General features: G+C 41.1%; 1 protein-coding gene across 1 annotated transcript; it reads right to left on the bottom strand.

Moving 5' to 3' along the window:
- Window positions 1-213: 213 nt before the first annotated feature.
- RNF150 (ring finger protein 150) lies at window positions 214-116,078 on the bottom strand. The gene is made up of 7 exons (XM_086746735.1): window positions 115,613-116,078; window positions 48,351-48,601; window positions 41,155-41,226; window positions 40,655-40,737; window positions 33,134-33,230; window positions 26,708-26,918; window positions 214-808 (listed from the first exon to the last, which is right to left on the bottom strand). The coding sequence occupies exons 1-7, from the start codon at window positions 116,076-116,078 to the stop codon at window positions 690-692; spliced, it is 1,299 nt and encodes a 432-aa protein (XP_086602861.1). The 3' UTR covers window positions 214-689.
- Between the last annotated feature and the right edge of the window lie 23,782 nt (window positions 116,079-139,860).

Genomic DNA, 139,860 nt, shown 5'->3' on the forward strand with positions numbered 1-139,860 from the left:
AGCCAACCTAATGCAGTTTTAACCCAAATCTCAGCAATCTGTTAATTCCAAGCTCTCTTACAAATAAAGCCCTTCAGAATATGCTATTTCCAAGGCTCCCGCTTAATGAAAGCAGGCTTCACATTAATGCAGGGTGCTGGTGCCCCATCCTTCTGAAGCCATGTGTACCTCACGCAGAAACAACAAGGCAATGATAAATCCTGGAGTCAGAGATCATGAAGTGGGAATTCAGTTTTCTGGATTGAACTCTTGAAAAAGCTGGGGTCAGTTAACAAAACCAGAGTGTCCATCCATTACAAACTATAAACAAACAAACAAACATAACAAACATATGTCTTTTCAAAAAAAAGAAACAAAAACCCGATCGAACAAGTGTAGAAAACACTCAAGCTGTCATTTCAGTCGCGTATTTAAGAGCCACTGAAGAGTTACATGACTGCTCTCAAGCACGTGGGTGAACTGGAAGCGTTCATCTCCCATGTGGACAAAATGAACGTATGTAGATGATGAAACCGCATCCAGGCAGACACAACTGTTGCTATTGCTTTTCGTGACCATCTCAGAATGGAGTGTGCAGGAGTGACAGTGCTCTGGAGGCATGTGCATGACTGGTCCAAATCCTAGAAAGCTGACTCGGTCCCTCCCTGTGACCCTCCCCTGTAGTTTAGTGTCGGATCTCTGTTTGTCTTTCAAGACTTCACCTCTTCGCAGTCTTGATCGGTGGAAAGCTCCACATCGGACAGTCCAACTTCCATTGCCATAATCAATGAAATATCTGAATCACTGCTGACTGCTGGCTCCTGTTCATCTGTAAGGGTAGAAAAGAGAGGAAAAGGGCATTATGGTCACGTCTTTCTATTTTTTAGTTCTGCATATTACTATTTTTTAGTTCTGCATGTGGGACTCAAACATTTCTCCACCACTGAGGTTGAGCTTAGATTCCAAGCTTTGCTATTATTCAATATCTGTTTACAGCACTTCAAAAACATCAGAAAGTTCAAGCCATCAGTAGTGAGAAACATGATGACAAGGAGCCTAGTTGGGTAACACTTTCTTCTAATCCTCCCAGGGCTCTCCATCCAGGCCCTTCATCTCCATGACCTTGCTCCTACCGCCTCAGCGCTTCCCTCTCATCCCCTTTCACCTCCTCAACCTAGCATCATCCCACTCTCCCCACAGGCACCTTGTGGAACCAGCTGGCCACCAGGAAAACATTTCTAACAGGAAAAAAGTCTGCCCAAACCTGCATGAGGTGACAAAATCTCTGTCAGTGGAGACATTTAAGAGGGCGCCAGGTTAATGTCTGGAAGGAGGAACATGGGTGTCGTTAGTTTTGCCCCAGGACTCAGGACCAGGCAACCTGCTCCTCAGGTGCCTTCTCTCATCCTTTTCCAGTCTCTTTTCTATTCGCCCTTCCCTCTGATTTGAAGATACCTTGCAGGTTCTTCATCCAGGCCAAAGGGATCTACTGTAATCCACCATGATCTCAAATATAGTAAGAGTCAGATTACTGACTTTTGCCAAATTGCAAATCCCATCAAAACTACAAGTGCAGGAGGAGCAACTTCTTTTTTTGATCCCGCAGCACTTACTATGTGTGTATTTAGTAGCAGATAAAGCCAACAGATTTTGAAGGACTAAAAGGTAATTTTACTTCAAGAACAATCAGGAGAAGCAAAGCACACTGGATCTCCAGAGAGATTTTCAAAGGCACAAAAATCCCATAGGTGGTTGAGTCCCTGAGAGAAAAAGTTGACGGTTCATATTTTCAAGTGGTTTAATTACAATGATGATGTTTATATGTAACAATACAATGTATTTAAATCTGTGGCAGTTTTTCCTTTACATATTTTATTTTTCAGACAATAGAAGCGGAGCTGGATTGATGCTAAAAAGTCTAGAAGTTGAATATCAAAGAATTAATAAGAAACATTACAGAGGAGCCAGGAAAATAATAACTTATCAAAGTTTAATTATTCACTTGAAGCTAAGTGAGCACAATTAGTCTCCTCTCAAGAGCTGCATGATTTTTAAATCTGTTTTAGAGAAAAAACATCTATTTACTTGTGCTGTGATTAGACCTCATGTTCTGAAGAAAAAGCTTGAGTAGGGCCTGCATTATTCAAACTGAAAGAGCCAGTGCTTTCCTTTACATCCCTTCTGAATTTTCACCCTGGATTATTTTTACACTTTCTTGATTGCGAGATAAATAATTAATGTGCACAACCTCTTTATATCAGTATATTTTTTTTTCCCTACCAATATGACAGGAGTAAAACATTTCAAGGCATTGCTTCTGATTATAAAATTTGTTTCCACTGGATGTGGAGGAAGTACTTATGAACTGAATGACATCTCCTGCAGACTCCAGCGGACTTCAGTTGCACTGAACCATTAGGTGAACTGCGAGATCCAAGAGTACCAACGTGCATCACGGACACCTCAAGACCTAAAGCATCACCTGTAGCCCCCTGAGCCACAACAATGTGGTTCCACACCACTTCAGTATTTATCATTGCTCTGTAACTAATAGGATTCTCAAAACCAATGGAAATGATGCTTCAGATGTTGACCTAAGAGCAAGTTTATATTTGCATGACACAGGTCCTGAGGCTTAGCCACGTTAAACAGCCGCTGGGAACACTTTTAAGAGAAAGGTGATTTTCATCTGAACTAGCTGTGCAGGAAAGAAGGACTGGCTGAACAGTGACAGCCGCACACAGGCTGAAGAGGCAGGCTGAGCCGCCAACACAAAATGTCACAGCGTCAAATGAGAAGTGTTTGTGGTGCTGAAATGTTATTTCAAGAATTGTTTCTTCTAGGGTTGCACAGCAGAGAAAGATCTCAACTGAGTTCAACACAGGCAGATAGAACAGAAGCAGATTTACAGCTCACCTACCAACTATCTAACCTATGTACAGGAGCACCTGCTTTCCAAACCAGCAAAGTTGAGTTTCACATTAAAAATCCTATACCAGTATTCAAATTCTTGGATCTTAGTCTTTCTAAGGTAGGGGCTTTATAGTTTGTCTTCTTTGGGACTGAAGTGCAGGTCAGTAGGAACAATGAACAAAGCATTCTGAAAATGCCCATGCCTATGCCCTGGTATTGCTTTTCTAGTGCTGCAAAAGTACCTAAAAACATGAAAGCTCCACCTTCCTTCCTTGCTAACAACGCAGCGCTTCAAAATTCTAAAGCTACAGCCTGCCACTTCAGCACAGCGGGCAGAAAAATTTGGACATCACCACCCATTCCACCTTCCCTTTCAGAGAAGGGGTCAGCACTGACATTTCTCTGGAAGACGCAAACAGCACAAGGAAATTAATGCATCCCTCACCATGATGTGCTTGCTCTTGTAAACACGAGCCCTACTACTGACCCCAGCACACACAGGATGAAACTGGGAGGCTGCAGACGTTCAGGAAGATACAGATCAGCTGTAGGTAACTCTGGCTGCAAGGTCTACAAACTGCCTCACCGTGGCTCCCACACACAACGCAGGCTTTCTAGACTGTGGTGTTTGTGTTGGGTTTTTATTTTTTTTTTTTGGCCGGCTCCTCAATAACGTGAGCCAGCAGAGTTAGTGACATTTGTTAAAGGTAAGCAAACCCCAGCTAAACTGCAAGTGCCGGGAGCTTAGCCTGCATTTTGCATCCCTGATTTTTAGATGCTTTTTACAATGACAAAGCTTATACAATCACACAGCTTCTACAGAAGATGCCTGGCTCACTGTTAAGAACTTTTATGACATCTTTGCAAGTTTTTTGAAAGTTGGTATTTTTTTTTAAAGCCCTGAAGTCAGGTGAGGATCTCAACTTTCAGTGAAGATCTCAGCTTTCACTTAAAAATAAATGAATCTTAAGATGTAAAAAGAAAATAAAGAGTTTAAAAAACCATATCCCTAATTTCTGACAGATTTTATGTTGGAATATCTAACTTGTTATTTTAGATGTTTGTGAGTGGCAATACTGTCTAACAACTGTACATACTGTACACACTGTAATACTTCACCAGGTTTTATAGCATTTCATGCCCCAAGCATAAAGCCTTTTGCTTAATGAAGCAAAAGGTGCATCCCAAGCTGCTTTTCAGCCTGAGTGCTAGCGCTTACAGCAGGCAACTGTAGACCTCACTGCCACATTTCTCCCATGTCAGCGAAACGCAATACACCACAGCACCCTGCCTGCTTCCAGACAGACTTTTTCCACTTGCTTGTACTCCCTGACACACATTTGAGGGTGCAACAAAATAAACTCCTTCTCTAGCCAATATTACTTTAAATTTAATCATGCCAATGCAGGAAGAATATCACCATGTAGATACGGAACTGCCCTATGTAACAGCAGTACAGCCCTTAGTTGTTGCAAAGTTCATTAAGTGATATTTATATTTGAGTGTAATTGCAATCAAACAAGGATGAAAAGAGCTAATTACTCTGGTGCTTTAAAAACAGTAAGACTGCACACTAGTAGTAGTTTGCTGCTGCTACTCGTAATGCTTTGAGTAAGTCTGTAGCTGTTGTACACTTATAAATATTCCAAAAGAAAAAGGTCAGATGATGGGTTTCTAAGAATTTGACAATGTTTGCAAGAGACGTGGGAGAGACCTAAGAATTCAAGAGTGAGTGAAAAGTGCATTTACAAAAACGCTCATCTGCCACATGTAGGTAAGCATCCAGGCATGGACACAAATCGAGATATACTTGTAATAACCCACCCAAGGATGAGGAACAAACTGATGGAACTGCAGTGGGTTTTGCACTGATGGAGGCCTCACTCCTGCTCCCCACTGTGTTCCTCATCTGACACCGTGCTCTGATGTCCCTAGGAAATGGGCAGTGCCATGGGGCTCTCCTAAAATTGCTCCTGCTTGCCCCAGAGGTTGAGATTTCCCCCAAGCTCACGGAGCTGGAAAAGCTGCAGAAGCCCATGATTGGGCTAAAAGGTCCACAAGCAATTTGCATCCAAGAAATCAGTAGAAAAATAAGAACATACTAAAATGCTATACAGCAAAAGCTTCTCAGGATTGCATGTGTATAAGGTTTGTCTAAGATGACAGACTTTTTTCCTTCTTCGGACATTCAGGTAGTGCTCTGCTATTACACCCATTTGTGAGCAAGCCGAGAAGTATCGATTATTACGTGTCAAACGAGAGCTGCCACCAACTGTGTAATTCATCTACTGAAAGTGTAACTAAAGCCAGCAATCTCCTATTCTCATGGATTAAAAACACGGGCTACCGCTAAACTATTCAGCTGGGAGTCAGTCTCCCTTCTCTCATTTATTATCAGATCTCTGTGAACTAATTCGGCATACTCGGTCCTGCTCCACACACAATTAAACCGCTGCACAGAGCTGTGCAGCTGCTAATGATTTTCTTCATCTTATGACAGTCAGAGGCATCAGAGGGTAAGAAAAAGCTGCTAACTTAGGTGTAACCTATTTGCCTAGTTATAAAGTTGAGCATTTAGCACAAGAAACAAGTTTTGTTTTGCGCAGATCTTCCATTCTTGATGGTAGATGCCCAGCTTGGAGGAGAAATGAATAATTATTGATTCCTTCATCTAATGAAATGCTGTGAAAAATGTATCAGTTATTATCCTATCCTTAGCTGCCAGAATACAGTAGACAATGGGACTCTGTCTAAAACCTTGTTTTGACAATAAATATACAGCAAAACTCAGACTTGATTTCACTATTCATTTCACATTCTCATCACCGAAATATACCTTATTTCAGAACTCTTGATTTTCTGGAGATAGAACTAAGCCAAAACATTAAATCCTTGGTGACAGGTATGCTCTAAGACCTAGACAAATATCTAAAATTTATGTTAGGATGAACCTTATTCCAGTCTGGGGCTCACTTCTACTCTACAACCATTGCCCCCAGTCAGATGCGTCTAGAAGCATTCTGCTCCAGAAGAAACCAGAAGTGTGACCATCTCCTGGAGCTCTAAGGACCTGAGAAGAAAATATATTCAGGGTCATTAGAGGCACTGATGTGGGACCTTTATAAAAATGGATTCTATTCAGCATGAAGCCACAGCGAACTGCCAATGCAAGCAGTGTTATTCAGATTTTGTTTCTAGTATCAGAACAACCAGAATACTATCCATCACATTTGATCGATGATGGAGAGAGAGACCTTTCTAGAGCCCTCTATTTTTCTTTGTCAGCCCAAGAATGCACTTTACCATCACAGAGTTTACTGCTCCCTCCTATTGCAGCCCTGCCACAGCACCGCTTTGCTGCTTTTAGTCTGAGAGAAGGAGCACGGTCCTACGACGCTAGGACCTCAAACGGCAACTCCTTCCACAACAGTACCAGTCAAATTTATTTTATCACAAAGACTCTCTTCTTTAAAAACCCTACTGATTCTTAAAATTATTCTCAAACTAATCATCCAATACTTCTTACTGCATCATTTTATAAGTCAGTCTCATATTCCTTCCACGTCATCTTGATAATCATAACGCTTTACAACAGGCTATAACTGCAATAACAATACCACTTAAATAAAACACACGGAAAAAAATGCCTATAAAATCTCTAACGCAAAAGAAGCAGTGGGAATATGTTTGAGGAGAAAGGGTTATAAAAAACCTGTTACTAACACAGTGCTTTTGTACACAGAGGCTAATAAAACGGATGAAGAAGTCTGGCTGGTTACAACTGAGAACAAAGTACTGGGGAAATACTTTACTGCTGTTTCCTAGCATCTGAGCACCAAGGGGAAAAAGTACTTGAGCACAGTAACTGCTTTTGGAAGAAAAGGTTAGAGTCTTTTCCACAAATAACGAGCCAGAGCTTTATGAACGTTCTAATGGCAACAGGGCTTCATCCAGAGGATAAAGTCTGAAACACTTTGCAAAGAATACACAAACATCAGCACACCAGGAAGAACCAAATGCCATGACCTGGCAAGATTCATTCAAGACCACATTTCAAAAATTTGTTTAACTGGATTGAATCCCTAAGCAGTTGACTTGATAGATGGGCCTGGATACGACACAAGACACTAGAGTCCCTCCCAAAGCAAACTTTTTTTTTCTTCTTATTGAGTGAAAAGGCAACAAACTTTCTTCCCTTAATCTTTCTCTAGGATATATGTTTTGGGAGAACATACAGCATCTCTGAATGGAAAACAGCAAAAGACCCAGTTCCCTGTCTTCAAGCATCCTGCAGTGCAAAGGGGTAACATCATCATCATCATCGTCGTTCTGGACATGAGCTACTAAGATGGAGAGTCATGACTCTTCAAGGCATTCACTGATTCGATTCTGTGTGCCCAGTTAAGACATTATAAATCTGATTTTTCAGTTACAGCATTAACCTGCACATTGTATGCCCCAAGCACATCTTCTACTAACTTCAGATACAGCTGTAAGTACTCAGCACTGCTGGAAATCATATCCCAGAATCTCAAGTCAACCATCAAAAAACAAAGGGGAAATTATTATCAATAACCATTTTTATGAAGTCTAAATTTGGAACATGTTGCACTTAAGCAATAAACTTTTAACACCAGTTACCTGAGAAGACATTTTATGTTTTGGCAAGACCAATGAACTCATTGTCATAAACAGTGTAGAAAGTATCAGCACCCAAATGCTCTCTCTCTCTCTCAAAAAAAAAAAAAAAAGGAAAAAAATCCATCCAAATAAGGAAATAAGTTATAAACCACACAGAGTAGATAACAAACACTTTCGGAGAAAGCTGAGCAAAAGGGGAAAAACACCTATCTGTATCTGTCTTTAGTGAACATAAACTAGCTTCCTGAGATTTTGTCCACAAATCAGAACATGAAGTCTTCGAAATTCACAGCATGTATTAAGATTATTTTAGGAGTCAACACTCTGGAGATCTGTCTTCTCTCTCCAAGAGGCTGGCTGATGATTGGGAACTCTTGATCAGCTGTCTTAGCAGGGAGCTGCCAACCCTCTCTGTGATACAATGAACATGCCTCCGCCAAGCATGGCACAAGAAAATCTAGTATTTTTGCTTTCAATACACTTTCCTCTTTCTCCTTACTCTTACAGGTCGTGCTCATCGTGTTCCTGCCCTGGGACCAGCAGGGAAACTCCTTCTGTGGCCTAGAGCCTGCAATATCATTTTCTCTTTCCACGACTAGTCTTTCCTCTTTCCTATTGGAAACTCAGTCAGAATATGATCAGAAAGATTACTTGAACAATCAACGGAGTCATCACACTAAGGTCTCTGGCACTGACCTCCATGCTTTCACACGAGCTAATCCCCATATTCAAGGTTCTTCACAGTTTATCGGCACGTCTGGTCTTATTCACTACAAAGTATGTTCTTCCATCTTTGACTGACCCCATTCTTCAGTCCCATACTCTCCCCTTGTTTGATTGCCAGAAAAGAACCATCCACTTCGTTCACAAAAGGGCATCCAGCCTCTTAGAAAAAGCAGCTTGGCAAAGGTCTTTCTCCCTCCAAGCCTTCCTGCTGTCTGGAAGGGGAGAGTGACAGTGCAATGCCGCTGCACAACCTCCTTACTCTTCACCACTGGCCATCCTCAGTGCCCAAATACTGCACCAGATGCACCTCTGGTCAGCAGACCATGTTCTTCTGATGCCCACAGTAAGTTTCAGAAATCAATCTGAATGCACTTCATTCAATGTACAGCCTGTTGGAAATTATCATTATTTAGAACATGCAAAACTATTCATGTATTTGATTGAAATCAGAAAATGAGATCTCTCATAAAAAGGGAAAAGATTAAAAAACACTGAAGTGCAGGCCTGTAAGTATATGACAATTTTTCAAGTATCTTAGCTACCTTTGGTAATATATTAAATAAGCTAAGATCTTTAATTCTGAAATAATTTAGCTACTTTTGGTAACATCCTGCCATTTCCTACACCACTCTAAGAATCCTAAGAAACATTAAGTTTTCAATTTAATGTTAAACAAAAATTCTACTTCAACTCTTCACAAAATTCACTCACAAAAAAGTCTATTAGGTCTAGACTGAAATAAAATCACTGTTATCATGCAGTCTCCCAAGCACTGCTACAAACACTTCATGTGCAGGTATTATTTTCTGATCATTTCTATTATTCTTCCATTTAATTTCTCTTATACAGACCAAGTTTCTGGCTTAGCTGAAGTACAGTTCCATGTACCAGCAGCAGCGTGACAGAGCCAAGAAGTGGCAGTCCAACTCCCCTGCCCCAGCTCACCCTCCTGCCACCTATCCTGCGTCAGCTCTGCTTTTCCTCTCACTGGCCGGGGAGTTGACTTCATGTTAAAAAATGTCTGCAAATTGCCTTGGAAACACTTTTTGCTAGGCTAGCAGCTGAACAGGCTGGCTCAGTCACAAGGCAAGTACCGCAGCCAACTTTGGAAAGTAGCATACAAAGGGACCCCCCGCTTACATCCAACATCTGCAAGCTGTCCCTGCGGTACCACGACGGTGTAAGTCTGAAATCTCAGGTGTGGCACGGGGACTGCTTTTTTACTTGGTTTTCTTAGCAGCTGCTAAAAGGCCAGGGCTCCTTGGTGTTACTGCAAAACAAACAGCATTAAGTGATAAACTTAAAAATAATAATGCTTGGCCATGTTAATGGTGTGTAAAGGATACTGCAAGGATTCGTCCAGTAGCCAAGGTGAGAAGTGTGGAGAGATGTAACACCCTTTGAGCAGTGAGCAAACATCTTTAATCACACTGCCAGCCATTTAAAAATCAGGATAGCAGGTGTGTGACAAAGAGAGTTAAATGCTGTACGTACTGGCATGCGTTACACGCTAAATGGCCTGTTGGCAGGCTGTCATAACAGACTTTTACATCCAAGAAGTAATGCACACAATGCAAACGTGTGCATCTCAGTTTCCATGGGCTATACTGGTCACTGCTATTGTGACTGAACTTTCTTATTTATATTTTAAAAATCTGTGTCAGCAGTGTGCTCTCCTTCCTGCAAGCCTGAAAGGAGAAGGAAATTATAGCCTGGCTCAGATACACAATGGGCTGCATTGACCGAGCAAAGAGTGTAATGGTAAGAGAAATTTCAGTTCTGTTCTGTTCTTAAGGGATATAAGGAAGAAACACCCTTTCACGGGGTGATTTAGAGATGTACTGGCCAACACCACACAAATCCCTCAGAGCAGTCACACCAGAGAGGTATTGCAATACCCCCAGGTGTGATACAATATTAAACCAGAAGACTCAATGCAAGCTCATGGTTTCCAAAAACCTTTTTCTCTGGTCTGACCACACCGCAGAGCTGTGACCTCTCCTGGAGGGACTTCACAGCAGAAGCAGCTGCACAAAGCCACCTGAGATTGCTCCTCCTCAGGATAGCACATCCCTGCTGACCCCACCTGCACGCACAGCAGCTCTGCTTTGCCCTGCTGCTTTGCACCCTGCTCCCAGACGGAAGGAATGGGAAAAGAGATGCTCAGCCCACAGGCACCCTCCTCCCCACTGCGGCAATCAAAGAGCCCATCCCAAAGCACCAGTGGCTAGGTGGTGGCCGAGGCTCAGCAGGGTTTGCTGGCACACAACAGGACCTGGGGGAAATGGCAACCCACCATGATGATCTCTGCTTAACAGCTTCAGCACTGTTGGATCCTGCGAAGGCACTTGGGACTGTGGTCCCCCTGGGAAGTGGGAATGCCATGTCTGGCACCCAGGGGAATGCAAGAACGGGTGTTTGGTCCTTGGAAGAGCAACCCACCAAGGGCACACAATGAGACGAGGACATGAAAGCGGACCTGCAGAGCAAGGCCTGGCTAGGCTGTTTTAAGAGATCTCCAGCTTTTCCTCAAGGATGTTAGAAGCTTCTCACTCCTACTTCAGCTCATGTACAAGGTGGCTACTAGCCAGCAAAAATCTACTTGCGGCAATTAATTCTGAGAACTTCATGTGAAATGTACACCAGTGTGACAAGCAGAAAAAAAAAATTCTGCCTAATCACTATGAACTGCTTCGTCAATTACACGTATGCACACAGCTGCAACAGAAAACAACAACTTGCTTTAAGAAAACTGTCAATTTTTGAATGAGGGGTTTGGAAAAGCTCATGTAGGTCTGTCTGAGTTTATCTGTCATGGCAGCATGTGCATGATTTTCAAACCTATCTCTTTAAATACCTTTTACTGCATAAGCTCTCAAAAAACCTGGGTCACTAGCAAAGCACATTATTGAGGAATCATACACTGAAATTTCAGGAGCAGTTACAATGAACATCTTTGTGCAAAGACGTCACAAAAATGCCTGTGTACACATTAGAGGATTTAATAAGAAAACACATAAGGAGGTGGCTGAAAAGCTCAACAGTGGTGGAATTACTTGAATAAAGTGCATCTGTATCTTCTTTTCCTTTCTCTCACATAGGGTCTCGCCTTCCCTTCCAGTGCTGCTAACACGGGGCTCCACCCGAGATCTCCAGGATATTTCCAGGATAAAGGGGCAAGTCATTCGCCCAGCACTTCCCAGGCTTTTGAATTTTGTGCATGTTGCTAGGAACCCCTTCTCACCATGTACGCTGGTGATAGTGATGCATAGCTGAAATTTAATTCCATTAGAAATATCTGTAATAAAAATTTTACCCAGGGATGTCTTCTGATTAGATATGAAAAAAAAAAAAGCACATAGTACTGAAACTAAAAGAGAAAAATCCCGCAGCGGTGCTCAAGGAACCCATGTATGTCATTTTTACTGCTGTTGCTAGCAAAATACAACTTCTCAAAGTGTAACTTTTACCTTAAGGGGAAAACAGTCTTCCTCTTTGTTCAGTACAAGGAAACAACATGCCTGAGAATGAGCCTGGCTCTGTTGCAGCAACAGCTCCAATGCCTGAAGCAGGGCACAGCTGCGGGACCACCATGCCTGCCAAGTCTAGGCAGATTAGTGCAGCATTCAGTGGTCATCCATCCACACAGCTTCAGCATCCTCCGCACCCGAGGGCTGCCCACAAACAACAGACATGTGCAGAGACGATAACATTGTTTGTATGTCACACTTCCCCCGCTCCCACCCTGCCTCCTCTGACACCTCGTAGCGAAATCAGTGTCTTGCCTGGCACCAGCCACACATGGACTTTCAGGATTTGATCATTTCTCGTCTCCTGTCACATGCTCATGCTCAAAAAATTGTGAGATATTTGACCAAAGTGCACCGCTTAGGTTAAAGATCAATTGTCAGAAGTCCATAAAAACAGAGAATACATGACAGAAACAGCACAATAACCCAGAGCAAATATGTTCTTGAACTTTACAGGACTGTCTAACCTGATTTGAATTGGACAGCTAAATTATATACTTTGTCATAGGCCATGGCTTATCTACTTACTGTAGTTCAAAAGATAAAGATTTATTTAACTGCAATTCAGCTGTAAAAAAATCTCTTGTAACAACAACAACAAAAAAGGAGAACCAACTGTACTGTTTCCCAGTGACTCTAAGAAATCTGCAGTTTAAAAACAAAGCTCATGTTTTTCAGTCTCACAGACTCCACCAGATACTGGAAGATGTAGTTGTTCTTGATGGTGTGGCATCAGCAACAGTACAATATTCTGCAGACAGGTCTGATGCATGTATTGGAACAAAGTACGGACCTGAACAGATAACTTCAGCCATCCCCCATAGCTATACTATTTCTGCTGTGCTAAGATGGGCACGTAGGTAAACAGACATTTGTCTGAATACATGGAGGGGATGGTTCAATTTATTAGCCTGGCATTTTTTATGTCTACGCAAAACATTTAAGAATTAATAGAATAATCAATTAAATAAAATAAGAACATCCAGAAGAAACTATTTCAACCATTGATATGTGCATTAGCAATGAAGAAAAGCAACGTGACAAGCTGACGTGCCACCTCTTAGTTTCATTAGAATTGGAGTCGTTTTTAAAAATAAATTCTAGATGCTTTCAAAGTAACATATTCTACTAATTTGAATCTTCTTCCTACAGGCTTTTGACAGCACTCATGCACTTCTCTTTTGAGGCCCCCAGGATAATGCAAAAATTCTGCAAGGAAGCTTTCTTTACTATCCAGTTTTGCAGAATCTTTACATTAGGAAATCTTATCCCGATTGAAAACAGCGCACCCTTCATTCCTAGTGCCCTAGGTTCAGATACGTTCCTGGTAGGTACTTGTGTCTGCTCCTTCCTCATACACACACAGAAGGGACAGCCCTGACCTTCACTGAGCACTGACAAACACTTAAAATGAGTCACTAGCAACTGCTGGAGCTACCGTAAATGTCTCCTTTTAAATAAGTAACCTGAAATGCTTCACTGTTCTCCGATTTTTCATCTTCCCTGGAGTCTAAGTGATAATGTGCTTCTAAAACAATAGCAAGAAAGGGCGGATAGAGCAGAAACCACGCTTCACAATAGCTTCCGTAGAACAATTTCTTCAACACATGGAGTTTTGCTATTAACTTAAAGAGGAAGCCTTAGGAGACTTGCACTGGAAGGGATGTCCTCGGTAGCTGAGTCTACTCTCCACTATTGTAGTGGGCACACAATAGAATCCCTTTCAGGTTTGCTACCAATTAGCATCATTCACTGTACAAGCTCCCCAGCCACTTAGTTCTCTTCGCCAGTGCAAACTGCAGCCAGATGTCAGTTAAAAGCTGTAATACTTGATGTCGTGGTTTTGTTTAGTGGGGGGGGGCCTAAGGTGGTAGCTTCTGTAGGAAACTGCTAGAAGTCGCTCCCCTTTGTTCAGTGGACTCGGCCGGGCCTAGGGCGGACCCACTGCTGGCCAAGGCCAAGCCGATTGGTAGTAGAATGTCCCGTGATAACGCCTCTGCGATAACGTATTTAAGAAGGGGAAAACAGAAAAAAAAAAAAAAAGAGAGAAGAGAAGACGTGAAGAAGCTGACTGGGGGCAGAGGCGCAGAGGGGGAGGCACAGGCCTCATGGGCCTTGCAGGCCTCACTCTCTGGCCTCTTGCCAGGCGGCCGACTGGGCCCGACTCGGCCCGGCCCGGCTGCAAGAAGTGGAAAGGAGATGAGAAGTGAATAAGATGTAAAAAAGATCCTGAGAGACATCTACCAGCCTGTTGTGAGGAACGGCTGCAGACGCCAAGGTCAGTGAAGAAGGAGGGGGAGGAGTAATGTGGCTCCTGGCCAAGATTCCCCTGCAGCCTGTGGTGAAGACCATGGTGGAGCAGGTTGTCTCCCTGCAGCCCATGGAGGTCCACGGAGAGGCAGAGATCCACCTGCAGCCCGTGAAGGACCCCATACCGGGGGAGGTGGATGCCTGAAAGCAGCTGTGGCCCGTGGAGGGCCCGCTGGGACAGCTGTTCTAGAGGGACTGCACCCGTGGAAGAGATGACCCACGCTGGAGCAGTTCCACGAAGGACTGTGGCCCGTGGGAGGGACCCCACGATGGAGGAATGTGAGGAGTTCTTCCCCCGACCATGAAGCAGCGGCGTGAAACAACGTATGATGAACTGACTGCGACCCCCATCCCCTCTTCCCCCTGTGCCGCTCAGGAGGCACAAAAGAACCCTTGAACCCTTCATACAACACCAACCCACAGAGATCATCTTTTTTTGGGGTTTTTTTTTTTTTTTTTTTTTTTACATCCTATGATGACAGATGAGTTCTGCAGCCAATACTCCTTTCTCTTAAACCTATCAAACCTTGCAACATGTTTTACATTCCAGTGTAATTAGGCAGTTTTTGAACAGAAATCATTCCAGCTCTGATCTTCCCTAGAGTCTACTCAACAGGTTCGCTCTCTGTAAGATTTTCCATCTACGGTTGTGTCCAGTCCTCCGACTGAGAACCAAATCTGACCACGGCGCAAACAGAAATCTTCCTATCAAAATGTGAACTTTTGTGCTCAAAACTTCCTAATATTAGAGCTTCCCACTATTTGGATGGTCTATGTACCAGGAAGGTCCTCGTGTTGCCACAGGGCAGTTGTAAGCAGAACGTGCTTTGTGCCAGGCTGTGGGTTGGCATTTTCATGGGGTGCAAAATGACTCAAACTGCTGTTGACATTAATGGATTGGCAGGGGGATATGACATTGTCAGTGCTGGTACAATCTAGAAATCCTGTATAACTGTGACTGAGCACTTGCAGGAAGAGTAAAGTAAATCTATGCAGCCAGAAACAGCCCATAGTTTCCATCAGGAATATATTTCCCAAGACTTCCTGCAAACTTAAGCAAAAAGTATGATTTAATCTGTCTATGCATAGTCGTTTTTATGAGAAACGTGGCTCTTTTCATCAGTTTAGAAATCAGAAAAAAAACCCCCAAACCACTTAACCCAAACAGAGACTGTATTAAACCTGTTCTTTTTGGAAAAGTAAAACCTCTTAAACGTCCTTTGTATCTCCTTTAGGTTGCTTTCACAGTTTGCTTAAAGGCTTTAGCAGTATTTTTGATGTAACCAACTATAACTATAGGAAACTGACTATAAAAAACCTAACTATAGGAAAGAAAAATAAGCACATTTAAATCTCATCACAACCACAGGCAATGAGGATTAAAACATGACTAGGAGGTTACAGAACCACTGTCTATTTGGAACTGAAATGTCCAAAATTTTATTGTTTCTTGCAGCAGGGCTAGTGCATCTGACAAAACTCTGACAAGCTAGGCTGTGTATAGTAATGCATATTCACAGAGAAACACAAGAGTACAGAACAACAATCCAGAAAAGCATTCATAAAGAAAAAGGTCAATATTTTATCTTGTTACATTCATCTGAGAAATTTTAAATCAGTTGATGCCAATCTCCTTTTAATCAGAACATTTTTTGACAATGCTGCAATAGCTCAACATTGTTGGTGTTTTCCTATTAATAAATAAATCTTTAATCTGCCAGGCTACAACTCGTCTCAAAAGACATTTGTAAAAATGGCTTATGTAAAGAAGAAAAAAAAATAAATCAGCCTTTACAAAAACTGAAACCAAACTAACAAGCATTTTGAGTCAAAGATTTTAAATTAATGTGACTCTCCCTCTGATCCTCTGTCTCCTTCCTGCCTGTCTCCCTTTCTGCCCAAAATGAGCCTTTATGAAAAAGAACACAGCACAGTTTCACTTGACCCGACTCCTTGACCTGAGATATGAAACCAATGGTTTTGTCTCATCAGCCTGAAGCAAGAGCGCTGGCATTCTCCTTCCTTATTTAACCAGTTCCTTTTGTTTTCCTTGCTCCTGGTGCACACAAGAAACATCACAAAAAAGTTAAGCTCCATTTACTTGCTTACAAAATCCCAGATGTGACAATTAAAACCCAGAGGGGGGCAACCAGGACAATAAGCAACAAGGCTAACACTAAAGGAGGAACTCAGTGTCACCTAAAGGCCACTAAAGGTGCCTAAAGGGCACCTCAGTCCTAGCACCCAGGATAATTTCTCACTGGCCACGTGCCCTTGAAGACCTGGGTCTGGCTGGGAAGAAACCCAGTAGGGACATCAACAGAAACTGGTCTTAGGCTATATAAATCTAAGGCCATTTACCATTTCCTTTCAAATAAACTTGCAGTCACAATCTAGTTTCAAGTGAACAACTTCTGTCATCAGAAAATTCCCTCCAAGCCACTGCTTTTATCAGAGACTCTTGCTGAAATGCTCATGAGAACATGACAAAGGCCAAGACTAAGACATCCATTTTCAGTGTTTCTTCTTGGACCAGTGGAGGGTAAAGGTCAATTTAAGTTTCAACTAATTGCAGCTGGAATTTTACGAGGTCACTTGGACACCACCACTACCAGAAAGACCTCCATAAGACTCTACAAGTGAAACTCAAATTGGAACAGAGTAATTTGAAAACACTGTCTCTCTGCATTAAAACATTTTGTCTCTATTTCAGTTTTTTTTTCAGTCAATATATACTCCCAGTCTCATCTTCTTTTGAGTTCTGAGCATTCACATTCTCCAGAGAGGCAGAAGAGACATTATCCTATGCATCAATATGTACCTGGAAAAGTAAACATAACAAAAGCTCTCTGAAAACCTGGAAATCAAGCACATAACTTCCAAAAAATGTATATGCCTTTGCACTGGTTCATTATTATTTCCCTTGTGAACACTACTGTAAAGTCAGAGTCAAAAGTCTGTGACATTGTTTGGTTTTAACCCCTTCTGCCTTTCCTTTTCCACTCAAGTTCTTCACTTTCAACTCCTCTCATTGAAAAGTGGTAGTTTCCAGAAAGTTACCAGGCAGTTCCCGAAGAATACTTAGACCTCAGGAGCTTCTGGAAAAATTTAAGATTAACATATTGTTACATTATTTATCTAGTCTGGAAAGAGGCCTTTTAGAAGCTGAATACAAATTTACAGTAAATTTTCATTTTTTACAAGGGAAGTGGACTTGCATTTTTCAGTCATCATCAGGCAAAAACTGAAGGACTAATTTAAAAAGAGAGACAGAAGGAATGAATTATTGCAAACAAATGTAGTTGTTTCCACCCTGTGGAATATGCAGCATTACAGTAGTTTAACAAGGCACTTTTGAGGGTGAACAACTGAAAAGATAATCTATCATAGCTTTTCTTCAAAACTGTTTCCTTTGAAGTGTGTCTTCAGGCTGCAGGTTACTCAGCACCTTGGAGAACACGTTACATCTCCAGGAGCAGGCTGACAGAGGGTAATTTTTCTAAAATCCCCTACTCAGACTACTTTGGTCTTACAGACCGATACATTTTCATGCACAGACAGACAATTTGCTCATGCCACTAATTTTTCCAAAACTAATTATAAAGTAGTAATGAAGTTTAGCAACATCTCAGTTAAACTCAATATCCCATGCACATGGGGGCAAAATCTGAAGCAAGGTCTGCCATAAGTACCTGACATACCACATTTCGTGGCTGTCTCCCAAAGAAACATTAGCAGCTGAAAACACTGTGTTATTTAACCACCTGCATAAGGAACTGGCAAACTTTAAGCCTCCTCTGTGTGATTTACTCTTTTCTCCCCACTGAGATGCTACGGTTTAATAAAGCTATTTTAGCTAAGTGCTTTTCATATTCTGACTTCACGAGTGGTATCCTTGTTCTATACATTTTCTATGCATTTTTTCCTGTAGAAGTATGTTTTTTCATTGTCTTACAGCACTATGCTACCTAGACAGTGGCAAATAGAGCAGAAATTCACCACAGAGATCTCCAGGTGAGTTGTTTTGCACATTAATATGTGTATTAACATAGCGTTTAATTATTGCCACAACTGAGCATATGTTCTTGCCTACACTCTGAGTGCCTCAGATATGTTAACATGAGCAAAAAGGATAAGAAGTGTCAAAGGTATTGGCACCTGCAAAGGACAGTCACAATAAAAAGTCAAGTTGGGTGGATACTCCATCATATATCCCCTGGCTGCTCTGGAAGCCCAGATATTCACTAATGCAGCTTTGATGGTCCTGTGCACTGTGCTGAGTACAGCCTGAGTATATTCCTTAGGATACCAGCCTTGCTGCTGGAGTGGCAAAGATGGCATCTAATTGGGCTAGAATATAGCCATGTAGGTCCTATTTTCAGCATCCCTAAATGTGAGGGCTTACCCATCCCTCTTGTTCCCCACAGGCTCTGAGGCAGGAGAAAATCCTCTCCTAACACTCATGCCAGGTGTTGGACATTTCCTCTCAGATGCTGGGCTTGACCCCTCACCTACTTTTCTTCTGATCATTCATGTTTTCTATAAACACTCATAAAACAGTTTCTCCATCTGGCCTATCAGTTTCAAAGCATCAGTTTCAGGCACTATCTTCACTTAAAACTGTCCACACCCAGAACAATAAAGATTAAAGTCCAATTACTAAAGAGTTAGTGAGAACTCTCACTTCTAGGTGATGTGACCTGGTTACTGTGGTAACCCTAAAGGATCCCTGAAGCACCCCAATTTCTGCTGGAGCTGGAGGCAAGTAACAAAAGAAAGAGCTGTGCCAAAAACACACTAGGACTTGACTGGAATTTAATAAGCAAATACCTTTTTTTTTTGTCCAAGCTGAAATCGAAAGTACTAGACACTGTGGAAATCTGTGCTGTTGCCCCTACAAGAATCTGGAGAAAACTTAAAGCAGAGCAGTTTTGGATGCTTCTCACAGGCCAGACATCTCCTGCAAGACTATTTATCTATCATACAAAAACCATCACACAGGTATGCGCGCACACACCTCTTTCACTTAATCTGCTTCTAAATGCAACTCTCATTTTCTGAGAAATCAAAACTGCTGGTTACAACACAAAGAAGTGCAGGTGTAAGCATGCATGTGATCTTTTAAATACTTGTGAGAAATCAGACGGTTTCCACGTGCAATGACTCTCTTGCATGTTCACAGACTCAAAGCCCAGATGAATAAGGAGAAAAGCAATGACTGGAAACAGCACATCAGTAGAGCTTTTGCCTGGCTTACTTCTTTCATTTGAGTTACCTTCCAAGTGGTTAGGACACGACAGGAGCACTAAGGCAAATGTACACTCCATTATGAAGCAATGCAACCAGAACAAAATACATGCAAGCAGAATCAAAGGTGACTGCTGCAGAAATGGCACTACTGTCTGTGACTGCCTCCTGTATCTCAGCCTTGTGTTTTTACCCACTCATAGGCACAGCTGCCTTTTCACTGTCTTTCTTTCTTTTTTTATTGGATTTGTTTGCTTGCTATAATCTGCCCTTACCTGTGAATTTTTCAGAAATGGGTCCATCTGTTTCTCTTAGTGCGTATAATGACTGGTACAGTAGAGCCTGACTGTGGTAGGGGTCTCTAGGGTCTGCAGAGTACAGGCAAGCATTACTTCTGCATTGCTTATCTATCTGAAATAATGGCAGCAACCAGCAGAACTGACCCTGGAATTCTGCCTTTCATCTGCCTGCCCAGCTAGAGAACTGTTGCTCTGTCTTTGTTCTTAATTCTTACTTTCAGGTGCTGATGGAAGTTGGTTCCTTGCATCACCCATACTGCCTTTGTTCCTGAATTGGTCAGAAAAAGATTCAGAATCACAGTAGCACATTGTATCTTAAACAGCACTTTCTGATTATTTCAGTGGAGGCTTTTGTGTAAAAACTGATGAGAATAAAAACTCCACAGACATTGGAGATGTGAGAATGAGTCCTACATAATCAAGCAGATTGCATGCAAGATGCCAAACTTCTCCTGTGAGGCGAGGCTTGCATTCTCTAGTATAAATCAAAGAGATCAGCTAGTATTAAATCATCCGGTCTCTCTGCAGCTCAGATTTGTATTTTACTCTACATTGTCCATTTTGCTTTAAAAGCTTTCTTGTTCAATGTTTTATCTAGCTGTCTGCTTAAGACAGCGAAGTATAAAGAAAGATATAAGCTATGTTATCACTGATCCTAGTCCTCAGATTCTCTTTTTCCCTGCACGCATGCCACACACACTCAGAGCAACTGGGGATGATATATCTAAGGATACGCCTGTGTGCCATCACATTTTTTACCATGGCACTTTTTCTTACTGAGTTTCATCATCATAGATAATAAATCCCTTATGTCTCTCATATTCACTGACCATTAAAAATGCCTGTATACTCAGATATGAGCATTCAGATAAGATTTGAAACTGCATGCTTACTTTGCCTATTTGTTTATCCTGATTTCTGGGCAAAACAGACAGCTGTGTAGGGTCTAGTTATGCTTGAGACAGCGTGCTTGCTTTTGACAACAGTGTTGTGAAAGCTGGCTTGTGTGTCCCTCTCTTCTCTTGTGCTCCACATTTCTTTCCTCCTGTTGTATTGGCACAACTACTTCTGCATCAGGGAACTGATCCAAAGGAGTTTGAAAAAAAAAGAACAGGAAGAAACTGGTTAACTTCTGGACTGGGCTCACAAGGTAGCTGCACAACAGAAGGCCTACATGGAGGCAGGAACAGGTAATCTGGGACAGAGAGAGGCAAGCTGGTAACTGCCGCAGCATTTCTATGTAGAGACGGACTTATAAATGGAGCTTCCACTACTGAAGGAGAGCATTTTCTTCTAAGTCTCTCGCTAGAGTAAATTATTAAGCAAGTTTCTTAAGACCTGCAGCCTTTTTGGAATCCTAGGTTGGGCCAGACTACTGCACGTACCTACCACGCCACCCTGACCGGGCCATAGACACAGCTCAGTACGTCTGCAGGGAAGAAGGGAGACTGGGAAACCAATGGTTTCGTCCTTGCTCCGTACACCATGTCAGTGTACATAGCACATGTGAAACCAACCAAACAAAACATTACACTTTAAATTTGCTCCTTGTTTCACAGCATTTTTGTACATCCCTTTTTGCAATTCGCTGTACAGAAACACTTTGTCTGTATTTCACAGCTTAACATATGGAAAGCAAGAGCAGTTTTGTAACAGGGAAACTTCACTGTCCATTCACAGAGCCTGGCAGGAATCTTGTAGGTGTATGTAATAATCCAGAGCACATTTTTAGTGCCAGTTAGGTTTCATTTAGTGACTCTTCCAAACCACTGCTGGCCTTTCAAACCACCAATGTTATGTTGGCACCAGTGAGAGTCTCAAAACGAATCTAGGACCTCAGCTCACTGGAATTTTCAGTCCATGATAACTATTTAGTGCAACATCCGCAGAGAGTTTTAACAGAGCCCCCAGGACTTACGTCATACTCCAGGCACATGGGACCCAATCTGCTCAGTCTTTAACTAGGTCCCATCAGTATTCTGTCTCCAGGATAGCGTTAGGTGCTAACGCAAGTGTTAATAACTTTCCGTGTTAACTACTGTCTAGGGAGTTTTTCTACCTTTTCCTCCCCCTTAATGTTCTGCCTAAAAAAACCCCTATTAATAGCAAGGAGGAACAGTCAAGGGCTGCAAGACAACAGTGGATCAGATTCTTACCATGCACTTTCATCCACTTCCAAAGGCTGATTGTTCTTCACAAAGACATTTTAGACATATACAGATCAAAATAATTACTTGAGAAGTTATATTAATAGATTTAATGAAGAGCTATCAAAGAGACTTGAAAGTGTCCTAACAGTCACGATGAGCTATACATTGGCAGGGTTTTATGGAAAGAACAAAACGAGAGGCAGGAAAGAAACTACCGATGTTCTCTAGACTGCCCACACTACTGTACAGCCCACTGAACTCAGTGGACTTTGCAGATGATATGACACCTTGGGGGAGAGTTTGCACTTTTTCTTACTAAAACTCCTGCCCATGTTTGCAGTAGAATTATTTATGGATCTTCCTCCAACTACAGACGCAGTGTTGGTGCGATTTCTGAGGCCTTATGGAGTGTGACAAGACATCCCACTGAAGAGAATAAAAAAGCCTGTCAAAATTGAAAAACTTGAGGTATTTACCAACAGAGAGTCAAGATTCAAGTAGTGCACAATACCTCCTGCAGAAATTAGCAAGTACCACATAGGATGAGTGAGATGAATGACCATGGATGCTATAAAAGACAAAAAACCCCAACCCCTACTTTTTCCCCTACAAGTGTCACCATACAACCTTTAAAATATTTAGATGCTACTTTCACAGTGAACTACCTTTTTTAACCATATCATTCAATCACAGCTGAGCCTGACCCAAAGAATATTGCAATGTCCTCCTCAAACCCCAAACCCACCTTCACTCCTCCAATGCTGGTGTAGCTCAGAGCTTCTTCAAGTTCAGATCTTAGCCGAGTCTAGTTCACACTCATATCATCTGTAGAGCAGGAAATTCTACCTGCGCTAAAATTTCCAAAGATGTTCGCATTTTGCATAACTCACTACTAAAAAAAATCAGGCAACACAAATTGCTATGATGCATTATTGTGGAAAAAGATCCTTAGCTTATCTTCTTTCATACTCTCTGGAGAGCTGAAAAGTAATAGGGTCAAAGCAGGAAACTCAGCTGAGATGAATTCTTACGTATTTCACACAATTTTTTCACCCTCTTCCCAGCCCCTTGGGTTTTTTCCCCTGAACTCCAGTTTTCCAATTTTTCCATCCATCCATTTTCAGCAACTGATTACAGAAATACCACATTAAGAGATATTATCCCAGGATCCTGCATAAAATCCCACCACAGAGAGTAAACAGTCACTAAGACTAAATACTGGACAGTCTTTGGGCTGTAGATAAGCCCAAGGGACTTGATGAAGGCTTGGATCTTGGTACAAGCCAGCTAAGAGAAACTGCTGGTCCATTTCTAAGTGCTCAATGCAACTACACAGGAGATGCTTGGTTTAGCAAGGAACCCTAGGGACAGGCCCTCAAACTAAGTCCCATCCAGATGTTCATAGTACACTACATCGCCCAGGGTCCCATGGAGGATATTATCTATTCAGGAGCATGGGGAGAAAAAGGGAGGGAGAGAAGAGGAAATGTCTGCTGAACACACACACAGAAAGAAAAAGAAAAGCACTGGCTGAATTCCAGAAGTTAAAATCTGGCCCCACTGCAGTAGGTGGGAACTTTGCCACCAGATTTCAATGGAGACAGAATTTCATCCGATGTGAACAGCACTCTGGAAATATCGCCCTCCAGACAGACTGTGGGAGCTCTTCTGGCTCTGAATCCTCACGGGAAACACAGAAAGGGAAACGAAACCCAAACCAAGACAATAATACCAGAATGATTAATTAAAAAGGATGCCACAACAATTAAGCAAAAAGAATTGCAAAAGTGGGTGGTAAGAAGTCAGCAAGCTCTTCACCTCCTGGACCACTGAACTTCACCTGGAATAAGGCGGGATGTGGGGACTCGTGGTGCTGGGTACTGGGTGCCACATCAAGACTGCATTGGAAGCAGTCTGCTCAGGTTCAATAATAAGAGGAAGAAAAACTTCTAGCACAGGTTCAGCCTTGGAGTATGCTCCCATCACTAATGCTATATAAAGAGGCTAGAACCTAGCAACTTCAGCAAAGATTCCTAGGAGCAATCAGTGTCATCGCTTACAAATTCCCAGGCAGGCTAGTTCACAGAAAGGGCACACTCAGCAAGCTCTGCAGTTGTGTAACTATGAAGATTCTGGAAATGAGACCTACAATGCCTGAATACAATAAACAGACACAATGTCTATGAAGCCCCATCTAGATGACAGCTATGACCCAGTTATTTAGCCTACATTTGCCCTCTAATTTAGTTACCATTTGGTAACCATACAGTGGTCCTGGATGTTCCCCTTTCACTGGCTTAAGAGTTCAGGCTGTCTAGGATGCTAAGTTCTACCTTTCAGAGTGCCTGATCGCCCCAAATCCACACAAGGCAGCTGGAGGGACAAATTCCTCTCACCGTCCCCTGAGTGACCGTGTGTGACAGGCGCAGCGTATGCAGGCGCACACCAGGGTTTGGAAGCTCCCAAGGTCCTCTGAGCATTTCTCAGGACTCCTCTTTCCTCATAAACCAACTGCAAAGGTCTGTTTTTAGTAGTGGGTTCCCAGTCACATCTATGGTGGCATCAGGCTCACAACCTTCACAGAGCTCCTGCCATCTACCAGCTTCCCCTCCCTGGTCTCTTCTCTCCCTCTCTCTCAAATAACCAGGGAAAATTTTTTTTCACAGTCCTTCCCCAGACCACATGGCCAGCTTCTTCAGGCAATGAAGCTGGCCTGAAGCTCCTTCTCCTGAAGCTCCATGGTTTGCTCCCTCATCACCCGTGTGCCTGGAGAGACCACTGGTCTTCGTGTAAGTACCTTGTATGTGGGCTCTGCTGTCAGCCCTCAGGATTGGCCAGTGTTACTGCCTACTGCCCAATGTTATTAAAGATAAGGGGAAAAACAGAGGGCATAAAGGCAAACTAAAGCATCTCTCCAGGCGGTGCAGCATTCTGCTGGCTCAGAGCAAGTTTTTCACCTGGTTACTTAGCTGGCAACTTGGAAAATGAAGAACAAATGTGTTTGGACTGACACTGATCCTTCCATAGACTTTGGAAATAAAACTGGAGGGGAAGAGAGTCGCTGGAGAGTTACTGAGCTCTTGTGCTCCCTGGCTGCCTCAAAACTATTGTTACTGCTGATGACAAACCAGAAAAACTGCTTCTCGGTGTGCCAAGATCCTGGGATGAAACACAGGGGCTTTGAACCAGGCTGCCGGCTCTTCTCAGCATGTGCCATGCAGCTGTTGGTGTAAAGGGCACACCACCACCTTTGTTCCCAACTTCAATAGTAGACCTTGTAAAGAACAGTGGGACAAGGCTAATTATCTGCCAGAGGAGCTACTGACTCCAGGAGTGTTAAGAGGGTACAGCTGAGACCAGCATCTAGCCCAGACTTTAGTTCCACTGTGGTGCCATGAAGTAAAAATCTTTCCTTCACGGTTTAAATCAGTCTCAAATGCATTTAAAAACAATTACTGGAAGGAACAAAATAACATCTTTTATACAGCTCTTTTCAGCAGTCAAGGAGGCTTGAGAAAGTTGTATGCCACCAGTTGGCAGGCTGGCCATGGATGACAGCTGGACCTATAAACTTGCTGCTCATCCCTTGCTGGATCCAGGACTTACACCACAAAAGGAGCAAACCTGAAACCAGTATCTCAAAGGGAGAGCTTAAAAATCCACTACTGGGTCACTTGTGGCTAATGTTGCAGGTCCAGCATTTCCAGAAGTTATTTTCACTGCCATGGCACTGGTTGCAATACGGGGAAAATGTGATTATCAAGTCTCTCCACAGAGTAAGGAAACTAATATAAAATCAATTCAGCCTAGTCCCCTCATCTCTCTCCTACCTTTTACACGTCATAATATTACTCGCCTTCTTTTTCACGCCCAGGCCCAGAGTAGAAATGGTTGAAAATGTATAATTTTCTCCAGGACCTATGCTGGCTCCATACACAAACCTGTATTTTATCGCATTCCTTCACTTCCCTTCAAGTATATCTGATGATTTTCTACAATAGTCTTGTGAATACTAATACACCAACTAGTATCAAACAGATATGTATTTTCTACTGATCTGCTATTTTACCTAAAAATGAGAATTTTAGACTAGTACAATTCTCACTCAAAACAACTGACAACTTTCTTCTTAAACTGTCAGAAGTAGATTTTCAACAAAGAACATCATTTTTAGAACAGAGAGACATGCAAACATTTTGAAGTTACTGGTTCAAATGAGTGTAAAAACTAAAATGCACTGAAAACATAAAAAATTCGGGTTTTTTTTACCAAATTGGCAGCGTTACTTCACTATACTTAGGTTTTCAACCACAGGAACTCTGACCATCAATCCTTCTCAAATGAGAAGTTCAAATATGAACAAATAACCAGACAAACTTTAGTTGATGTAAGAAGATAAAGGAAAGGAAGAACCTTTTTCTCAACTGAACGCAGTAAAAGCAATTGCTGCGTTCACTATTTATGATACACAGGTAAGAATAACTTCCGCATAGTAACACGTAGCCCAGGGAGGAAAGGCAGGCCAGAGGACATGCACCAATCTGCTTCACAAAGATCGGTGATACGTGGTGGGTTATCGTGGTGAATGGAATCACTTACTGTAACATCTGATCATAAGTTTATATTGTTTGGTGATGACTGAAATAGCTTGTCCTATCCATGCAGGAGACTCCAACTAGAGTTTGCTATTCAACACACTGATTTACACGCAGGCTGGAAGTGTTTGCAGTACAGCAGAATGACATGATATTTACATTTACTTACCCTATAGATTTCCGCTGGGCTTAAAGTAAGGCCATTGCTCCAGTGAAAAAGCCTTCAAAGGCCATTTTTCCCACACTAGAGATCAGTTTGTGATTTGGGTTTCTAAACATTTATTTCACTGCAAATTCTGCCAGAAAGAGGAACTTACTGCTTGTTGTGAAGTTACCCTCCCCAGCCTGGGGAAAGGAGTCTACATCTTGGATGACTTGTAGTACTCCCACAGTCCGCACCGGGGGATCCAGGGCTACAGAGCTCTCGTTCACTGTTATATCGCTGGCTCCCGTTATCTGGTTGGTCGGCGGTCCTCCTATGGATGCTTCCAAGTCTGGAGGTATATCATCCATGCAATCTGCATTTGGCTAATGGGGAAAAAAAAAAAAAAAAAATTGAGCTTTTACCTAACAAAAAGATTTGATTTACCTGTTCGCATTACTTTAAGGTTTTTCATTTTCTTTCAGTACTGAAAATGGCAACATATGATGAATAAACTTGTAATTTGTTTATTTTCATGTACTTAAAACTTCTTAATACAATCTATTGCAAGAGAGATGCAAAGTATGCATTGGAAATATTCAGTATTAAACTGTGTCATCTACAATCTCTAAATATTCTTTTTTATACTTTTTAAAGGGTTTGGGAGAGTGCACATTGAAAAAGTTACTCAGTGATACAGTCTGCTCAACACTGGCAGATTGCTGAGTCAGATTACAAATGTAAACAGAGATAGTAGCTGAAAGGGAATGATTATCTTCTCCCTAAATATACATTTTACAGAGCTGATATTAGAGCTTTCAGGAATAGGAATTCAAGGGAACTGCCCGTGGGCGCATTTATGTGTGGAGTGCAAAAATAGAAGCTAAAGCTGTTTATAAGACAAGTTTTTAACATCAAAAGACCTTTTACTTTGCTAATGCTGTACTTCCTACAAAATAAAATTTTGAGAAAAGAAGCAAACAAGCAATAATGGGTATTTGAAGAGTATTATTTGACCCATAATCTTTCCTGCTTTCTGATTCAGAGAGATCAAAAATGGAACCCAGTTCTGGAGAATTTAAACACTTCTCTCTTGCAGTTACGCAATGAACGCAACACCTCCAGAATGAGCTAAGCTCTTCAAGTCAAATGTCTGCCTTTCCATTGACCTTACAGGGGAGCAACGAGAGGGAGTTGTGGTGCCCACCTTTTGCACAGCAGCCTTAGCATTGAGCGCCTGTCCATGAAGAGCGACGACACTTCCAGTGGGCACTGGGCAGCCAAGAGGATCATTTGTTCAGAAGCACTGTACCCAAGACTAGTTTCTACCCTGGATTTCTTTGGGCCTGTTATAAGCTTGATTCTCCCAATCATACAGCAGTGATTTCTACGGAGCTCCCCATAAATGTTGGTGAATAATATATGATTAAAAAAAGCTCTTTTTCCTCTAGGAAAAAACAGGTTCTTGCGCCATTTGCCCATGGAACAAGGTCTAGTCCTCCGCAAAGCATGGATAAAAATTGTTTGCGTAACTATTTCAAGAACTGAGGTTTGAAGTTTTTACATATTGTAACAAAATTAAAGCTAATTCAGAAATGAGGATGCTGTGTCAGGTTGCAAAGCTTCCACAATGACAGAGGGACACAGCAAGGTTGAGCTGCAATTACACAGATACCGTGTTAAGTTAGAAAATGTAAATTTAAGTTGTTCCCATTTATCTTTATTGTCCAGGAGTCAGACAGCTAATCTGGATCATTCAGTTTCTCAAACCTTCAACAGTTTGAGACAGTTTCGCTGTGTGATTCATCCCACCTTAAACTAAGTGGTATGAATTGTCCCCTCTGCCTTCCCACTGCTCAGCACTAAGCAGAGATGAGGCTTAAGCTGCTAGACTGGAAATCCAGCATCTGGATGGCTACTGTCAGAGGAGCTGTACTCTGCTCTGTGGATCTGATTCTTGCCATGCTTAGTTGTCTCACTTACTAAGGCATTTTTGAAAATCTCACTACCTGCCTATCTCCAACAGCAGGCACCTAGAAACTAAACAAAATATGATACAGCACGGACTTAAACAGAGACTTAGCTTTAAGCACAAGAATAATTGCTTTGGACTCAGGCATGGAAGGTTACCATATGCTTACATTTTTTGCAGAATCAGGAACTTAGCATGTTTTCTCTTTTTCCATATGTTCCCTGCCTGATTATTGCCACCTCATAAATATTTCCTCACAAATGGTCCTAATGAAAAAGGCAGGCATTTTAAACAATCCTCAGGTGACTTGTATACACAAACTGAAGTTTGGGATAAAAATTAGAGTTGTTGTTGTCTGGCTCCAGTCTAATGCACAACCGGCGAGAGCTCCTCAGAACTGGGATAAAGGCACGCTCAGCTATACCAGGTTTTAATGAAACTCATTGAACTTGTACTTTCCTAAGTGACATACCAATCATTTATCGGCAGGACTTGGATCCAGAATAATTCCTGAGATCTATCACTCTTTCCCTCACCCTTAGCTGCTATAACAAATGCTTTCAGATTTTCATTTTTAACTTAAATTTGGCTGTGATGGCAGTGTATCTTAAAGGAAAAAAAACAAAACTGTTTTTTTCCTTTCTGCTCTAGGAAAAGCTATTTCAAGTTTTTCTTCAGGGGATCAGTTGTCTGACCTTTTCTGATTCCAGTTATTCCTAGAATGAGGTTTTATCACTAACTTTTAAACCTTTAAAAAATGGGGGATTATAATTGAAAGTAAAACATTAAAGATGCAAAAATAGCATTACTTGATATAATTAATCCCTTTATTCCTGAATCATTTTAGTTGGAAAAAATACCCCAAACTAAGCAGCATACTATAAAACTAATGATATGAAATACTGATAAAAAAAAAAATACATTATGGCTTCTGCTGTTAGAGTGACCCAGATACATTTGCTAAGTTTAATTTCATTGGTTTCACTCATTCCTTGCATGTAAGTGCTTTGAGGGCACGATTCCACTAAAGTCAAGGGAAGGCTTTGTATTGACTTCTGAGGGCTTGGCTAAGGCTCTTAGTGAATAGCTTCAAGTCATCCAATCTGCTGCCAAAAATGCAGCTGTCTGCATATCCAGCAGATATTTGTAGAAAAGAGGGAGAAGCAGAGGGAAATTATTTTATGTGATATGATCATCCCCATAGCAATGTAGCACTTTGAAAGTGAAAGAAACTTTCACAATAATTCACTTAAAGTATTACAGCCAAAAGAGGTAGAGTCCGAGCAAAGAGACCAGCAAAGAGACAGACGAAAAGGTTACTCCAACCGTTTGCTGATAGATAGTTAGCTAATAACCCTCTGGAGCTGCAGAGAGCCACAGTGAACAGTGGAGATGCTAGGGTGCTCAGCCACCGTGAAAACGAGTGCAGTCATTTTGGTGCCTCACGGCAGCCTGGGAAATCTGGTTTTAGGGCAGATAACATTTGAAGTCTCTGTTACAAAGTAAATGGAGAGTTTAGATGTGAATAGAATTGAAGCGTTTAGATGTCTGGGTTTTAACCAATCATTTCCTGGAAAATCTTGAGTCTTCCTGCTAAATGAAGCAGAATATATCCACAGTCACACAAGCCAGCTCTTTAATAACAACCACAGGACAAAGATGCAGCTGGCAGGAAAAAAGAAACATATTAGCCTTGTCTATGGTAAGATTTCCTCATTCCTCCCATTGTAAAAGCCTGCAAAAGGACTTTGGCAAATCTGTGCTCAAGTCACTCATCAGAGACTGTTGCCTGCCTAAGGCTGCTTTTCTGTGCGTGGAAATTTCAGCTAAGATGGCTCAGCAAGACTCAAAATGTGGTTAGGGAATGGCATTTTGCTTTATCCACTCTAGAGAAATGTTTGCCACCTCTCACTGAGAAGCCCTAGAGCTTTACAGCTTCTTCCAGGGAAATGTCCTTTCCCACAACAGCCTACTGACATCTGGCTAAGCTACGAGCCTCTGAAAATATCAATATCCCCACAGGACCAATGCCCATCCCGGGCTGCCCTCAGCTGGTGCCAGGCAGCGAGAAGGGTGAGGACGCACAATTTCTGTGCGGGTAGAGAACAGGTCCTGCGAGCTGAGCAGGGAACACGAGCAGCCACAGCAGCTCAAAAGGACAACGTCTGGGAAGGAGGGATTATGCAGAGGAGAAGCAGAAAAAGGCACGAGGTAGGAGTGGGAGAAGCAGGAGTAGAGGCATATTTTAGAAAGAGAAGGCAGAAAAAAAAAAAGAGGAAGAGGAGCAACTGATAGCGGTATAGGAACCCCCAAGCTACTAGATGCTCTTAAGACTCCCACTTCCTTTGCTGTCAGCTAAAGGAAACGCCTGATGGGAAGGCTACCATCTGCTCCCTGTTCCCATGGACAACAGCTCCTACTGTAGGTCACCTCGAGGGGCAAGGCTCTAGCATGCAGCTCTCCCTCCATGAATCTAACCGATGACCCATGCGGGTGGAGCCAGTATGCTTCCTCCAAATGATGGAGCGAGCCGTTTTCACTTCGTTGTCTTAAAACGACCTCAGGAAATTTTTTACAGAAATTCATACAATAAAATCCTCTAAACAAACTTGGCTAGTGGAACTTTACATTCAAGCTCTTGATTTTTAGTGTTAAGCCAGACTAGCACTAAGGCTGATTCTGAAATCTTAATTTGACCCAGTTGTTTATGTTGGTTACAGTAGCACCTTTAATGACATGCCCAGTACAATTATTTCCACAGAAAACTCTCAGTGAGGGGAGCAGGATGGACCCCCCTTCTGCTACACAGTGCTGAGAGAATGAGACAGGGAGCTGGGAGAAGAGAAATGATGGCTGAGGAAACTGAATGGCACTTCTAATTTTTTCTGGCAATTAGATTCTATACCTGCCACCACAGAGCTGGTCATAAGTAGTAAAAGCCAGTCATGTAAACCAAAACCTTCACACATGACCCTGGGGCATGTTTTCCCTTTCCCTGAATGCACCCTGCCTCAGACAGCCTGCGGACACGCTTAGCCTTCAGCAGCTGCCAGCGAAGTCAGTGAGAGCTGTATTCTGGATGCAAATACTAATGCTACTAAACTTTCTGGAAAGACCCTAGCATCTAACTGCAAGCCTCCAAAAAGCAGAGGTCTGATTTGTCTGTATCCCCTGATTGTGAAGCTGGATGAAGAGTGTGTTAATGAAATGCTTGGGCAAAAACGTGAATGGACCAGTGTGAGAGCAGAAAGCGTGTGGTTCTGCATGATGCAGAAGAAATCCATGGAACAATACATTGGGTATGGAAAAGAGGTGTCAAAATTCCAGGTAACTGCTCATTGGCAGGCCTGTGAACTGAGATACGGAACCTGGGGAAACATTTCTCTACTTAAGCCTAGGTACAGAGAATGGCATAGCAAGCCTTCATTCTGGTCTTTCCTGACATCTCAAATACTTGATTTAATAGTTCTATAATATTTTAATATTCTAAAGATAATATACATACTTAGCAGAAAAAAGTAGCCCAACTGTAATGACACATTACTGTAACTACAATACTCTACTTCATTTTTCTCATTGCATGTTTTTAGCTTGCATTGTATTAGGTTGATCAAAATATCTGCCTCCTTCAGCCAAAACATCAATCTTCTGCAGCAACCTGCTTGGCTTCCTAGTCTCCATGAAAATGAATGCCTGGGGAATGGCTACATCAGCTCCCCTAATATGTTCACATGAGCTGTTTCACTTTATATAGCTCTTTCATATGTGTGCTGGCATGTCACCATCTGTAACTGAGGAGGGTATTTACAGCACCTGTTAACCCATCAACCAGTGGTGTTTCAGCACTGAACTTCACTACCACGTGGCAAGCCTCGCACAGCGTGAGAAAGTGACTCACTTCTTCCTGGTGAAGCCCCTGATCTCTCCCATAGCTGTGGTTAGGAAACTGTACAGCAGACAAGATATGCATTATCTGAATGTAAACATGCAACCTAAAAAGACCAATTCCTTTGGCAGCTTCTAGCCACATCTGAATGTCCCCAAAACAAAGGGCTTAACAATTTCTTGTATGTCATGCGGTCCACCACACTGGGAGAAATACTCTCTCATTGGAATTAGGAGTACAGGGCTTGTGATAGATAGACTTTAAGAGAAATCTGACACAAGAAAGATTTTGCTCCCCAGAATGAGCAATTAGTTGTCCTCAACTAGTACAGCAGGAAAAATTTTATTTGCAGACCTTCTGCTTTGACATTTAAACTGAGAGCATGATTAAAGATAAATTCAGTCTTGCGTTAGAACACAAAAAAAATCCCTGTGAAAGAAATGTGTAAATCCACCAAAACACCAGTACACAATTCTCTCCTCCACAAAGCAGGCAACCACAGACACACAAACCCCAACACCCAACCAACCCCCATACACACACTCTTCCTTGCTAATAAAAGTGGGGTGCAGGAGAGAGGTAGAATCAGGCACTTCAGCTTGTACTCCCCATAATAAATCAATTAATAAATCAATAACATGCAAGAAGAGTAGGATGGGAACAGACAGGCAAAAGGCTAGGGATATACCCAAGTAGCTGGTGTTTCCCTTCTGCCCCGACCGGCTGCTCTGCGACGTGCTTACCGGGATCCCTAGAGCTTTTAGAATATTCATTTTACACATCGGACAGGTACGATGGTCTAGCAGCCAGGGGTCTACACAGGACTTGTGGAAAAGATGCCTGCAATGAAAACCAGGATATTGTAATTCAAATCCACCACAGCACAATTTACCACTTAGTACCAGATGCTTCTTGTGAATAAAGTGAGAGTATTTCAAATGGTGTGGTTTGTGACCTCTGCAAGGACTGCAAAACTACATCCTGTGTGCACAAGACTAAAATTATTTCTCCAGCATCTCATGCACATGTGCAGTGTCACTCAACTGAGTTTGGAAAAGGAGACATGTATGTAATTAGAGAATTAGGAAAACTACAGAAAATGCATCAGCAAAACCCATATTATTTAAATGTTAAAGGCTGTCAGTAAACAAAACCTGCTTGCTGGTAGAGGTAAAAATCACATTAGTGTTTCCTGATGGTTCTACAGACAAACCTGATTACGTATAATTTAAATGTGAAGCCATCAGTTTGGTATTTTTTTATGATTCAGGCACGAGGAAATAAAGTGAATTTTAAAAATTCCTACTTTGATTTAAACAAAAAAAAAATAGGATGATGCTTTTTCAAACATCCTCCCTGACGTTCTTGCTCTTTAGAAGTTGCCCATCAGAGTGAGCTCCTAAACAATTCCTGCCCTGAAGCGGTTGTTGCTAATCCTGTGCTCGATCTGAAGTGACCACAAAGCAACTACCTGAGCCCTGTGGCTGATGGAGCCACTTTTCCTAAACATTATCCAGGTGGAGGAACTGAGAGCTTGTCTAGCTTTGCCTGACACAAACTGAGATTGGATATAGAGATATTTAGTGCATATACCTGACAGATTGCATTTTCTCTTGCGAGCACATCCTGTTACCCTGTGGTGACAGTGAACAAATGTTACAAAACGCAGGAATGTGGGGCTTGGGATTTAAGAAAAGCTGTTGAGTTGGCCAAGTAGAGGAGTTGGGGCTCAGCCCAAGGCAGTGAGGTTTGTTCAGCCCCACTCCTCCTGAAGAAAAAGAGGAAAGTCTCCTAGCATGCACATGGCCTCAGAAATTACACTGGCATGTAGGAAACTGAAAATTGACGTGCCTTCCTAAAAATCTTTTAAAATTAATTAACTGAATAGAACAGAACAGTTCAGTTGGAAGAGATCTTAGTTCAAATGCTTAATCTAACTCAATAACTTCAGCAAAATTGAAAAAGGGCATTTTACTCTGAAATATGAGGCTCGATATACATCCACAGTCTTGCTCCAAGAGGTGCAAACTAAGAATAATTTGCTTGTTTTGAAATATGATATAGATCAACTCTAAATTTCCTTTCTAAGGCTTGCAACAGGTGTCTCGCATTTTACTTGGCAGACCCTGAAAGTCACGTTTCAGTCTGCTTGAACTTTCACATTTGCGCAGTCCCCAGCCCGCGAGTCCCTGCGCTCTCGCTGCCCCATGTGCATCGCTCGTACAGCGCAGCCATGCAAACCCACCACCTAACTGCAGGTGGACACAGCTCACAGGCGCCCAGGGCTGTGCCTGGAGCAGGGCACATACCAGCCTCCACGAGGAAACACAAATCTGTAAGAAAGCTAGAATCACTTAACACACTAAAATAATTTTAAGTATTTAAGTGGTACGTGTCCAGCTGAATGGATCAGCTGCTGTGCTGAGTGGTGGCCTCTCTCACACAAGATACACACAGCCTTTCAACTTGATGGAAGATACTGAGGTGCACTTGCACCAGGATTGATTTGCAACTCTGGCTCTTACTAACACGGTATCGGCCCACATATTAGCTGTCTGGCTTATTAGCCAGCTTCAGTCCTGAATAACACTAGAAATTCAAAGCCAAAACGGTGCGAAATATCAGAATCTTATTCTTTTCACCACAACATTTTTTTTTCTCACTACTAGAAGAAACACGTCCTTTGTGAAATAAAGCTACATGGCAAATTATCACATTCCTGTGCTTGGTCTGACTTCACACAACTATGGGAAAGGGCAAATCTGTTCTTGGAAGTTTGACCTAGTCTAATTATACCAGCTAGCTGCAACACCAAACTTTGTCAAACCTCATCTGATCCTGTACGTCAACATGATTAACACAAATGAAGTAGCACGATACCTGAAGTTTAAACCACTGCTTGACTGAAGCTACTAAAGTTCACAGCTCTCCTTCAAAACAAGACTCGCTTTACTAGGTAAAAACACAATGCACCAAATTTCAGTCTCTGTCCTATGTAACTCCTTCCTTTTACCTCAGGAGGGACATACTCAGCACATCCTCAGGCCTGCGCTCTGAACAGGTGAAAGCATACAGATACAACCCTCAGGCATGTGTAATTTTACATTTAGAAGTCTAACCAACAGAATTCCTTGGGTGTGTTAATTCACAGAGGGTACTGAAAGTCAATTTCAAATAGCTGAAAAGCAAGACATAGTTATAAAATTCTTGGTAGTGATTGGTTTTCTTTAATTACGTACTCAAATTCATAAACGAGTATGTTGAACTGCAAACATCTGAAGCACATTTGTGCCAAAAGAATCATTGCATTTAAAAAATCTGAGATATTTATTATTCTCTTGAAAAAAAACAGAGTTCCAAAATCTGTTTCAGATTAAAAACACTTAACTTCTATCAAGCCATTTTACCACAGACTAGAAAGTCTCCTTTTGTTTTCAAGTTCAAGCTTCGCAAGCCTCAGTCAAGCTGTGGTTCATATTACTGCATTTCATAATATTTGTTAATCACCGAAAACTTGGCATTTTCATGGCTTAAAAACTTTAAAAATTGAAATTCAGTGTTTCTAAAATTGGCTTCAAAAACCAATATTCTAAAAGAAATCCTACCAATGCTGAGTAATTCAAATACATGACAGATCATGTCACTTTGCACTTCTCAATACTAAATTAACACAGTGTATTATGGCTCTATTAATTTCTGATTTAGAATGTACAACAGAAAGAATCTGTCTGCTTGACAGAAATCTACAGAAAAATGGAATGTTACTGAAAATCAGATGAAGAGTTGCATTTTTAATTTTTTGCACCACATCATACAATTAAATATATTGTGTTATAAATGTATCATAATATCTGTTTTCGAACATGTAAACATTTGTGCAGAGAAGTGAGGTGGCAGATTTGGATTTTAAAGTTTATTTTATTCATTATTAGCTACAGCATGATATACATGCTTATAGCTTTCAACAAACTGTGAATTGTTTGATGTCCTGATAAGTTTATCACCCAAATTCAGGCAAAATAAGAGTCAGCACAAAGTAAGAATAGAGAGCATCTGCAATATTTCACTGAAGCATGGTAAGACAAAGATGTAAAAACATCAACTGCCACAAAAACCCCTCTCCCTCTTGACTGATGCAAGCTTTAAAAGGAAGGAGAGGACAGAGGCATTGTGGATGAGTTCAGAAATAATGACCCATGCAGCGAGACAGTAAGAGAGATGTTTCAAGCCCAGGCTTGGGATGTGGCTTTGACAATGAAAGTCAGAGTTCGAAAAAAATATGTTTTTCTTTTTTTTTTTTCCTGTTGTGTGCAACCACATGCATTGCAAAACTATTTTGATTTGAAAAGTTGAAAAAGGTTGAAAAGTTTCTCAAAAGAACTGTAATTCATTAGTTGAGAGAGAGGATGGTGAGAGGAGAGGAGATGTTGTAACAACCCCGATGCAAAACAAAGGCTTCCATATGGAGAAAGGAAACAACTGCTCTTCACCTCTCCTAGGGACAAGAGACACAATGATGTGTTTAAACTGCAGCAAGTGAGATCCAGGTTACACAACAGGAAAAGGCTTCACCACAATCAGGGTAGCAAAGTACTGCAAGAAATTATCAGGGGAATTTGCAGTCTTCATCCCAGGAGATTGTAGAGTGTGTTGGAAAAAACTCCCAAGAATGACACGTGTACGGCCAGTGCCGCTGTGCCGTTCCAAAGGTGCTGGCCTCCTGGGATCCCTCCTGCACTCTTCTGCGACTCTGTGACTGCATGTGGCTGTGTAAAGCGCACAGAGCACAAAGAAAGAAAAGAACCTCAAAACCCCAAAACATTAATTTACTATTATCTAAATAGCACTTCCTATTTATTAATTGGAGATTACTTTTGTTTGGAATGTATTTAAGTTTTCTTTAAAGCTGCAATTTTAATCATACAAGAAAAAAAAATACTTCATTTCGGGCTCAGCCCAAAATTATAATAATAATTTGATTGTTGTAAAACTATTGTAAAGCTTTCAGCTTGCCAACAATTTTGAGAAGCTTTTTTTCTAGGTTAAGGGAAACCGTTCTCCTCCCACCTTCTACTCCTAGTCCCAACTTTCCAAGCAGCATGCAAACAAACCTAGCAGCCACGTAATTTTTCTCAGAAGAAAACCGTGAGCTAAGAGAAAAGGAGGCAAAAGCAGGGAAGGACCCTGAGTAAGAGCATCAGTTGCCTGGATGAGACACAGGGCTGGAGCAGAGGATTGAGAAGGGTTTTGGTGAGAGACTGAGCAGCACTGTAGCATCCAAACGAGAAAGTCTGGGATTTTTGAGGGTGCACCATACCTTTTGAGGGTATGGTATTATTTGTTTATTTTTGAGGAAAAAGGAAGGACAAAAGAAAATGATGATGAGGGTAAGTGCGAGGAAGGAATCAAAGAGAAGAATGCATGTGACTAAATAATTTTCACAGGAAGCTAATAAAAAGGAGGAGTGAAGCTGTCTCTAAAATTACAGTTGTTCATGGAGTGAAGGTTCAGCGGGAGGGAATGTACTTGGAATGGGGTCAGAAAGAGCATTTATTGGCGGAAGAAACGAAACAACCAAAAAAAGAGCTTATGAAGAACTCAGCAGAGATGAGGTTGAAAGAATTGTCTTGCCGCTCTGTTTAGTAAAGTTAGTAAAAGTTTAGTAAAAGGCAGGCAATGGGAGCAGCAGTGCCAGTAACTTTTCTAAAGACAGAGTAGAAAAGACGAAGGCATTTTGAAGCTAGAGATGGAGGACAAGCAGAAGGAACTAGGGCTATGACAAGATATGTCATTCTGGGAACAAGGAACTTGGTTATATTTGATGATGTGTCAGTGCCCTCAAAGACAACTTCAGTGATGCTTGCTACCATTAAACATAAAACCAGCTGCAAGTCAACATTTTTTTTAACCAAGTGTCAGTCCTTATTTATTTAATACATTCTGTAGAGTGCAGTTTATTAATACAGTCAGTTGTGGGAGCTGGCTAGAGAGGACAGAGAGGGAGAAGCACAAGTTAACTGGAATTCTCCTCCTAGCTTTCCAGACTGGGATACGTGACAATAGCCTATCCCAGTGCCTGCTCTCTGCCAACAGAAACCAGAGGACATTTGGGGAAACAGTGTAAGTAAATACGTATCCATTACTTCAAAGCTCATCCACTTTTGGCACCAATTTCTGAGGAGATTCAGGCTCCACCAGCCTTAAAAAGAAATTTCAAGACATACAGGGCTTTATAGAGAGTGTGCCTGCTAGCAGTGGTTTTCCCAGTCATGCCTGCAGGACAAAGCAGCATCTTTCACATGCAGCTCTGGGACCGTATTTGTCTTTGCAGGTAAAAAGTTCTACATCTTGAGCACCTCCTGGATAGAAACACTAAGGTCAGCCAGCACTGGTGTTACACGGTGCTGGCTTCTGTAAGGCTTGGTGAAATGCCAGCCTCTTACTAAACAGTAGTCTAATGAGGTTCCCATACTAGAAACTGCACACAGTTTAACTGAGGATGCTGGAGGAAGAAACTTAGAGAGTCTGTAGGTCTTTACCAAGAAGTAACGCTCTCCTACTTACTTAACAGAGAAAAAAAATAATTTTTTTTTTTTTTGATGAGGAGATGAGACTGACAACAGCAGAAAGAATCATGAGTACCATTTCCTGTTTTGGAAGTCCAAACCCATGCCAATGTGTAAAACACTGCCCTCACAACTTGTGTAGCAGGAAAGCCAGGGTTTGTGAAGCAGCTTGAGAAAGATCTTTGAGTTTTTATAATTCAAAACTGCTGAGGCTCAAACTGTGAGTATTTTACAAGACAGTTCTGCTGCTGCTAACCTTTGAACATGAGTCATTTTTTAGGCAACCTTTTAAGTCAGCCAAGAACTGAACATCACCTGTTAACTATGTGTTTCCTATTCACTCTGCTTAGCTCAACACTGTGGATGACAAAGTCTGACTGGAGCCTCACTGAATTATGAGGCGAGACACAAGTGAAAGCTAGAGCTTAGACACACTTTTTGCTGTTGTGTAACTACCTCCAAAAACTAACTGTCACTATCATGCAAAATTTCCAAGCTTTGTTATGCTTCTATGAAAACAGGGTTGAAATCAAACCAAGGTCCACATTTTCTGGTAATTTCTAATTTTTCTATATTTCTGCTTTATGCAGTGATGCGTTTGTGCCTGTTCACAGAAAAAAAGAGTTCACATGCAATTTGTCATTGTGGGGGATTTACAGTAGGTCAAATTTATGATTAATCTGTTGGTTTTTGTTTGCCATTTAGTGATGGCAGTAAACAGATTCAGTGAGTCACATGAAAAAACAGAAATGGACAGCTTGTAGCAGTCAAGTATCTACTAGGAACTTTCCTGCTATCTACAACATAGCAGGAGAAGAAACAAATATTTCAGTTTCTCAAGCCAGTGAACATCTCTGCAGGAAAAGAAACTCTTATTTAAAAAAAAAAAAAAAAAATCTCTGCTCTCTATGTGCAGCACTTGAAATTTCTATTTTGAGGGAAATTAAACACTTGCTCTTGCTCTCCTAGGGGAACCGCTGTTCCTACGAAAGTTCCGAAGAAATTTATTTCCTCAGAGAAATCCTTCGTTAGCTAACACTTCACAGATGACAATACAATGGCACAGATTGATGAATACAGCTGTTACGGGCGGCAAGAGGCTGCACTCCTGTGTGACATCACTGCAAGTGTATGTGCTGCACAGGGCATGTTCACGTAAGGGGAAGAAAAGAGGAAGAACAAGTCCATATCTCTTTTTATGGATGGGTTTTTCTTTCTTATAGAAGTCATGCCTTTCTCAGTGCCTGGACACGGCCCAGGACAAGCAACAGTAGTGGCTCCATGGGGAACAGGAGCCTGCTCTATCCCTGGCTCCTGTGCACAGGGCACACCTTGAAGTCAGGGTCAAGTTCTTCTAAGGGAGTTATCCTGGACTTATACACAACCAGTGAACAACATACAGGAATCAAAACTTTTAGTTTAAAAATTCTACTGAAGACTTTTATAGGTCCAGACCAGACAAAATTTCTGACTGTCATGCTAAACTCAGGTTCTCACCACCATTAATACTACTTTCACATCAAGTTGAATAAAGAGGCATTTCAGATATCTTTACACAACAGATTTTGAATAAATCAAATTGATAAACTCATCCTTCCCTCTCAAAGCTCTCTGGCAATCTCATCAGCATGATACTGTGACAACAGAGCTTGTCTAGAAGTAGAGAGACTATCAGAGCTAAAAGCACCTTCAACTTACCTGCAAGGCAAAATTCTGACAACATCATTGGGCTTGTAGCCTTCAATACAAACAGCGCAGTTATCAAAGTCTGGCTCAGTTTCCTACAGGAAAGAGAACATTCATCATTTCCATTTTTTTACTTTGTCAGCTAATCTCTTCATACAAGAGCCTGAGTGACAAACTAAAATGGTCACTGATGCATGCCGCAAATCCAGCAATGCATTTCAAGACAAGCAAGTCAGATTTTCCAACACGTTTCAGTTGGAAACCTGCCCTGGGAAGCATGCAGATTCAGTCAGCATGTTTTAACTTTCAAGATTTTCTGCACCTTCACAGAATCACCTTCTCTCTCTACTCCATTCCATCTGTAAATTGCTTACCAGTATTCCTCCCCTGCCTGAAGGACACATAGCAGCTAAATAAGCAATTACCATTTCTGCTCTGCCTCATTGTCCCAGTGGTCTGAAGGAATCCCCAGCACAGAGTTTCATTTGGTAATGAGCAATTTGAAAAATTACCTTATCACCTTTCCTGATTGTCCTGACTTGCAGCTTGCTGATTGCTTTCTTTGCAGCATCTCCAAGCCGGCGCTGTAAGACAAAATTTGCTCTTAAGCAAAGAGTACCTCTTCATGCAAAAATCATCACCTTTTTTCTCCCTAGGCTTCTTAATAATCTGAAATGACTGTACATGAAGCAGGACAGTGCTGTATAAATATAAACAGATGAGGTCAGTCATGCTATTATTCAGAATAAGGGCACAGTAGGTATTCCAGGCATGCTGTTAACCCGCGGCCAATGAGGCAGAGCTACTCTAATGGAGTTCCAGGACAGCCCATCATGATGCTACCCTACAGCACCTTTACTATTCCAGTGAGTAGCAGTGTATGTAACAAGTCCACTGTTTGTGTATCCTACTTCTTCTCTCACTTTTTTTAATGACAGTTGTAAAAAAAACCAGATTATTAAATGAGGCCTGGGGTAGTAAGCAGAATGAACACTGGAACTAACATTCAGAAGGTCTTTATTCTTATGTTGTTCCAGAACTACCTCATGATCTTCAGCAAGATGTAAGCGCTGAAAGTGAGCTGTTAATTTGTTAACCACAAAACCCATGAATAACTGTCTCCGCTGTTCTCTCTTCCTGCAATACAGAGCTGCCTAGTTTATAGAAGCATAATGGAAGGCATAAAAACAAGGTGAAAGCATCTGCAGTTTCTTACAGGTAACACAGAATATGGTCCTGCAGTAAGATCCTATCCATACATAACCACTCGCTTGTTCTTTGCCTTTCTATCTTTCCCTTCAGCGGGCCGTGAATTGCCTACCACGCCATGTTTCTGACTGTTTTGCCATTACTTCCAAAACGCTGTTCCTGTGCTGCCAGGGCCACAGCCACTCAGGACTGAAGTATGCAGTAACAGCCTAACGCAAAACACCCTGTTCTCAAGCGCTGAAGGTGGAGATGTCTGCCTCTTGCAAGAGACTGGTAACGTCATGGGGCAGTTTATACAATCACTGCTCAGGGCAGAGGTACTTCTGCACCCTGTGCTATTGAGGTTGCGACTGTATCAGTGCTCCAAGCATTTGGCTACTCACTCCTGCTAACCTAACAATGAGATCTGAAGACAGACTCACAGGCTGGAAAAGTCTTTGAGAGGTCATATACTCTCACCCCTTGCTCAAGGCTGGGTCAACTTCAAAGTCAGAGCTGTGTCCAGTCAAGTTTTTAATATCTCCAGGAAAGGAGATTTCACAACCTCTGTAGATAATTTGTTCCAGCGCTCAGTGACTCTCAAGTTTATTTTTTTTTTAAAGATACAAATGGAATTTCCCTTATTGTTATTTGTGACCATTGCCCTTATTCTTTCTCTCTGCACCTCCGAGAAAAGCCTGACTCTGCCTCCTCTCCAACCACCCATTACACAGCTGAAGGCTGCAAGCAGAGCCCTTCCTCCTCCTCCTTCTCTGCTCTACTCCCGGCTTAGCAAGCCAAGCTCCCTCCGCCTCTGCTCAGATGTTGTGTGCTCCTGTCCCCAGATCATACTGGGGACCCTCCTCTGGGCCCCCTCCAGTTTTTTCCCATGTGTCTCTTGTACAGTTTGATGCAGCAACACCTACTCCGATGCCTTCTCATCAGTTTTTTAGGAGTTCATGATACAGTGCATCCCAATTTGCCACCAATAAATGACTTAAACTCTTCTTTCACCTCCCCTCCCCATCCATATTTCCAGCCATGTGTTGTTAGATAGGAGGGAGACTTAGGAGCTTTGGTGACTCAGAAGACATTCAACTCTTTGGGCTGGGAACACTCCCTGTGCGGGAGTCCAGAAGGGCCTCTCAGTGGGGAGGGTTTCCAGCTAGAGGGGGCGAGAGCATGACACCAAAAATGGAAGGAAGCTGGATGTAGTTTGTAAACTGAGACCTAATCACCAGACAGATACAATTAATAAATTACCACTTTGTTCTTCAGATTCAATTAAAATCACTGAATTAAATTTCGAGAGTAAGCTTATTGAATTGGAAAGACATGGAAGACTGACAAAAAGCATGCAATACTGAAAGCAGAGAGCAATTTCAGATCTGGCTAAAGAGGTGAAAACAATCTTGGCTATCATATGAGATTTACGTATGAGCTTTCCAGCACAACTAATTATTACACGTGAGGGTGCATCTTGTAGTTATGCAACACCTTTTCTGTGGTACATTTTTCTCAGTCTCCCTTAAATAAAGGGATGAGATGACATTTGAAAACATTTCTTGCCAGCTATTTGTTTCTTTAATGTAAATCAAAGACAGAGTGATAACATACAGCAAGACAAGAGCCATTATGTCCTGCTACATGAATTGCTTGTGATTCCTTTTTATCATTATTATTACTTAAACTAATGAAATGTCTTCGTTCTTTTTCGCACGTTCTTCAAGGGGAAAGGACAAGATTAAAGATTCATGTACATCTTTGATCTGCCTGTTTTCATGTTTGCTTTCTCTTCTCTATCTTAAATAGACAAGTTCATGGCTTACATGCAAATGAGAATAATCTAGTTTTTGAAGGAACAGGAATATCTTGGAATAAAGTAGTACTTTCAAAGGATTCTTCCATTTGAATGAAAGGCATGCTATCACAATTATTTCCCCTAAAAGATAAGAGGCATTACAATAGTTTAAGGGTTTAAAGTGAGGCTTAGAGATTTACAGTCATAAATCTCATAATCTCATTAGCAACGCTGCAATGTTCAGTACTGGACTAGAAGGAGTTAAGTATGCAGTGGTCTTGTGGAGATGGTGACACTGGTTAAAAAGAAAGGACAGTAGCGTGGAAAGCATTGCTTGTCTGCTTCTGAAGAAGTAAACGACTGTAGATGTCGTGGAAGAGAAATTACAGTAAGTGCTTCTCTCTCAGTGGCCTTACTAAAATAACATCTTTGCAGGGAAGAGACTGCCTTGTGCCTTGCGCAGAATGAAGTGCACCATCAAGACAAGGTATCAGACACATCTCCTGCAACACAGATAAAGTTTGCATACTCCATCATGGGAAGCATCTTCCCAAGACTCCTTCAAAGATTAATGTCTCTATTCAATGGCCCAAACCTCTCATTCAAAGCAGTCTTCCTTCTCAGATAATTGCTTGCCCCTCTACATCCTGCCAGCCACATACTAAAGTAGATCCTTCACTAAAGATTAACTCAGGACACACAGGACCCTTCTTAGCCCCAGCCTGCTTTGGCTTTCACTGTCTTGCAAAACACAGGGAGCCCAGCTGGTTTCAAAATGACTTAACAGAAAACAACTTCTTAACAAGAAACCAATGGGAAGAAATGACATAAAAGAAATATGGTCAACTGGTCTGGCACTTAAACACCATCCCTTCGCCACCTTCCCATCTCATGTCTCACAGATGACAAAAAGATGATTCACTATTACTGGTGAAATATGAAATCTGACACACTGAAAGGGTCGGGTTTTTTTTTTTTTTTTTTTTTTTTCTTTTTAGGCCTGTGTCCTGGCTGTTACACGGCTGAGACAGCAAGTCACATTTTGCTGAATTATCTCCAGGACTTAACTTGTCATGTAATTCCAAACTGCCTTCAATTAGCTCTGCAACCTGACGTCTCTTAATGCAAACAATTCCCACAATCTTTCACAGATAAACACTCTCATCTTTAGGAGGGCTCTGAGAACAAGTTGCTGAGGAAGGAGACTGCCTACGCTTTCCTTACACAAATTTATCTTCTTCATATCAAAGGGCGTATCATCAGAGCAACCGCTTCCTGGACATCTTGTAGGGTGGGAAAAAAAGAGGAGGCCTTGGATTTTTATTCTTGTGAATATTGCTACCTATCTTCTACTTCCACATGTACCCTACAGTTGTTTGTGCTAGAGATACCCTTAAAAATTACATTTATTAAAATAAAAATTGAAATCTAACCATATCTGTAGCTGCAGGTGCATAAATCTATGCGTAACGGAAGACAGTTTTGCGCTCCACTGCATTAATTCCCAGTCAAGTTGGGACAAACAGGCGAGGCCGTTCAGCAAGAATCCCTGAAGTCCTGATTCTCCACTCACTAAAATCAGGCACCTAACTGGAGTGAACTGTGTCCTCCTTCTGGCACGTGAACCTTGATTTTGCACACAAAGAGTAGTGGCTGAAGATGTACATGCTGTATGTCCAGGTTTCATCTCACTGGGAAGTCACAGGAAATTATTCCAGGAGATTCTTCAGTCTTTCTAGCTGCCTCTCTCACTAGCTGGATTCGTTGCTTTCTTGATGGATAATTAAATAAATTCCTTTTGGGTTTACTGCTTGATCAGCAACTTATGCCATGTGCAAGAAGGGAAGTGGACCTGAAAAGGAGGGTCCCTGTATAAAAGAGGACAAGGAGGCAAAGGTGGTTATGAGGCTTGACCAAAGGGCACACAATGTTTTTCATGAAAGGAAGACATAGTTGCAATGGGTCAGCTTGGAAGAGACGATACGGAAGGTGACTTAGAGAAACTTGGAGTGACGAAGGAAAGATGTTCACAAATCTTGGTAGCAGTGCAACACCCCTCCTACTTGGAGATAATGGCTTTTTTTTCTGCCAATCATATTTTGCAGTCAACCACATTGTCCCATTCCCTCAGCACACGGCCCAGACTACCAGTCCAGAGGAGGCTGAACTGCTCCTAGTAGCAACTCCAGTATCAGCCAAACCTAGGAAGGGCATACATGACAGAGGTTAACAAAGAGGTAGGCGTAGGTTCTTATCTGACACAGAAAACATAGGCCCTCACAAGCCCTTGTTTTAAAACTGTGGGATTTTAAACCGTTTCAATGTCAAAATGAATCTAAGATTTTAAATTCTCTTTTTTTTTTATTTTTTTATTTTTAATTTTAAATGGGTCGCAGTTTTTCACCCGTTCAGAACAGGGCAGTCAGTCTGCACAGTTAGACTTTACCATATTGCAGGGTAGGAACGGATAGCACAACTCTCTGAACAGTCCAGCTAGCTCCCCCTTCATCTCATGCTCTGTTTAGCCAAACATTTCAACCTTTGGCTAAACTTTAGCCTGAGTACATCAAATACAAATAGAAGGAAACATCTTTTCTAAAGTTGGCTAGGAATGAAGGTGCTTACAACACATGTAAGGTTTTCCAACAAGTAAGCACAATAACTTCATACAAACAGATACATGGCAAAAGCTTTTGAGCCCAATGACAAAAGCATCTCATTCCAGCAAAGCAACACAAACAGTTTTTCTTGTATACATCTGAATATCCAAGATGTTAAATAGAACTTTGATCCCATCCTTGTGCTACAAGAAAACGCGTCAAAGTTAAAAAACAAACAAACAAACAAGCAGAACTTCAGGGAAAACAGAGAAGAACCCTCATGGAAAGGGCAAGAGCAAGATGAGCTCTTCTGAACTACCTACATCATCATGTTCCATAGCCAGGACTAAAAGAAAAAAATGAAATCACAGCAACTCATTAACATAAGCGGTCGAGCTTTGTCTGTGTATCACTACCATTTTTCATATGAAAAGAGCTAATAAAGAGATTAGAGGAGATGCCAGGCAAAACTGGATGAAGAAAGTATCATTATTACAGCTTCAGCAAAAATTTAATAATAATTAATTGCTTAGGAGGCATGCTTTCTTATTCTTCTGAAGAATAAAACTAGTATAACAACAAAAGTATTAAAACCTCTGCACAGGACAACTGCTTGTGCACTCATTAAGTCTCATTCAAACCTAGGAAAGAAAATGCTAAACAGGAAATCTGCGTGAACATATAAATCAAACTATATCACAGTACCTGAATGAGCTTCTCATTTTGCTGGGTTTCATGTTTATGTATGTCTAATTATGCCGCTAATCTGCCTGTATAATTACTTGATTGAAAGCACACTTACGGTACTCACATACATAAATTAGGTACACATGTGCTTCGCAGCCAAAGCATCTAAAAATTACCACAGCCGTTACAGTCACAGCAAATCCGCTGCCAGTGATGTTCAAATTCCAGCTGGGATAGTCTCATTCTTGCTATCCAAAATTTCATACTGTATGTTTAAAAGGAAAATACATTCTTTCTGTCTGTAAATACAGAGCAGCTGCTCTCTATCTCAGGGAATGTCTGAATTTCAAGGGGGAAGGGTGAGGGATCCCTATACATGAAGTACACATTACAGAGTGTGTGGCAGTACTTTTCTCTACACCATGATGACTAACACTCTCGGTTTTACTTTTTCTACAGAGCAAGCAAGGCAACCCTCCCCCTGCCCTGACAGTAATTTATTAAGGGTCCAGAAACATCTCTGAATTACAGCGCATTTTTTTCCCTGCAGCAAAATCATTATCTCCTCAGATTTCACACATTGATAACATTTTCTATAGTACCATTAGAATGAAATGTAGAAGCCTCAGCTTCACAGTTCTGCTGATGCCGAGATAGTTGCATCCAGATGAGAAAAGATTAAATTTATTATTATCATTGCTATTATTATTCATTGCTGAACTACCATAAAGACGCACTGTGCTTTATAAATTCAGAGGGCTTGAGGACCTATGGCTCATTCCCACCGCTCTTGACCTCCCTCCAGCTCTACAGGTTTTGTCTCTCTTTCAGGGGGTTTGGAAGAGATGCCAAAACCTAAAACAATGGTTTAATAACATCGGTGGCTATGGCTACAGCTCTTACATGTTCAGTCATCATTGTCAAATGAACAGGGCCATGTTTGCCCTTCAAGCCCAAGACCCTTCTAAAGAAGTATTAAAATGAAAACGTTTTCTGTTCTTTTTTTTTTTCTTCACTTATCATGAACCCTTGTTTCACACACAGACATTCACATACCTCACTATTTCAGTCATCATTTTGATAAAGGGTCATTAGCTATACACATTTCTATGCCACTTGGCTATATACACCAAGGCATTCTTTTCACTAATAGACATTATCAACTTTCTTGTGTGTTTTGCACAGGAGAAAAAACCTCATAATATACATACACTATATTTATTAATTTCTTTTCTTCCTGAATCCCAACTATACTGACAGAAGTCTTAGCTTTTCCCAAACACAGGCATTTTTATATCCCTATTCTTTTCACTTTCTTGTTTTTAGTTTTGTCTTTTTTACAACACATTCACAATTTCCTCAACATTTACTTTCAAGCTGAACTCCATGGTGATTTTTTGGAAACACGAACAGCCATTCCAGCACTGCTCACCTGATTTCTGTCTCTGGCATTTGCGTAGCGGAATCGCTGGATGTAATAGAAGACCAGCCATGCCAGCGAGATGATCATCAGCACAATGAAGGAGATGGAGACGAACACCACAGAGGTCCGGCTGACGTACTTCTGCAAGTTGCGTGTCCCGATGGTTATGTACATCATCACAGTAATGTTCCTCTCCAGGAGGCTCACTATCTCTTTTCCTTTGGGTTCAGGAATCATTATTGCTACAACATCTTCTAGGCCTATCAGACAAGAGAGAGAGAAAAGAAACCTTAAGTGACACTGGCGATCACCTAAATGCAAAATAGTAACAACAAGGCTCCCTTTTCTCCTGCTCACCAAGAGGTAAGTCAGATGGATCCGGTGAAGGTTTCAACTGGAATCAGTTACACACCGTGTTTCTAGAAACAGATCTCTGTGCGATACGTAAAATGTGTTTCATGGGTTGACATAAACACAGATTTCCAGCACTGCTGAGGGGCATCCAGACAATACTGCTATAAGCACTGCAGAAAGGGAGATGTGCTGCAGTCAGCATCCCTCCATCCAACACTTCACATACACTTATCATAGCACATTTTGCAGGGTCATGAGTCTGTCAGGGAAGCCCCTCCAAACTCCGCATTGAGAACAGAAATACTTTCAGTCACAGATTCCCCACATGGCTTCACAACCTGAACACGTCAAAGTATCGCTGCCCTCACCTGGGGCTGGCAGCAGAAGCCTGCAGGGACAAGAGCAACTCAACATGTTCCCAGCTCACCTGCTGCCCCATGCCACCAGAACTGGAGGCTCCCCACAGCCCAAGCTCATGCTGGGAGCTGGACTTGCCAACTGATGCAAGTTTGAAGTCAAGAGCTCTCTTTTATTCCACAAAAAGTGCTACTGCAGCCCATATCAGCCCCTGATGTAGTCTATGGCAAGGCCCCACAAGGACACGAGTCAGCACAGTCGAGGCAGCAAAGGGGCGTCCGCTCATGGGACAGGGCAGGGACTCCCTACAGTCCTGTCCACCTTTCTGAAGCCACGGTCCTGTGAAACGGGCTCTCCATTGATCCATCAAGCTTTGACTCTGCACCAGCTTTCCTTTCTGTACAGTGCTGTTTCATTTTACTTGCATCACACGCTGCTGAAACTATTTTCCTTTCATAATTTTATGTCCCCTATGTACATGACAAATACAGTCTGAAGCTATCTGGGACTGGGCAGCTTGTTAAACGACTTTTCTGACTTCATGAACAAACTATCACTCCTTTACAGTTTAGTATTACAAATATTCTGTTCTTACACTTCACAGAACAAGTACGTAGGCAATTTTTACACCTAAGCTATGTTTTGCAATAGTCAAATCCTGAGTTGTGCTAAGCAGCTCGGGATGAACAGCAATGCATTTTAATGTAGAAATGTGCTAAAAACAACAGCATACAAAATGATCACAAACTGGCATTTAGAAAGAAAGGTACAAACTAGGGGAAGTTTGAAGTTAGAGAGACAATGCTAGGGTGAGGTTTCAGAATTTCAGCTGAAGGCCCAGGAAATCAGCCAGCACGTTGTTATCCCTGTGGCTACCTGTATTATGACTGTGGCAGGAGGATAAAGTGCTGCTTGCCTTTGGGACATTCTTGGAGGTGGGGAGGGTTCGCTCGGCTGCGAATGGAGATGTGAGAGGGTGACTTGCGTTTCCAAAAGTGTCCCTCTCCAAGCTGATATACAACCCGAGCTTCAACAGTGCAGCACTGTGCCCTGGTCCTCGTGGTCCAGCTCAGACGTTTCTCCACTGAAAACCCCTTGGAGGTATAAACTAGTTTTTCAAAAGTATTTAGATGCTAAAGACCAGGAGGTGTCTAGTAGGATTTTGGATATACTAAAGCAGATAGGTGGGCAGCATTCAACGGAAAACGCTTGGTGAAAACTCAAACTCTGCTGGGTGCTTGGACCAATTGGAGGTACTGAAATAGCCGGGACAGACTGTTGCTACTCACACACAAAATCTGCTAAAAAGCTGGGAACTGAACTCTCCTCTCACAAGTCTTGGAACAGAAGTGCAAACACCACCACTCATCCTCTCGTGAGGCTTTCCATCATAACACTTTCCTGACTATGAACAGGCCAGTCAATGAAAAAGGGGAAATTAATAGTTTGGTTGAGTCAAGAGTTTTAGACATCCATGATAGGAAACTTAACCTTTCTGCTGATACTCTTCCACAAAGCTTTAATAATTTTCAGCTGTTTCCCTTTATTTGTCTAGAGCCCACCTTTGGCAGCGAAGATAAATCCACCTTTGCAACTCTTCTGAAACCTGCTTATTACAAAAGGCTAATGCAAACATTACCCTAACAGCCTAGGGAGAATTTGCCAAGTCTCAAAGTGGCTGAGAAGGGCACCAGTGCCATGCCAGTAATTTTCCTGCAGTCAATAAGACAAATTGTCTGGAGCAATGCTTAGCTTTCCACATGCTTTCTTTTGTTCTCTTCCCTTTCTTTAAAGAAAATAAAAATTTTGCAATCAATCTACAAGAAAACCAAAGCAACCACTTCACACGTAGCCAAAAAGAATCCACCGTGAAAAATCCCACAGTCAAAAATACTGAAATGAATTTCATCAACTCCTCTCAAAAGCCACCATTCTGGCCCACTCACTTGTCCAGTACAGACCTCTGACATCACCTTCCGTACAATCTGGGACATTGTATGAATGACGTCACCTGAAAGCCTATAAAAATGGGAGATGCAGACAAAACCATTTTCAGTAGAAAATACAGGTAGTCTCTTAACTGCTAAATTATCCTGAATCTTAAATTTATTTAAAAACTTTAACAACATGTTTAATTCAACTGAATAGCGCTTAGTATATTTCTGGAGAACTGTAAATAATGGGCACAGGCCAGATAAGACATGTTGCAAGTAAAGAATCACATTCAATTATTCAATCATAAAAGTAGTATTTTTGTAATAATAAAACAAGCACCCCATAGAAGTTATCTTTCTTTAATAGTAAAGTAATGAAAAACAGGGAGACAAAATTTTGATCTCCTGCATAAATTTAACCTCCTTCCTGTTTTTCATCACCTGCCCTTTCTGATTAAGCTACATTGCTGCTTTCTGGCTTCAGTTCACAGCGGAAACATGACTGGTTTGGAACAGGAGTGCATTCACACGCCTCCCTTCTCTGCTCTCCTCTCCTCACATCTCTCTGCCAGGACGGTCTACTCCCACCTTGGGCCTAGGGCCTTTTAAGATACATTAAAAAGCACAAGATAGTAAGTAAATTGCCATGGATATATGCTAAGTAAATCTGCATTTATAAATGCAAAGTAGAAGACACAGCTATTGCAAGAGGAAAGCAGCTGCTTTCATTTATTCAAACTCTTAATATATTCAAATTGCAGGCTATCTGGTTATTTTCCTGGAACACATTATCATTTGTAATGAAGCATTATTGGAAAAAAACAAACCAAATTAACCAAAATAATAAATAGGCATTTTTAAAAAATTCCTCCTTATACAACAAAATGCTTGTATGACCTCAGTTTCAGTATCTAATGACACATGGGAAGCTCCAACATACACGAAAACTACAGACATTAAAGAGGAGAAATAGCCATCAGTGTTCGAGATGCGTTTCTACACCCAGGTACATACGTGTTCAACAGAACTCAAAACAAGGAAACTATCTGGTAATACATACGGATGCTTCTCTGGCGAGCTAAACGCTAACGATGCCTCTCATTAAACACACCCACAGTGGTAACTGCCTTTTGTGGCACTCTTGTTACCTAACACATTTCATTTCTTTTTCTGGCCAAGATTAGTGCAGAGTTTGACATGAATTTTTAAGTAGCTGTCAGGATAAATCAGAGATTCATAAATCAAAGGTGCTCAGCTGCAGTGAATGGATTTATTGTCTTCCTTTTTGGCTTAAGAAACACTTAACGTATCAGCGCTCTCTCCTCATGAGCCAACAACAAAACAAGTAAGGTAGAATGTATAGGCATTTGGGATGATTTAAGTCACTTTAACTTGCTGAAGTGTAGTTGCCTAATCAAATATTTCTGGGTGGAGAAAATGGTTTTCAGGCAGCTATTCTGCTTCTGGGCTCTGCATTACGCAGGAGGGCCAGGGGAAGGTTATCGGTGGGCGTTGGACTGGCCCCAGCATTGCTGGCTCCAGCAGCGTTGTGCCCGGGAGCTGTGGACTGGCTCAGCTTTTTCCCAGTCACTGGGCCAAACGTGTGGCCCTGTGGCCAATCCATCGATGGCACAAGAGACACACCAAGCTGTGGCTGCTTCATTCACTCAAAAAGAGCTGCTCTAGAATTAATAGCTCTTGATATCTTGAGTCTCCCAAGCACTACACCCTCCTGTGTGAGTTATCCTGGGCTCTTCCTCGCCCCAGCCTGCAGCAGTAGTCGTCCCATCTCCTCACAAACCGCTAACAGCAGGAGGAACTGCAGAGCGAGGGGAGACGGAGAGCGAGTCTGCAGCAGGCAGCAGCCGCCCTCCGACACCGACACATGGCGGTGGATGACAGACTTGCAAAGCAATGATGAAGCTGGAGAGTGCTTTCAACAGCAAGATGCGCACTTTGGAAAGAGACCTGGAAGACCCTCTCCAAACCTTCCTCCTCCCCACAGTACTTGGCTATAGAAATACATTTCAGTTGGGATGCTTTTACACAAAATTGCAAACTTTTCCAAGCATAACAATCTACTCACTGGTGACAGGAGAAAAGAAAGACTTCAGTTCTGTAACAGTGGCTTTTGTAGAAGAAATTAACCGATTTTATGGCCAGAAGATGCCTGTAAACTCTCCACCTTGACCACAGGCTGATAAACCTGTGATATTTCTTGATTCTGCCCTGGGAGCTTCTGGGGTGACATCAAAAACGGTTCTCTATTCTCCTCACCAGCAGTCAGGCCTCGCTGTGGCAGGCTGCTGCTTTAATACTTTGTCAAGTTTTGATTGAGTCTCTAAAATGCGGCATGTTTCTTACACATCTTAGAAGAGACAAGTTAACTCTTTATGCCTGGCAACTGCCAGAAGTCAGTTAGAGAAATAATTAATTGAATTATTTGAGTAGAATTCCAATTTAGGAGACATATAGTCTTCCCCAAGATATCCTACCAAGACATAAATAAGGATTTCTCTTATGGTATACATCAAAACCAAGTACTAAAGTATTTCCTTTTACAGATTTTGTAACTGAAAAATCAAACACTATTTTAGAGTCCAGAAACTGCCCTGATAAAACAGTGTTCAGTCCTGCTCAGAGCCCAGGAACAGAATCCTTGCAGGAGGGTGCAAGAACTTAAGCAACTCTTCCTTCATTTCGTGAAGAAATAATTTCACTTTCAGGAATCAATTTCAGTAATTAGCAGCTATTGGAAAAAAACAAAACAAAACAAAACAAACGCAGATCTAAACAATTCAACAGGCTGCCCATGCCCAGCTCTGGAGCACCCTCCCTGGGCTCAGCCTGTGCTCTGTGGGTCCTGCCAGCCCCACACAGCGTGAGCCAATTTGGCGGTGGCGATTCCTGCGAGCTCAGCAGCGCTCACTCCGCACAAGGACTTACTGTGCTGCCAGCCCTGCGAGGGCTTTCCTGCCGTAGCTCCTGCTGCTGCCTGCAATAGATTTTACGATACAATCTGGATGATGTGTAACATTTTAAAGCAAGTTTGGAGGAAAGAACAGATATTATCTTTTAAAGAGTACTACTTTTTTTTTTCCTCCAGAAAAACAGCTCAACTGAGTACTGAATTAGTACTGAAGAGAATGAAAAGGAATCCATGGTGATGGCACTGCAGTGGTGATTGCTTAAGCTACAACCAAGAATGGTCTGTTGGGCTATTAGAACACACCTTTTGCTACAGACCTTGTTCTCTTTGAAAATACCATTGCTTTATAACCATGTTTGGTTTCTTTACAATTAAATTACATGGGAAATGGTGTATAGGTTAATCAGATGGTATTTCAATAGAATTTTAATTCCATGTAATTTTTTTTCTAATATTTTCACAGTTGCAATGTGGGTTCCAAGTTTTTAAGACCATCAAATGAGATTTCAGTCTTCATTCTGTTCTGTATGGTTGTTCCGATTATTACATTACTTTTGGAAAACAAAGCAATGCTTCAGAAAAACTGATTTCTGAGCTTCATCCACTTCAGAGAAGCAGCAGTGTAATACTGTTTAAACAACATCCTAGACTCTTACAAAGGCCAACTGGGAAGCATTACCAGTAAGAAATTAAACTGGGCAAAAGGACTGTTCCCTGCAGAAATTCTTTACGGGGCATTCACGGCATTGGTCTCAAATTGAAGTATCAGTAAATGAGACTATAGAACAAATTGGCAAAACGAAGAGCAAGTAACAGTAATACAGAGCCAATACATCATATATCACTGGTGAAATTACTACAACCTGTCATTTATAATCTCTTGCATAAACTGTCACAATGCCAGAGGACTAGAAAGGACACCAATTTCTAATGAGGTTTCATAACAGATACGAGCAACTACAGATCAGGTTGCCCAAAGTTATTCAGTGAGGTTCCTCACCAAAGACTCTTAAGCAAAAAAAAAAAAAAAAAAAAAAAAAAATGGTTCTGAATGAAATAGGAAGGGCCTCACTTGAAAAAAAAATAAGGGGTTAAAAGACAGCATCTTGGTGTTCAAAACATCAGAGATCCACCAAGTACAAGACACCTAGGGACCACAAACTGCTGGAGGCTGGGAGAGTGATTCTGGGGAGGCAGGACTAAATGTTCACCCCATACTTATACTCTTCCCCAAGCAGCTGCTGTTTGCCATAATGAGAAACATGATGCTAGGATAGATGGACCTTTGGTCTCAAACCATAGACTTGCTTTTATGTTAACTGGGAACTGAAAGTTCTATCTCCCCTGGAGGGAAGAAAGATTAAGACAAGTCATGACAGCGAAACAACAGGGACGAAGTTAGAGGTCTGACTACGCCAAAAAGTCCCTCTCTAAGCTGGAGTGGGGAAACCATACCTGTTTCTGTGACCAATGATGAACAAGCAAAGACTGGGGCTGAGACAATTAGTGCCTCTTGCTTCTCAAAGCTGCAGCCAGAGCTCAACCCAAGGCAGAAGGCTCTGTTTCCAATGTGGACGCAGGAGGATGGGTTGGTGGCTCAGAGCTGTGCACCACATAGGTGAGCATCAAGTGTTCAGCTCCCACCATGGGAGCTGAACACAGGGGCAAAGCAGAGGAAAGCAGCAGCAAGATGGGAGATGCAACTGCTGACACGTCACCCCCTATGCTGAACATTGCATCTGGGTCCTGCAGATGGGCCTGCCCACCTCTTCTCTCAGTGCCCATCCCAGAAGGGTACCACTGTCACCAAGGGAAAGGGATCGGCGAGGTTCTGGGAAGGATTTCACCCTACAGTGAGGGAAGGGTGCTGAGTGGGATGCCGGAGTCTCTGCCCACCCACTTGTGAGGCCCACAGGCACTGCCTGGCCCTCTGTGCCCCCCAGGCAGCAACCCCACTCTGCACTCACACCCTGCCAGCTGGGAAAGGAAAGCAGGAGCGTGACCATTCTCTGTTCCAGCTGCTGAAACTGAGCCACACCAGGCAAGCAGAGCTAACCCCCTTCTAGGGTGTCCAGCCCGAGAGGAAAAATACAAATGCAGGGGAAGGCCAGAAGCAAAGAAAGCATAGCAGCACGTAGCCCTGTTTTTGTGGATATCAAGCTGCTGAAGTTATCAGAACATGAGTCTTCACCATATAATATTTTTTCTTTTTTACTCTAGAGCCCCTGCTTTGCAATTACGTAGGCGCTTTCATCTCCCCTGCCCACATTTCCAGTTTGTTTTCCTTCTCTGTTTAAAAGCAGAGATATATTTCCTTCAACTTATCCTCTCCCTCATTTCCCGCTTCTCCTTGGCACTGTTAGCACTCGCCTTGGTCCTTTGCCCATCTTCCAAAACATTTAACTGTAAATCAGGTTTCCATAAAAGGCAAATGCAGCAACCGCAGAGAGAGGAGCGACACCTTTTCCCTACAGCACTTTTCCTATTTGTAAAAGAAGGAAAAACACTTTTATGCAAACTAATTTTTTTTTCCCTTAGACAACCCTATTGTCATGAAACACTTCTCATTCTTGAAGCACAAATATCTAGCAGTATAATTAAATGACCTGTAAAGAAAAAAGATGTACTGATGTTAATGACTGGCTACAGTATTTAAGTAATGGATACAAAAGTCTTCTATTCCTTCCCGAAGTGAACAACAATAACCTCCAGCAGAGCTGTTCTCGGTTCATTTCTTTCCATGCTAAAACCAGGAGAGGCAAGATGCTTCTGGCTGTGATCTTCCCTGTGAAAAGCAGTCTCAGCCACCCTTTATTACTGTTTAGGGACAAAGAAATTTCTGTTCATGTTTTTGTAATCAATGCTGATCTTGCCAAGGCTGTAGGAGCTCAGAATATATTGACTTCCTCTGATTTTATGCAGAAACTGCAGCAAAGAAAAAAGAAGTATAAAGCTACAAAACTCACAAAATCTAATTCAGCACAATAGATGCTTGGTTCCCACAGTGTCAGCTCATCAGTCTGCTGAACTAACCAATGCTAATGAACCAGCATGGTGTTACTTATTCACACTTAATTACAGAAAACGAGCGTTCTCTGAAAGTTTTCCTCCAAGACCCCAGCCCAACCCAAGGCACAAGTTTTTGAGACTGTTATCTTAACCAGGATAGCACACCATTATAACTGCTGATCATCTGTACTGAAGACCTCTCTAGAAATCTCCCTTGGTTTCTAAACAACATATACTGCTAATGGCATCTGCCACTTCTTTTAAGTTCTCTCTTCTGCAATGCTTTTTGATTTTTTTCATGCACAAGGTAGGCAAACACACTCCTCCATGCAGGCCTTACAGCTAGGATATGCTCCAGCTCATCACAAAATATGCTACGAGGATAATTTATTAGTAAAATACAACCTTTTCAGAGCTGTGGCAAAATACACCCACTGTTTAAAGCAGAAGCTGCTTTGCTATCTTCAGTGGAATTGTGCCAAAAGAAAATATGTCTTAAATAGCATCTTACACAGTAAGGGTAGAGCACAAACACAGCCTAGTTACTGTGCCTGGCGCTCTTTGAACAGGTATAAATATATTTTCATTTACGAATGGGGAAACCAGTCTAAGTGCATTGAACGACTCTATAAAGGTTCTTGAAAGTTAAGGGCAGAGCATCTAAATTCCAGCATAATCCCTGACAGGAAAGCAGCACCGATACTCCTCCAAAAAGGCAGGATGAATAAGCAGAACGGCTGGAGCTGCTCACATGTTCTGTGGGAACAGGGGCACAGCAAAGTGCCCTTCTCTCTGCTAGCAGGGCAATTTGGCAAGAGCTGGTAGATGCCGTCATTTGTCCACTCCTCCATGGATACACACATGCTGAGTTTGTCACTGTACCCCTGCTTTAAACCCTCCTCCCTTCAAAGTGTGGATCTCTCCCCAGGTAAGCCTGTGCTTGGGTGAAATCAGGATGCTTGCGCAGAATATGGCATAAAAACAGTTGGCTGATTGTACTCGAATGGTTTGGGAAGGCAGTACCCCTCGCTGCTTCTGACCGCACAGCGAAGTGCCAGCGTGAGTTGGTGAACCCTGGCAAGAAACACAGCTTCCTGCTGCAAACAGCAGGCCAGCTGCCTCCAGCACAGCTAACTGCTGCAGGGACCTGCAATTCCTCCTTCCAAACCTTAACCCCACACCTTGACAATACACGACCACGTTCCGCAGAAATGTGACTTAACAGGTGTGCAAAGATGCATGGAATACTCTAAGATAAAATGAGGGAAACAAATCAACGACACTGGAAGTAACTGGAGCTGCTGTTTGCATAATTAAATAACCTGTATGGAATTATGTCCTGCTAATAGAGTTATGTACTGTTTGTGTTTTGCAAACTTCATGAACAAATAATAGCGAAAAAAAACAGAAAAGTAGGAAATAAGCAAGAATCTATACACAGAAAAAAAATTTAGCCATTATTATGCAGCTTCATTACAGCTTTTCATCTATATTTAGAGAAGAATGAGTGACTTTTTTTGATGTAGTGACAAATTCTGCCCATTTACTCATAATGTCAGAGAAGGTATTAAAAGAGTATTAGCGCCATATGTAAAATAAACAACATTTGACCCTGGAGAGTAAAGTATCATTAAGAACTAAGCCACTAAAAAAAGGGAAAAAAGAGAGGGAGAGAAAGACACGTATTCAAAAATCTCATTTCAACTGAAATGCCCGAGTTCTAAAAAGATGTTTCAAACACTTTTAACACAGCTGAAAACACTTCTTAAACCCATGAGGGTTCATCTACAACTCTGGCTGAAAACCGTTCATTAAGGGAAATAGATGGGGACCAGATGAGGGTTTCTTAATCACTGGTTCTCATCACCAGTCCCCATGACTGGGACTACATCAGTTCCCAGCCCAAGTTCGAGCAGCTTCAAAGGCCCTGCAGAGCCCCCACCACAGTACTGCTCTGACCCTCAACTTCTCCTGCACCCTCCCCAACTCCTCCAGCACCTCCTAGGTGCAGCAGGTCACCCCACCAGTTAGCAGAGCTCTCACTGAAGGTCTTCCACCTCGGCACCCAAATTATTACGCAACAACAGCTCGAGGCTGCCTTAAGCTCCCTGCAACCCCCTCTACCCCCCTTTCATGCTGACCCATGGACTGGGCACCACGGGCTGCAGGCTGGAGGAAAGCGGACACAGTGACACTGTTTGCTGCTTGGAGGGTCCACTGTGCACATCCTCCTCCTGCACCATCAAACCTCCTGGTCAGAGCAGCCATTCAGGGCACTCATTTTTCCTCCAGAGAAGATGAAGCTTCACAGAAGCAGCCCTCAGACACCCTTACCTACAAATCCAACACAGAAAATCCCCAGACCAAGAGTCTGAGACAACTCTGGTTGAAGCCACATACTACAACCCCGGTGGCTCCGCATGGGCTGGAGCAGTTTGCAGTTTAAAAAGCACAGGCGACTGAAAGAGTAAAGAGCTAGAAAACAGCACAGCACATCTGATGTGGTTTTAAACAATGCTGCTGGGCACATTCCAGTTCAAGTGACCTCAAATTAGCTGGGCAAGAAACAGGTTTGGAGTAGCAATCTGGGAACTTCGTAAAACTACTTGAGGGGATTTCCTCTTTCCTCACTCAGATAAAACTTCCCTAGAGGTGCAAAAACATTGACTGTTTTTATTACTCCGTGCAGGTGGATGTAATTAAAACTACCTGATAACAATGAATTAGAACGGAGCAAAAGGAAAAAAACAGTGAAAACAAATGGTAAAAACAAAATGAAAGGACAAATAAGCCAAATCGTGGGCAGAGGGCCAGGAACACATCAGCAGAATGAAACAAGCCAAATCTGAGGCAGAGATTGCCAAAGCATTCAAAAATTGCTGAACATCCCTCAATGCTATTAGATTTTTATGGGAGTTTTGTAGACCTCTACAATATGCACCCTTAGTAGTCTGTTTTCAAGTTGAATGATCCCTCTCTTACTCAGCCACTCCTCATATGGAAGCCATTCCATACCTTTGAACATACTTTTCCATATAGGGGATGAATAGATTTGATTAACAGTTGAATGTTTGCCAACACTTTTAAGTTGCTGCCATCTTAAAGACTCTCCCAGGAAGGAAAAAAAAAAAAAAAGCTTCAGTCATTACACTCAGCGTAAGTTGTAGCCACAAGCCTGAAGCTTCTTCATCACCTCACATCAGCGTCACACAGATGACGGATGCCACACTGTCTTGGTACCTTCTGCCTTCCCAACCCTTTGGTGAAACACAGACTCCTAAGGGTCCAGCAACAGCCTCACATCTCGGCTGCAAAGCAACCTTCCTACACACCAGCAACCCAGCACTACACGTCTTCCAGGTCTGGGGAAAATGGGAAAGAAATCGCCCTCTGCGTGCTGAGGCAAAAGGAGCAGAGGAAGGAAAGGAGGAGAAACGTGCAGCGCAGAGCCAGTTGCTTCCCTCAAAATGTCACTCAACGCAACTGCAGAAGGGCTCTTCACTGCCCGCAGCCTGGTCAAGGCCATACACCAAGCAGCCAGGAACATCTGTTGCCTTTTTCTATTAGCTATTAAAAACCCAAATGCCAGTGAAAACCTGAATCAAATAAAGAACCAAAAATCAAGCAAACACCTCAAAATAGAGAGGGACATGTCTCACTTCGTTTTACCTCAGACAAACAGGAATAATAAAGTCTCTCTTGTTTTTGCTGGAGAGATCTTCTTTGCTCAAGAACCTTGTCAGGAAGACCTTCCATTCTGAGGACAGGGCAGAGCTACTGAATCTCTGGCCTTCGTTTTCAGGTAGTATGGTTAAAAACCACTTAAAACTGGGGACCTATTCCACATACTGAAATAAAAAAAGTTAAAACTAGTACAGATCAGACAAAAATCAGGGCAAAAACATATTATTCAGACCTCCTTTCTCAAGAAATCAAGTTTTATTTCGTCTCTAACACTGTTAGTTTTGCAACTCTCCAGCTGTCCCTACAATCCCTTAGCGTAAACAACACTTAAAATGTCCAATAAAAAAAAAAAAAAACCTAAAAAAATCAAGCACAAGATAAATGTTAAGTCTTTCCCACATTATGGACAGACATAAACTTAACTAAAATTGGATTTCAAACTGATATAGTTAAATTACCTACACCAATGCAAATAAGGTTAAAATAATTTTTAAGAACATCAACTTCAGAGAATGCAACAGCTTTTAGGGTAAAACTCACAGAAAAGGTCTGGCAGGCAAGAAACTCCATTTTTAACTGTGGTATCAGGGTTTTCTAAAGACAAAATTCAGTCACAGTTTCATTTATATGTCAAAAAAAAAGACAGAATAACGGTAATAGAGACATAATTAGGAACAATTGAGAGAAAATTGCAAACAAGCCACCTAAAACTGCTGTTTTGGAGCAGCAGGGGGTTTGCTTTAATAGACTTCTAGATTTTTGTTTTGTTTGGGTTTTTTTTTTTTTGCTCAAGTGAGCTATCTTGGTGTTAGCTAATATTCCTCTGACTGATTCAACTGTCAGCTCTGTAGTCTAGGGTAGGGATGATTTAACCTTGTCTGCTTCTGTTCAGTCTAATAACCAACCTGAGCCCTGACTCAGATAGTGAAAGAATCTCTGGAAGCAGCTAAAATTCTCCCTTTACCATCCCAGCCACTGAACTCTCTCTATACCCATCTTTAGCAGCATGAGGGAGTTGAACTAACCTGGCTAGCACCATGGATTCTGCTTTTCTGCATTTGACTGTCTAGAAATGATTGCTTCCGATCCCACCAAAAGGCTGGATGTTATTCTCTGCAGCTGTACCACCACCATCATCTCTCTCCAGTGGCTGTAATGTAGTGGGTTAAATATTATCAGCTTAGAGCAGGGCAAGGTGTCCCAGTCACAGAGAAAACCAACAGCAGAGCCGGGAACGCAGCTCTGGTTTTCCCAACTCACCTGTGCTCTAGTCTGCAAGTGCCACTTTCTGGCTCCACTAAAGCACAGGAGGGAGCAATCTCAAGGCAGAGTAGGGAACATCATCTGACACATTAGTTCTTACATTTACTTTGTATTACTCCCAGCACAACCTAGTAATGTTCCTGAGGAAAACCCAGCCCAACCACAATACAGAAAACACAAAATCTATACCACAATAGTCTGTTTCTTACACAAAATAGCCTAAACAAAGTGGAATGAATGGCAGGGGAGGGCTGCCAGGGATCATTTGGCTCCCTGCGGCAATACACATTTCTTACTGCACGCCTACAAGCAAGGTGGTGTTTCTAGGAACCACTGGGTAGACAAGTAAGGGGGGAAAAAAGAATAGAGGGGTAGAAAAAAAAAGAACAACCCCAGAAAAACAGAGACTGAAAACTGGAAAGTAGTTATTCTGACAGGACAGCCAATCAAACAAAGGAGTGCCACATCAGGATGGAGTTCAAGGGTAACCTTGGGGCAAAAAAAATATGATCCTGGGATTTATAAACAGGAAACAGCGAGCAGAAGCAAAAAGCAACTGAAAGGAACAGCAGAATAACACAACTGCTCGTGGCTGCAGAGAATGCATCTCGGGGAGAACCAGAGAATGCTGACAGCTTGGTTTATTGGAAACAGGACGAGGAAGCGACTTGATTACATGTATACATGTACATATCTGTATGAGAGAGAGAGAGATGTACACATGCTCTGAATAAGAGAAAATAATGGTTAATAAGAGGGCCTTTTTCTACCTAGAAAAAAAGCACAGTTAGAATAAATTAGCTAGAGTCTTAAGGAAGTCTTTTCAAATCAGAAATAAATCACAAAGAAATCACAATTTTTTAAACTGTGAGGGTGACTAGACCGGGGAAAAAACCTTTTTTTTTGGCGGGGGGGAGCATGACATTTGAGCAGAATAACCTATTTAGGCAATACCGCAGAAACTGACTGAAACTTGATTATCTGTAGTAAACAGATCAGATTAGAAAAATGTAAAAGTCACTCTGTGATTTCTTAGATGTGCACGCAGCTTCTCAGAAGCTTTGAAATTCAGAGATGGTAAACTTACATAATCTAATTTCAAGTATATTCAGTATATATATTTCAAGTATATACCTGCCATGGCAACTGTAACTCCCGTTTGCCTTTGGGCTTCAAGTAACCCGAGTGCTGAAATGACATTATTTGATGGGAAGTTCAAGATGGCCAGATGTTGCTGTTCACATGCGACAGTCTCACTGAAGAGTTGTGTAATATTTACTACAGAGCCTGTCATCCCTGGCTCCAGGAATGATACTGGAGAGGCACTAAAGGCTGCACATTACAAAATACACAGTCTTTCATAAGGTGATGTTCCAGCTAGAGCACAGAGCAGAAATCCTAATTTAAAACAAGAAAGAGAATAAACAAAAACAAACCGAAAAAAGGAAAAACTCCACAAATGAAACACAGCCGAAGTGTTTTTTCAGGCTTCAACTAGAGGAATGAACCGTGTGAACCCAGACACAGTTGGCAGTGGTAACCAAACCTCAAGCTCTGCAAGACATAGCCACCCTTAGCTAAAACTACAGATCCAGCCTGAAAATGTTTTGAATATGCAGGCCTTCTCACAGCAGAAAAAAATAAAAACAACCCTCAACAGCATGCGAAAGTCTAAATGTCTTGGAGAAAAATATTTACACTTCTATAGAGGCACAATGTTTATCTCTCTCTATTTCACATGGAGAAAGTCACTGGAATGCTTTCTAATGCAACACAGAGATACAATTATGCTCTGGGACCTTATGATTATTAAATCTATGTGGAGCTTGGATAGGCAGCTTCTTTTAAGAATCTTTATAATGCACACCTTGCTGTGACAGTAATATAAACACCTCAAAAGCACATTTATAATATATGAAAAGTAAATGTCTTACAAATCTTATTTTGTCACCTTACAACCAGGGAGGAAATGTATGTGCTTCCATTCAGAAGTCACACACCTTTTCTCCATAGGGCCAGTTCTCCCCACAATGAAATGAAAGTTAAAGCCCCAGCTGGTTTAAAACGATGTGGAACTGGACCTTTAGTACGTAAACCAGCTACAGAAGGGCTACTGAAGAGAAGGAAAAACAGCTACTACCACTGAAAACCCTGGATATTTTTATTCACAAACTGCTCTTTAGACAACAGGTTTTAACCGACTGGCTCACATGCCTTATTTTCCTAGCACAGGATATGAGCAATTCCTATTGATTATATATGGAAGTTACAGACAACCTGGAGAAAGGGAGCAGGGCCTCAAATGTCCTGGCAGGTATAAAAGCAAAACATTTTCTTAAAATCCTACAGTACGTCCCGGCATTTACCGGTTGTCATTGTCAACCAAGTAGAACCGCAGACTTCGTGAAATGCCATTTTAAACAGCATCCGAATGAATCACTGCCAGTTACATGGCCTGGCTAAAACAACTCCACAATCTCATTTCAGAGATGTTATTTCCAAAGAGTTACTTAAAAGGAGTCATAATTATTGAAGAACGTTCCCCCTGAGGACAAAGAAATCCCTCTTCATCTGCTCAGTGCATCCTTTCTCCACTGTCAGAAGCATGTGAGGATGATAAAAGAGTTACAGCTCTGGTGTGCCTTTCAGATATAAGATCCCTATATTTCTTTAAAGATACCATTATTTTTATGTCACCATTATCAAATCCTATAGAGCTTTATGCTTCATAATTGAATGATCCAGAGAAACTAATCTTTATTCTCACATGCAATGCTGCTTAGCCTTTCAAGCATTCTCACTGGAAACGCAGACTTAAGAAAACACGATGCAAATAAAGTTGAGGTATTACCAATGAAACGAGCATATGCAGGATGTACACACCACTCCATATTCTCGTTGGTATATGCTACATTGGGCAAAGAAAATCTTGTGTTTCTTACAACCTCTATTTATAACACCAGGGCAGCTAAGAGTGATCTCCTTCGGTGAAAATATCAGCCAATAATTTTATTTCAGGCATTTATCTTTGCAAACACTTTTAGTACATTTCTCCTGGAATTACCTTTATTCAGAGAGAGTCAAGATATTTACTAAGCAAAGTCTGGAAACGAAATCAAGAAACAAAGCAGCATTTCCTGCCCCATGGGGAGGTACTCTGGACTAATCAAGCAACTACTGTATCACTCCTCTCTACTGCCCGGGGATTAGCCCGGTTTCGTGAGAAGAGTCACCACCACGTGGAGGAAACACCTAGTCCTCACATACTTGAAGAGATACCAGATTCTCAGAGAATATAGATGTTTTTTCCATACTTCATTTGGAAATGTGAAATAAAGTTTGCAATAATCCTCTGCAAAAACCTTGGCATTATACTGACAGTTAACGTAAAAGGCTCAAAAATATAGTTTTGTGGCTTTTATGGCAACATTCTGTGCCCACACAAGGCAGATGTAGGCAGAACCGATTGGGTACCCCTGGTGCAAGCAGTGACGCAAGGCAAAGACAGCAGAAACCAAGGAGCGTGTGGTCACTTTCCATCAAAGCTGTGTCTGTGTGATGTGACAAAGCTCATGGAAAGCAAAACTGATTTCCTGAGGGCCCACGTTCCTAAAGGATGCTAATACTGAGAATACAAGGATATGGCTTTTTAAAAATACAAAGTTACTGTATTATATACACATTTAACAACGATAATGCTGCTGGTCTGTGTGCTTGGATGTTTAAATCTCTGTCATGAGACAGCAGCGCTATTAACTTTCGGTCTTTCCTGATATTTCTTCTGATACTGCTTAGGTTCAGGATGGCTTTAAAGTAGCACATCAGTTCTGCAATTCTTGTAAATGTTTCCAGGTTCTTAGTACTTAGGGCTGTGCCTCAAAGTGCCACTTGCTCACGTTAATGTCAAATTTGAATAAATCCTCTTTCACTTCCCTCTTTGTTTCTGTTCACCCAGTCTTGAAGCAATTCATGAGCAGCGATTCAGCAAGTTCAGTGTTATTTATGACATGAAATGAAGGAACTTCAGAAATAAAAGAGGGAAATAACAAAGACTTTAAAGGAATTTAGTCAGAAAGCAACACACTACGTGACCCTCCAATTATATAAAATTTCCCCAGAAGGTGTGCTTGGCAGTTTTAAAGATTGGTACATCAAAAGTCAGCACATGCAAGCCTTCTGTGCCAAAAATATACTCCAGACACTTAAACCTGGACAGCCACTTCCAGAAGTTAAACGAGAAAGAATAAAAAAGACCCAAAATTGAATGAAGTCCTTCTCTTAGCCAGATGGTAATTTTTAAATGTTCTTTCAACACAGCACTGACATACAAACAAACAGAGTATCGACAAAGATTTCAGGTTTGTTAGTGAATTATTTTAGACTTTCTTTCCTCCCTGCAGACGGACTACTGCTTTGCTCTATGAAGCACTGTCAGGTTACTAACAACGTAAGACGGAGACCCACACATACGGCACAGCCATTTCAGATGATGTCTATCCCATCTACAAACAAAATGAAGCAAAATGCAGGTAGCTTAATACAAGATGTGCCTTTTTAAAAATCCTGGTGCTTTGTGAAAAACATTTAAGCCAGTACAGAAAGGGCACTGGTAAGTAAGAGCATTCAGGTTAATAAGGATGCAAACCAAACCTTTGTGACCCCATAAGAACAGGAGATTCTGCCTTGAAGTATAGAGAGACCGCCTAAATGACTTCTTGAAGTCCCTTCCAACACTATTGTTACATGATTCTCTCAGTTTCTAGTTTGTGGTACTTACAGGCAGCATGGTAGTTCCTAAAAATATTTAGTGGAAATGTACTTGCCACAAAAAAAAAAAAAAAAAAAAAAAAAAAAAAAAAAAAAGTAGAGGAAAAAACCATAGAAACGATGCATTCTGCTTGAGATGCTTCTGTGGATCAGTTATTTATGAGTTTCATCTCAAAACCTGAATATGGCAATCTATATGTTAGAAGAAAGATAAGAAAAACACAGAAAAGTTAAACCTAATACTCTAAACACAGGATGCCTCAGGTTGGATGAGTCAGTGCCCAGAAGAAGAAACAAAAGGGTGCCCAGGTGTACTCCCATCAAAATCAATGAGTGGTCTGATTTAAAACCATAACATAGAATTAATGTCACCTCAACTCAGTTGGTAACAAGTTAACTACCCTGAGGCTCTTCCTAGAGTCAAAAAAATTGAGATATTTACCCTCTGCAGATGCCTGCTCTCCTCGTCAATGATAAATGGAGCCCACCAGACTTACTCAGACTAGAGGCCTCACTTTTAGATAACTTTGGTTAAAAAAAAAAAAAAAAAAAGCACTAATGTCCTCCAAAGCAATCCACCCCCTGTCATTAAACAAAATCTGTGGGAAACCAAGGAACTCAATTCCACACACCCAAGGCTGCCTCCTGTGTGCAGGTACACAGCCATCCAGAAATACACACACACACAAAAACACCATGCAAAAATTTAAGGTTCTCTTCCACCTGATTTCTTCAGACTTCATTCTAGTCAGAAACATTTTGGGCAGCTCTTAAATAATTTCTCCTACGTCAGGCAGATTAGATAGCACAAAGCAGAACACAAGAAAAAAAAACCAAAGAAAAGCAGACTTTCACCTAGCCCTAGAGAAACCAGGCAGAACAGTCATCCCAAGGCAAGGAGTCCCACTTTGGACTGGAAGCTGTTGACTACACAATTTGGTGACAGCTGCTACATAAAGCTTGACTGAAAGTGCTACCAAAAATGCTAAAGGACAGTAGGATCCTCCAAAAAAGAAGGCAGTTCAGCTATCACATTGAAGATCTACATCAGTGGCTTTTGCTGGTGATTCCGATTTCACATTTAGCTGTGAAAAAAACAACATCTGGGCCAAATGATGCAGCGACTTCCATGTGTCAACGACATTACTCTCCAAGTTGGAGCAAAGTTTGGTTCACTGGAGCTTTGACTACAACATGAAGTTTTTAGAGGTCTCCATTTTGTCAAGATCCTGGGACGAAGTTACTGCAGAAGGAACTGAAACTCTCTATCACTGTTACGTGATACCTACGATGCTGGTTGGAAACAAGACGAATACTGCCAGGTTGTATACCGGTAATGGCTTTCTGTAGTTACTAACACGTAACAGTGCCAGAATGTAGTGAGTTCAGATGTTCGGTTTAGAAATTCTTGTATCCCTACTCCTGATTGGGAAAGTGAATCCTAAAAAGTTTCATAGGTTTGATAAAACTTTTTGCATTTTAGGAATAGAGGATTGCTGTATTACTCCAATGTACTTAACCACCGTGGTATTATCAATTCCCTGTCTTGTTTCTCACTCAGATACACTTTAGAGTTAAACACAGTGTTCTTCGCTTGGCTGCAAATACCTGTGTGCATTACCAAGATGTCAGGATTGCAGCAAATGCTGCCCTTTTCAGTTTCCTTCTTTATTAAATGGCTCAGCAGTTCATGTACATTATGTGAACTCTTCCTGGGGGATTCGGTTTTGAATTATACATGACTCTTCACATTTCTAGTCACTAATACAATGCTTTTACATCTTCCAGTGGCTGCTTCATTAACTCCCTAAAACCAACTTGTTTACATTAAAAAGTATAATTTCTGTTCTTGCTGTCTTTTCTTCATGTTTAGAAAGAAGCAGTTGGGAAAACCAAACTGTAGCTGTCAAAAGCCACCACTTACAAAAAACCTGTTACATAAGCAAATAATAAGTATTTGCATCCTCATGACATGCATATAGTTAATCTTCAAAATGTCTATGTTTGGCAAACAATATTAGCCAAATGCTCTGATGGCAAAACCTTTCCAGTTTTATTGGTTGCACAAGTCTAACTAGAAGGAACTGGAGAAACGGACCCAAAAGAGGCAGAAATCTGGAACTGTAAAGACAAAAGACTTTTGTAGCCCTGTATCTTGGGCCAAGGTAGACTGACACTGGGCTTCAAAATGAAACAAAACTGGTGCCTGAAGCAGACAGGGCCAAATGGGTGCTTTGTTTCAGTGGGGTTTTCAGAGCAGCTCGCTGAATCGGGGGGAATGAGGGCTGGGGCTGGATACCACGTGGCACTGTACAAGGTGACTCTCCGCACCAAACCCTTCAGAATGACAGATGCTGACTTAGGAACAGACTGACTGACTCTGATCACAAAAGAAGAGTGAAAGGGTTACATTTACAACAGGGCTAAGAGTTTGGGCAGGAGTCAAGAGTCATACCTAGGGCAGACCTGAAAAACAATACAGGCAAAAAGTAGGCTCAGAGAGGACAAATAGAAGATTCAACAACCTGGCCTGCTCCAGCCACTGCTGTTTGCCATCCTTTGGAAATGGAATGGAGAAGAGATGGCACACCACCACCTTTGAGCATAGAGAAGGTTTATTCGTGACCCTTCTAGCTATTTGTCTAGAAGCTAAAAACCCACCTGTATCAATCCAGTAGCCCACAGGGACTCGTTCCTGACTATGGCAGCTCCCAGATTACTTACAGTCCCGGATGATCCCTGAAGCCATCACATTCATACATGGACACTATGTCCTCTCTTTCACCACCAGAATCAGAGCTTCTCCCAGCACTTTGTGCCACTTGGCACCTCTCAATCTATTGCCTTCCAGATCTTCTAAACACCATGGTGAGAAGTATCATGCAGTTTACACACTCTCCAGGGACAGAAATATCCAGATACAAATAACATAGGTATATAATGTGACAGGACACTTCCCTACAGTGGTTAGGACAAGTTTAAGAGGTCCAGCTAAGCAAACACAGCATTTCCAAACAAAATACACACACAATGACCCCATGACTCCACGCTGAGGTTTCCTGTTATCCTGGCAAGACTGTCTAGTTCTTGGCTTGTCCCCTACACTGTTATTAGTTCAGCCCTGTCTGTACTGGCTGAAATCTCATCTCTGTGATGTCAAAATATGTTCTTACACCATTTATACACAGACTAAAGCAAAATGCAGCTCCTGAGAAGGCAAGGTATCTGTAGTTTTAACACCTATTACCAGGCTCTAATTATCTCTCAGCTTCCCCACAGCACTTGCTGCAACCTGTAAGAACTGCACATTGTCTTAATTTCATTAAGCTTTTACCTCCTGACAGTTGCTATCTATGTTAGCTGACATAATTTGTCTTCCCTTTGTGAAGAGGCTTTGTGAAAGCTGAAGCCGCAGAGTCTGGATTCAGCCTGCACGAACATGCTGCAGTAATCTATACAGATAAAGCACTCGGGGTCCGCACCAGGGTGCCCTTGTGATGTGCTCCTCAGCTGCGACAGTAATATGGATAAGAGACAGCAAAGCCTCTGAGCGGCACGTACAAGGCACAGATTCATTCACTCTAATTAGACTTAGGTCTTCCCTGCCTCCCTCTATGTCATGAAAAGAGAGAAAGGCGACTACAAGAGGCTTCACCATTCCGACGTTATACAAACTACCAAACGCTGTATAAGCTAGTACTCAGCAGCCATATCAAGATCTACAGACTAATGAACTTAAAAGAAACAAGAGAAAGACAGTGCAGTACATGTTGACAAAACAAGACATGTATGCCCATCTTTCCCCTAGGTGAGGATGAAATAGGCTTGCTGCACAGCTTGAATGTGGATGGTTAAATACACACATAGGTTGAGAAATAACAATTATCTGTCTAGAAAGCAAGAAGGTTATGAGTAGCGTAGATCAATTCCCAGTCATTTCAGAACTATTCTGTATACGCTGAAAAGAAACACACACAGGTACAAATAAAAATGGTGATGCGACTGTGAATTTAACCACCTAGGTTTTGGTCAGTATTAAAACGTGATGAAAAAGGGTACCCACAGCCTTATAAGCCGGTCAAGGGAGATCGATAGAAACTATGGCTTTATTTTTTTCCGTAAAAGAAGCTGAGGAGAAAAGCTAACGTGATGAACGTGTTGGCTGTTAATGCCAAGTTCCGCAGGCAACAGCCTGAAATTTAATCCTACAAATCACTAAAAGGAAAATGTTTGGTGGAAACAGCTTGCTCTCAGAAGCGCTCCCCCCTCCCGCCCCAGCTCTGTTCCTGAATGAGCTGCTGTCACTCAGCACATCAACAAAACAGATTAACTGTTAGATAATCGGATTTGGGGGGAGGGGGGAGCTACCCACTAGCCATGCCGCACTCAGCTAAAAGCACATGGCATAAAGCGTCACGCATATAAGGCTGTACAGCCTGGTTCTCCTCTTGCCTTTGCACCAAGTTTGGAAGCATTTCTTCTCCAGCCAAAAATGGCAAAAGGACTTCATGTGGCAACAGTCAGCTCTGTGCTTAAAACCCCCACACAGCACGTGGATGCTGCTCTCTGATTTAAGAGATTATTCCAGACCTACAGGAAATACATATTATAAAATCCTGCCTTAAATAAACAAAACAAACAACACTTTTCTTTCTTTTTCAATGCATAAAACTGCATGTATGGATTTTATGTTCTGAAGTACAGAGTTAAACGCGGTAGCATGTCTTCCTTTTTAAATTTTGCTTTCAGCAGCTTTTTATTAGTTAAGCCTATTCTTCTCTATCCTTGCAGTGATCCTTTTCAATTGGTTTTATTTCCTGGTGTCAAGTCAATGGGAACGACTGTTGCTGAAGTAGAGAGATCTGCTTTTCTCCACCCAAATAAGTGATTCAAATCCTAAAGCACCTTTCCGGAAAGAAGCAGGCAATGAAGCACAGCAGCTGCTGCTTCTCCAGAGCGGCTGGACAGCAACAAGCTGAAAACCTCACAGCAATACATTGGGCTTTTCAAAATCAGGACCCGAGTTTGCTTCTCGTAATTTATCACATTTACATAGGTGCTAGGAATCTTGACTTGTTTTGTCTGGGCTTCAGAAACAAACCATTATTCTGCCTGACTGAAGTGTTTTTAAGTAGTGTAAAGCACAGTAAGGTCTACATTCCTAAGTGCAAAAGGGAAGGGAGATGTGCACAAAGGTACTGTAAAGTACCTGATTGTGAAAGTCACACACCAAACCATCCCAAGACCACAATTCACGAGAGAGGAAGTTTTCATGGATTTAAGCAGTCATTATAGAGTTATTGAAGTGAAAGTTTCACCCCATTGACTTTTATTTCAACAACTAACTTATGGTATTCCTAAACTGAGGATAAGGGCCACTACTTTTAGCTCTCAAAACATCCCATTTATCAGTTTCCTTATGCGCAAGAGACTCACTCCTAGGCTTTCCTTCCTAGACTGTTTTGTTTCACTTTTAACTGTCTGGAATATCTGCATTATGATATTAAAGCCAAAGATTTTCACAAGACTGCCTTCCTGCTACTTTGCACCTGAAGAACGCTGTCAGTGAGAGCTCCTGCCCTACCTTATCTCTGTGCTGAGGACTCAAGCAGTGATGTCTTCACAACCCTATCTCCTGGGGCTCCAGCTTTAGAACATCGTACAGCCAGGACAGACATATTGTGCAGGGTGACACTCACTGCAGATGTGCTGTAGGTTCTCCATGCAACAAATCTGCACACAGGCTGGAAGCCTCCCAAACACCTAGGGAAAAGGCCCTGGCCTAAACTCATCCACAGGGACTCCGCAGATGAGGGAATTTCGCTCTGCAAGCCTGTTTAGCATCTTGAGGGTGAAGGCACAGCTTAGCCCAGGTACCTCAGCAACCAGTGCAGGTTAGAGGGGCGAGACCTGCACTGACTGGGCTTGGAAAGGGTACTTCAGGCCTCATCTCTGCAAATTTCATTGCCAGACACAGCACAGTCACAGATTGCGACTTGTAGAGCACCTCCTCCCCGAGCTCGCTTCCCTGCAGTGGCATTAAATCCATCTAAAACTAGAAAAGCAGTGATCCAGATCCTAAACCGTCAGAGCAAACACTTTTGCCTTTGCCTAGGCTGTACTGTTACGTGCTAGAGGGCATGCAAGGCATCTTGGAACAGAATGACAAATTCTGAAAAACTTACGAATGCTGACAACGCAGTTGACCACGTTGTCTAATAGAGCAATAAGTACAAGAGGAATTTCTAAGCACAGCTTAAGGCATGATTTAGTGCATATGTAGGGTCACTACATTACAGCTGAGTAACAGCGCTGACATCCTGTTGTGTGCATGATGTGCCCAGATGTGCAAAATAAAATGGAGCTGCAGGAAAGATGATCCTCAAGCCACAGTACAAAACAACCGCCCATCGGAACATCATCCATGCGACGCAGTTATGGAGGGACTAGAGAGAGAGAGAGGTGAACAGGTGCACATTTGGCACTCATTAAGAGTTAGCACCTGCAATAAGTCAGAACCCTTGACTGTTAATCTCAAAAATTCCCTGTTACAAGAGATGTTCAGTCATTTGGCCAGATGTTTCTTACACAGCCTTTGAAAGGAACTGCCCTATGTCTGCATCGTAAATATTTGACTATCTTAGTCATTCAACAATGGAAATTTATTTAGCCAACAGCTTGTTAATAAAAAGACAAACAAACATACAGCTTCCTAGGGATGTTTTGGTTCTTTGCCACACAAAAATTACAGGCAGCACTCAATGAAACAATATGGTTTCAGAGTTTTTTTTGTAGTGGAGCCATGAATTTATACTGTCACAAAACCAGGTCTGAAACCACAAAAACATTCTCTTTAGTTCTAGCTAAAGCTGCGTAAACCATTTTTTGTCTGATGCCTGTAGTGATACCGAAATGTACTCTTTAGTTGCCCTCACATAATTGCAATAGCTCTTTAAAAATTCACCACCACCTCACCCAATGCAGCATATACATTTTTTCTAACGATGCCAATAATCATTTTGAACAAACAAACAAACAGATTCAGCAAGTGGAAGCTGAGATTATACTAAATGGAAAAAAAAAATCTCTAACAACACTTCACAGAGTTCAAAATCCGAGACACTCATTTCCAACGTTGAAAGGAAAACCAAAACAGATACTATTCTCCTTGGAATGAAAATGCATTGACTTCCATGGAAACAGAGTCAAGTTCCACGTCTGCAACTTTTCTTCCACCGCAGTTTAACTAGCGGGAGCCTGGCTGATTTCTCTGTAAGTATATAGTTCGGTTGTTTCTGGCTGCAAAGGACCTGCAAAGTTCCTGCACTTCTGCGTCATTAACATTCAAAACCAGTTCTGAGCCAAATCTTTGGACACGAACACAATCAGCCTCTGAGGATTAAGTCCTTATCCAAGTAGAAAAGATAGATACTACCTACAGGGCCAAATTCCCAGTGATCCTCCAAAGAGATTTTAAAAGCTAGTCCAAAACAGTCTTTCTTATGATCAAATGTCTTCTGAAGTCTTATGTCACTTCAGACACGTCTGTAGACCCCCAAAATTTTAGCTGGGGTTTTTCAGTTTACGACGTGATTAACCATCCAAAACACTCACAACAATGAAGTTGGGACCACCACAGGTAGAAAAACTGCCATCCTCCTCTGTTCTAAGCTAAAGAGATGTATTGCATTAGATATGACGGCACCACACAGCTCGGTGTTGTCAGCGAACTTGCTGAGAGTGCACTCAATCCCATCGTTCATGTCGCCGACAAAGATGTTAAACAGGGCTGGTCCTAATACTGATCCCCTATTAGTAGATTATGTTAGCTTAGGCTACAGTAGAATCACATTCCATATTAATGGAAAATACAGATATATTAAGTGAAAAATTTTTTTTTCCTCCCAAGCAGATTTCAAGTATTAGTATATTTACTTCTCTTTGATGTCTATTCTCATGCTGCATTTAGGCATGAATAACTTCGTTACAGTCCATCTCAGAAAACTGGTTAGAACTTGTATTATCATGAATACAGGTTTTTTGCTCAGAATAGTACTCTTCATTCTTCTCTAACCAAAAAGTGGCTAAAATCTAGGAGCAGAAACAACTTGTATGAGGATTCATGGACCCAGTGACAGATCACACAACTAAAAATTTGTTCATCTGTGCCAATACAGATTGAAAAAACTGTATTTTAATTTCTATTAAAAATATTAATAAAATATTACTGGAGAATGAAAAACTAAATTTTCTGCAGAAATTTCTATGAAATGTTCTGCCATTCCCATGCACTTTCTCATCCAAATCAAGCCACATCTGACGTATACTGTTTTTTTACTTAAAAAAAAAAAAATCCGAAACAAAATGTTTTCCATATTCTAGATTAAGAGAACACTAGTCTATCTTTCCTAAATCATTTCGCTTTTAAAATTGGATGCAGCAAAACTTGCCCTTTTAACACCAGCTTAGATGAGGCTTTTCAGAGTAGAGGACAAACAAACAAGGAGTGGATCCAGACAAAGAAAGCAATTATTAGAACTGTCTATAATTGTAATTACAAAAATCACTACTCACAACAGACATATTATGAACTATATTAAATATACAAATTGATATTACAATGGTTTGTCATACTACACTCTAATGGCAGATCTCTCCTGAATCTTGAGTCTTGTAACCGAAGTACTTTGAAAACATTGAGCCAACAAAATTCATGAGATACTTGAAAAGAAAAAATAATTTATTGTAAAATTACACTAAGAAGGAAAATAATTTTCTGCACTGTCTAGACCAAGTCCTCTATCAATATTTTTACATCTACCACAGGGCACTTTTTCAGGAGTGGGAGGAAAAAAAAAAAAAGAAAATAGAAAAGGAAGGCAATGTAACTTGCAGTAGGATTCAATAGTAACAGGACTTCCTCTCAGATACTAGAAATTTTCTTCACAATCACCTTGAATAATAGTTAAGGGCCATAAAACAGAAAAGGCCACACATATCATTTATGAGCTATGAGGATTTCAGGTTTTTGGGTTATGAGAAAAAAGAAAAAAATCTCCATACCTTTAATTTCTGAAGCACACTGAAAAAAAAAAAAAGCAGGGTAGTACAAATGGTGACAACTCTCTAAAGCATTATATTTGAACCTGGAGAGTAATTTATATGTAAAAGCAAAAAAAAATTTGTACCAAGACAAAAAGTCACAATTTATTTTATATTCAGTTATGATTTTTCTTCCACAATATTTCTTTAAGCTAACAGAAGTCAGGTTGCCACCAGAAAGGATATTTTAAAATCAAGATGAGAAAAATCTTTAAATTCCTTTTTTTTTTTTTTTAAATTAAGATCTCCTAATTTTCCTGTTTTAACAAAGTATTTAAAACATCAGGGATCATATGTGACAAAACCAAGCATACAGTCTCAAATTAAATATTCTAAAAGAATTCTCCTTCACCAAGCAAGCTCTTTGGAAATTAATGCTGTATTGGTAATGTTGGTCCCAGAAGAACAACAGAAATTTCAAGTACGCACAGTTATTGGCTTTCCCTTTATTACCACCATTAAATACCTCAAGTTTCTACATGCAAGCACCACAAAGCAGGAAATAAAGAAAAAACTAAGACAAATAAGGGGATTAATAAAGAGAAAAGACAACTACAGGCTGGCAAAATAAAAGAGCTCAGCTTCTTTCTTCAGAATTGGCTCTTTAATATTCAACATATAAAGCTTAATATAGAATGCTTATTACCAGTAGCTGTGGTTTTGAAGTCAGTGGCTCCTGCACTGAAAGCACACATATAGATCTTCCCAGGATCACATATGGTATATTCCATAGCGCTTGTTCGCAGACCTGGATGTATGTATCACTGCAGGATTTTTTTTTTTTTTTGTGAAAAGAAGTGCAAAATTACAGTCTTGGGGAATTCAGGTATTCTTCCTTTTTATGCCTTCTCTTTGGAGAGTTTTGGATTAATAATTCATTAATAGTCCACTGGGGGAGAAAAAGAAGAAAGGGAAAAGGTACAAGAGCTTTTTCCTAGCATGTACAAAGTGTGAAAGAGTGAGTTTTCCAAGCAAAAACAACAGCTCAGCTTTCAAAGAACACTTAAATCCATAACACAGTGGAACTGTAATAAGTTACTTGTTGACAAAGGGACTATTTCACACTTAATTTGGAAGTTTCATTTCCTCAATGTAAAACATGGTTTAAAAAAGAAAAGCTTCAAAGAAACACATGAAATGACTGAGAGGGAAAAGACAAGGCTGACAACACAGTACAGTTAGTGTCTTAAATTTCTGTTGGGATTCTGTAACAAGCATAGTTAACCTTATGACCTGGAATCATATTGTGGAACAGTAACAAGAATCTTGCATATATCCAGAAATTCCACATACTGGACTCGATTAACTTCTCATAAACATAACTGGAAAACCTGACTGTGATGGAAGGTCTGATTGTGGTTGGAAAACTCACGGAAGTATTTAGCAAGTTGGTGGTTTTGCTTTCTCCCTCTTGACTTGATGTAAGCCCATTCCTCCTACCTGCAAACATCTCTACAAAGTAGACTGGAGGATACGCAGCTCTGGAAGTTTTTCCTGAAACAAAACCTCACCTGTTTAGTATCCTGCCTCAGAAGCTGTACATCCTCACACCTTGTTGAAATTCTGGGTAGTGCCTGTGGAAGGGATGACAAAGCACTCACTGATAACAGGACGCTCCCAGTATGGGATGCTCCAGCAACCTCTTAAAACTGTGAGGGTGCTGGGCTCATCCAAAGACTGTAACGAGGCTGAGGGGAAGCCATCCATCTTTTCTCTGAAAAGAAGTCCTCAAATAAAAGATGATCTGAATGTCAAGCAGCGAGACAGGAGTGCTAAGGAGCTCAGAGGATACTGTGGAGGAAGGAAAAACTAAGTAATTATGTATGAACCTCAACTCTCCTCACAAAATATTTCTGGATCTCAGAGCTTTTTCTGGGGAAAAAAAGAAACAAAAAGGCCTTAAGAAAAAAGAAAGCGAACGCTTAAACTGACTACACTTTCAAGTCCTGCACAAGAAAGTGACAAAGAAAAAACCTACAGCACTTTTTTTGTCTCAGTTTGGAGGTTGGAAAGGGGAATTTAACCGATGCAAATTTGAATGCTGAGGGCTGAAAACAATGCATTTTCAAAGGGCTGGAGGCCTGAAATGAAATATGTGAGGATGGATTGTATCAGTGCAGGTAAAAGAATACTTTGAAATGGATATTTACAATAAAATTCATAGCAGGGGACTGAAATACTCACAGTGGGTAAGAAAGGGAGAGGAATATGAAAAAAAAAAAAGATTCGTTTTCAACTTCTCTTTTTACTTTCTGACATTCCTGCATTTCTCCAGGCACAACCAATGCTATGCAAAAAGATCAATGTATAGACCAATAAGAACAAGAATCTTACTCATGTTTAATTAAAATAGTATCTCTTCACTTTTTTCCTTTATTAAAAGTAACTGAACTATCGCGGAATTGGAGCTCAATGTATTGTAAGGAAGATTAATTAGCATTACTACTTCTTCCATTTGGGGAGATTATTCAACTTTCTAAATTCAGAGGACTATTGCAACATTTCTGTCCTCTGCAACATGGATGCTAGTTTCTAAAAAGATCACATTATAGCAGCTTCCCTAAGCAGTGCTGAGGGTGAAAAAAAGGCTTCTGTAAAGCACTGAAATGGAAAGTTCAAAACTAGTGCAAATAGAACAAGAAAGCAGCTTCTTTTAAATAAACAACAGCTAAAAAAAAACCCAAAAGAACAACAAAAGCAAAACATCCTCTGTGCAATCACTTACGTTTTTTTCTACTGGAAACCAGAAAGCTCAATGTTAAGTTAACCTGTCTTCATACATGTCCACCACTTGTATTCATGGTTTGGGTTTTTTTCTTTTCTATGTTGAATTGCAACATGAACTTCCCATGCATGTCTTTATTCTGGCAGGTGTGTATCTCCCTCCTCTTTCCAGTCCAGACTAAGGTTGGTTAAGACTCATGTGAATAAATTCTTAGATGATGAGATAGGAACATGTATCGCAGGTCTTCTCACCCGACAGCAGTGATCAGTAACAAGCAGACAGCTAGACTAATGCTTTAGTAGCACTAGACTTCATCTCCAGACATCTCCTCTTACAGGCTGTAAATGAGTCTTAGTAACTTCACCTTGTCAAGGACAGGAGCAGAATTCGTAAGGGATATTTGTCCACGACTGCATTAGCCAAAAAAACCCTAAAGAACCTGAACTTCACAAATGGCTTGTCAGAGAGGCAGTGGCTGCAGCAATGAGCTCTTCTGCAAGAGTTTCTCAAAGCAAGGAAGTAAGGGTAACCACCAGAAAGAATATGCACAAATACAATGTTTGTGTTTAACGGCATGAAAAATGGAAAACTGGACCAGAGAATGTAATCAAACATCCATGGCCATCTAAGGATATATACCTGGAGCAAACAAAATGCTTAAATAAGAGGCAGAAAGTAACAAACGATACAGAGATAAGTATAAAAATTAACAAAGTCAAGTAAATTAAAATGATTACTTAGAAAGGATAAAATATTGTATAGTCAGCTTCATACTGATCCTCTGCAAGTTTAGGACAAGAGGTATATGGAATGTACTAAGAAAAGACAAAAGAATAACAGCATGACAAATTTAAAGAAACACAGGTGGTTTTGTTTTCCAAAAGTGTTTACATTAAGCAAAACTAATTTTAATGGTATCACAAGGTTAGTAATGCCACTGATACACAAATATTAGACACACTGATACACAAACATTAGTCTAATAAACCTTTTTTGTCAAGGAGCAATAGCACTCAACAATATCAAAACTACCCTTGCAAAGCAGAGTTAAAACTCAGTCATAGTGCCTTTATATTCCCAAGCAGTATTCCCAACAATATTTTTTTCCTGCAACCTATAGTAAGCATAAGTTTTGTGACATACTTATTTCTGGATCTTGATTGGATGTTGATTTAATGTGCCTAGTAACTAATCTGATTAATTGCAAAAGTTTTAATCCACCTTTCTTCCTCATGGCAAAGCCTTAACAATTATTCTTTGGCCATGATATCTTGCTAATACTGGCCTTTGTAACACCTGTTGCAATTATATAAGCATGCCCCATATACCTTGCCATTCAGAGCTAGGAAAAGTAAAACAGACAACCCTGGGGCCTTGTACAAGCATATACTGCACTGCCTTCAGCCAAAATGACAGATAATTTTGACAAGAGCTACCAAAGACACTGGCTGCAAAGGTTTGGACCTAAACGCAGATTTGGAGAGACTTCTGAGTACTGGTGCTCCCAGTCACTCACACCTCTCCTCCAGCTGCCCTGAGCCCACTCACTGTGTTGGCCCACCAACCCACGGCACACACTTGTACCAGATTTGACACCTCTCCAGGCAGTGAGATGCCTGGTCCTGGGCATATCCCACAGCAACTTAACACCAGCAGCCACTCACAAAATAAAATGTGCCTGTTTTCTTTTTCACTTCCAGATGCTGGAGAAGGAGTCGTCGGTTCCAAGTGCATTGGCCTCCCTTGGTGAAAGATATCACCATCATATCATTGCACAAAAAGCTGCAAAACTTTAAGACATTACTTTGTAATGGACGCTAAATAAAAAATATCAAAGAGGTAAAAGAGGGTATTAAAGGATATAGCAGTGCTAAAAAGGAAATTTATTTTTACTGCCAGAAGAAACACAACTAAGCAATATATTCAACAGTCTTCTTTTTTTATAAAGTTAAAAATAACAATTCAAACGCACTGACCACATATTGCTGGCTAAGATCTGAGCTAACCTAGCCCTTGACAGCTCATTAAGAGTAACAGCAAGTAATTAACTGGGTAACTTGGAGCCAGCTCTAGGCTTAGAAAAACCACACAGATGCCCGAGATAGCGTTAGGTCAGCGAAGGGCAGAGCCAGGCCCACCGCCGGTGCTGCGGCAGAGCTCAGAGCACGCGGCTCAGCAGCCACTGTGGAGGTGTAGCCAAGCACTGCACGAGCACTGGCCTACAGCTACAGGCCTGCAGAAGCCTCCCTCCGGGGTCCTCGTCCCTTAGTTTTCACCCACTCCCTCCTTGCCTCTTCCTTTTTGGGGGCTCTTGTCCAGGCTGGGCTGCCGCAAAGCACATTTCTGCCCGCCACACTGAGCCGCACTGACTTGGCTTGGCTCCATCCTCAGCAACGCTCGCGTTCAGCTTCTGGCCGCAAAGCCGACTTGCTCTCAAGCTACTCTGTCTACAGCCAGATTTTTTAAATGCATGAACTTTTTGTTTACATTCATAAACCTGGCAGTTGTTTCTCAGTAGCTTATCCAGATATTGCTTCCTGCTGCAGCACACATATGCTAGATTTCTTCCAATTTTAATTTTTTTTTTTTTTTTTTTGTAAGCATGGCCTAGTTAGTGACTTCATTGCTAATGACTCTCCAGTTATGGCTCTGCTGTGTATATTTTCTTTACCTCTATTTTCAGTTTTATACTTCCTTGAAAATATCTCTCGATGCCAAGCCCAATCTACTTCAAAACAATTCTGAACCATCGATCTGGTTCGTATTAGTCATGTACAGTATTGACAAATAAGTGAGTTTGCAGACTGCAAACCCTTTGGAGAGGAATTTTGTCAACAAACCTAACCCACAGAACAGCAACATACTACACACAGGAAAAGATCTACGAAAAGACAATTTCAGCCTGAACTACTTTTCTGTTACTGCAGAGGAAAGTCACTAATGTGATTTTCTGTCAAGAAACACATGTCAATGTATAAGAATCAAGCTCCTATTTTTTAAGTTTCCTTAATTATCTGCCTGCTCCTCAGCACCTACACTCTTGTTTTTATTTGCCTCACTCACATCCCCCTTATCATGCGCTCTGGCTGTGCTTTCATTGCTGCCCAGCTCCTGGCATTTTTTCCAGTGGCTCCCCCAACCACCAAATTCCCCATCCTGAAGAGAGGTGCCAGGTGCCGCTCTGCACTCCTTAGGGTACGTGACAAACCCGCACAGGGCCGGCAGGTAGGACACAGCACCTCCGGGAGCCCAGTGGGTATGCTACAGCGCCTACAAGGATATTAGAAATCTCTGTTTAAGCGACTGAATCCTGCTTCCAGAGTCAGGCAACACTTACGTGACCCTGGTAGCACGCTTCCCATCTGAGGCTGTATGCACATAACCCATGTTTTTTGGCAGTACTATGCCCTTCTAATGGTTTGTCATCTGTTTTGTTTTCCAAGATCTGTGCCTTTTCAAAACTAAGAAACTGTATCTCCAGTAATGGTTTAAATGCCAGCTTTGATGTGTAAGTGGCAAAGCAAAGCCTGGCAGAGTAGAAAACCAGGGTCTTTTGGTTCAGCAAAAACAGATGCTGTCCCATCTCATTGGGATCTCTCTTTTTCAGCTACATATTGCACCATCATGGTGCAATTGTATCTCTGGGATATACATCTGGAACTTCTGGTCTGTATCTTTACACTAGTCTCCTTGCTTTCAATTGGAAAACACTTTCAATTCTTTTAAACTTACCTATTACAATGCAGCATTTCCAGATCTGAGGCCTCCTAATTGTCACTGGAACATAAATTAGCACACAAGTATACAGTGATTCAAGAGACAGAATCCTGGGAAACAGGAGTATGCTGGAACTTTGCTATTAGTTACTAATTATCATTCTCTTAAGAACTACAGAAAAAACACTCATCAAATCTGCCTGTTGGTGTTAAGCCCTGGGACTGTGGCAGAGACACACTGCTCACTGAAATGACAGTCAGAGACAGCTTCCCTCATGAGCAGGCTGCTGCAGTAAAAGTGTCTTCTGAGGTCATAGTAACTGTGAACGAAGAAATACGGCTTTGTGGGATTCTTGTCTGGGACAAGAAATGGTTAAGATGGAAATACAGGCAAAGGAGGAAACAGAAATCCTGAGGAACCTCTCATCTTCCTGCCCCTCTGAAAGAAAATGATGGAGCTCCAGACCTTGGAAATTTCTCAGCGTTCTCCTGTGAAGTGTGTATGTGCGCGCACAAGGAGGAAACAAAGTCACAAGGAAAACACAAAGACAAAATGAGAAATCAGCTAGCAGAAAACTAAAAAGATAGAGCAAGGGGGGAAAAAAAAAAAAAAAGATATCTGATCATCTTCAAATGAAACAGAACAGTAAAATCCATTTTCAACCAGAGTTATCTCATTGGTTCCACGCATTATTCAGCTTAGACTCAATTATTTTTAAAAACACCAGTACTTTGGTGGGGCGTAACAGCAAAACAGCCTGATTCTTCCAGTTACACACCTATGAAACTCGTCCTTTTTTATGACCTTCATGGACTTCATCAGCACATCAATCTGCCCGTCAGATAAGTTTCTGCTTAAACATGAGGTGAAGAGTATGACAAATTTGCAAAGGAGGCACAATAAGAACTTGGTTACAATAGTAACCAGAAAAATATATGTAAATAAACATGACTCCTATCAGAAAGGAGAGAAGAATCACTGTGTGCACAACAAGACTCTAATTTTCTAATTGTTCTACCTCCCACTGCCATCTTCTCCCAAATGGGAAGTGGCAAATAGTACAGCTGAGAAACCAGCAAGGCACAGTGAGCGTTACCTAGAAGAGCTGCATTTCACTTCCAAAAGGCTGCAGGTATATTCCTCAGTATATCTACTGTACGGTAGATATACAGTGTGTGTGTATATATATAAATTAGTATATCTATCTATATCTATACATAGAAAAGTACATCTAAAGCTTATATGTGGAACAGGAGACCAAATTCTGAGACCTACCTCATTAGTGGAGCTATATATCAAACCAAAGGGGAAAAAAAACCCCCAAACAGTCTCATAGACAAGGACATCAATCACGTAATTATCCTCCTGGCAGCAGTTCAGCCTCTTCTGCTTCCACTGTATGTATATTCAGTTTATTTAAAAACTTCCTGCACATCTATGTATATCTCTCCATGCATTTCTTATGCATAATTGCTGTTTGCTTTATGTTTGCTAGCTTTTGCACTCTCTCATCCATGACTGGTTTGCTGTTTAAAAAAAAAAAAAACAAAAAAAAACCAAAAAAAACCCCCCAAAAAACCCAAAAACCTTGCTAAGTGTTTAAAGGAAAAACATCTGTTCAGGGAAGGGGGAAAAATGCCATGTATGCAAAACAGTGCAGTGACAAATATATGGAATTATTAGGTATTCATATTCTGTCCTGTAACTACCTTTGTAGCTAGCTTTTGAAGAAGGGAAGCAAAATAGGTGATCATTCTAAAGATCAATCCCAACAAGAATAAAAATAAAACAAAACCAGCTTTTGCAGCCAGATTTTTCTTACAAAACCCTTTTCTTCCACCAGCTTTGCTACATCTCTACTGAACACACACATCTCTTTCTAAGACCCCAGGCAGAGGGCATGAAGTATCTCCATGGTGTTTAGATTTGGCTGGGAATGGTGATGAACTGGCATCTCTCTTCTCTTCCTCTTCGTGCCCACTAAACTGCATGTGAGCAGATTATTCTTTCGGTGGATGTTTTTCAGACAGTCTTTCCCCACAACACTTTTTCCCAGCAGAGGCAGCGACTGGCCCATCCAAGCGCCAGGAACCGAAGCAGCAGTTAGGCAAAAACATGTCTGCAGCTGGCAGAGAGCGGCAGAGAAGGCAGGCTCACGGCATGCTGTTTGGAAGATTGTTCTCACAGCTTATGCTACTGTCATATTTAGATTAATGATGCATTTTATTTTTAAACAAGCTCAAATCCCTCCCTCCTTCCCCTCTCACTCGTACACACATACAGATGCTTCCATCCCACAGCTCCCTGTCTCATTATGTACAATTCAGCTACAGCTCGCTACAAGCTGATCAAGTCATCTTCTACATCGAGCTGAGGAATTCGATCTGACATAGGCTTTCAGAGAAAGGAATACTGTTCTGCCTTACAATCTGCTAGAAGAGCCTCTTGATTGCACCAGAAGCTCCGTGGAAATCTGGCAACTGTACACTCACCGCGGGCAAATGGGGTGTGGACTACAACTCCAAATCGGGAACACTGGCTCTCCTGAATCCACATCTCCCTGAGTTTTGTGAGCTACTGACTACTAGCTACTGTACTGCAAAAACTTCTCAGAGGAATTATCAAAGTGTAAATCAAATTAGTATCGAGGATCCATCACTATCACCAGACCAGTTACCCACCAGTAAAAACCTGATGGCATGTCCTTGATGTCTTCAGAGAAGGCCAGATCCTTCACCTCTACCTGCCTTTTTTCCCCATTTTAATCCTGTTTAAACGGTGTTATATAAACAGCTTCTTAATACACCCGAGACATTTATTCCTGACCATCAATACATTGTACAGCCTTTGGCCGAGTTCTGGTCTCATCTGTGTCTGGTCCTGTTCAAAGTCTTTTCCAGATTCATCCTTATCATTTCAAAGTATGGGATATCTCATGAGGGAGCTGTCTTACAAGTTTTTAATCTTACCCCGCTGGGGCTTACAATCACTCAAGCACTTTACATGTTACTCAAATCCTCAGTAAGCAAAAAAACTATTCTGAAAATGGGGCAAAAGCTATTGCACTGGAAACTCTCCAAAACCAAATCATTAAGTACTGGGAAGCTCTCGGTGTTTGCTCCACCCCAAAGGGAACACAGGTCAATGCATTATGACTGCTATGATATTACAAGTGTTCTTGGTACCCAGTCCTCCATACTAACCAGCCTTGTTGCATCTTAAATAATAGCTCTCACAGAAAGAATAAGCACTGCGCATTCCTTGGATCTGCTAAAGGCTATTTGGTAAATGTTAAAGAAAAGGGACGATCCAAAGATGCAAAGAGTCCATAACTGGGTGCTTTACAGAAACTCTTCCAAGAACAACATGCACCTAGTCAAGCTTATTTTCCAACTTTCCACCTCACTTCTGGTCTCCTGTTAATTGCACTCCCTTTCTTTAATTTATTTTAGTGTTCTGTAGAGCAGAACCTCATTAATTTGAGTAAACAAAAACATAATTTGTATTTTTGGCTTTTAGATGCCTCTGCAATGATAGATGAAGAAAGTTAATTTTGCTTATTTATAGGCATTTGTATTTGCCTCTGAGTAAGTTCAAACAAAAATTATTCCATTGCTGTAATAACCTCCTTAATAGGCCCGAATCACTGAGCACATCATTACAGATAAGTAGTGGTAAGGAAAATATGCTCAGGGATGGGGAAAAAGGAGCCATTCAATCCAAATGGTACAAGGGACTAGCTAGAAAAACTTCAGCTTTAAAATACTTCTGTTGCTCAGGGTCTGATATGATTAAACTTAAGTTGATGCTTTCTGAGAGAAAGCAGCTTTAGGATGTGCTATAGCATATTTCAGGGTTAAAATAATTCTCATTGTTGAACACTCAAAACTATGCCCTTAATGGCACACAGGAGCAGTTGCACATAGATAATCACCTTTACTTTGTTAATAGTTCTGAATTATGCCAGGAAGTGGGCTTCTGAGGATCACGGCTATTTTTGACTAGACCTGTGACGTGCTTTTCAAAGGCCCTGAGTAGCCACTGTTTCCACTAAAGGAAAAGAAAAGCTCCAAGAAGAGCTGCATCACTCAAAAAAGACCATGCATTTATTTTTTTTCTTTCAGCCAGTACTGAAAAAAAACCACACAGAGAAAGATACCAAGCTTTTAACCTGAACTTTGCCACAGCAAAACCAAACTAATCCAAATACCTTGTTACTAGATTTCTGTTCCACAGGAGAGATCAGTTCAGCAAAATAAAGTATTCCTGATGATTCAGTTCAGCACTGAATAAAAATAGCACCTATTATTAGCATAAACAGGTTCAGCCCCCAAAATGTGCCATTTTGTCACCTTTGTGGTGAGAGCCTGTGCTGCATGCACCTACAAAACCTACAGCACAACTAGAAAAAACACTTGTATTTATGCCATAAAGTATATGATACAGGTTTGATTCTTTTTTCTCTTGAACAGATCTGTGCTGAGATAACTCGCTATATTTTAGCTGTTCTAAAAGACAGCTTCAGTTACTCTCTGTGACACATTCTGCATTTGATTGGCTCTTACTTTAATATTTCTTGTTCAAATTCTCCACGTGTGTTCATTTCTCAACTCAAGAGCCTCAGTTGGAGGTGTAAGGAGGAGGGTAAATCTGCAGAAGGTTCTGCTCTCAACTCCACTTGCATTTTTCCTGGTAATTTTAGACTGCATGTGAGCACAACATGGCCAAGCCAGGCATCGATCACTGTGGGACAAGTTAAATATTCATTTTGTGAAAAGCATACCCTGCTCTCAAACATATTTATCAATAAAATGAATATTGCTATTAAATAAACAAACCAAAACAAAATCCCTCTGCCCCAAGCCCCACTTAAATGCCTAAAAGGATAACTTCTCAGAGACAGAAGTCACCAGTCACTCCAAATTCTGACTGCATTACTCCGCAGCACTTCATTTCGTATCTCACTCCATCAGCGAGCATTTTCTCTACATTCCAGCAACCAACTAAAGCGAAGAGATAGACAGGATCTTTTTATGGCAAGAAAGTGAGTGCACTGGCATTCAGACAGTAAAGCTTAATCTGGAATTAAAGTCTGCGAGCGTGCCTTAAATGCCACTTCCACTGTTCATTCACATTATTTTCTCCACAGGTTTTTCCTCTGAAGCAAATATAATATGATTTTGAATTGTCTACCAGTGTGTCAGAGCTAGAGTTAAGTGCACTTGGTTTAGATCAGTTTTTTTGTGGCTGTTCAGATGTGTTCCGATCATTCCGGAGCTAACTAGTGAAACCATCCTAAAATAGCGCTGCCAAGAGCTCACAAGGGCAGACGGTCACCTCTGCCATAAAAAGGACTTGTTGAAGAGCATTTCTGATTGAAGCAGAATTCTCAGTTTATGCTAGATGAGGCACTTACAGTTTGATTTGGAGCCCCAGGTGCTTAGCACCTGAAAAAATTGTTCCAGTTAAGCAGGCAGGGGGGCGGTGGTGGTGTGGGGGGGGAGATACTGTGGCATTCATTACCAGATTAAATGGCATTCAGAAATAGATCAGCAGTGTTGACAGACTGCTGAATTTCATTTCAGTTCGTGATCAAAATATATCCCACTGTTATTTTTATCACAGAGCCCAGATCTGGATTATTTTTTCAGGTCTGAATTTAATGAAATGTCTGATAAATAATACTCTTTAATCTATTATAGCTATGTATGATTTTATAGGTCTTGCATTTCATGTTTTTTTTTCTAAAAAGTCAGCAGATAATGAAATAGATATATATGTAATAAACAGTGTTGACACTATATATTTTTTAAAAAACAAAACATCCCTCTGCAAGCCAATGCACCAAGGCTGCTAGGCTATCCAAATGACAAGCTCACAGCAGGTTCATGGGTTTTCTAAGCAAATTGCTTTCTTTGGCTGTTACAACAGAAATACATGCTAATGCTAATACTAGCATTTCAGAGTGCAGTAACAGACTATTTTTTTTCAGATAGTTCTATTCTGCAAGGAATTTCAGAGAAGAGAGACACACAAAGTTTGAACTAGTTCTTTTCAATAACTTGCATATCAAATGTTCCTAATCAACAAGTAAAATTATATCTCATGTATAGTAAATAAGCAAAGGCATGAGCTGAGCTTTTTTCTAGCTATAAAGTCTTGGTATACCTTCAGTGCTCTCCAGTTTTCATATGGGGCTTCAAAGGAGAACTGTTCACCACCACAGGAACAGACCCAGGCTTCACGATGCAGGCAGCTGCAAGTGAACTTAGTACTGACAGGCAATCTGCTATATTCACTTTTCAAAACCTTACAGAAAAATACCATAAGCATGAATTAATGTGACTGTATACAGGGAAGATGTCTTTAGCAGAAGAATACACCGCATCAAAGCTACTTCACACAATAGAGGCTCCCTTTGAAAAGTAAAATGGAGTAATTTTTCTTCCTGTCTTGTGTCAGACATCAACCCTGTCACTCTCCAGGCACCTGGGTGTTTTCAGGAGGGAGCCACAATTTGTAAAACTCAGAACTATGACTAATGGAGATATAAACACAGTATCTTAAAGTGGCATAGATTTCAAGATATAAACTTAATATCTTCAAATTACATAGATTTGAATACAACAAGTTAGCCCATCTTGCTAAAAAGCAATGTTGTTTTACAAAACTAGTAGAGGAAAATGCATCAGGTTGTAAATATAAATTTATAACACATTTAATTGTGATTCCAAACTGCCACAAAAGGGAATTAAAACAGAAATGCTTTCTTTTTAGAAATGTAATTTTTTAAAATATTTGAATTGTTATTTTTACCTCAATATGTAAAGAGATACATAAAACCTGAGCAGAGATTTTTGTAACTTCAGTGCATGAACAGTCTCTTACAAGGACCTATTTGCAAAACAGATTTTTCAGGATTACATATACAACTCTGGTAAGAGTTTACTGACTTTGCTACCAATTACATCTTTCTTTTTTTTAGCAAAACAATTGCTTTCAGAAATACAATAAAAATGACAACTGAAATTTTATGCTTACAATTACGGACATCACAATTCTTTCATTATCTTAAGTGCTCTAATCCCACATATTACAGGAATGTTAAAACACAGAACAAGATTATTTTTCTTTAGCTAATCATAAACCTCCACTTTTAAAAACCAGGAGAGCTCTAAATTAGCCAGGTGGGACTTTCACCAATTACTGAGAGAAATTGACTTCTGGACTAAGAATAAGAGTGACAACTTGAAGCTTTAAAGACAGGCTAAATAAAAGTGTCCATTTAACAAAAGGCACAAATACAAGGGGATTAATGGAGGTGCCTTGTCTATGCTATTGTACGTACAGCACGATGTGGTAGCTTGCACTGTAATTCCAGACAACATGCAAAGGACTTTTTTTGTGCCATATACTGAATTGCTGTTAAACACGTTCACCCAGAGTAGAGTAACTGGAATTGTAAGAGGTTATAATTGGAGTTCTTGTTCATCTAAAATGAAAACCTATTTCACCCTATTAAATTCTGACAGTACAACATTTGCATGTACAGAAAGGCTGACAGCTGTAACATTAGAAACGCATCTTGCAGCCCTCTATCTCTGAAGTATTGTGTGATTAACTTCTTTTCATATTTCACAGGGAAATTCAAACTCATTTTCTTCTTATTAACAAACGTACAATGCTATATTTACAAGCAATGCAGAGAATGAGGAGTTTGTGATTGGCCTGCACAGATTATTTGGCACAGAGACAGGAAATAACCTGAAGAGGCTGCTCTTCAGGATTCTGCTTTAGCTTTATGGAAATAAAACTTGCAGCATTTTCTTCCTCACCGAGGACAATGCACGCCTTCCAAAGGTTTCTGCAGCGGAGGACCTACATGCACTACAGCTCTCAACAGCGGCTTCTGGGGGTGTTGGAGAGGGTTCTTTAACTGGATGGAAAGTAGAGACAGGACAAATGGAAAAATACTAATGCCCGCAATGCAGACCATTGCATTGCTTGCGCTTTGCCTGGCTCAGGGTTAAGTCCTAGCCTGAGTCACACCTTTCACAGCGTGAAGCAAGGGCGCGAAGATAGGGGAGAAGAGCAGCACGGCTAACCGATACCTGTGCTCTCTTGGGCTCCTTGTCTGCTGCAATGGCCTCTTTTTGCCACCTCCCAGCTGGGTAAGCCACAAGGTTTGCCTAGAAGCATGTCTGTACAGCGACATGAAGCTGCCTACTCCTCACGCTTTACTCCAGCTAGCACAAATAACAGTGACACTGATGATATGGGGAGTGGGCGTTAGCGTGCGTTAGGAAACAGAGCGGGAGAGGCCGGGAGCGCGTGGTTCTTGCTGCCAATGCAGGCACTACTGACACTCTTGAGCGCTCACTGCTATGATCATCAATCCAGGGCAACGCTGCTTGGCCTCAGAGGTGATAAACACACCTCTGGTTTCTAGGTAAGCATACCTTAGGCTGGCTTGCGGGGGCAAAGCTTGGCCCCAATTTGTCATTGCGTATTCATTATATTAGCATTACATCTGCATCTCCAGAGCAGAACTTAATTCCACAGGTCTAGAGAAGAATAGGTACTTCTTTTCACAATACTGCTTAAAAACCCTGCTTGATATACTTGTAGAAAATTACATTTCAAATACGCAAGACCATCAGCTTTCCCTTTCTACCGAACATCATCAAACACTACAGTAAGATAATCCTATATAAGGCTATAAACCTATGATATTTTTGCTCGCTCACAAGCATTCAGCTGGGAAAATGAGTATAAACAGAAGTAAAATCACCTTATCTAATATAATCAAATCATCAAACTGTGGTGAAACAGAAAAGACCTTAGGAAATGCCATAATCCACTCATAGTCTGGTGATGATTCCTATCTTGACAAATATTGCAACCCTTTTTCCTTCATAAGGATTTCTACCACATTCCCCACTCCTGTATTTCTCTTCCACTTATTTTTGCTGCTATCTGTTCTTTCTTTGGCAGCTCCTGAGTCTCCTGGCTCTCCAAACATCTGTAGCTTTTTGTCATTTCTATTTCTATTTTCTCTTCCTCAGCACTCACCCTGCTTGGAGCTCTGAATAGCTCCATAACATGCATGCCTGCCTTTCCACGAGATTGTTCTCCTGGCAGTAGCGGATGCAGCGCTGTGTTGGCAACAAGCCTCCGATGAGTCAATGAAACCGTGTGAAAGGATGGCACAGCACATGTCATTTTGAGACAATGTGCTACACAACAAAGGAACCTGGAAACTTGTTATTAGCCTCCTTCAGAAGGCTCCTTCCCACAGGCCCTGAAACAACAGTGTGTTTGACCCTAAGCCCAAGCTTAGAAACAAGCTGTCTTTGACTTCAGACAGGACTATTTCGATGCTGAAAGTCTGCGGTGCCACAGGCAGCCTTACTGAGCTGTACTGGACAGTCTAGTACTAGTACTAGTGATTAAGTTTAAACAAACAAAATAACTGCCTTGAGCGATAAACTGCTCTCCTACAAGCGGCTACCTGTGCTGCTAGCACTGTACGCAATGCCTTTGGTACATATGGCACTTGGAAAGCTAATACTGGAAGCAGAAGGGGAATAAGATCACAGACCATTTAATTATGCTTGCTTCTTGTCTTTTAATGTGGTAACTCATTCTTTTTCTTCCAGAGCCAAAAACCAAAGAATGCATTCTTCTTGTATTAAGATATAATAACTGCAGCCCGAGTATGGGCTTCTTAACAAGATTTTGTGATATTAGATATTTTCACTAACACTGCTTTCCAGCTGGCGATGAACAGCCTGACAATAAGCCTATACCGATATAAGAATCTGGTACAAGATTTTTAACCCCTCATCCATTCTCACTGACCTAATAGGCAAAATATTTCTCTCCTAATCTGTACCTGCTCTGTAACACTTGATATATTAAAAGCAATTTACTGAAGGTAGCTGCTATTCTCTTCTGTCTATCATAGACCTTTTGGTAAGTTTTCCTAATACACAAAGACTCCATCTCAAATGCAATGCAAGCACATATTTTAAATGTAAAGTATGTACTGGACTCCATGGGAGACCAAAACAGGCAAAAAAAATAACAATACATGTTTATGCAATATTGAGGCCAAGTACTCTGATGCTATACAGATCTTCTGCTTTGCTTGATGTCTATTCAAATGAGATGGGGAAGCATATTAAACAAAAACTTTTTCATTTGCTGAGAAAAATGCTTTCCTATTCTTTACTGCAGTCAGTAAATACCTTCACTTTTTATCTCCCCTTTTTAATTGCTATAATTTTCACCTTTGCCAAGCCTGCTAACAAAGTCACAGAGAAAATAGTGTTAATTAATTAATAGTACATCTGTGACAGGGAGACAGCACAGGACTAAATATAGAGTCTATAAAAGGATTTTAATCATTTAAAATGCATTTTAAAATGTCCAGAATCTTAATCAAAAAAGTTTTATTCAAAGTTGGATAACTGCTTTAGAATTAGATTTTCTACTTGTTTGCAATGATTTACTATCAGTTCTGTTAACTTACAACAAAACTCACAAATTAAGATGTGAAGAACAATAAGAAGGACATGCACCAGTTGGAGAGGGTCCAGAGGAGGGCCACGAAGATGATCAGAGGGCTGGAGCACCTCTCCTGTGAGGACAGGCTGAGAGACTTGGGGTTGTTCAGCCTGGAGAAGAGGAGGCTCCAGGGAGACCTTATAGCAGCCTTCCAGTACCTAAAGCGGGCCTACAGGAAAGCTGGAGAGGGACTTTTGACAAGGGCATGTAGTGATAGGACAAGGGGTAATGGCTTTTAACTGGAAGAGGGTAGGTTTAGATGGGATGCCAGGAAGAAATTCTCCATTATGAGGAAGGTGAGGCATTGGAACAAGTTGCCCAGAGAAGCTGTGGACACCCCATCCCTGGAAGTGTTCAAAGGCCAGGGTGGATGGGGCTTTGAGCGACCTGGTCTAGTGGAAGGCATCCCTGCCCAGGACAGGGGGGTTGGAACGATCTTTCAGGTCTTATCTTTAAGGTCCCTTCCAATCCAAACCATTCTATGGTTCTGTGATGATTCTACAATAAGGAGAAGACACTGTACACTGCCTAGAGAGTGTGATACAGACAGAAACTCGATCAGCTAATTAATTGTCATTAGTGAGAGATGTGCAGTTGGGTAGCCACATACTAGATCGATCAGATACACCTCCATAAGATAAGGTCTGCCTTGATTTTAAAGACAGGCTGAGCTATACCTGTAACAGTTCAGGTCTATGCAGAAAAGCAAAAAACTCCAGGTCAGGAGTAACCTGGACTTTCAGTTTCACACAGATTTTCACAATCCTAACATGATTTTTAATGTTCGGTTTCTGCTCTTCTGATAGGTCTGAAGAGCACTGGATGATCTACAGAGGCTGGTGACTACAGGAAAATGGAGAAGAAAAACATAATGGTTCCCTGAAGCTACAACGAGGAAGTTGTTATGTACACAAAAGAAATGTTGAAGAAAACTGTTTCTGATTTTTCATTGAAGTCATAAAGGACAAAAGGAAGATGCATAAAGAGAAAGATGCAACTTTTATCCTTGAAAAACCCAAGAAAAGCTTACTTGGGAAGATGTGCACTTACTATACAGCTTACTTATAGCTCCTCCACACCTGACTGGAGTATGGATAGGAGATGAACAGCTGTGCAGTCACATCATGTGAAGAATGAGCACGAACACTGCATTTACACACACTGTTGGGAATTAGTAACATCCCCCCTCTGCCCCATCCCCACCCCCGGAAGCTACAGGCAGATTTACCTGAGATGTATTCACAGATTTTCCAGCAGAAGTAACTGCTTTTCCCTGAACTCAGCCACCTTTCTTTGAAAATCTCCCCCTGCATCTTAAAATGTTTTGGATAGAAAGACAGACATTCTACATTTATTTCTACTACATGTCAGACTATTCTAGCTGTTTCAACAAGCTGCACCTACTGAAACTGTGCAAGAAGATCAGAGACCACTCTTAGGAAAAGCATTGATAAAACAGGATCAGGCAAGCACATGGCTAACAAAGGGCAAACACATGCCCTCTAACAGTGTGGTATGTGACGTGACCTGAAATCACAGTCAGAACAGAGAGGAAAGAGACAGAGTGAGGATGAACTGCTAACTGGACAGGAGGTCATCAAGGATGTGACGGATGTTCTACAGGAAAAGATGGCTCTGCTGGAACAGGGAATGTCATCAAGCCAGCGGGCATGCCAAGATCTGGGGAGTGAGAAGCTGCAGCTGGTGTGACAGAAGTGCTGTCAGAAAAAAACCAACACGAACAGCCTAAGGATGTATGGCTCGGAAGGCCTATGTCAGCAGTCTGAGGCTGTGAAGCTGGGGTGTACACATTATATGGACAGTCCTACACCCACATATGACATTTACACCAATTCCAGACCCTTGGTCCTCTAACAAAGCTACCAGCTGTTTTTCTGTAGCCCAAACCACTTCAAATGACATTTGAATATAGAGCAGATTTATGTACAGGGCCTTCCTCTAAGCTGGAAGTTGAATCCAGAAACAGGGGAATCCTTTCTCAACTGACCTCAGATTAAGAAGCCACTAAGGGGCTTTTGAGCTTTGCCTGCACACTACTGCTCTATTTTGCAGACAGTGTAATAAACACAGCTGCACTTGATGCTCAATTCAAGACAAAATCCATACGCAGTTCCACCATGGCTTTTATTTGGGAACAAAGCCCAACAAAGTTTCTGGCTCTCCTCACCAGCAGCTGCTTGTCCTGCCACAGCACCACCGCTCACCTACCGTTCAGCTGGGTCAACACGGTACGAAGGGACTGCAGGGTAAACCAAATCTGATAGGATCTAAAAACAAACAAGACCTGTTTCTTTTTTAATTTTTAAAAATCTTTTTAAGCCCAGCTCATTTTGGAACAGCTGCAAGTGCAGAAAACTGCAATATGGGAGTGGGAAACAAGTAGCTTGGAGAAAGACAAGGAAGGAAGAGAGCAAGGGAGAATGGGGAGAGGCTGCTAAGACATCTACGCTTCTGAAGGAAATACACTGAGTCATTAACTCACCTGTTGTCTCAAGCCTTCTGCAGACAGCCTGCGGCATATTGCCTACCTGGGGTCTTCCTGAACACCAGAAAGCACAGACTGTGCCATGGACAGAAGAGCAAGAAAGACAGAGTAGCCTAATGCAAAACTTCTAACAGTTATTAAAAACTATACTTATATATGAATACCTTGAAAAAAATTTAAAAGTTAATCAACATGATCTTGCAGACTTTTTTCAAGTGACATTTTCCATTTCAACTGTTGTCCTCTCAGAACAGCAACAAAAAAGGTTTTCTAAGAAATAAAGCTTTTATGCCAAATGTATAGAAATTACAATAAAGACAGAGTCACTGCTGTGAATGCTATGACTAAAGAGGCAGTACTCCCTTCTTCACTGCTTCCCTGTAACTTTTAATGTCTCCTAAGTTAGAACCAGTAAGTTATCATTAGCTTAAAACTGGCAATCAGAACCTCACAGCATCTGGCTACTTACAGAGCGAAGTTATACACAGTGAACAAGAGGCTGCATTGAAATCTGAGATGGATTTCATTCATGCTACAGAAATATTAATTAATCTCACCACCTTGAACTCAATGTACTGACTATTTCTGATCAAGAAGCAGATTTGTCATGCTAATAATCCTGCAGTTCCTTTGATGTAATCCCAATCTAGTAATTTATCCTACTAAAAGTCGTAGAAAATACTTTGCAATAATTGCGCCCAAAGAAATCATTACATTTGCATTTTCAAATGCTTTTAAAAGTAACAAACTGCACAAGGGAAGCCAGCCTACTGACACTTGCCGCATAGGAAAAGAAAACAAAATAAACTCCCCCATACTTTTAGCCTTAATTCATAGTGAGCTTGCATTTGTAAGGCTCTCAAAGACATCTGCAGGCACCCTTACACATAGTCATAAAAACTGCCCCTGCAAGGGTTAAAATTAGCCATCCCAAACTGTGTTCGTGTGTAAGGGATACCTTTCACAAGTGTCAGGATGTTAGCAGATGAAATACCATTCAGTAGCTGGAGGTGTCAAAAAAAAAAAAGTGTATTATTTAAATTTTCTATTTAACATTAACTCTATTATTTCAACAGCAGGGGAGAGGCAAAAGGAAATGCATTTGCTCCCACAAAAGTTTAACGTAAGCATTCATTGCCTGAATTATGTTCCCTCTTTGCAGTTACAGCTTTTTTGAGATTTACAAAACTATGAATTGGTAGATTGAGGTAGAATTTTAGAAGATATTGGTAGATTGAAGTAGAATTTTAGAATATATATTAAAATGATTTCTTAAAAACAATGGAATTACAAGAATAGCTTATCGAAGAAGTGAAAACCAGCTGACTTCAGTTAAGCACGGACAACAATTTCAGAGTCTTGCTTGTAAAAGAAATCCAAACAAACCTTGGTGGGAGTTCAGGCATATGGAAAGAATAAACAGAGAACCAAAACTGGCAAAGAACAAACTTGGAGAAGCAAGGTGCTGTGGGGACGTGAATGATCTATTACCACCGAGAGAAGGGGAGTCTGGAAGGTTGGAATCTGCTCCTGACACACTGCAAGATTTGGCTACTTCACCCTTTTTGTCAGCCTCTCCATCCTTAAAATTGAATGTTATTTATTCATCTTTGTAAAGAAAATTATCCAAAATTTTTAAAAACGTAATTACATGCAATTTTGCAATTTCTGTCATTTACAGATCGTTCTTGCAGAGACATCAGTAAAAACAGTCATAACAATTGCATTAACTAATTGTGAACACCTACTTAATGAAGTCTATTTGTCTGCTACCAGGATTCTTGTCCTCCATTGTGATCTGTATTGTGAACTGCTGCTCATACGCACAGCCCAGTGAAATTTAAGGAGCACCATCTGGGTACAAACATACTCTCAGTAAAGATATAAATAGATCAAGCAAGTTCATTACACGCATGAGGTACTTGCCCGCATGAGTATTCTACAGTCTTAGGCCCTCATGCCGAAAACTAATCTCTACAGTTTTCCTACAACCAACCTTGTCTTTTTAGCCGAGGAGCTAAACACTTTAACAGAATTTTTAAATTTCATATGCGAGCTTATCATGGAGTATACATGTCCAGATGGAGAACACAGAGACCACTCTCTGACTCATTTCTAATCAAGCAGTTGGAACAATATCGGAACAACATTTATTTCATTTTTGTACCCAGAAACTATGAGAAACTCATCTCCAGATGGAATCTCTTGCTTCTAGTACTCTGAAATGCTAATGAATAGAAGACCAATTCCCGTCCCCACTCTGTTACACCTATGCATATACAAGCTGCAGCATAACATTATGATTTGACTGTGTAACACATTTTATTTAAATTCTAAGACCTCAAAGTTAAGGACCAGAGCTGGCTGAGACAAACTTTTCTTCCTCCCTCTCTCCTCAGTCCCCTCAAATCAGAAAAGAGCACAGAAAAAGGGTTTCTTTAAAACAGTCTAGAAATTTTTTAAAAGCTCTATTTTTTTTTTCCATTTTTCCCACATTCTGCACAACTGCAGTTGAAATGAACCCCAAAGCAACCAGCAAGAGTATGACCACCACGCTATGGGGACTCAAAATAGGGTTGTTTATGTCTACATAGATAATTCATTGGCAAAATCACTGTATCACATGTGGCTCATCTGTGAGCTCAAGGCCAGGTGCGGGTTATCTGCTGTAGCCAGTCTCCCTGGAGGAAGTTACTATTCTTGTAGAGATGCGTGTGTGCACAGATGTACACTCACATTTGTATCTATGGGCAAAGGATTCATGCTGTCTACTCCTAAGAAAAGGTGTATAGATGCCTAGATGGAAGTTACGTGTATAAATGGTCCAAATCTGTTTCAAGCAGGCAGAGTCCTTCCTTTGTGCTGTTCCTTTTATAGGAACACGGCAACACAGACTTTGCTTTTGACTATTCAGTCAGAAATAAATTCCTCTTAGCACATACTTCACCAGCAAATTCATGATGCTCTACTGAAACAATCTCTTCAGAGCATGTTGCATGTGCTTGTATATCTTGAACAAAGCATTTGTCAGAGCTACCTGTCAGTTTTTGCAGGCTTCACATTTTTGCCCACACGACCCTTTGTACAACTGTGACTGATGTTGTTACACGGTTTGTTATACGGCTTCCACCACTTTTCGTGAGATTCAGGCAAGCTTTGAGGATGATGAAAACAAACGCACTTAACATAATGCTGATACCACAATACATTGCTAATTAGATCCCTGATTTTTAATACTCGAACACCAGTGCAGATCTCTTTAAGGTACTTTGAAGTACCTTACCTGCTGATTGTAAGGGTTCTCCGTGCTGGATCTGTCTGCAACAGATAAGGTAAGTGCCATATATTACCCTACTGAAATCTGATTATCTGTACGTGTACCAGAGCCAGAAAATTCAGATTAGGGCCCTGGATTGAATGTGAATTTCATAACTCTAAAATGACTTGAACCAAGAATTTGATATGAAACACTTCAGATCTAAGATGTTCAGAAACCAAATCTTGCACCAAATTTAGCTATTTTCATTACACAAGACACAGCTGGATGTGAAGGGGATGTAATTAAGTTACACAGTTGACTCCAAGGTTTGTCTTAAGCCAATCTTCAGTTTAATGGTAACTTTTAGTTATTCTCTGAATGTGCAACTCAGATGCTGTATCATGCTGGTTTGGACATTTACATGCTGTGTTACATGCCTGTTTCCCTTCCCCTCCCCTTAAAAAAAAAACAAAAACAAAAACTCCAAACAACAAGAAAACCCTACAAAAACCAAAACACGTGTAGTATTCCCAGGGAGGAATACTAGTCATAACTACCAGAAATTTTTCTCTGCTGGTAATATTCCTGCTGCTCATATAGGTCTATGTTCAGACTGCATCAAAGACCAATTCTGCCCCAATGTGAGAGGACATGAAAGGAGCGTAATTCTATTTATCTGGGCTCCTGTATGAAGCCGTATGTCCTCTCTCTTCATTTAGCTTTTATGCCTTGGATGACTCAGTGCCTAAGTACAAGCAGATCAGAACTACCAGCTTAAATCATGAACTTCAGCTACCCTGTTATTTCTATGCTGAATCACCTATCTGGATCTCTCCTTTGATTTCTGATAATTTTATGTAATTGTAACACTTCTGTTAAGCATAGCTGTGCATTTGATATTTCTGTCTACATTTAGCCTGTTGCAATTAATTTGGATCAAAGAGATCAAAAGGCAAAGTGTCTTCAGGATACAGCAATGCCCACAGTGAGAGACAGAGATTCTCTCATTAGCAAACATCTCTATTAGCAGAGTTTCACTGTAACAAGAGTTCCACTGTAACATGCTGAAGACTTAAAAAGGAGTTAAACAGTCACAGATTTCCAAAATGAAGGTGTAGTGAAAACTGAATATAAACTATCTGCCGTACAAATCACATCATTCAATATCTTGTCAGCAGACCCCGGAAAGAGAGAGTGATCTAGTGATCTGAAGCATTTTACAGGAGCCAAATGAGATTAACATAGCAGTGGTTTTGAAAATCTCACAAGCTCTCAAAACAGATCAGCATCACTCAAAACACAATATGCATGTTAGAACAAAGGCACTGAAATCACCGTGCAGTATTATCTGCATTTCGGTCTCCTTAGCTGAACAGTATTTCCAAGAAAATTAAGAAAAAAAAAGAAAAAAAAAATCGCCAACCAACAACATATTCCAAGATCTAATAACTAATCCTCTGTTTGGAATAAATTCAGCCGCCATCCTAACTTGGTCAGACAGGAAACAGATAAGCAATGACCTCGGCTATGCTTAATGTGGATAAACATTGTTTCTGTAACTATTTATGTGACAACTGTCCACATCTATTTGGTATATGGATGGATGGTATAAAACATAGATCCCACTCCTTCACTGGAAATTGCAAATACAAATATTGAGGATTCTCCTAACAGCCACCACGGAAGCATTCCCCCCGTGATAAGGCTGCCATCACTGCCGTTCCTTCTTACCATACCAGTTAGTGAAGAAAAGTGTGAAAACCATACTGCTCTCACGCGCATCCTGCAAACCAAGCTCTTCAGCTTCTTCCAGCAACACACCTCTAACACCACTACACCTCCCCGATTCCCTTCATTTCACACAAAAGCAGTAAGCCTTGCAAGAACTAAATTTTAGCTCTCAGTAGATTCCAGAAAAATTTGTTTTGAAGCCTACACTTCAGACATGACTATTCTCAAGCACTTCAAAAGGTAAGAAAATTAACTTCTACCTATATCATAAACGTAACAGTGGCTACGTAATTTATAGAAGCGCTTGAGGCCAGGTGGACCTTTCATTAAACGCACTGGAGAACTCATGCAAGTTAATACTTACAGCTTCAAGGCACTCACTGGTTGGCCCATAATTTTACTCAATTACAAAATGACCTTAATTAATCCTTGCTGTTGTCTGTTGTGTTACTTGAATTTGATAGATGTGTGCAATTCAGATGAAGTGTAGACTGTTAATACTTCACTGAGATTGCTGGTGAAAGACTGGTATTATTTCTGATGAGTTGTGATGAATGGGGCTTTTCTGTACTTGACAACAATGTGTTAAATACCTTGGGGGCAGCAGAAGATAATAATGAGTTCAGGTATTTATTTTCTTGCTTTAACTACTTGACAATGAAATCCTTAGGAACTGGCATTGACTTCAGCAGGGTTAGGATTTCAGAAGCAGAGGTTACAAATTAATAGCACAGGTAAGTGCACTGCTGGCAATCAGAAAATGTAGAATGCTTTTTCTAAAGGAAAGATTTCGGGGCTGGAATTTTACAGGATGGTTATTGGTTTTGTCTTCACAACATTAAAAAAAACCCCATAAATAAATGAAATGGGGATGTGGGATACTCTTAAAGTAATGGTGACTAACCTGAAAGTTCAGAAATCAGTATCTGAGCTGGCCTGGCAGCAGTTTGCATAAAGAAAATATAGCTGTGAAAAGTCAGCTTAAAGCCCAGTCTGATCCCAGTACCCCACGGAAAAACTATGGAGACCATCATATTGGTGCCAGATATTTTTTTTTTCCTGTGACTTTTCCAGCAGACATTTGTGTACTTCTTCAAAGTAGCTAGAAGAGTGGATCTAAAATTCATCTGCCTATTTAAAACTTCATACATTCTTTCAGTTTCCATGACACCAAATCTGCATCCTTTCACAAGAAAAAGGTGCAATCTCTTTCGTGCTATTGCCTGAGAGTGCCTACATGGTGCGTATATTATCCCTTTCAGTGACAGGGACATTGCCATTTTAAAGATGGAAAACAAAGATGAAATTGTAATTATTTTTTTTTTTTGCAGCCAACTGATATTGTGCACTTGAATAAAGACTTAATGCACTTTCAGATCCTGAAACGGTTGCCAACAGGTGGAGACAGCATGAACATCAGGCTTACTTTCAAATTAATCAAACCCGCAATAATTCTCTGATGGATGGATTCCAATTCTGTTTTACTAAACAAGGAGACACAGGAGAAGGCAAAGCAGGGCCCAGGCCTGTGAAAAGCATAGCACTCACAAACGGATACTGATCACCTCCACTCCCACTGATGTCCATTCACGTGGAGATTATGGAGGATCTTTGAGGCTTGTGCTGATAAATAGATTTGCAGAGCACTGAAGACACTACTGAGTCACCTCAGGTATTCATTAACACTTGCGTATTATATATTTGCCTGGTCTGACAAGCCCTTCTGTGATGTTAACACGGTTGTCACAGGGCACCCTTACATACTTAAAGCTTATTAAATATAAGTATTCCGTTATTTCCAGGCAGATCCCTTTAACTAAATATGGCAGTTAACTTGTTAGGAATGTCTAATGGCAGAGTATCTGTTAATTTTAAATTTCCCTCCTCCTTGCTTTCAGTTTCACATTCTCTCAACATATCCCCAACAACTGTCCAAGTGGCTGAAAGTTCTGTTCCAGATTGGTACATTCCATGGGGAATATTACAGAAACCTCTCCTGGATTTCTCAAAGCAAAAGGAAGCTGACAGACTTACAGGGTCACAAGGGAGGATGCAAAACTTAATCTACTGGAACCAAATCTGCAAAACATTACCATAACTACTCCCAAACTAGAATGGGCGTAAGGTATGGAGCTACTGTGTATCTGACAGGCCTTAGATACGTATGTATTTCCAAATTAGGCAGCTCCCTGATTGGCAAGAAACTCTGTGTGGCTATTCTAAATTACATGAACTCCTCTAGCTCACCTAGCAAGTACAATTGACTGGTTGACATAAATCTCTAAGCCATCTGAAAATAACTAACCAGCTGTCCACGCTTCTCACAGCTACGATTGTTTCTCTGCATGTACTGGTAACAGACAGCAAATAAAACACAGTTAAGAAGAGATTGCATCTGGGTTTTAAAGGGTTTGGGTGGTCAACTCTTCCTCAGATGGAAGGGGAACGGTGTTCACTGGAAGTTGAGAGGCACCTTTGCTTCTTACTATGATACAAACTTGCCTGATAACCCAGAAAGCAGAGGCCAGTCTATGTGGAGAAATGTAAAATAAAAGCATCTATTCTAATAGGTTTTTATAAAGAACTTGTTTTATGAAATATATAAAGTATATCTCTTATATTCACAATTATAAATAAAAACACCATATTGTAAGGACCTTGACTATTCACAGTGCTACAGGAGAGCATAAGATCGCCCAAGATTACCACAGTAACATTCTTAGTAATAAACCTCTGGGCTATATCAGACACTTCTACCTCTTTCATAGATGACATTTTCTCATAAAACCACTTTCAATCACATTTAGTCAAGGTGCTCAACTTCTGGCCCATTCCTAGCAAGAGCTAAACATGAGCTTAACTGTAACCGCTTGTGCAACCATCCCAAACTGGGACATGAAGCATTCTCCAAATTACCTTAATGTAAAGTAGACATTAGAAATAATGTCTAACCTAATTTTTGAAATACCTACCAGTGAGTTTTATGACAACAAAATCACTGCCTTAGTAGAGTGAGAAGTTAAGTGTCAGTCTCATTTGCAAGTAAGAGATTTTAGGAGTTGCTGTATTGGTCTAGGTGAGACACAAGTTAAACTTGCCTCCCTGCTATCATTACTACCAGTCTACTGCTTTACATGTGCACAGTAGCTCCTGTACGAGATGTACAAGATAATCAATACAAGATACTCTATACTAAAAAATTCAGTGCTTGCTTTGTTATTTTTCATAAGTCTAATAGCTGAAAGATGGTTATATAAATTAGTTAACAGGAATTACGCCCTTAATTATTGGAGAAAGAAGTGATAGGTCATGCATATTTAGAAACCAGATAATACCAGCTCTGTTACCAAAAATTTCCTTGAACTACCAACCACTAGAAATTATAAATTCAGAAATAAATAGTTATACAGTCATATTTTTCTCTTAAAAATAAGCTACGGACTCTCATAACTTGCATCTCTAAGTTCTGGTTAGTAGACTAGGACGAAAAAAAAAAAAAAAAGAAAAAAAAAAGACTCTGGGACTTAGATGGATAAAGAGAATGTCTCTAGAGAAAAAGAAAAAAAAAACAACATAGAAAAAAGAAATTTTCCTGTGTGGTTTCTTAAGCAAGGGTTAGTAGGCCAGGGAAGTGAAAAGGACAGATGAGTTCCCTGAAGAATCAATAGGCACTAGAGGATCCTGACTGCCTTAGAAACAGCTCACTACTTTCCCATACAGTTATGCTGTTTGGTAGCTTTCTCTAACTCGCCCATGGACACCATTGGGCAGTATTCTGTGAGCAGTACAATCCTCCATCCTCAAACACCAAGCAACATGCAAAACTGCTAAAAGCAACTAGAAAACATACAAGCTCAAAACTGAGCACAAGGTGACCAAGATCCTCATCATCTCAGGGAACATTCCCGCCACCTATAAAGGCAGCAAGGAAGGACTGGAACAAACAGCAATGAGGCAGCAAACAAGAAAATTTCAAAGATCATGACAGTGAGTACCAGGGAGAAACGGGAGTCAGTGCAGAACTGAAACAGGGATTAAGATCTATGGATCAGTCAAAGAAGTTTCATGGTCTCTGAGAGGAAAAATGTTTCCCCGCTGATGATGCCACAGGAGTCACAAGCTACTTCCATGGCTATTATTTTTCCCCTCAACATGAATTCACCTCTCCAGGACCCAGGTTCATTCACGTGACTTTCATCTAATGGCTATTTTAGCCATTTCTCCAGCAAAGCAAATTATGGTACTATTGGCTTTTGAAGTACTTCATCCCCACCTGTGTCACCTTTGCTGCTCTAGGTTACACTTAATCATGACGTTTCCCTGTGCTGGCATTCAACATTTAAACAGAAGTTTTGGAAGAGAAAGGCTTTCAACTTATTTTATCATGTGAGACACATGCTCCAGCAAATGCCTATTTTGTGGAGGCTCACAGGCAGCTCTGCATTTGATAGTTATCTTCAGACATAAAAACCAGAAGTAGCTCAGACTATGTTTTTCTTGCTAGTGTCTTTTCTTGCAACTCCCTCTTCTATAAGCAACATTCACAAAGAAATAATGAACTGACGCTGGTTCATCGCTGTCACCCAGCTAGGTTCTTTCCGGGTGATAAATGACACGCTATGCAGAGAACCCGTCTTGCAAAGCTGATGCTTCAGGCCATGTGGTTTACCTGTGCCCACTGTGCAGAGCTTCTACAGAGCTGTTCTGACAGTCTCCAAGCGTAGAGAAGAGCCGGGTGGTAGTTCCAGAGAGGTATAATTCCTAAAACCATAAAGAACTTCCACAGCCACCTTCTCTAACCCTCGTTGTACACATACTACCACAATTTTCGCAGAGAATGGAGTAATTTTTCCAGGATGTAACTTTTAGAAAGCTACCCAAGCCCATTCAAATAACAGTAAGTTATGGGCAACCATTTAGAAAATTGCATCTTACAACAAGCCTGAATTTGTCTCACTTCCACTGACAACTACTGATCCTTGTTATGACTTTGTATGAAGGCAATCTTCATCTCACACTAAGTACCATTCCTGCGTGTATCTAGACACAGTGCTAAAGCCATGTCTAGCCTGCTGGTAAGGATAGATACACACACAGCACGGGCCAAAGATCTTATAGCTTAGGGATGGCGCTATGCAAAGATAGAAAGCTGTTGGCATCCTATCACAGGGAAAAGAAATTCAGCATTGCAAACCTGAGTTCAATTTCTTTAAATAATACTTGTAATCAAATGCATGCATCGATTCCTGGAGAAGTGCAACATCTGAGTCAGGAGGAAGTCAGGTCTGTGCTCTGAGGGGGATCCAGTGTTTCAAGCTGGTAGAAGATGATTAAAATGTAATATATCATCAGAAAGGAAAAGGAAATCAAACTGTTTCTGAACCTGAAATTCTCAGACGTTAAATATTTAGTAAAATAAAATATTTCTTCAAACTCAGAACTGTAAGATCTTTTCAGCAGAGCAAAAAAATTTCCAAAACAGTCTTTTGTTAAAAATCTATTTCACTACTAGAGAAAAACCGCTTTGATGGAAAAATTCCCTGTCAGTTTTTCCAGCATCCAGCAGAGGAAACTTAATCTTCTTCTGCAAAAGCATGAAAGAGCACGATCTGGCCCTTTACATAGAGGGGACCATAACTTAGTCTTTTAAGAATTAATGAAAAAAACTCAGGAGTGTTCAGCACAAAGCCATTCTATGCATAGCAAATGTGCTGTGCCTGATTGGCAGTCTTCTCTTCGGAAACGGCACTGCCACACTTTCCGATTGCTGGTGTCCCCCTCCTTCAAGGCGATCCTGAGCAGCAGACAGCAGATGCTCTTTAAATCAGCTGCAGAGGAAAAGCAACCAAAAGAGCATAATCCTGCCCTCCTTCCCCTTACGGTCAACTTTGTATATCAAGCAATAGCCTTTGGCCATTTTTGTCAACCTGGTAAGGGATGGGAAGAAAGGGAAAAAACTAGAAGAGATGAAAAATAGGTGCAGAGCACACAAAAAGAGAAGTGAGGAAGATGAAAAAAAATGGGTGAGAAGTCCAATGGAAAGATTATTCGAAGTGTGGAAAATAAAGAAACTACTTCCCCCTGCCCCCCCCGCCAAAAAAAAAAAAAAAGGAGAGAAAAAACAAGTAGAAAATGAAGAGGATAGATGTTTGAAGGAAAAATAAGGCAAGAGAAAGACATCAAAGGCAGTATTATAAAAGATATAATGGATTTTACTGAGAGAGCACCTCGTTTTCCAGCATGAAAAGTCTTGATATAGTATTTAGTAAAGCTATGGATTTTAGGGACAACCAGATGGTACTTCAAACACATGGACATACAAAGAGCGATAAGAGACAAGGCACAGAGATTACACAATCTTGCAAAAGCTGCCTCACTCAAGGAACACGACACTGGCAGGTAAAACGAGGAGACAGTGTGTGGATAATAAAAGCTTAAAAAGGCACAAGAGGGAAAAGCGTATTCTGTACAAGAAGCAATCATGAATGAGACTGCAGCATCAGACTGTTCTGTTTTAAAGATTTTTTTTTTTTTCAGAGTACAAACACAGACATGCCCCAGTAATAATGGACAAAGATTTAAGATGCTCTAGTACAGAGACTTCTGAAAGTGCAAAGGAAAAGCAGAAATATATTTCTGTCTTCTAATAAGAAATGCTGAAATGGAAAAGGAAGAAGAATACTAACATTTTAGCTAGCATCACAGGGTGTAAAACCAGAGAGATCTTTATCAGATACTGATATAGAAATCTTGCATAATTGGGAAATCCAAGAAATCTTTTGTAGTGAAACTTGTTAGACACCCAGAGCTTTGATCATGAGGAACTAGAATTGCTCTGCTAGTATGACAGTAACAACTAAGTGCAAAAGCTTCTCAAGCGCCCCACGAATCAATTTAAGCAAAACCATAAAACCGTTCAGCTTAATGTACAGGGTCTGAACCCAGCTAATCCACAACACGTATTCAACTAATGTTGACACATTTTACAGTCATCTTAAGATTAGACATGTGTGTTAACTAAAGATGAATCTACCTACTAGGTTCTTGAGTCCATTCTTAGTCCTGCTGTGTAATGTCAGACACATTCAACACAAGATAACAGTGACTGTGCTAGAAATGAATTTTTTGACAAGGACTGCAAGATCAAGCAGTAAATACAAAAGGACACTTTAATGATGTGTGATTTATAAAGCTGGAAGCTCGAGATTAATATGATGCATAAATCTCTTTAAAAAACATGTATTATCTGGTGAGAGATTCTTATAATGACTTGCAAAAAAAGGGATGTCTTGTAAGAAGAGATTTGAACAATGAGAAACAAACCAAAGAGCATATAAAAAGGGAGGAAGCCCAAGGTACGCAACAAATTATGAGGAAGAATAATATCCTACATAACTAAGCAGAGGTTCAGGGACAAACGATGATGGTTCATGGATAAAAATGTCAGTAATAGGTGGCTGTCACAGTAGACGAGCGTACAGAGAGAACTGCTTTGTTATGGAGCACCTCAGTGACAGGGGTCCTCTCTTATGATAAAGGCTTCAACACACTATGGAATATAAATTCATTTTAAAAAGCTGTATGTCATTAAGTGTGTAGCACAAAGGAGTACTTGCCAACTCTCCCTGTTCCATGTATCCCTGGAGGAACTACATTCCTATGCAGATGTAATGCTTCTATCCGTGTTTCAGGAGTAGACAAGATATCCTCAAACCAGCACTCTATGAAGTTACATGGCTGTAATTTACATTTCTCTGGTTTGGGAACTAAAAAGAGAAAACATTTTTTTCCTCCAATTTTGTCTCAAACTGAAAATAAGGTTAAAATAAACCGGCTATCTTTCCAATTTACAGCAGGAACTACTACATACACAAACACAGTTAAACACACCAAAGTTGAGATCAAAACTCTGACAGACCCTTAGGTTTAGCAGTGTAATTGGATACCACTATGACTATATTGTCAGAAGCAAATGAACAGGCACTTCACTTCATTGACATTTATGAAGTCACTCTTGAGAGGGAAAAGAAATGAACAATTATTTGAAAAAGCTATTATATCTTTAAGTAGCAAAGAATCAAAGATGCTTGCTTTTCACATTTCAATGGAGAATAGCAATAAAACAAAGAGGTTAATCTTTTCATCATCTCCTTCAGTTCTCCTCAGTTCAGTTTTCTAAGGTTTATCTCAAATAATTTATTGAACAGGAGCCAAAAAGCAAATAATTTCCTTGTTAAGCCTCTCTTGTAAAAGACAGCTGCAGAGTTTTGTTTCATAAGCAGACCAATCTTTACAACCTTTCTCCAGCTACTAGAACTGGTGAAAGAAGAGGTGTTTCCCACCCACTCATTTTTGAACTATAAAACGTTGTTTCCACCAGGGTGGTAAGCTCCTAAATCAGTAATTTTCAACGTATCCTGGCCGGAGAATTACTTCTAAGGGGCCCACAAAATGCACTGAAAAACAGTAAGCCTATTATTGATGAGCTGCAATTCACAGAAAATTCGTTAGCAAACTTGAAGTTTTATGGAGCTTGGCATCCACCAATACGGGCAGTGGGTCAGACAGTAGATAGAAAGCTGGTAGATTTAATACAGTACATTTTAAAAGCTGATATTTCACCTAAGCGATTTGGGTTTTCTCCTCCAGGTAACAGAAATTGTAGTCCTTAATAGAATTACCTTCTGAGATACTGCATCTAAATGCACTCACGAACAAGCAGGACACCCTCAGGGGTCCCTGAACCCCACTCATCCACATCTGGGACCTGCTCAAACTGTGCAGTGGCTGACCTGCGCCCTATCCATCTAGATTTCTTTTTCAGAGAAACCAAAACAATATGGAGTGAAATGAGAGAGCTGGGCACAAATGAAGTCCTGGGTCACATCCCACTACAAAATCAAGACACAGCAGAGTAAACCTCTTTGGACATAACCAGTTACAAACCATTCTGCTTCCTCTTTCTTCTTGCAACTGCCATATACTCCCCTTAACTGTGTGGTACAATGGATATAGTCAGTTTTAAACCTTATCCTTCAGCAGTTATGTCTTTGACAAGATGACTTTGTGGAAGTTATAAGAATGAAATGCAAGATATAGTATTACTATTTAATATCATCTTACATTTTATATCTCTTGCCTCAGTACCATTCTGCTGCTTATATAAACTGTATTTGATTCTGAAGCATTCCAAGATTCTTTCCTTTGCAAGATGCTAAGCAAAAAGCAGTGTGACAGTAGTAGATGGTAACACTGCAGGAAGCAGTCCTGCATTAGTAAGGTGATGGATTACATGGACTACTCAGTCTTTTCCATATCTGATTTCTACAAGTCAAAGATTGTATTGTTTGCTCCCTTCAGTACCAAGGAAGTCATCAAGTGATTAGTGCTCAAATGCAACTGAAAGGGCAGAAGTGGGCCTTGTTTTGAAACGAATGCTGTTTCTGGGCAGGTTAGCTATGCAGAAGTTATTGGGAAGTGCAGAAGATCTAACTCTTCATCAGCCTGGCCCATGGTGTAAGGAGGCTGAGGCCGCTTGAAACTCAGTCATCTCACAAGACAATGCACTATGAGCCCCATCAAACAAGTGTGACAAAATAATAGATTCTTTTAGTCCTTCACTCACACAAGAAAAGTAGAAAGTGTCCTCTTCTCTTACTACAAAAAGAGACTCTTAAAGACCCAACACTGAACTAACTGTAGGTTTCTCTCCCCTTTTGCTGAAAATGTACTGTGACGTACCATGAAGGGGGGCAGCACAGAAACATATCTGCATGAACTGGTGAGCTACAATGGAGTTAACACACTACTCACAGAGTGCCACAGTATTCTACTAACCCAAGCTAACATATACCATTTTAAAGCCAAAATACCAGCGGGACTAGAACAAACCATCAGTTTATCAAAAGCAAGCCATTCTCCTAAGGACAGTATACCAAAAGGAGGTACTCCAGATCAACAGGCAGCAGCTAGAACAAATGATGATACTGATCTGTTTCTAAGGAAGATTTTCTTCTTGCTGTGTCACTTCTTACTGCAGAGATCTGAAGGCAGCACATGTATTGCAAACAAATGCTGCAGATAACCAAAGGGCATGAAGAAATCTAACTGCTTTTGCAATCAGTAAGCTTGCAGAATCAATGCAATCTTCAACGAATCAATACTTTGCCACTTTGTAGGGAAAGCCGTACCTTACGACTTGATCCAAAGCTCCCTGGACTCACTATATTTCCACTGACTGCAACGGGCGCTGAAGGAGGTATACAAGCCAGTCGCGAGGCTGAAAGAAGATGCCAGATTCAAAAAGCCTCTCATGTAGTGACAAAACTCAGTGCCCCAGCGCTGAAGTGGCTGTCACAAGCAGTACCGGAGACTAAAATTATTTTGTTGCTCTAGTCCTTGTAGGTCAAATTCATCCCATCTAATCCAGTTAAAGCGGAACCAGTTACCTAACATCACAAAGTCCCCTCACCACTTGGCATACATAACTGAACGCATCCACAGCAAAGAAGTCCAGCGCTGAACCACAGCAGAACTGGGAGGCAGGCAGTGGGACACTACTGCTGGCTCTAGCCAATGTTATAAATCCTTGATTTTGACAAATACAGAGAATCAGATTTTCAAAAACTACTGAAAGTTAAGCCTACATGATGGATCCAGGAGCTCCTCTGAGTTCCTAAGGATGGCAGCACACTGCAGCCATGCCTCAGTTTCGTGACGGATAAGACTCAGAGATGCACTAATCTCCATCTCCCTCCCCCACTGAGCTGGTTTCTATTAGGAATGAATCCTGGGTGCCTGAAACAGAAAATAATTACGGCAGGCCCTGGAAGCCTGAGATCACCAGCCTTCAATTAATTCACACTTATCCATATGTAAATTCAGTGTGAATGCAGTCAGCACATTTTCCTCATTACAATTCAACAAAAGTTTAGGAAAACAATCGTTTTAGTAAAGGAGCAAATGGAGCTACAGTACTGAATTAAGTCTGTAAAGAGAAATCTTCAACTTCAGTGTTTAATTTGCACATCAGTACAAATCTACAAGGGAGCCCAAAGCCAAAACTACTACCAACACATCTTAAAATATGTAAAAGGTAACACTAGTCATTGATTTCAGAACAAAAATCTGAGTACAAGGGAAGAAACTGTTACTGAACTGAACATGCACAGATCAAGGCTGGCAACCTTCACAGGATGCGTGGAGGGACACAGCTGGTTTTGCAGAGGGAGAGCCATGCCCTCCTCATGCAATCTAGCGCACACATGGTGCACTTGAGCGCCAGAGAGAGGGCAGAAGTCAGAGTTGTCTTAGACCACAGATGAGAATCGTGTCTCAAAGACAGAGCTGACAGTTGCTGCCAGTGTGTACGAGCCATTACAAAATAAAGAGGCATCTGCCTCTCATTGAAAATGGGCTGTCATATGCACAGCACATGACTTAAAATTTGTGGCGGCATGCACTGGAAAAGCAGAATTCAGAGAATGCGAAACTGCCTGACTCACATGTGCTTCTGGTACAAAATACTCAGGATGCAGTGTACTTCACATAATAACCATATCCATTCAGTGAGATATTATGATGCACCCCAGAATTCAAACTGAACGTTACAAGCTGCATTGAATACTAAAGATTTTATTTTTACCCACATATTAATCACGTACAGTTGCAGTTAAGATCCCTTCCAAGCCCCACGCACCTGATGGGTGCCCAAGTTAGAAGTGCTCAGCCTAGGTTCTCTCAAATAAGAGCTGGAGAGAGGGAAGTTCTCACCTTGAATCATCTTCTGGAAGGCTCCCTTACTTCACCTATCAAGAGCTCAGAGGAAGTGTTAGGATGCATACTACAACAGGTAGCAAGAATACTTCCAATGAATACTAAGTTATTAAATGCACACACAGTGGCTGGAGCCTTTTCAAACCTAAGTTACAGCTAATTTGTTCTGAAGAAGAAAAAATGCCAATCAGAAACCCTAGCCAACACCACGGATTATTCTTCTGGATGAAAAAGAACATCCTCTATATTATTAGAGTACTTTTCTACTAGAAAAGTTGATTTAGGAGAAATAAAAAGCATCTGAAACAGAAATTCTAGATGCTTTTGTTCCTTTTCTGGTTAAAATCTACTTAGTCCAAAAGCAAACGAAGTTGGACTGACAGCTCCTATACCATACCTCAAGCCAATAAAAACAAAGATGGCGGTTGGCAAGGGCTGTAGCAGATGATGCAAAAGCTGTGTCCTAGCACAAGAACCACGGAGCTCTGCATTCCCCATGAACACAGATGTCACAGCTCTACCTCACATTTCTGGATGCGCAAGCAGTGACCTAAGTACAAGCTCCCTGAAAGCAAAGGCTTCCAATACGGTGACTGAACTAGTTCAAATCGCACACTTCGTCTGCTCTGTCTGGTGCACTATAAATAAATCCTGTGAAGTTGTATTTGAAGGCTTCCACAACAAGCTTTGATATAATATGACCCTGGTTTTGATTTGATGGTGGTAGGGATGTCTACCAACCCTCCTTCAGATTCAGGAACGGTATCTTGCTACACATGCCTATAGATTTTAAAATCAGTAGGCACCGTGTTAGCAAAAGGTCATTGGCAAGCATTCTAGCAGAAAACAGGAAATATAATTACACATACAGCTGTGATGTAAGATCTTTGGCAGGAGAAATAGAGCTCTGAGAAGAAAGCGGCAAGGGCAAAGCACTATGAAATAGCATAGTAACGTGGTCAAGAGGGGGAATGAAGCATAGGGGTAGAGATGAAGAAATGGGAGTAGGGTTGAGAGGAGTAGAAAAAGAAGCACGAAGTGATAAAATAACAGTAAAAGAAAGAAGGCAAACAGAAGAGAAGAATGTACATAAGGAAAAACATTTCTCTTCAGAGTAATAGTTCTTTATTAAGGGCAGGAGCCACATTGTTATGCAACAGGATAGACTGTTTTCTGTATAGCAAGAGTTTATTTAAGCTTATATGAAACCTCAAAAAAAAGCTGTGGGAGGAAAAAAGAAAAAAAAAAAAAGGAGAGTAATATCATATTTCTTTCGACTTTTAAATTGCTTTTTAGGTCATATTTCACCCTTCTCTCCCACTCCCCCATGTATTTTCCAGGATGGAATTTTCTTCTTCCCACTCCAGGATTTGGCGTGGGCAGAGCACCACAGATGCTGCTGAATTCAGAAACCAAGAACCTGATTCATTCTTCCCTTGAATCTTGAGCTATCATTTAGGCTGGGACCAAGCAAACGTCAAAGGCTGCAATTTTACACAGCCTGTACATTCCCTTTGTCCCAGCGCAACGGCAGCACAAGAGGAAGAGCAAAGGTAAATCTAGTTCTGAATCTCCGCTAGTTTGTAAAATATTTGTCTAAGAATAATTATTTTTCCTCCTGTTCCAGCAGCTTTATGCTCTAAAACTCCTCTGAGTTCTAACCGTATGCAGAGGATGTGTCTTCCCTAAGGTAAGACCAACAACCATTTTTCAACTTCACAGAACAAAAAAAATCCTTAAAACAAAGACAATCTCATACAATCAACCAGCGAAGCCCTTCAGTCTCACTGACCATGTTCAACAAGTCCAGATTATTTTCTGCAAGTTTCCTTTCACTTCAGCCTCCGATACCACACAATCACACTGCTGGGTATCAACTCAGCACTCAAAAAGGATTCTCAGATGAACTGTAAGGAGTCATATGACATAAAAGAAGCTGCCCCCAAGATAAGTGTTGGTATTTTTGAAAGCTGAGGCCACTTTCAGTAAGAAAGAGTCCCTGCTTACTTCATTTTAGACTTTAAAACAAACAAAAGCTCTAACATTTTAAAAGGTTAGACACATTTTTTACTCCCACTGTTTCTTAATAAAACACCATTTGTGTGGGAAACCAGCTCAGTGCATACTTTAAAAAAGGCAAACCATTAATTGATCCAACATGTCGGCAGTTTTAGAGAAACTCACTAGACAAGAACAAGGGATGCATCTTAAGTTTTGAAACAGCCTGAGCTTTACTTCAAGGGTGCATAAGTATGCCAAGCTCCTACTACTTTATACTGCTTAGTGTATAATCTGTGATACTTAAAGTACCAAGAAGTATAATCTGAACAGCTACTAAACCATGTGCAGGTTATAAAGCATATTTTTAAGAAGCTCAAGAGGTTATGAGTTGCTTGTTTCACAAAACCAATCGAAACAACTAAAAAAACCTCATCTTCCACCAGTCCTACCAAAGAAACATGAGTTTGCCCAAATAAACAGTTAATCTCTTAAAGAGCCTGCACACAAGAGCTTCCAAAAACACTACTTTTGCATCAGCGGTATTATGGCATTATAGTTAGGCAACAAATTGTTTTTCAGCACATCCATGCTAGCTAGTTTACTGTGGAAATTTAAAATGTCATTAGAGTAACATCCTGTTTTGCAGCCTGTGTTTCAGTTTACTCCTAACTCTGCTAAAATTCAACTGGCATAAAACAGCTGGGCACGATTAGTTACTGGATGCAAACCGAACTGAGATTTCACAATAGGTGGCATTTTAGTCTCCATGGCACAGGCTGCTAGTGTAAGACACCAGTGACCTCTGGCAGAAAACACCGTCCCTAAATATAAATCTGGTGATCTGTTTTTAAAACAACATTATTTCAGATCAAGAGTTGTTACAAACCCAGCCTTTTTTGCGGACATAACCCAAGGTTTGGGTTGTTTCCGATGACTGGATTTCTGCTCAGTTCTAGTTGACGAGCACATGCTGGGACCCAAGCACCCGCGTGCAGAAGCTGTGAGCACATCAGCTCCATCAGAGCTTTCACCTGGGAGAGCAGAACCCGCTGCCAAGCCCAGTCCTGGACACAGTATCTCACGTTCTCACCAAATCAGATACTCGGCATTCCTACTCAGTCTCACAGCTTTCACGCTATCATAGGCAAGATAGTGGACGCCGTGTTCCCTACTTTATTGCACCTCCTGATAAGCCTGCACCATAAACACTCCACTTCTCCTCAGAAGGTCTCAATCACACCCGCTCCCACACGGCACCTGCTGGAGGATCCTCAGGACACCACAAAACACAGCTGCCCCGCAGTGGGCTCAGGGTTTCATCCATTCCTCCGACTGGACTGAAACTTTACCTCTCCCAAACTTTTCACCCCTGGAGCACCAGTGTCCACGGCAAAGGATGGATGTGTAGCAATGGAGGTGCTCCACGGTCCCCCGGGATGGGCACCCACCGCCCGGCGAGGCCCACAGCCCATCCTGCTCCCTTCCAGGAGGTGTGAGGACACCTTCCCTCCCCAGCAGCTCCCACCCCGTGGATGCGGGACGGCTGAGCGAGGCCCGTCTGCCCACCCAGCGCAGACCTGGAGGCTCACCTGCGTGGGGCATGGTGATGGTCTCGTTGGCGTTGCTGGAGCCCACGTTGTAGATGACCACGGCGGAGGCGTTCTGGGCGGCGGCGTGGCGGATCTTGTCCTTGTAGGTGCAGTTGCCCCGCGGGATGAGGGCCACCCAGCTCTTCCCGGGCGCCGGGGCATTGAAGCGGGTGCCGGGGTCGCAGGCGTAACGGTCGGTGGGCGAAGCGGAGAGGGCCACCTGCCCGCGGGCGTCCTGCTTGGGCGACTGCTCGCCGTAACGGCCGCACTCGCTCTTCTCGCTGCGGAGCTCGGCGCTGCCGGCCGCCGGGTCGGCGTAAGTGATGTTGACGAAGGCCGTGTACCACTCCTCCTTCTCGGCCACGGTGAAGTCCAGGCACAGCAGATGCACGAAACAAAAGGACAGCAGCCATGTTGAGAGAGCCAGGCTGCGGCACGCTTGGATCACAGACATTGCCATCTTCATCTGCCGGCCCCCCCCCCCTCCCGCCCCGGCCGGCCCTCCCGCCCCCGCCCGCCTGTCTGTCTGTCTGGGCTGTGTGCGCGCGCCTGTGGCGTGCCCGGAGCGGCCGGCGCCGTGCGGGGAGGCGCTGCTCCCGCCGTGCGGGGAGGGAGGGAGGGGGGCCGTCCCTCCCCTCTGCAGCCAGCTGCCTAATTCATGGCGGGGCCTTTTGATTTCCTCCGGCCGATCCCGTCTACCGCCTTCCCCTCTCCCTCGCTTCTTCCTGCCCCTCTCTCCCCTCCCTGCACAGCTGCCCGAGGCGGGGAGATTTCCCCGCACACACCGCTGGAGAGGCCGCGATCCCCGGGCTGCGGGGCGGTGCGGGGGGCGGGAGGGGGGGGGTGGAGGCGCCGCCGCTGTGTGCGGGAGGAGCGGGCGGCGCGACGGCGCCACCTGCCGGTGGAGAGGCAGCAGCGCGGCGGGGGAGCCGCCGGGGCCCGCGCTTCCAGCCCCGCGGCGCGGCCGTCTGTGTCCCGGGGAGAAGTTACAAAAAATTGAAAATGCGAGTTTTATAATGTAATGATGTCACACAGCTTAGAAGGATAATCGCTTGTATATCAGGTTTTAAAATACAAACCGCATAAATGTCTCACTCTGCTTTTCTGAAGGATGCTGACAGGCACATTTACCAAAATCAGGTGCGCAATGGGCAGGAACACAGGGAATCTTGAAAGTGAAACTTCAAAGAACCATAGAATGGTTTGGGTTGGAAGGGACCTTAAAAATCATCCAGTTCCAACTCCCATGCCCTGGGCAGGGACACCTTCCACTGGACCCAATCGCTCAAAGCCCCATCCAACCTGGCCTGGAACACTTCCAGGGATGGGGCATCTACAGCCTCTCTGGGAGCCTGTTCCAGTGCCTCACCACCATCACAGTGAAGAATTTCTTTCTTACATCCAATCTAAACCTACCCTCTTCCAGTTTAAAACCATTCCCTCTTGTCCTATCACTACAACGACAAAGCCAACTTTCTGGAAACATTCAAACTCCACAGACAGGGATAGAAGAGTTTGATTTTGGCTCAGTGAAAGGCCAGATTTGGGGATTTTTAATGTATAAATCACCCCAAAAGAATTTTAGCCAAGACTCAAATGCCTTTCAAAAGGGCCAAAACACAATTGACTCTATGTTTTTCTATCCTAGTGAAAGTGAGTAACAAAAATTATGCTTCTCCTTAACCATGTTCAGTAACCGAAAGATGTCTCACAAAATTCATAGATATTGCCTATTTTAGCCCCACCCATCGTTATTAAAATCTGCTGCTAGAAATACCATTCCCTTTCATTTAGATGAGACACCTGAGTAACCCACTAGTGTCAGTGTTTGCCTGCTTCCAGATTATGTTCATAGCTGCCACTGATCTAAGCAAACAGACGACAGACTTAACCGTATTTTACACACTCACACACACTGCTTTCAAAAAGTTATTTCCCCAAAGTTGAAAAAAGGGAATTTGGGAGAAAAATGTATAGGCAAATAGGGCAATAAAATAGAGATGTTTCCAGGGAAATATGGTGGGTTGCCAAAAAAAACTACCATCAAGTAAGAGAACAACTTTCCTTGAAAGCCCATTCCTGGAGAAGCGAAGTCAGCAACGAAGAAGAAAAACTTGCCACGCAGTAACTTAAATTGAGAGATGAAAGTAGCTGTCAATCAACGTTAATTAGAAAGTATTGAGATTTCATAAGGGGAACATCCATGCCTGGAAGGGCTATGGCAACAAAGCATTTGTATATTTGGAAGAGTAAGATGTATTATTAGAAGATAAGGCAGAAAAGGTATAAATGATCAATAAATATTTCAGAACGGGACGACGTTTTTGCCAGATTATGGATTCATAAAAGAGAGATTAAGAAGCACCTCCTAAGAATTTACAAAAACCAGCAGACCCGGAAAAATGGCACACATGAATCCCAAAAGAGTGGGCGGGAGGGTGGAGAGAATAATCAGCTCTCTGACACTACTTCAAGTAAATCTTGGCATAACAGGAAAATCTTGAAAGATTGAGTGCTCAATTTCCTGATAAGATCCTGAAAAACTAATTATGGTGACCACGTAGTTACAGGCTGGTTAGCCTAACGTTAATGAACCCTAAGAAAAACAAGAGAGAAAAAAATCCAAGGTAGGGACAAAGTTCGTTTTTATGAGAAGTGGCCTGCCAAGCAAACACGATTCATGTTTTTGCAAGGAAATTATCAGTGTGGTTGGTAAAGCCACACAACCATGGCCATAAGAGGTTTTTGAAAGGTGTGTTATTCAGTGATACATGACATCCTCATTGCAGGTGTAACCTATGAAGGACCAGATAAAATGAGCTTAGCCAAAACAGAACATGTTTTAATAGAGCTCAGTGCAAAAATATGACTGCAGGTGACCAAAACTGGAGCGGAACTGGGGAGCATGTGGTTTATTCTGCACACAGGGAAGGATGTGGGGTGCACAGTAGGAAGGAATTGTGCTATACTCCTAGTGAAAAGGGGCTAAAGAGGATGCAGCTATCCACAGATGTTTGAGAGGAGTAGGAAGTAGGAGAGGAGTAGGGAAGCAATTTTCTCTATGCATGAAGCATCAGAGAGGCAGATACTAGAAGCTGTCCCATTTTGATATCTGCATTTTAAAAAAGGATATTGAAATACGAGAGAAAGCTAGGAAAGGAACCCTAAAAATTATTTGAAGTAACCTCTCTGGGGAGAGATTTCAGGGGCCAAATCTATTCAGCTTTTCAAGAAAAGAAGCGATATGGTTATCGTACAAGGCCCTATCACTACACGGCCTTGCCAAAAGTCCCTCTCCAGCTTTCTTATAAGCCCCCTTCAGGTACCGGAAGGCTGTAGCCTAAAGGTTTCTTGATGCTGATGGACAGCATGGAAAATTGACTGAAATATGATGTCTCTGCAGGTGCTCAGGAAAAGGAGTTCATTTTCCTTCCCTCGCTATGAGACTGAATGGATTCTTGTTTACAGCTGGAGAAGAACAGAAGAAATGTTAACACCAGGAGACCACACAAAGGATAAAGCAATACCATCGCCTCATCCATTTGCTACCAATACTCTGCTTTGAGTTAAAAAAAAAAACCCAGCAGGTTTGTTCATTTAGAGAGTTAATTGAGCAATACATCTTCTCTTGACTGAGCTGACATTGTTAATACTCCATCCATCTTCCTATTCATATGCTAATAGCTAAATTGCCTGTCATTTTATTACAGAATCCTGCCTTAGATTGGAATACTGCTCCTTTCTTCTGTAACATTGTTTGAATTACTATAGTTGCTAATATTGTTCTGGTTTCATTTACTTAGGTCAATTTAATATCCTTGATAATACTCTGATGCTGTAAAGGAATCTTCAGAGTAAAGTTCCAGAAAAAAAAAAAAAAAACAACCAGTGTTCCAGCCAAGATAAACTCCTCACAGGAGCTATAGGAAAGATTCAACAGAATTTATAGGGAAGGTGACGTTTTCATTTTAAAATTATGAAAAGAGTTGAAAGGAACTTTATCTTGTTTGATCCTTATGAAGTTTTCATAGTGAGATGGGGCTCCCTGTGTCCCATAGGCAAAAATTGACATGTCTTACAATGTTTGTTTAGCATCTACTTTTGTTACAGAGATTTTTTTTCTGTAAACTACAAGAACCCAGCAGATTGCTGCTGATGAACATCTTTCTGCCTGTTCCTTCTTGTATTATAGCTTCTTAAAAACAAAGAACATTTGAAAGAAACATCTCCTTTCTGCAACATCTTTCTCTTCTGTAATAGCTCACTCAGCTCATTTAAAGTTTCAGCATTTTCCACATATCTCATTATTTGCATGTAGAGGCTTACTAATCCTCAGTCAAAATACTGGCTTTTCCTTTGCAACATAAGAATATCAAAAAGTTAGTTTTCTGCTGTTAGTAGGTTATTTTCCTCACTATAAAGGGAGTTATTTAAACGTCTTACTCAGAGAAAAAGTGAACTGACAAAATCCAGTCGGAGCTCTGCAGGGCAGCCAAGGTGTCGGCGCTGGACCAGCGTTTCCTGCCATCCCGACCGGGCAGTTTCTCCTGCAGTACACCAGTAACTCGATTACAAGTGCTCACCTTACTGCTCCTTTTTCTACCTGTCTCCTTCTAAGGCAGAGCACGTGTAACCAAATATATCCATGGTTTGCCAGGACCTAATAAGCTACGGTTATTAAGCTTACCGTCTTCCATAGCCTACAGCGTGTGGAGAAGGGAGGGAACTACTGTGATGAGCATCAGACCCAGGTACCTTCATCTTCTTTCTCGAACAGTCAGCCAGTCTGACTGGAGACAGCCTTTAGCTAAAGTGTGGGATAGGGCTCAAATCTGTATCTCTGCATCTGTGCTAGCTGCTCCAGTGCTGACAGACACACACAGAGTGAAGCGTCGTCCTGCTGAAGCAGAATTTCTTAACACACAAGAATTCAAGCTCCAAAATCGTGCCAGTTCCCAGTGTTTTAATCGTCTTCCAGGGGAAATATTGTGAAGAACCTAAAAGAAGTTGTAACTTATAACAGAAATTCTTTCCAAAAAACAGCCAAATTGGAAATGTATTAGCCAAGACTGTGTGAAGAGTGGAAATTGCTGCAGAAGCTGCATAGAAATGTGTGATTAGAGATCATCTGTGCCTCATGCTGGAAGTTCATGTGATCTGGAATGAAGAGAGTCATGCCAAGTACTAGTTAGGGGGCTCATAACTTCTGTGGTATAATGATAAATCTTGGAAGTACAGGTTGCCAGCTACAAGCTGTTCTCTAATGCCTAAAAGAAATACAGAGTTCAGTCTCTGTGCAGAAAAACACACTGTCTAATGTGGACAGCATACATTAAATATTAATGCAGTTTTCAAATTAGTTGCAGAATCCTGCTTCACACTATTTTGGTTGAAACATATCAGTGAATATGCTGCAGAACAGGTAGTATTCACACGGACAAAGCTGCTTGCTCAACAGACATCCTGCGTCTTGCTCCTTAAGCAATCGCCAGCGGAAGAGGGTGCAGAGCTACAAAATACATTGTTCAACTCGCCAAGGCTACACCACAAGTTCCGAGTGGCACAGTCACACTGAAAGATTTTCTAGTGGGAGGCTCAGCTTTTGAAAGGACACTCCTAAAATTCTTCCACTGTTACTGAAATGAAGTTATTAATTGCCAGCACGGTAGGTGTGTGAGAGGGAACAAGCTACACAGAATCATAGAACCGTTCGGGTTGGAAGGGACCGTCAAAGGTCATCTAGTCCAACCCCCCTGCAAGAAAGCAGGGACATCTTTGACTAGATCAGGTTGCTCAGAGCCTCATCCAACCTGGCCTTGAATGTTTCCAGGGATGGGGCGTCCACCACCTCTCTGGGAAACCTGTGCCAGTGTTCTACAACTCGCGGTGTAAAAAATTATTTCATAATATCTAAATCTACCTCCCTCTATCTACCTACACGCGCACATCCTCGCTGTGATTCAGAGACTGTGCTTACACGTGACGTTTCCTTTGCAGTGCTGCACTTCCATGAAGCTACCACACTCAGATCAAAAGTTGAGTGTACCCAAGTGACACTGAGATGCTAATGTTTGTCCAGACTTCCACCAACAAGCCTCTGAATGTAATAATGAAAAACAGATATATCCAGAGTAATGGTGGGAATGTTTATATGGCCCAGGTCAGACCTATGCAGAGATTCCTGGTCTTGCTTGACAGACAGGAAGCATGTGCCGGAATTAACTGGGTGTTTTCCTACACTAATACTCCTTGCTGCTGAACCTCAGTACAGCATTTATACAGTGCCGCTCAGGCAGCAAATACAGAGGCTTGGCTAAATGGAATATAGCAATACGTCCTGCTGAAAACAGATGTGTGGGGTTACTAATGGAGGTTTTCCAAGGATGATTCCTGGGATTGATCGTATTTAATACGATCATTGACAACCATGGTGTGAACGAACAAAATGGGAAGCTCATTGACAACATAAAATGAGGTGCCATTGACAACAGAAAGGCATGTATGGAATACAGCATAACCTTATTGATCTGACTGAGAGAGAGACGTGATAAAATTCAATACTACATAAATGCCAGGTCATGAGTTTACAAACAAAAAAAACCCCCTATTTCTGCTCTGAACTGGAAGCTCATTGGTTGGGATACTGGTTCATGAGGATGCCAATGTCACAAAGATCCCATTAACCTCCCCTCCCTTCAAATGTGGCCTTAAAATGCATTAGCAGCAATGGCAGGGCAGGGGGGGGCATGCAAATCTTCTCACACAGGCCTCAAGAAAGCGCACTTAGTGCCCTATGTAAGAGGAACTGCACTTGTAGAAGATGCAGAAAAGGACAGCTAAGAGAGTGAGGGAATGCAGAATTATTTCAAGAATTATAGAACAGTTAGGGTTGGAAGGGACCTTCAAAGGTCATCTAGTCCAGCCCCTCTGCAAGGAGCAGGGACATCTCCAACCAGATCAGGTTGCTCAGAACTTCGTCCAACCTGGCCTTGAATGTTTCCAGGGATGGGGCATCCACCACCTCTCTGGGCAACCTGTGCCAGTGTTCTACAACCCTCGGTGTAAAAAATTTCTTCTTTATGTCTAGTCTAAATCTACCTCCTTCTAGTTTAAAACCACTACCCCTTGTCCTATCACAACAGGCCCTGCTATTTATGAAAAAGTTAAAAGTTTGACAACAAGGGGAAGGCTGAAGGGGATATGATTGCTCTCTGTTGGTATATCAGGAAGGCTAAATGCAGTGGAAGGAAAATAACAATTTAGGATTTGACACTTAAGAAAGACTGGAAGTTGATCACATACAAATGAAAACACAAAAAAAAAAAAAGAAGAAAGATAGAAGAAAGTTTTTAATTAAGAGAACTGTGAAATTTTCTAATTACCCAACTGGAATTAAAGAAGACATGATAAACTGGTGTGAAGGAATTATTAAATGGTTGCATGCAATAGCAAGGTTTGGACCAGATGATCCAGGAAATCCCCTTTGTCTATATCCAAAATTTGCTTTAAAAGTTGACAGGATATTTCTTTCCTTTCCCTCCCATAAAAATAGCATAAATAGTACTATTGGAAGACACCAGATGGTGCGGTCGCAGGTAATTTTATAAGTTCAGTACGTCCAGACTTCCATTTTTACAGGTTATGGCCAAAACACTGTGTAGCTGTGTCACATGAAGCATACATTATGATTCTAATATGCTATTAAAGTTTGTTTGCTGCTCAAATCTGTGACTGAACAGGTTCTTAGAAGCAGTGCTTCTGTTCAAAGGAAGAATTTTCATAGGGAGATATTAAAATTCCTCTTCAAATGGCATTTTTATGACTGCTTTAAATGAAAATTGCACTGAATCCTAGGGATGCCCAGCACATGAAAAAGAGGAAGGCCCAGGATTTTGCTGTCTCATTTTCTTATTTCCTTCATTGGATCTTTTTTTAAATTAAGCGGAAGGATATTTGTCACCCTTACTCTGACTAAGAGTACAGCCTATGAAGACTTTGAAGACATAGTTAAAGGAAAAAGTACCCATAGTTGTTACTTAAAAATCTGATAGAGCTCAGATGGGTTTTAATAATTTTGGGCTATTACCACTTCTCATCCTCTTTGTGCTGTAGATCTCTGTCCTCCTATAAGGCTAGTCTTTAAAAGTGAATGTTCTGAACTCATCACTCAAATACTTCAGACATTGCATTTAGAGTTTAGATAATAGCCCTATCCTTCGTATTGTGCCCTCTTCTCTCATACATTTAGAGACTGTTTACCACTGCAATTAGAACGACAGAGAAACGGTCCATCCTAGAGCAACAGAGAAATGGTCCATGCAGAGTAAGAACTGATGAATAATTTATAAGTACTTTTAGCAAAAAAAAAAGTCATTCAAGGAAGTTTGCTCATCAAGTTCTAGTTCTAATCTCTGATGTGGGCTTTTTTTTTCCTCATATAGAACTGAGCACAGCAATTTGCAGTAACACTGCTGTTTGTCAGACAGAGTTAAACGCAAATTGCTCAAATCCCTTTATTACATTGCATCTTGATTTGGCATATGCCTTGGTCAATATTTCGTCTAAAAGCTTATTTTTGTGAAGAGACTAAAAGTTTTGTTGTCGTACAAGTCAATGAAATGGTTCATTATAACATTGTCTTGGGAGAAGAAAAGGCCTTTCTGGAGTCAGTATGAGTTTGTTTGTTTTTGTTACAGATTGCAAAGACTAATTAGGATTCCTGTAAGAGGGTCCATTATGATCACCTATTCTGATTTCCTACAACACTAATTATGTTATTAACATTTAAATTGTTAATATTGTTTTTAATGTCAGATATCATTCCTAGGTCCATGTTTTATGAGATGCTGAAAAAAGAAGAAAAAAGCAATTTTCCAACTTGTTAGCATTTCAAGGATTTATATAGGGTTTTATATTCCATTATACTTCTCAAACTTTACAAATTAATTTTTGATCTTCAAACTAAGTTTGTAGAAATGCTTTAGTGGACTCCTAAGCTACCCATGAAAATAGACAAAAGTTACCTGCACTAGAAATAATTTCCCTATTACTATCCAAACTGTCAATAAAAACCAGCAAAATGTTTCAATAGGTGGTAAGTCTGCTCTGCTCATGTTGTAGATGACAAAAAGTACATATAAACGTAAAATATGCATTTAGAGAAGAACTAAGGTTCTTCTTGTTATGGTTTCTTTTTCTTGAATACTTTGGTCCTAAACAAAGTGCTTGGTTTAGTAATTGAATGCAACTACCTGTTCTGGCACATGTAAGCTAACATGAAGTTTTCTCTCCAAGTGCTTCCTTACTTCCAAATAGCCCGGAGAGGTCTAAGATAAATATTTTATTATATTTATCAAATATCAAGCCTTCCACAGTCCAGCTTTTAGAAAATCAGCCTTTAGGCAAGTTTTTGAAAGACAAGAGGCTGAAATGATTTGTCAGGAAGCCCTCAACTCTTTAGTCTGTCAGGACTTCCAAAGTGGTCAGAGAAAGCAAATAGGGACTTTCTCTCCACCTTGAGGCAGGAGAAGCCTTCCAGCCTCCTCCCCTCACCATGCAATGGCAAGTTAGGGCAAGTTAGGGCACGGGCAAAGGAAGGGGAGGAAGGCTGGGACTGAGAAACATTACTTGACACTCTTAAAAGTGCTGGAAGATCATATCATTAGTGATGTGTGTGTGTGTGTGTGCAATTTTTACAGACAGCTGTAACTTGTGAGTTTTCTGCCAATGTCCTGCTTTAAAAAAATATTATTATTTATTATTATTATCTTTTAGGATCAAGGGATTCATGTGGCACCTTTTAAGTTGCTAAAAGGTCTTCTGGATGAGTGTCCTCTCTTTGAGCAGGAATCATCTGTATCTTCCTTCTCTATTTTCAAGCAGAAGGAAAAGCGCACCAAAATGAAAATGCTCCACTTCCTCTGTAAATATATTTGAAACTTTTAGGGCAGTTACGTGGCACCTGGTAGCTAGCTAATCCCTCAGTACAAGGAAGCGCTCGATAGACATCCTCAGAGCTAATCTGTGGCTCAGTTCCCTGAGGAACTGACTGCTCATACAAGTTACTTCAGGCTGCTCTTCTGTTTTTAGTGCTGACCCCAGAGATTTGACCAATGTTCCCTCATAGTATTTTAAATCAAGATGGGAGCTTACAAGCAGTAGCCGCAGTGCAACATTTCTCTGCCTTTCAGAACTGGAAGGCTACTGACTCCTGGAAAAAAATAAACAAAACCAAACCAAAAGAAGATAATACATCATTTGTGTCCTGTGCTTGTTGGCCACCTGAGAGTAGGGACAAGGAGCAGGTGTCTGTCATGACACGGGTTAGGAGCAGACCATGACAATGCTTGCATGGAGGCACTGCTTCTCACTTGATTGACTGTGTAGTAATGTGCACATGTGGTGGTTTCTAAATTTGGTTTTCTTGAAGACCTTCTGATGTCCTGTGGACACTCATTAGTCCTGGACAACAGGCCAGGTAATACTGCTAGAATATTGTGCCCACTAACCATGGAGATATAGCAACAAGTGTAGGTGGAAAATAAACATATCACATGCTTGGTGTGTGGCAATACACAGACAGTGGCAACATTTCCACACTATTCAGGAAAAATCTGTGTTGCCTTCATGCATATCAAGGTGATTTGTGCAGAAAGAAAACTGCTTTCTTCTGGCAGTCTATTTTTTTCTGATACTCAACCTGGTGATTTATTCATAGGGTGTTGGAAATGGATGTATTTTAGCAGACATACAATGTATGTGAATCAGCACCCCACCTCAAGAGTGGCAAAAAAAACAAGGAAAGACACTGGAAGGTACAAAAAGCCCTGTGATAAGCTGATGTGAGGTGATTTGTCCTCTCATTGTTGCCTCCAGCTCACATTATATTGCCTTCCAGAAGGTCTTAAATCTTGAAGCACAAGATCTTTGCTTTGTGCTAGCATCAATTATCAGAAAGGTGCACTCCAAAATACCTCACAGTCCAGCCTATGAGTTTTCAAATGCTCTCAGTTACCGTGATATCCCATGGTAATTAAGTCTGTCTGCATGTTTCTAATTGAGCCTTTCTTCCCAAGGTTATTGAGAAGTTTGGATGTGCTCCTTCACTGATACAATGAGATTAGAAATTGTGTATTTTGACTTCCCAGTCTTTAAGCTACAGATTTTACATTAGCATTGGCAACACATAACAAAAGAAGAACGACACCCTAGGTCTGTACACAGCCACTGAGGGCTCCTTACACATCCCATTTCACAGCATTCTGCACTACCTAGCACAGGCAGAAAGAAAGTCCAGCAATTATTTTCATACCATACAAAAGAGAGAGTTTCCTTCTGCAAACCCACTGACAGTTTAAACCACATTTCAAGTCAGTCAAAAGATTTTAAACTTTCAGATCATGGTTACACATAAACAATTTCAACTCAAGTAACACAAGTTTTTTATATGATTAAAGGTAATTTTGTAAATCTAAGGGTACATTCTGAGCATGAAGTATCATTAAAAACACTAGCCAATATGAATGTTAGATTATTTATAAGAAAGTAATTTTAGAAATAGATTTTTCACCAGCTGATGTAGAATCATAGAATCATAGAATGGTTAGGGTTGGAAGGGACCTTCAAAGGTCATCTAGTCCAACCCCCCTGCAAGGAGCAGGGACATCCCTGACTAGATCAGGTTGCTCAGAGCCTCATCCAGCCTGGCCTTGTAGAATGTAGAATGTAGAATGTTTAGTCTCTGTACTTCAGTTAGAATAAACACTGAAAACATGGTACTTTCCTGGATACGAGCACAGTGCAGCAACTTTTGGGTTGCACACGTTTAGATTGATAGGAACATTTACCTAGAAGGCTTTAATTGCACAAAGTTTATTTGCTTTTTTTTGTTTCATTTTTATAGATTTAAAAAAAAAATCCCATTTCAGCCTAGAACATTAACCTCAACATGAGTGAAATTCTTGCAAGAGGCAAAATCATACTCTCTGAGAGTAAGCTCGTACTCCCCACTTAAATAAAGGACTCATATAGGAATAGTTTGCATTGCAGCCAGTGTTGTGACTCTCCCAAATTTAATAAAAATTAGAACTCCTTTATACGTGGGACAAATCTGAAGCTTTACCAGAAGACCACAAGAGGCCATCATTGCTCCATGAGAACAATTTCTCTGCAGTCTGGTAAGAAAATCACTGATGTCTTCTCAAGTGTATTGACTGGATTTACTCAATATTTACACAAGCTAAGGAACTGAACATAAAACTGGTACAACTCAGATTTTTTTTTTTTTTAATGAAGAAGGCAAAACAAAGACGTTTCTGCAATAAATTCAAAGTGATTTCTTAAAATATGTACCTTTAAGACATCTTTTCTCATTTTCCTTAAATTTCTTTCTGGAACCTTTCCATACACTCATAGTTCACCTTTAACACAACGATAAAGAAAGGGAATATTATTTAGGATATTTTTCTTGCTAGAAGAAATAGCTACTTATCAGTCCAAAAGAATGCATGGTAAAATAACTGCTCACGTCCTTCCTTAAGAGGTCTTTTGACCTTCTACAATCAACCCTGTCCCCTGTCCCACTCTCAACTTTAAAACACAGCTGAAATGTTACAGAAATGCTTCTCTCTCTACTTTGTTATCTGATATAAGGCTATTTCACTGCACAAGGAGGTAGAAAAGTTTGAAAACTGTTTCATACTCAGAGCCCTCCAGAGATTCTCTTACCCTGGTTGCATCTAAAGCTTGCCAATTTCTTTTCACATACTCTCTTGAAAAGTAAAGATTTTCTTAACCACACTTGCACCTAAAAATTCTTATCTAGGAACTCATCTCATGTCCTAAGAGGAGCGTCACTCTTCTCATGTATTTATAGGAGCTTCCTTTTGCCTCGTGCTGGCAAATGCAATCTTGCCATATTTAGGCCAATTCAGAGTACTGTTAAAATAAAGTAATCATCTTATCTTGGCCCTTTCCCCTTCTTTCTTTATATTCCTCTACTAGTTCTTCCTTCCTGGTCACACCAAATTTTTGCTACCAACTTCACTTTGATGTGCATCGCAATCTCTCTTGGGTCTGCCACTGCTGCACCCTCACCCATCTTGCCATCCCTCTGCCCATGCTGCCAGTCTGCTGCCCACTCAGTTTCCAAAAAGCACCGCCACGCTTTCATCCACCTGCCTCACACAGAAGAGCAAATCACTTTACTTTCCTTCAAAAGCCTCCTTAAAACCAATATCAATTATTCAAATGGGAAAATATCAAACCCAATGCAGTCAGGCAACCAATTTGCTTTGATCATGGCCAATTCTCCTTACCTCAGTCTTTCTTAGTCTTTCTCATAAGCTCATCTATATCCAGCTGTAAGCTCTTTGAAGGGGAACCATCTTGGGTATTTTTATGATCCCTTATGCAATATCATCCCACTCCATTCTAAGGCTTCTATGCAATGAAATCGAATAAGCACAGATTAAGGGTTTAAGTTATGAGGGAAATGGCTTGCATAACTTATTTAACGTGGAGACATGGTCAGTCTGGGAATAGGTTTGAATGTCAGCAAATTCCATCTGGTTTCGAGTAAGACAGTGATCAGTTTAAAACAAAAGTATTATCTTGACTGCAGACTGTCTTCATTTGGGACCTATATGACTCCAGAGCATGTTTCGAAATCCAGTCATGATAGACACAACATCAAATTCACTGAAATCAACAGCAAACTCCCATTGATTTTCAGCAAAGCTGGGCTTTCATCCTCAGCTAGGTATGCAGTTCAGAATCACATCAGCACAAAGAAATTGTTGTGGTGGTCATAGTCTCATCTGGTGATATCACCATGGAAACCTCATCACAGATCAAAGCTAACAATCCAGTAGCTTTCAATTAGCACCAGTGTCAGGCTAATCTCATGAGCAGCTACGACTTACTGAAATACTAAAAGCTTGCAGGATAGATACTGCAAAAGGAAAAAATCAATTCATTAATTTCCTGGATATATTAAAGTAGGCAAATTTTCTAGCTAGAGAGTATATTTTTCATTGTACTTAAAATTATTTTTAAATAAATAATTCCACAATTAATATTTATTTCATATTTTATCCATGACTATCCTCATCTCACTTTTTCTAACCAGCATTGCTGTTAACTAACATTAGAGAAGCAGAGATTCAAACTGAAAATAATTATGTTGGGCAAATAAATGTACTGCTGATGTACATTCAACTTGCAGTACACACAAAGTGTCTTAGATATTCTGAATAATTGCATACAACTAATGTATAAGAAAAGCACGGTATTGAGGCTTACATTTGAAAGCTGTAATGTACTGACTAGCTCTATCAAGTAGATTACTTTCTCCTCATGTAGGAGTTGGGTTTTTTTTACACTATATGAATCATAGTCTAATGTTCAACTACTCTGAACACGCTAACTAGATTACTAGACCTGACAAATTACATTTTTATGTTACATCAAGAAGAATGTGATTAAAAATATATCATCTAAAATTTTCTAACTTATTATGGCTACTTCCTGTAGCCTACCAAAACCAACTCCAATTGTTTTATATCTCTATTGTATTTCCCATGAAAACTGCAACAGACTTTAGGCAGGAAAAGTTCCTTTACTACTTATAACAAAAATTAGCTTTAACCTAAGATTTCATATCTTCCACCTTCCATCAATTCAACACTGTCTGCTAAATCATATTATGCACATGCAGAGATATTCTGTTAATTAGCGCCTAAGCTTTCATTATTCTGCTAATCAGTTATTTTATAGCCAGACAGATGAATCCAGCACAGCTCTGGAATCAGGAGTGAATCCAGGCCCTTTTAGGTGGTACAGTGTTCAATATCCCCCACACATTTCATGAAACGAGGAAAAATTGATGACAGAGTTTTAACTCATTTTTATTCAGAAATCCTATACAAAACCTTGATTCCTTCTGTGTTCAAGGGAACCTCCTCCCTGAAATGTATCTGCTCATGGATTCAATCCAGCATTTTACCCCAAACATCTCCTACCCAAAGTACCTGCCTTTCTTGGAGCTGTATCTATTAATCCTTTGTCACATCTTCTCTGAGTTTATCTGTTCTGTCTGCTGATTCCCTGCAGATGGCTAGATAAGGAGTCAAAAGGTGGAGCTGGGTTTATTTCTTAAAGCCACACAAGCTTTCCCTGCATTATAAAATTTTACAGACATAACTACACCAGGGAAGGTGGCAAAGAATCCTGAGTGACAAGGGAAAGAGATGCTATAGAGACTACAGCATACCCTGGTTTCAAAACAAAGGGAAAAGAAGTCTCCCGCTTTCTTCCTTTCTGTGTGATGAGTTTCCACAGCTGAGATCTTTACAGCTCGAGGTGATAAGGGATTGCATATCATGCCCTAGCATATTCTGGGGATTTTCTTCTCTCTCTCTCTTCCCATTTTACTTTGCTCAGTTTGGTTGAATGAGTTACTATTTCAAAGAAAAAAAAAATAGCACGAGATATTTAGCAATTTAAATTTATTGTGTGAGAACTGCAATTTTACTTTTCCTCCAGTTTGTAGGAATCAGCTCTGAAATGAGCATGAAAGGCATCAAAAGCTGCAACAGGAAAGGCAAACACAGCTAGGAGCTGAAAATGGAGAAAAAGGATTTTGCGTGCAGACCAGCAAGCGAGCAGGGATTTACCACTACAACCCTACAACTATGTGGGCAGAGAGGGGATTGAAGTGCCCACCTTAGGCGATGCAACCAATCTTGCCCACTTGTTAGGGCCAAGGGCTGGAGCAAGGTTATATTGCCAAGGACCCCCCCATCCAGAAACAGAGATAATAGCCAAGTCCCACGAGCTCAGATGAGAAACCAGGATGTGAGCCACCAGACATGGCACAGCCACCACAAGCTCCAGCTGCTGCCCAGCCAGGGGACCTCTGTCACCTGCCCTGTAAAAGCAGAACACCCCAGCTGCCAGCCACAGCAAGGACACCCCTGGGATCACCCAGGGGCTGGTCGAGAGGTTCTGCTCATCAGTTAACTGCCAACAAGCCTCAGCTAGGGAAAACCTCGCCGCCCTGTCAATCGGTGATTCGGTAGGCAGTGAGGATGTTTTCTTTCAGTCAATAATGAACAGCAGCTTTTGAGGGCTGCTGCTGTATATTAGGCTAGGGAAGGTGCCATCTTCTATCAGACAATGAAAGTGGAAGGTCTGTGTCTGTAAAATTCCCCAAAGGAAAGGCAATGAGAACTGTGTGGCAACCGATTTCCAAGCTGGATAATTGTATTTCATGTTCATCGGCATTTATCTCTGCGTCCTTCTTTCCCAAGGATGTCCGTAGTATTCCCGCCCTCTATTTATTAGCTCCAACTGCTCCACAAGAGATGTAGCTGCACAGCAGAGATAGGGCAGCAAACTCTCTGCAGATAATATTTGACTAGCTTTCAATAACTGCTTTTATTTTAGCACCTCATTTCCAGCTTTGTTCTTAGGTGGGCTGTCACACAGTTCTCTGGAAGCCTCTAGGTACATTGCTACTTAGCAAGGATAAAGTATCAGCAATAAGAAAACCTCTCCAAACTTTACATCAGCTTCACCTCAGATGCAAACAATGCCATCTGCCAGCTAGCCAAACATTTGGATGAGATCAGCGCCAGCCCAAAGAGCAACTGTTGGAGTTGACTCCAAGGAAGTCTGATGTAACGGCAGATTGGGTTACTGGGAGGAAAAAAGGTATCATTTCTACTGCTTTCTTTCAGGACACCCTCTCAATGCTCTTTAAGAGATGCACGGCCCAGATATTCACTGAGACTCTTTACTTTTGTGCCTACCCAATTATGAAATGAAAAAAATGACACCATTCTCTAACGAGTACTGCTTCAAAACCTGCATCCTGCCTTCTTGGGGTCAAACTTGGACTCACTCACCAACTAAATACCACAGAGCCACTCGTTCACTCTCCCCCTTCATCGGTGGGGTGTGGGAGAGAACTGAAAAGAAAGAAAAACTCATAGGTTGAGATAAAGACAGTTTACTAGGAGAGCAAAGGAAGAAATAGTAACAATAATAATAATACAAAATTAATTTCTCACCGCCCGATGACTGATACAGCCTGTCCTGAGCGGTGATCACAGCAGTGATGACAGAGCAGAACCAAGAGCAATCTTGCAACAATCCCAAGCAGCGATTTTGGAACAGTGATTTCCAGATTTTCTGTCCACTGGCCAACCTCCACTTATATAGTGAGCACAATGTCTATGGTATGGAATACTTCTTTTGGCCAGTTTGGGTCAGCTGTACTGGCTACACCCAGTTACCTCCCAGCTTCTTGCTCCTGCACATTGGCAAAACCCAGGAAGCTGAAAAAGTCCTTGATTTCTTTGCAACAACTAACAACATCAGTATTACTATGATCAACATCCTTCACAAACCAAATCCCATACTGAATCCAAAACACAGCACCTACTGGGAAGAAAATTAACTCTCAGCTGAAACAAGGACACTTGCATTTGAAGACCATTGTATAAACCTTTCAGTCATTCATGTCTTCCTAACTTGACCTCTGTAGATAGCCTTCACGTATCTTAATTCTTTGTATTGTATTCATTCCTGGAATGTCTTCGTATTAATCTAGAGAATGGCCTACTCAGCTCATTTAACTTCATTTGTGCCACAACAAGCAGAGGTGAGAGCGCTGGCATCTGAGAGATTAAGATAAAATGACGGACCTGCAAGTGGAGGAGGCTGTGACACAAATGTGCACCCGGGTCCCCGTGTGACGCAGAGGTAAGGCAAGGCCAGGATGACAGCGGGGGCAGTGGGACACAGTCGCCAGACTCGGCAGGCCTGTGTGAAAATGCAGCTAGGTAAAGCATGATGTTAACATATGCTCGGCGAGCGAGCTCTGAAATTCTCTCCCTTGCATTCTCCCAGTACCTTCAACCAGTATTTGCAGGCTGTCACTCACATTTTACATGTACTCTTCTCATTGCCAAGTACCTCCAAGCCCCAGCCCACCAAGAGATGAATGTTCCAGTCAATACCTGATACCGTGCAAAGCTAGACAGATCCACCAGTGACCGCAGAGACACTTGTTGAGCTTGAGAGCATCCCACAACAGGTGATATGCACACAGGACTCTGAACACATCACTTCCACCTTTCACACAAGTGATCGCATTTTGGTTTTACATTTTTAAGGATCTTAGTTAGGGGTCGGTTTTTTATCTTCCTGGGAACTTTAAAAGACCTGGGAGAAACTGCTGAGATGCTGAATTTACTTTAGTCCCTGAACCTCATGAATAAATTCAGTAAGCTGTATTTTTTTGACAATCCAGTTATTTGATAGCGTTGATTAAACCTTTTTTAGAATGACTGGAGGCTCTGGATGTTACTTATTCATATCTGAGCACAGAAAGTCACTCATGCATAGAAATCCTCAGTGACTCACGAAATGACGTGCTTACTTATGCATGGCAATCCTCAGTAACTCACACGCTGACACAATCCTGCCCAGACATGCTTGGTAACATGCACAGTGACAGACTGGCCCAGAGCACTTATTTTAGAAATCCTCGCAGGCTCCCACAAGGGCCCCCCTTTCCCTTGAAGCTGAAAACAAAACTCCCCAGCGACTCTAGCCCACGCTGCCAAACACGCTCATCCACCTCCTTCTCCGAGTCGAGCCTTTTCTCACCACTGTGGCATTTCCCTGCTGAGGGTTCCCCTAAGGTCACTAATGCACTTATGGAAGGAAATCTCATTTTCACTACCTTCACATTTTAATATCTTAATGCCAAAGAGCTGCTGTTCTGCTTTTCGGGTTTTATTTTGTTTTATATGGAAATTTTACATTAAACAAACATTACATGACAGCCAAGGGGATGAGATGGCTCAGGGGATCGGTGATGGGCTGTGAAGCCTTTCCTTTCTAGGCCAGTGCTCCAATTCATTCCAGGCTGTTTTAGCTGGATTTAACATTGGAAAAAAGCGTGCTCATTTAAAAGGCCTGAGCTCTCTGAAACAAATCAGATTTAAAACGAACTGACCAGTGACAAAAATACCACTATGCAAATCAACTCCACCAAGCAGCCACTTGAAAAAAACAAATGGAACTAACATTTTACTTCAGCTGGGTCATGATACAAATGGCAATGCTCCAGAAACATACTGGCTGCCAGCGGCATCCCATCCATCTTCCAGCCCAAATGTGCTACACAAGGAGCTTCTGTAGGATGCCTGGAAGGTCTTCAAGCTCAGAGTGGGTCAGATCAAGAGAAGCTGGCAGTGACCAAAAGTTACTGCTATCTAACTTCACTCATCATCATGTAAGTAGGAAATTCATAGCCTCAAGGCCCTATTCCTTGTAGACAAATATTTAATATTCATATAAAATACATAGCCACGTCCTAGTTGCGGATGGCATCAGACTATCCAGTGACAAGACAGCAGCAAGGAATACAATCAAACAAATAACTCCTCAGAAACCTTGATGATACTTCCAGTGCACTCAATGTGGAGACTGCGCATCTACAACTAACTATAGAGACCTCCATCTTGTAAAAAAGAACTAAAACCGATTAAAAATTAGTAAAGAAACCAGATGCCAGTCCAAGATGCTGTTTTCAGAAACTGCTTGCTTTTCTCTTATCCTTCTTTTGGAGTTTTACCTTAGGTACATCAGCGTTGTAGTTTTCCAGCAGTGCTTTAAATAATACAAAAATACAATAAAATAATTGAAACAAACTCTTCAATGCCCTCTTATACTCCATCAAAAAGGCTTTTGCTCTGCTTTTTAACACCACCACACTTGGAACACATTATAAAATGAAAATGTATTTCACAATACATCACCCGTTGATAAGTTCTAGCTCAGAGGAGGACTACAGATTCATTACTCCACAATAAATATAAATAAGTAGCTTAGTGAACACTGTGTGCACATGACTTTATAGTGACACTTCAATAACTCTAAATGTACAGGTACTTGAGAAGCAATAGAACTCTTATTACATCTTTGCACTATAAATGAAATCTAACAAATAAAATAAAAATGAGAATTAATGGAAACCATTATCAGAATTTCAACTAACAGCAGTGGAACGTAATCAGATGGGTTTTATAAATCAATCAGAATATTGAGGACTGATGCCCATGCCTAGAAACCTAGAACTAGGTTTCAAGTCTTGTTATTCATAGCACACACATATTGTAAGTATATGATTTGACACTTGATTACAAGCATTCAAAGATCATATGTACAATACATACAATATGAAGTTCAGTATGTGATGAATTGTTGCATGATGCTATTCAAACATGGAGTGTAACTCTGTTCTTCAACCACAATGCTTTTAAAAAACACAGTGAGGGCAAATAAGATGGGAGCTTGTTAAATTTATGAAAGAGATTATAAGAGAGGGCTTCCTGCAATATCAGGCAAGTGAACTGGTGATGCAAACATTCTCTTTCAGTCTTCTGAACCAACAGCTAAACCCCCCATGTTGCATGCTGTAAAGCAAACGATCTGTCCTTCAGCTTTCATTAGCTGAATAAATTCAGTATTTAACTCAGCCAGCACTCAGTACCACTGATATTAGTCTCATCTAAATGGAGCTATAATTAGACAGGAAAACCATTCAGTTCACATTTGTGTAAAATTTCTACAACCGAATTCTACTGAACAAGGAAAAGCCATAATTAAAGGAGAAAAATTGCTATCTAGATAAGAAGTGACACAAAAGAGGAACATGTCACACAGCTCGATAACTGGGAAAAAACATGAAACAGCTGAAATGTTGAATTTGTTAGCACAGATATCTCAGAAAAAGATGGCCAACAAATACTCTGCCTCATCTAGGCATTAATCCAGCTGCCTTTGAAGTCAATAGGATCCTCCTGTTCAGGATCTTTGCAGGGAGAGTTGTTAAGCCTGGGAAAAGGTTGCCTGCAGCAGTTGTGCAATCCCCATCCTTGGCAACATTAAAGATTTAGCTAGACAAGGCCCTGGCCAACCTTATTTGATGTGGAAATTTTCAGCAGGAGACTTGGCTATGTGACCTCCAGAGGTCCCTTCCAATCTAATTAATTGTGTTATTTTAGTAATATCTATTCTAAATTACAAGAGAGTTTCTTGTCAATGTATGAGGCTCCAGCACAGCTCTTCCATTGCTTAACCACTCTCACTCCAAACAATTTTTTTCCGCATACCAGTCATAATTCCCCTTGCTGCAGCGTATGACTGCTGCCTCTCATGCTTTTACTGTGTACTTTTAAGAAAAGTCTGGCTCCCTCTTCTCTATAAATTCCCTTTGGGTCCTTGAAGACAGCAATTAGATCTTTTCAGCCTCCCCTTCTCCAGATTAAACACCCTTAGCTCTCTTCATCCATCACACAACTACAGCCCGTGGACCTTGATTCTCGCACTGTTTTCTCTCTCTCACACCACGCAGCCCCAGGCTGTAAAGTTTCATACCCATTTGCACTTGTGGCAGAATTAGCTTTTTGCTCACACCCCCCCCCCCCTTACTTGGCACACTGATGGAAACCCCCCCCTACCCCATTTTGACCATTCATTTTGCAAGATACTGCACATCTTTTTAGCCTCCTCCTATGCAACAGGCTTCTTAGTTTCCTTATCACCTTGGCAAAATTTCCTTCCACCTGGCTGTATGAATTCTTTACCTCAACCAAAGATAAATGGATATTAACCACTCCATGCTTATAGCAGGACTTGCAGTAAGTCTACAGGAACTTCAGCCCCTCTTTCTCCTTCCTCTCTGCTTTAGCATCCTCCAGTGTCACAGATCTCAACTCATGTGGTGAGTAAACCCTAGAACCTTACTTTCTTTGGCACGGACTGCTGGTAGACACCCTGGGCAGGTTTCATGGCACTGAGCTTTAGCTGTCTGAAAAAATTGATCATCCTGTCCTGAGAGATGTGTCTGTCGATTAGAGGGAGAAGCCAGACAAGCAGCTCCGACCCACAAACTCATCATAACACAACTGAAGTTAGGTGAACTAATCTCACATCCTCTGACCAATTAAAACATTCACATTTTTCATTCTCCTCTGTCACTTCCACCTGACAAGCCTCCAGCACTGCGAGATAAATTCTTGTCATCAGTCATCTGCTGTCTGACCTTGATTTTTTTTTTTTTTTTTAAACTTTTTCCTTCTCTGTCACACAGGTACTCCTGTTTATTTCTATCAGGTATATCCCTCCTCTTCTTCACACACAAAGCCTCCCAGTGTCACATATGCAGCAAATTTATCACCATGTGCCAGCCTTTTGATGGGGTCAGACGGAAGAGAAACAAGATAATTTATGACATTACAATCTCATTATGGAAAAACAATGCTAATAACTTGCTACCAGCCAACAAGTTCTTTTTCCATCACAAATAATTATTGCTTACCCCTTTTGTTAGGAAATGAGTAACTGATTAATCTTGCACTATCCCTTCACCTCAGCAATCTTACTTAACATATGATAATTAACATATGATAATTAACATATGGTACCACATAAACTGCTTTACAGAAATCCCAGCATTATCTTTACTGCATGTCTTTCATCTTAAAAAACAAAATAAAAAAGCCCAAAAAACCTACCACAATAAAATGCTGCTCAGTTCTTTGTTGAAGTCATGGAAGAAATGTGAAAATACACAACTTGAATATCATAAGAAAGATTAATAGATTTTAATAAAGAAGTTGACAACTGAGTGGGCTCCCTGAATCAGGACTCTAATCACTCAACAGCAAATTCTCTCTTTTTCTTTTATATTTTCTTTTTTTTTCTTCTCCCTATTGATACATTTCACAAACATTGACCAGACAAAATAACCATTTAGGAATTTTCCTGGGCTAAGATTAATGATTGTAAGCATCAGTTATAACAGCAGGGGGGGAAGAAAATACACACATAAAAAATCTTTGCAACACCTAATTCAAGAAGGCCTATTTTAAAATATTATATTTGAACATGCCAATTCAATAGACATCAGTAAAGATTTTTGCCTCAAGTTCTTTTCTTTGTTTCCCTTTTCTTTATGTAGTTAAATCAGCAAGGATAAATGTCTACAGACAAAATTATCTTACATCAAACAAATATTGACATGACTTTTAAGGTCAGTTGCTGCAAGGCCAGGATTTAAAAACAAATTAAATTTGATGTATGCCATTTGAAAGGTCAGTTAGAAAGGTATATGCTACACCCATTTTACAATGCAACCCCCAGGGAGGCAAACATATTGAATGCTGCAAGGAGACACTGCAATAATGAAGATAATTACAGTAATAGGTATGTAGGTAATAGGGGCTTAATCAGATCAGAAGAAGTATGTTATTTAGAGAAAAAGAAATCGCAGTGTATTAAATTAAAATTAAATTACAACAACTCAGGTTACTCTTTATTTCAAGTTGACAGTTAACACGCTTTATTGTATCTTTAAAGGGACTGAGATATTACAGCAAAAGGCAGGAAAAATGTTTCATTGCCATCCAGCACAGTCCAGCATCACTGCATATGAAGGTCCTGTCTCTCCCAGAATACTGCCATGCTGAGACAGGTTGTACACATACTTAATTTCGTGATTTTCCTTTCTGATCCCAATAATTTTCAATATTAGAAGTGAGATGGCACAAATCCTTTGTCATGACTTGAGTAGCTTAAGGAATAAATAAGTGTCCATCCCCAAAAAGTGTCCTCACTGGAAAGGAAGAATTTCTAGGAGATGAGTAAACAAAGGAGTGAGCAGGGCAATTCCAAAGATGGTTAGTGACCACATGAGATGGTACACTGTGCAACAGTACTACTCAGCTTTGTTACTGGAAAAAGCAAGCCCCACCTTCCCTCAGACAACTGTTCCCAACACTACTTTTCACTGAATTACTCCTGTTTAAAATATTTGTGAATTTACTGCCTTAAAAATGTGTATCTCACCAGATACGTAATCCATAGTCAGTGCGTAATCCATTGTGCTACTGCTCTGCCCTGCCACGTGATCCTAAAATGTGAACAAAAAAGGGAGCAAGGTGGAAAGAAATTGCCCCAAATTCTGTTGTTCTGCACTCTGGACAGCAATTTATTTTGGAGGGATTCTGATTTATTAGCATCCTGTGGCCCTTTGCATAGGTGAAACTAACTTTATGAGATGCATAGCGGTGTAGCAGAGCAAAACAGGAGTGAAAAACAATGCATGCTGCAGGCTGTGCCTTTAACGTGTAAATACCAACCAAGACGGCTGCGCTGTCCTTGCATCACTT

This window comes from Chlamydotis macqueenii, chromosome 4 (genome assembly GCF_036417535.1).
Source record: "Chlamydotis macqueenii isolate bChlMac1 chromosome 4, bChlMac1.mat, whole genome shotgun sequence".
NCBI lineage: Eukaryota > Metazoa > Chordata > Aves > Otidiformes > Otididae > Chlamydotis > Chlamydotis macqueenii.

Excerpts from the sequence above, each read along its gene's own strand:
- RNF150 (XM_086746735.1), bottom strand. The coding sequence starts at position 116,078 with ATGAAGATGGCAATGTCTGTGATCCAAGCGTGCCGCAGCCTGGCTCTC. Across the intron at positions 40,738-41,154 it reads CAATCAGGAAAGGTGATAAG|GAAACTGAGCCAGACTTTGA; the intron begins GTAATTTTTCAA and ends TCTTTCCTGTAG. Across the intron at positions 26,919-33,133 it reads TAAAAGCTCTAGGGATCCCG|CCAAATGCAGATTGCATGGA; the intron begins GTAAGCACGTCG and ends TTTCCCCATTAG.